Source organism: Misgurnus anguillicaudatus, chromosome 2 (assembly GCF_027580225.2).
Source record: "Misgurnus anguillicaudatus chromosome 2, ASM2758022v2, whole genome shotgun sequence".
Taxonomy (NCBI): Eukaryota; Metazoa; Chordata; class Actinopteri; order Cypriniformes; family Cobitidae; genus Misgurnus; species Misgurnus anguillicaudatus.
Window position 1 is genome coordinate 30,848,883 of NC_073338.2, and position 144,179 is coordinate 30,993,061.

General features: G+C 37.7%; 1 protein-coding gene across 2 annotated transcripts; it reads left to right on the top strand.

The window, feature by feature from the left end:
* The first annotated feature begins 41,551 nt into the window (after positions 1-41,551).
* Positions 41,552-113,891, top strand: pbx1a (pre-B-cell leukemia homeobox 1a). Of its 2 annotated transcripts, XM_055202560.2 has the most exons (9): positions 41,553-42,505; positions 43,960-44,033; positions 98,583-98,827; positions 99,081-99,271; positions 99,403-99,538; positions 101,295-101,454; positions 104,838-104,947; positions 107,608-107,697; positions 111,376-113,891. In XM_055202560.2, the coding sequence occupies exons 1-9, from the start codon at positions 42,321-42,323 to the stop codon at positions 111,466-111,468; spliced, it is 1,284 nt and encodes a 427-aa protein (XP_055058535.1). In that variant the 5' UTR covers positions 41,553-42,320; the 3' UTR covers positions 111,469-113,891. The 2 variants fall into 2 exon arrangements, with proteins under 2 accessions (XP_055058536.1, XP_055058535.1); XM_055202561.2 differs by lacking the exon at positions 104,838-104,947 and having other exon boundaries at positions 41,552-42,505.
* The last annotated feature ends 30,288 nt before the right edge of the window (positions 113,892-144,179 follow it).

Consider the following 144,179-nt stretch of genomic DNA (forward strand, 5'->3'; position numbering starts at 1 on the left):
GTGAAGACCTATGCTAAAAGTAGTAGCGCCAGACTCGGAGATCGTCTGAATGGACACCAAAACAGTAAAAATCTAATGTTTAAGTCTAGGGGAGCTGGAAAATGAACATATTTTCAAAAAAGTGGAGTGTCCCTTAATATTGAAAATTGTAATATGTCATCCAGTCTTTGAAAACCCAGCTAAAGTAATTTTTTGTGATTTACTGTTCATCCTTCATAATGTAAAAAATATAACCTTGATATTAATATTGACTAAGACCATGTCAAATATCAATGACTAAAATCAAACTTTTTTTGTTCATATTCATGGTGTCTCAAAATAGCACAAATAAGGACACTTAGATAATCTTAAGAACATCTTAAAAAGTACTAAAGATGAATGTTTAGTATATTAAGTACAAAATTAGTGTGGGAAAATAAACCACTTTAAGTACACCATGGAAGTGTACAAGGGGCGTCATGCATCATTTTTTTAAGGGGGCACAGCACAGTTCACAGAAATGTACACAGACATCAAACGAAATATTAAAGAGCTTTTAGTCTTTATCATGACACATACATTTCTAACAATCTGAGCGTCCTTGCCTTCATGCAAAAAAATCCAAAATAAAAGTGTTGACCAACTTTATATCAAATACTATTCAACCAGAATAATGAGATTGGCATCATATTTACATCTGAAATTATCCTATGAAATTAATGTAATTTTAAATCCATAAAGTATAAACAACAAAAATGACATAATATGTTTAGATAAAATTATTACAGGAACAGATTTTTGCATTCAATTTGACCTCATATGTGAGCATGTGTTCCGCACCCCCGTGAACTCTGGCGAACTTTGGCGTTGTATCAAGAAGATGAATCTAGAAATCTAATATAACGTCCAGACGGTCACATTTTAAATCATACATTTTCTACATAGAGGAGGTTAACTGCACATTACCGTACTGGGGTTTGGAAATGTTGTGAGCGTTTCTTACACATTTTAATTCCTCAGATAGCCAAATGCAGCAGCAAGCAACGCAAAGCTCGTGAGCGCGATCAGACGCTGATGACGTCTGCGACTGCGCTGACTGCAGCGCCTGCCGCCAGAATAAAGTAATGTAACATGATAAAAAAAACACTATCACAACGGCAAAAATCTCTGAAAATTTGCAAGGATGCAGCACATAATTGATAATATTGTGCATAAACAGCTTAAAAGACAAGTAACAGATAAATGGACGCTTCTTTGATTTTGAGGATGCATGCAAAATCCATCTGGCTAAAAAAACCGAGGGGGCACGTGCCCCCTCAGTTTGAATTGGCAATGAAGCCTCTGAAGTGTACTACTTTTTCACATGGTTGTTGCAAGTTGAATTATTCAATGCATTTTTTAATCTTATGTGGTTTTGTTTATGGGTTTTGAGGATGAGGGCAGTTTCTCTTCCTTTTGAAAGTTCATTTTGCTATCCTAACACACGATTATATGGTTAATTACATTTTGTAATTGGATTTAGCATTATTTTTTCTCTGCTGTCCTATCAAAAGCACTGATCTAGATTCATCAGGGTCATTATGATGACTGCACAATCCCTGTTTCCTGATAATTTCCAGAATTTCATTTAATTTTACAAGTTGGGGACAAAGGTATTATATGAAATGTAATAATGAATGCCTATTCAAGACATTCAACAACTACAAGTTAGTGAATAACAAAAGTCTTTTCAGATGCACACTACACACCACTATCACCTTGATAGTGATTACCAAGACAATGGTGCGTTTGGCTATGCTACAGAGCTAAGGCTTATTGGTTGGCCTTAATGAAAGAGGAAATTTGATTTTTCTTCCTTGATCAAGTCTAAGCTCTTTAATTTACTAGTCAACAAAAGGGAATGGGAACCAGAGGACGGGCCTGCCTTTGTGCTCTCAGATTGCCAAAAATATCAAATCAATCTCCTCATTAACATTACTAATTCTTGCGTAGGCAGTTTCCTGCAACTGCAAATTGGTCTGGCAGTATTGTTAGTTCAGGTGTTCAATGTAATTGATTTTTTCTTTTTGTAATGAAAAGCCTGAATGAAATAGAAAGAAAATGATGGAAGGAAGGTTGTATTTGAACCGAATTTTCCTTCAAAAAGAGGGTTTAATAACAGATGTCCATTTTAAATCTGTAGCAGCTCATTGTCTGTTAGGTTTGTAGACAGCAGGGGAAAAACAAAGGTAAAAGTATAATCTAATGGTTATGATAGCAAAATGTATATATTTAAAATAAACTGAATTTAAAAGTTAAGAGGAAATGCTTATCATCTTTGGGGTGTTTCATTAAACTCAAGATATTTTAATAACTTGATCTGTTATTATGTGGATGAAGTTATTCTCAAGTGGTAAAGCATTGAGTTCGATCCCAGGGACCAAGCATACTGATAAAATGTATAGTTTAAATATTTTTTTTTGCATACATTTATGCATTTGGCAGACACTCCAAAGCAACTTACAGTGCATTACAAGGCATACATTTTTTTTAATCAGTCCCTTGGTTTTGAACGAATGACCTTATGTGCTGCTAAGGCAATGCTATACCACTGAGCTATACAGGAGCACATATTAAATGCCATAAATGTACTTGCATTTGAAACCAAGAAAAACAAACAGGTTTGTGCTAAACAAGCAATAAATGATTGTTTAATTTGACAAATTTCAGTTTTTCTTTTACACAATTTCAACTTAGCAAGATATGTTGTGCTGAATGTACTATACCAGATTGGCACGTGTCTAGTTAAGTACCACCGGCCTATAGGACTGTAAATGAGTTACACAAGGGAGTACTCGAATATCTTAGCCACTAATTGTTAAAAAGACATATTTTAGTCTAAATGTGAGTTACATTGTGCTTTAGGGGCCATTTTCACAACTTTCTTAATCGTAACTCCTCACAATTGGGCCTGAGGGGTGGGAGATACGCACCTGATTGTATCATCGTATAATTTCCCATCTAACACCGCTTATTTGTTTTGTTAAGATAGAAAGGCATGTAGGGGGAGGGAAAAGCACTTTCTTTCTCCGCTTCTCTCTCTTTTCTTATTCTCTTTATTACACACAGCTGTGGTGGTGTGTTAAAAGATGGCTGTGATAATGGTGGAGGAAATCAGGCTGTCAGGGGTGATACAGGCTCCACATACTGACCCCGTCACCCAGCTTCTATCAGTCAGCCTGGCCTTGGTTCGACTCCTCACCTCCTGATCCCTTTCCTCAGCTCCAGAGTACCTAGAAAAAAACAAACCAGAGTTGAACCTAAATACCTTTAGTCTGTTCTGCAAGAGGCCAACGTTTCAAGGCTTTTTCTATATAGGGACCTTATACCAACTTGTAGAGGACAGGGCAAATGATGCAAAGGTTTAATTTCACATTTTATTGCAAAAAGATGTGCCACATACTAGTGAACAATACTTTACTATAGTCATGCACTGGCCCATCTGCAAGTACAAAAGAACAAACATATAGCATTGCATTGTTAGCAGTAGCCAGTAGTAATGACTCTGCTGTACCCATCGTCAATGCAATCACTTCTCCGACTCTTTCTTCTCCGTACCCACCAGATGACACATCAGGACTTCTCTTTTTATTGACTGTAACTGACATCTTCATCCAATTGCCGGCGTCTTTGCTCTCTCCATTGTTGGTGCTCTCATCCGCTGCGTTTCCACACGGTTGCGTGGAGGTGCGCTGGGATTTCACAGCGTTCTGACTCAAGCTGACACCGTGACAGGCGAGCAGGTGGGAGAAAAGCGCACTAGTCATTCTCCGACAGAAAGCGCAATAAAAGGGAGCTTATCGAAAAGTCCCATCACAGCAAAAAGATTCCTTCAAATGAAATGAAGTGAATGCAACTTTGTAGCGAGGGGGGAAAGACAAAGAAAATAAAAGTGGAAAGCGCCAAACGTTCACTCCATTAAACCGAGTGTTTCTGCTTCCTCAGGTGGCTTTCATAACTTAATTAAATCCCATCTTGTTTTCGAGCACATTTGAATATGGTTTCAATAAGGGTGAGGCAAGAGGCACAATAGGCTTAATAAGAAATAGTCTTAAAAAACCCACAATGACTACAATAGTTTTTCAGTCTTACAAGAACACATGTGACCCTTTCTCTGAAACTCAGCTAAAGGTGTTTTATGATTGATTGTTTTCTACATAAAATCATTCTACATGATGTAAAGAACAATAGGAAATATAGCTTTGATATCTTTAGGCTATTAACTGAGTAAAGTCATGTGAAAGATTGAAATCAATGATTGAAATCAAACTTTGATGCTCCAAATCTCTCATTTTCATTATAAGACTGGATTTCACAGGCAGGGTCAGACATATGAAGAAAATAAAATAAAATTAGTCTTTTGGTCAAACTTGTATTGAACTACATTCTTAACTTTTCTGTCTAGTCTACACAAACTTAAATATGGCTATAGCACCCAATATGAACAACTTTTATGAGGCTTTCTGGAGCTTTATAGCTGGTCACTATGAAGTGCTGCTGTTACTGCATTATAATTTTACAAATATTTACTATATGGCCAAAAGTTTTGGGACACCCCTCCAAATCATTAAACTGAGGTGTTCCAATCACTTCCATGTCCTCGGGTGTATAAAATCAATCACCAAAGCATTTAGACAGCTTTTACAAACATTTGTGAAAAAGTGGGTCATTCTCAGGAGCTCAATGAACCTTCTTTGTCTGGCAATCCGATGGACGAGTCTGGGTTTGGCAGTTGCCAGGATAACTGTACTTGGTAGACTGCATTGTGCCAAGTGTACAGTTTGGTGGAGGGTGGATTATGGTGTGGGGTTGTTTTTAGGAGTTGGGCTTGGCCTTAGTTCCAGTGAAAGAAACTTTTTATGCTTCATCATACCAAGACATTTTGGACAATTTTGAGGTTCCAACTTTATGGGAATAGTTTGCGGATGGCCCCAACATGATAAGCAAGGTCTGAACATGGATACAAAGAGTCTGGACAGAGTCCTGACCTCAACCCAATAGAGGATCTTTGGGATGAGTTAGAGCGGAGACTACGAGCGAGGCTTTCTCGTCCAACAGCAGTGTCTGACCTTACAAATGGTCTTTTAGAAGAATGGTTAAAAATTCCCATAAACACACTCCTAAACCTTGTAGAAAGTCTTCCAAGAAGAGTTGAAGCTGTTATAGCTGCAAAGGGTGGGCCAACTCCAAATTAAACCCTATGGCAGGGGTGGGCATTCCTGGTCCTGGAGGGCCACTGTCCTCCAAGCCTAATCAAACACACCTGAATGTCATTTCCAAATCATACTGAAGCCTTTGATTGGGATTTCCAGGTGGATTTGATTAGGGTTGGAGCTAAACTTCGCAGGACAGTGTCCCTCCAGGACTAGGAATGCCATATATATAAATGACAATATTATAATTTTGGTTTAACTGTTTCTTTAAGTCGTCACTCTAGCCTACTGACCACATTGAAATGAGAAAAAAATTAGGTGAAAACATTGCCCGAATGCTTTTGGCACATATTATTTTGGTACATTCATCTAATATTTTTGCTTCAAATCTGCATAATCCTGGCCTCAGGCCATTTATAAATACTGGTTTGCTCGCAGAATCCATTAAATGCCAGGTAGAAGAATTGGATGAACAACGTTAAGGTGCAAGACTTTTTTTACCCAGTTAAATGAGCTTTACCAAATTAATTAGGAAATTGAGCACATTTTAATGCGTTTTACCTTTTTTAAGATAAAGGAAAATATTTTTTTTTAAAGTGGAGATTTTTGTACTTAGAGGGTTTTGCAACGAAAGACAGCTACATTTGTTAAATACCAATGAATTAACATATGTGACATTTGTCAAAATAAGGTATTTCAATTACTAACTAATAACCTTTCCAATGCCATTAAAGTGAAATTACTGAACTTAAACAAGCCCGATAAAAAAATGCTCATTTACAAAAAAACATGTCAGACGCACTTACTGTGTGTTCACACCAGACGCGGAAGAGGCTGCAAAAACGCGCTATTCACACATAGTTGGACGCTTGAACAATTTGAGTTTACTCGCTTCATTCTAGTCATTCGAGACATTCACGCATAAATTCGCGTTATGGTAGGGGCTTATATAGCTCAAATTAAGTAAACTTACCTGATCCTTCGACCTACTCACTCACTTTCTTCCAAACAAGATCCTTTTAATTCCTGTAAAAGTACAAAGATGTCTATAGCGATGATGATTGTGGTAACACTTTATTTCGATAGTCCACTTTAGACATTTTACTAATTATAAGTAACTTTGCAACTACTTATCAACGACCAATCTTTAGAGAATTAGTAAACTGTCTGCTTAATATCTACTAACACTTTATTGTGATGATATCTCAACAGATATTCAACTGTCTATCAGTATTTTTGCAGGTGCATGTCAAATTATTCCACTCACCCAAACCTCTTCCCTAACCCTAACCCTTACAGTCTACTAATTATCTAATGACAGTTAGTTGACGTTTAGTTGCAAATTATTGAAAGTTAGTTGACATGTAGTTGCAAAGTTATTTATAGTTAGTAGAATGTCTAAAGTTTTGTTTTTCTGCCTCCGCTTGCTTTCTGTAATCACGTCACTGCTAGAGAAAAATCCTGATTGATTAACGTGGGGTGAAAATCCGCTAAAGTGCAGATTTAAACTCTAAACTTTCAACGCTCAATTTGCGCTGCGCCTTCCACCCCATTCGTGCTTACCGTGCCAAATGTTGCCTATTCACGTCTATGCATTGACTTAACGTAAATCACTCGTGCTTCCCGCCTCTTCTGTGTCTGGTGTGAATGCACCATTAAAGCACGGTACAAATTTTGTCAAATCAACATATATTTTTCTTTTACTTTAACTTAACAAATTAAGTTAAACAATTTTAACTTGTTATGTCAACTTACCACGAGTCAAAATTTAAAATAGCAGGTTGAATTGACTTGGAGCACTTCATGCTGCATTTTTCATACAGTCAGACAAGCTGCTGTGTAAAATCCAATAGCACTGGATGGACTAACATTATATTTCTTTATCCAGAAATTTGCACAGAACACAATCACAAGCACCGGTTATCCACAGTATTATAGAAACATCAGCTGATGCCAACCGAGTGCTTATCAGACCGTTTGATATCGCAAATGCTATTAAAACTCCGACTCGCACATTTGATAATGTCTGTTTTCTCAGGATCTTGACACGCCATAGTCAGCCACTCATCCTTCAACCTGTTTCCTCAGGGGAGCACAGTTTGAGAGAGAGAGAGAGAGAGAGAGAGAGAGAGAGAGAGAGAGAGAGAGAGAGAGAGAGAGAGAGAGAGAGATAGGGAAAAGCCTTTGTGAAGTATAAGTGTGACTTACGCTCGGTGGTGAAGCTATAGATGAAAGACTGTCATTCCAAGCTGGGAGAAACTCGGTGCGAAAAAAACTCCACGATACTTTTAAATGAATAATACCAACAGAATAGTCCTCCATTTACATTTTCTCTTGACATATTCTGTTTCACGGAGAAGGAGAAGCAAGACGTATGATTTCTGCAGTGTTTTGTTCACACGTCAAAGTGGAATGGAATGTGTTCTGGGTACAACTGATGTTCAGTTTCTCCGTCAGGCTCGGAGACTTCACTTTCGTCTCATAGACAGTAAAGGGCAAACAATAAAATCATCTGCAGTCTGTTTGTGAGGCGGTGCAGGAGAACAACATGGGTCTTTCAAGGTCATTCAGCTTGAGAGGCAAGCAGGCTTATGGAATTGTCTACATGCAGTTGCTGCCACAAATAAAATATGTCCTCTGCTTTCAGTGTTATTCAGAACAAATCATTTAAACTACACATGCACCGGTATTTATTTATTTTTCCCACGATACCGAATTATTTAGACTGATATTTGCCAATACTTATAGTTTGATGGTTATATTAACTTGCATTAACTGAAATCTGAAAATTACATTGTCTGAATGGTATTCATTTATATAATGACCGCTAATGTTGAACATTAAACTAGTGATGTTTCTTTACATTGTACAAACAGATGTATATGTTCCTTGCATTGGAGGAGATCCCATCATAGCAACATGATCGCACGGAAAGTCGTGATAGAGTCACGGAAAATTGTATTTATTCTCCATGGCATGAAATTCAGCTTTTTTTCGTGCCTTGAGCACGAATGTCTTTTTCATGTCACTCAGCACAAATTTCTATAAATAGTTTCTTATGTCCATGGCACGACTTTCTTTTTATGCATTGTTTTCTTTTCTTTTCTTTACTATTTTTAAATCATTGTCGCTTGGGGTTGGGGTTAGATTTGAGGTTTGAGTTAGGATGTACTTTTATGTATTGGTTTCTACATGTTTTTCTTCCACTTTTAAAACTATTCTCGCCTGGAGTTGGGGTTAGAGTTGGGGTTTGGATTAGGATGTCTTAAAATGTAACCGAAAGTGATTCTAACCCAAAGCGACAATGGTAAGAAAATAGAAAAAAATAATAAAAACTATTTATAGAAATTCAAGTTGAGTGACACGAAAAAGACATTTGTGCTGAAGGCATGAAAAAAAAGCAGGTTTTTGTGCCATGGACACAAATAAATTAATCAAATTTTTCGTGACTACAGTATTACAGAACTTTCCGTGAGATCAGTCTGTATCATAGATATTCAAAATGGTCTCCAGAGAAACAAACGTGAAATATAGATCCACTTCTGATGGATTTCTAATGTCATTTGGTTTACCAAAATTTATTTTGATGGGGTTGAAATGCTCGGTCCCGAAACTTGCAAATTATTTGTCACCCTGTGTGTAAAACCCATGCAAAAGCCTTGTTATCAAATTTTGAGATTAGGAGCACCAAAGTTTGAATTCACATTGATTTAATCTTCGACATGGTCTCACTTAATCAATATTAACCCCTTCAAATCTGAAATATGTTCCATGTTTCCAAAAAAAAAAAAAAAAAAAATCACAATTCTTGAGGCTTCCATATAATAATAAGAAATAAAGGTTATATTTACATAATGTTCTTAAAGGAATAGTCTACTCATTTTCAATATTAAACTATGTTATTACCTTAACTAAGAATTGTTGATACATCCCTCTATCATCTGTGTGCGTGCACGTAAGCACTGGAGCGCGCTGCGACGCTTCGATAGCATTTAGCTTAGCCCCATTCATTCAATGGTACCAATCAGAGATAAAGTTAGAAGTGACCAAACACATCAACGTTTTTCCTATTTAAGACGAGTAGTTATACGAGCAAGTTTGGTGGTACAAAATAAAACGTAGCACTTTTCTAAGCGGATTTAAAAGAGGAACTGTATTTTGTGGCGTGGTAGCACTTTTGGGAGTACTTCGACATGCCTGAAAAGTCTGCTCCCCTTCTCACTCTCATAATGGGAGAGGGAGGGTGTTACTGCGCCGAGTCGAGGTACTCCCAAAAGTGCTAAGCTAAATGCTATCGAAGTGTCGCAGCACGTTCCAGTGCTTACGTGCACGCACACAGATGATAGAGGGATGTATCAACTCTTCTTAAAAAAAAAAAACCTCTTCTTAGTTAAGGTAAAAACATAGTTTAATATTGAAAATGAATAGACTATTCCTTTAACATTATGTAGGATAAGTTTAGAAAAGAGTGAATTACAATTGGTCAGATTTAGGCGTCACATTAGTATATTATACCAACTATTTAAACCACTTAATGGCGCAGTGTGTAAATTTTAATGGCATCCAGTAGTAAGGTTGCGAATTGTAATCAACGCTATGCATTCACCGTTCTATGCATTCACCGTTCACCGAAATGCATAGAGAAGCTACATTAGCCGCCACAGGACAAACATGTTATAGTCGCAGACAACTTGGTAAAGAAGTTTGTCCATTAAGGGCTGTCGTAGAAACATGGCGTACCAAAATGGCGACTTCCATGTAAGGGGACCCGCGGTGTATGTAGATAAAAACAACTCATTCTAAGGAAATAAAAACATAACGGTTCATTATAAAAAGGTCTTTATACACCACTGATAATATAGTTTTGTATATTATAATGCATTTCTGTCAAGAGAGTTCCACACTGCACCTTTAAGGCAGCATTTTGGCAGAATGCATTGCAATAAACTACAATTATTTTAATATATATTTATTTCAGTGCTGAAAAGTATTTATATTTTACCCAATATTTGTGTGTTCTGTGTATTTTATACCGATATCGGTATATTACAGCCTATTTAGCAACAAGCAAAACCGATGCAGGCAGCTCACTAGGCTTTGGAACTAAAGTCTCATATCAAATTGGGAGGTTGAAATGAATTGTATTCGAAAGGGTTAGACCATATGTGCATAGTTTAATGGACCAAATGTTTGTACTGTGAGATCTTTGTGGGTTTATTGAAATAGTTCCGTGTCTGTCTGCTGTTCTAAATGACTTTGATGCCAGGCACGCTGTGGTTTGTTTTTCCGCCTGTTCTTATAATGGAGAAGATGTTTTATACAATTGGAGCAACCACACTGTGGCTTTAGTGGGCTGTTGCTGCCCAACAGATTTTGATGGGTATGTTCAAGCTCCCCAGGAGAAATATTGGGCTGGCTCTAAAGTGAGCTACAAAATAAGGGAACCGGAGACAGAACCATTTCAAAAATGTTTTGATCCACTTCTCCCTCTTGGGGTTGTCTGCTGGTAATAAGAGAAACAGAAAATCAATCCAGCGCAAAATACAGAGTGCTCAACAAGATGTATTTTCTTACTTTTCCAACCTTTTTCACAATTACACAGAGCGGCACCTCGCTCACAGAGGTATTTGCTGGGAGAATGACTGTTTTCCTCGTCATATCTGTGAACCTGAAATAATAATTCAGCACGGCGGAGGGAGGAAGACACTTGGCTACGGTGCAAGCCATTGACACGACAAAAATCTCTTCCGAAACAACAGCTTTCAATGCCCCTTCTCCCCTGATAATTATGAAAGCCAAGGAAGGAGAAAGAGAAAGAGAGAGAGAGAACTGAAGCAGTGGTCACCGAGAAAACAAGTGAAAATGAGCAGGAGGAAAGGCAGCAGCTGGTTTGAATAGATTGCGTGTAGGATGAATTAAAAAGTTGAACCTTTCCCGAGCCGTATTCAGATGTCTGGCGCGCGGTGATTAATCATGCCCGTCAGGATCCGAATCCCCTTTTCAATGAAAAACAAATGCGAAAACAGTATACTCCGAACCTACCCTGTCCAAGGGCCCTGTGTCCTGTTTACATGATCACAATGCTGAAGTCATCGTGGGCAGAAGGGGAAGAATGCTATTTGCTTCATAAATACAGCTGATCCCGGCACAAGGCATTTGTTCATACGCATTTTTAATTGAAGCAGTATGAGAAATTATATTGGAGTTTGTAGTTCAGTTTTTACATCTGTGAAGTTTGTCATTGGCTTTGGTTATTGAGTGTTCGTTCAAATTTTTAATCATTTTTACAATTCACATGGAAAACTGCTATAAGAGACATTGTGTGTTTATGAATTTGACAATATTTAGAAATCTATGTTAATTGTATTAAATAATTTTGTACCTTTAAAGGGAAAGTTCACCCATAATTAAAATTACTTCTACATTTACTTCTACATTAAACTTGCATGAGTTTCTTTATTGTGTTGAACACAAATGAAGATAGTTGGCTAAATCATGGTAAGCACACAGTTAACGCTACACATTAACTTCCATAGTAGGGGAGAGAGGGGCACAACCTAACGCTTTTTGGTTTTGTCTCAATCGTTCAAAAATATTTGAGTTTGATTAATTATATTTTTTCACAAGCAACACACACATCTCTGCTACAAATGAACATTTGAAGTTTGTTTCTAGTAGCCTACTTACAATTCTTGAACAATTACACCAAACGTGACAACTTACCCCATAGGTGGGGTTAATTGTAACAGGCAGGAGGTTAGTTGTAACACTTGCTAAAAATTAAGTTTGCAGGCAAATATTTCAATACTATTTTGTCTATATACTTGAAGTGGATATTAATTATATATCTGTCTATAATATTATAATAGTATTCATTCATCCAGCCCTTTTCTAACAATAGTTCAATTATAAATAGATACAAATGTCAAAAGCAGCACAATTATGATAAAACATTTTTTAATATGTGACCCAATAACAATACTACAGTTTCAAAATCAAATTCTGAGATAATGAGCATCAAAGTCTGATTTTAGTCATTAATTTCATTAAGAGTTAAATCTTGGACATGACCTTATTCAATCAATATTAAAGATATGAAGAAAAAGAAATTTGACACACGATTTTTGATAAGACAAGCACATTTATTTTGTTGGCAGCCAACAATAATTCACGTGTAGCCAATTTAAAACAACAACAAGAATTACGTTAACGTTAGCGGTTTTCATATCATAAGTGCTGAGGGGTTAGTTGTAACACAGTGTTACAATTAACCCCGTTGGGTCAAAATATTTTCAAGGCCACCAAAAAAGTTGCTAAGAGCTCCAGACATATTTCAAAATGATGCTATGTTTTAGTCAACAAGACACTGATTAATATGACATAGCATTGGATTTGGTATCTTACACACCCAACTTAGAAACCGAAAAAAAAAACATATTATGAAAAAAATTACTTACATGCCACCAGAGCCATAGAGAAACAGAGTTGTGCCAACGGAAGTCCAGAAGCTCGGTCGTCACGTGATTCACGGAGACTACAGTTAGTTCCTAGAAGCCCATAGTGAGCCATTGAAATACATTGAGTTAGAGGCAAAGAGCTGTGATTTTTCTTAATTTATAGTCAAGAAACGCATTTTTTTACAATATTTCTATATCACATCAAATGTAAATGTAGTATTGTTATGTAGTTATATAAACAATGTTTTTTGACAAATTAAATCCACCAATATAGGAACATTTGTATGGTCATCTGCTGGTATGTGGCTTGTTAACATGTTTTACGCTGCCTTTAGCCACTTTAAAATGCATCACACTGTACTAATGTAAGTTTATAATGTTATGCTTGTTTATAATGTACAAAGTGAATGTGCTGTGAATGTAACTCATAGTGGTTTTTATTTATAAATATACAAAGCACAACATTAAAAAAGACTTTAATATTAATTTATTTTAATTTATTATAAATTATAATAATATTTCTGGCTTAGTGTAGTTTTCTTTTTGTTGTTAATATAAACATCTGATGGGACATAACATCATCATCACTTTAAATGATTACTAATTTCTTAACTATGTAAGTATATATTTGACAAGTTATTAATAAATACATTTATTTTATTTTATTTATTAACCAGCAAAACCACAGTGTTAAAAACATTCCACTCATACGTTGATGCATAAATATGCACTTTATACCACCATCACTTTATTTTGCCTCTCTAATTACACAATATTTACAATAATGGATGAATCTGCATTAAGAAAACGAAATTTACCAATACAAGGCTGTTAGTGGTTTGTTGTGTGTTGCTAAAGTTATCCACAGCTTGTCCTAGCCTGACCCGTTTTCTACTAACACCCCCTAAATGTACTAATTAAATGAGAAATAATGCACTACAAACACACTGATGCATAAAGTCATTCCATTCACATGTATTGCTAACATCCAATCTTATTTGTCAAGCGTATTAAGTCTTAAAACTTGTATTAAGTTCAACACATTCAATCTTTCTAATGCAACTCTATGGAGCTGACTGTGACTTCCGGGAACTTTGGAGAGACTCCGTGGTCCGCCATTGCTGTAAAAAAACCGTTCCATTGGAGTGAACGGACTTGACGTAACTCTATCCTTCTATGGCTCTGCATGCCACCAAAACACTCGGGACAGGAGATCGTCTTTTGGCAGCATGAAAAAAATACCAGAAAAACAAAACGCTCAACCTTGTGCAACAATGTAAACAGTCTGTGTTACAACTAACCCTGCGTTAGTTTGTGCCCCGCGCACCCCTATTTGTTTTTCCTACTATGGAAGTCACTTCCACTTTCATAAAATTAAGTAACTTTATGGTAACTTAATATTGTTTACCCCTTATTTTTGGATGAACTATCTCTTTAAAACACCATCACATTGATTTATAGTTTCTGCTAATTTGACAATGGTTTCTGTGAGATTTCTAAAAAGTTAACGTAACAACACTGTTAGACTTAACTGTAATTTCTACAGGATCTTACCACAAAATGCCCAGTAAAATACCATCATTTTCTTTTCCAGTTCATTACTGTAATATGCATTGCATTATGGGTATTAACATTTAATTTACAGTTATTTACTGTATTTTTTAAATAAATTTGCGGTAGACTGCTGTAAAACAACAGCAGTAGTGCTACTGTAGGTGAATAAAATAGTGTTATAAAAGCAAGCATATAAAATGGAAAAATAAAATGTATCTATGAAATTTATTTGTTATGCTTTTAGCAGTAAAGCAAATTTCAAATGTGAATTGTTTTTCAGCAGTGTAAATAATTTTTTGAGAATTGTAGATAGAAGGGATTATGGATAAATGCTTGACCGTCAGATTTGAATTTGACCTCAAGACTTCAAAACACTGGTGACGCCAATATTTCACTCCTCGGAGTGTCGGGAGAGTGACAGAAGAGGCTACTAAAACTAGGTTACAGTAAGGGTGTTATACTGTAAAATGGAACTGCGGTAAAGGCATCATACTGTAAAAAAGCATGTACAGTTAAACACGTTGCCATTGAGTTACCGCATATATGAAAGTCTAACAGTGAACATCTAACATATGATGAACCCATTCCTATATGGCTCCACATAACCTTTTTGCATTGTTTTTTCCTCTTGAAATTTTCTGTGGACCCCTTAGAACCCCTGGTGTAACGTACATAAATCAGAAAGCTTTAAAGAACATGCTGAGCTTACTTAAATTCATCCATAAAATGCAAATGCAAAAAACTTTTTATAGTTTCAACTAAATTATATTTATAAAAATCTGCAATCTTAAAAATTCTCTTTTATTAAAAGGCAAAGGGTTTGGTTCTTCCAGTTTTGACATCCAAGGATTCACAAAGATTTGTTCATGTATAAAGTGCGTTTTCATAGCGGCTGTCACTGCGTTAATATTTTCGTTTCAGATTTAACATACACAAATGCACATATGTAGACCTTAGATACGACTACCTTTCATCTTTAGTTTCAAGCCTAATCTAGTAACTTCCGATTTAACCGTTTGCAACAATATTTAAACCAAATCAGACTCATCCATTATGCCTGTGCCAGTGTCTCCCGAGGCCATTGGCTTTTCTTAATGAACAGCGTGTCACATTTCTGGAAGCTGTGGCAAAGAGCTGATCTAGTTTGAGAAGCGTTGAGAAAGTCAAGAGCCAGCAACATTGGGAGAGAGGAGAGAAAAGTGTGTCATCAGCATAAAAATAGAAGCCTGCTAACGAATTCCTAATCATATCCCCCGTTTCCTCAAGGGGACGTGCTAAGGAGGTTAGCACACAGACTCTTAAATGAGAATTTCAGGCACATTAGCCTCAGATATTATTTCTTGCCATTTTAGGGGGTTGTAAGCATTATTGATCATTGAACTCACCTCCATATTACGAAACCATTTCGGTCTATTTTGTAGAAGACCCACTCAAGCATCAGGGCTTGGCAATGATCAAATCTCAGGAAAGAGAAAAGATTAGAAATAAAGGAAATGATGTGAAGGAGTGTGACTTTTGCTTGATGACGGTCGATTTGTGGACATCATCCAGCAAACTCTACAAGCCAGCAGCACAAATCAGATTCGTTTCAAGGGGAAAGGAGCGATACAAGGTTCAATCTGTTGGATGGAGATATGATTCCCAGTGGAGCGTCACCTTTACAAATTTGTTTAGTACAATATTCCATGTGAACTAATGGTTGCTTTTAGAAAATGAGGAAATGTTCAGGGTTTTTTGAGAGCAAAGTCATCAGCACACCAGTATGTTTTCACAAGCAAACTGCATTGCCATATTCACTATAGTCGTATTGTCCTCAGTAGTAACAATGTTGCCATATTGTTTCTGTTTTGTACAAATGTCTCAGTCAGTACTTATTGCAGAGTGCTTGCGGCAAACTGTGACAGTCTACTGAGGACAATAATACCAGTTGCACCAGGTTAACACGATGGGTGACATCTGTGCTGGTCACAAACACGGTCACAACCAGCAGCAACAGTTGCATTAATGAGGAAGAACACACAGACACACACCTACACCATTGAGGAGGTTGTGCACTGCACAGCAGCTGCGAGATGCTTTGTGTCTAATGGATCTCTCAAAGCATTATTTACCGGCTTTCAATGTCATTCGAAACGCACAGTTGGAAGCTAAGATATTGGGTGCTGTTACATTTCAAGACGTTTACTGTACCTGTATATGCATGAATGTGAATTTGGGTTTATGTTTAGCAAAAAGAATTCACAGGCCTGTGTATCGCCTAGTTTTGTGAAACACAAGATATTGCGAGGAGGAGCTGTTGTGCCGTGGGCATGTGGTTAAAAAAATGCCTCTCATTTCTCGTCCTCACCTAATGTGATGCTGAGCGCATAAACAGATGGATGCTGATCGCAAAACATCAGATGTAACATTCAACACAGGCATATAGAATTTCACAGTGCTCATATTGCATTGAAACGTCATCGTGGTGCCGCTCTATACGTTTATTAAACGAGCACAGTCCTGAACTTTCACAATAGCATTATCAAAATCATTTGTTTATCTTTAATTTCAACGTCAATTCAACACATTAAAGAACACGGGGTGAATTCGATAAACGGCGAATATGTGTAGAGATAAAAAGCAGTTGATGTGTTTCCTTGGCTGTAATTTCTTAACTGTCTCTGTAGAGTTTGTTGCTCATAACTCTGAAGAACAGACAAATATCTTCACCGGTACAGCCACCGGGATCTTTTTAGTTTTATTGTAACGAGTGCTGCCATACAGCGGCCACACTTTAGTGTGCGCTCAGTAGATTCAGAGTGAAATAAGGTTACTCTCGCAGGCCAGGTTCATGAAATTGTATGAGAGGTCCAAACACATGAATAGAGAAGTGTGCAAGCCCAGCATAAAGGATATCCCAGAAGCCCAGAGGTGAGAAAGACGAGAATAAAAGAATGTGAGAGACAAATAAAATAGATAACAAAAATGCGAATGAACTTTGATTCGTGCTTCTCTGCCTGTGGTGCGATGGAATACACCAATGAGACTGAAACCGTATATTAGCGTGATATTACTGGATCACACCTGTGACAATATCGTAAAAGTTATGTTAGAAAAAGACATAGTGGCAGTATCAGATAATTTAAATAATTTTATAATTTAAACTAAACATTTTTTATTTCAAATTAAAACATAAAAGACTATGATGCGAAGCATTTCTTTAAAGCGGCAATTCGTATTTTTGGTTAAAAATAAACAAAATTCAGTTATTGTTCATAATAAATCATACTTAGGTGCAAAAATTATATATATATATATATATATATATATATATATATATATATATATATATATATATATATATATACACTCTAAAAAAACAAACGGTGCTATATAGCACCAAAACTGTTGATTTGAATCGTAAACATAGAAGAACCATTCTAGTGCCACATAGCACCGGTGAAGCACCAGCGAAGCACCTGTGTAGAACCACACAGGTGCCATGCAGCGCCACTATAGCACCACATTTGGTTCTACATAGCACTATATGGTCCTACACAGGTGCTTTACTGGTGCTTCACCGGTTCTATATGGCACTAAAAACGGTTCTTCTATGATTACGAGCAAAGAACCACTTTTGGTGCTATATAGCACCGTTTGTTTTTAGAGTGTATATATATATATATATATATATATATATATATACACTGAAAAAATAATTGTATGATTTACTTAAATAATATATATATATATTATATATTTTTATATATATATAAAAATAATTACACTGAAAAAATAATTGTATGATTGACTTAAATAATTGGTTACACATGATTGAAGTTGTCTTAAAAAGATATTAAAATAACCACAGAGGTTCTATCTTAATTTAATTTTAAAGAAACACTTTTTTGAAAATATTCTCATTTTCCAGCTTGGAATCCATTCAGCCGATCTCCAGGTCTGGTGGTACCACTTTTAGCATAGCTTAGCATAAATCATTGAATCTGATTAGACCATTATTGTGCTAAAAAAAACCAAAGTTTAAACCCAGAGTTTAAAAATGTTTCCTATTTTTCACTTTAAATTTTCTGTCAATCTTAGTACACGATGTAACTACAGAAGAGTCAAGTTTTAAATAGGAAAAATATTGAAACTTTGGTTATTTTTGAACGCGATGCTAATGGTCTAATCAGATTCAATGGATTGTGCTAAGCTATGCTAAAAGTGGTAGCGCCAGACCCGGAGATCAGCTGAATGGATTCCAAAATGGTAAAAATCTGATGTTTAACTCTAGGGGAGCTGGAAAATGAGTGGAGAATCCCTTTAAGAAAACATATTGAACCGATGTCCATAATTGAATTAAAGGTGCAGTGTGTAGATTTTAGCGGCATCTAGCAGAGATTGTGAATTGCAACCAATGACTCAGTCCACCGTTCACTGAAATGCATAGAGAATCTATGGTAGCCGCCACAGGACAAACATGTTGTTGTCTACGACAAAATACAAATACGCTCTATAGAGCAGTTTGTCTGTTTAGGGCTACTGTAGAAACATGGCGGCATAAAATGGCAACTTCCATGTAAGGAAACCCACGGTGTATGTAGAAAAAACTGGTCATTCTAAGGTAATAAACACGTAACAGTTCATTTTGTAAGGTCTTTATACACCACTGATAATATAGTTATGTATATTATATTGAATTTCTGTCAAAAGATCATTCTAAAAGTTACACACTGCACCTTTAAATAGATCCAACAATTATTTTTTTTCCAATATAATGAACAATAAACTATTTGTAGGCTATTTTAATCCACCAAACAACTAAGCACTAACAATGGCACATTGATATAAAATTTAATAGATGGCTATTTTAATATGCCTTTCAAAGTTACACAATCAAAACAATCTATTTTACAAACTCTTAATTTGCAAGGTTTTAAAATAGTTACACAGACCTTCAGGCTTAAAGTAACATGAACATGGCTTGGTTTTGTTCACCTTTGGTTTTCCATTAAAAAGCAACTTTCTTCAGAATATCATGTGTTGTTTATGCATAACGTAAAATAATGAAATATTTCAACTGCGTGAAACACACTCTTTAGTCTTAGATATTAAAACATTTTGGGCTCATATGATACACCTCCTCCTACCTCACCACTCCCAGTTGGCAGTCTGTGTACTCTTAACGAAGTTTTAAGTTATTTCCGCACGCAATCTGGGGTCTAGTAACATGCAACAATAAAACTATTTTCAGAACCTAATACTGATTCATTTAAAGCCATGTTTATGAGCTCACAACGGCTGCATATACTTGGAGAAAATCTTCATTATAGGTGGCAGGTTCTTTTGCTGTCTTTGAAATCCCTGGAGCGAAATGAACAGGGACAGCTACACTGCTTAATGCAACGTAGCCTAGCAACAGAAATTGCCACGACTTCAGGAACACACTCTCATATTTATGTTTACATGAGAGAATGATTCGTATGTCAAGCTGATGGGTCCTAATGTCTCCAACTCCCGCAGGAGAACTGCTTCATTCACTGGCTCCCTTTCTGCACCCCACCTCTTTTTCTATTCTTCTCCATTTTTTTTCTCCTCTGCTCCTCATCACGTATAAGACATAGTCAAAGTCAGTGATATAAGGTCGCTGTGCAGCATTTACTGGCCAGTCGCTTTTACATAGAAAACTTGACAAAAGTGTAAAATTGCCTGCTTGTGATAATGTTGCATTTAAACGCTCACTGTAATGCCCTAATTCAGGGCCCTAGGTTGGAATTAAGGTTTTTTTAGGCCTTTGATATTGCAGGTCAAAGGATTTACATCTAATTGTCGATGCAGGGAGATATATAGGAATATACAATGTAAAAATAAACAATTCAAAACAATTTTGTTATCGGTACCCCTTAAAGGAGTAGTCTACTTTAAAGATGGGGTCCATTGACTTTTTATAGCAGGAAAAAAATACTATGGTAAGTCAACGGGCCCCATCTTTAAAGTGGACTACTCCTTTAATAGTTAAACCAGAATTTATATGACAATCTAGGAAATCTTTGATCTAAGATTCTGAAGTGTTAGGCTTTTAATGCAGTTTTCTATTCCAGGTTAATATGCAGTTACTTATAAATGAGTCATTTGTATGTTGGCTATGTGGGAATTTCAGAATGTCACTCTGTGTGGGTTTTGTGTGGGATTATTCGTTCAGTCAACCAAGGATGAGATGGTGGGACGTTTTTATTGTCCTATACAGACATTTCACTTTTAAGCATGGTCACACATACTTATTGCATACTTAGGGCTCTATTTTAACGATCTAAGCGCATTGTCTAAAGCGCACAGCGCAACGTCTAAATGGGCATGTCCGAATCCACTTTTGCTAATTTAACGACGGGAAAAATGGTTTGTGCCCCGAGCGCATGGTCGAAAAGGGTTGGTCCTATTTTTTAATGAGTAATGGGAGTAATTTGGGCGTAACGTGCAATGAAGCAATGAGAGTCTCAGCTCTCATCCCCTTTAAAAGCCAGTTGCGCTGGCGCTATGTCTAATCCCTATTTAGATAAAAGACTTTGTAAACTGAAAAACTAAGTGGAGGAAGAAGATCCCCAGTTAAAGATTAATGTTAAATAATTGTGTTGTTTTTTACTTGTATTGAAATTGTTATTTTTTGTTAAAACCTTTAAAACCCGTTTTCTTTTAGTCATGGAAGTAAAAAAGCAGGCTTTTAATTGCTTTAAATGTATGGCTATATCCAATATCATAATTTCTTAAGTATGTAAGAAAAGGTTTGTACTCTAAAAATACTTTATTTGTAACAAACAGGAGATAAAGAATTTACAAACGGCTCTCTGCGCGTTTCAGCACTTGGACAGCGTCATGAGTTTTTTTTTAAGCATTACTTAAAAATGTTTCTCATCTCACCATATCCACAGGTACAGAGTCATCATATACAATACATCCGTGAGGTAGCATTTAAAAAAACATTTAAAAACAGATGCATTTGTTTAAAGCAAAGCATTTATTTACTTACCAGTCTACAGGTGAAGCAGCTCTTTGCGCCTTCTAACGTCTCATAATTAGTCCTCATTTATGTCCAAGAGACTCAATAATAATCTTTTACATTCCAATCCTTTAATCTTTCATATTTTAAAACGTTTTTGTGCTGCTGCGCATTCATGTATGTGATAAGCAAACCCGCATTGTCGTCCCGTTTATAGGCGCATATTACTAATGCTTTCTTTTAGTTGCCTCAAAATAGCAATGCGCCAACAATGCGCCTGAACACACCTTGTTTTCAGACCAGAACGCCCATGGGCGCAAAAGGGGGCGCAAATACATTTGCTATTTAGACAACGTGGCGCTAAACGTGAAAATGCTAATTGCGCAGGGTGGAAACTAGCAAAAGAAACTTGTGTCTGCATTGCGCCAGGTGTAAGATAGAGCCCATAGATTTTCGGAGATCTCACAGTGGGTCCTTCAAGAATAGACTTTCCGGACTATATGCAGCCTGGCATTAGAATTTCATTTCTCTATCCGTTGTTGTTTACAACATTGAATGGCCCGCAGGATAATAACATTAGGAGCTTTGCTTGAATAATAATGTTTTTAGATTGCACATCAGTGATGATACAGCTCTCAATGTCTAGATGAAAGGCAGGCGAAGAGGAGGCTTTCAAACTTCATTGGACGGTTTAGTCATCAACATTCAGCTTGGGTGCAAAAAAGTTATGATGATCCCATAAAATTTGATAAGTGCTTTGTGATCTTAAATTGATCTTGGATTGTGTATCATTTCATTTCTTCCTTTCCGTTTTGTCACACGCTCATTTCAGCTGTGTAAAAAATATCCCTGATTTCTTTCACCACATGTGAGACAATGGTGGGCCCTCTAGCCTTGTTGCCATAGTTACCAAGCAGTTTAGGCAGACAAGAATTGTGGGTGCTGACAACAGTGAATCAACTGATACTCCAGTGACCTCTCCATTCCATCACCGATCGCTTTTAATGGAACGTCTTTATGCAGCAGCTCTGAAAACAGTGTACCGCTGTAAAATAAAACTGTATTAATATGTGCCAAAGAACGGCATATATGTCCATGTGTCAATGTCTTCTATTTATGGCTCTTTGAAGCACAAAATGTTCTCAAAATGTACCCTTTTGGCATCCCAGATGCAAACTAATTATTGTATTTGTACATGAATTATTAATAAATGATTAGTTCCAGTCATTGATTGTGATTGGTCAATAGCTTTGTTTTATTTACAATAAAACACAACTATGACCTCTGCACCCATCGATTTGCATTTTGCCCAACAACACTTTTCGCCATGACTTAGCATAGCCTCTTGTAGCTTATTGTTTATAAACATTTATACCACGGGCTGTTGAATGCTTTATTCTGATTGGTTGAGAAATGTCCATGGTTATGCATTATTTTTCGATAAACGGATACCTGACCTGTCAAATGTCTTAAAGAGCACCAATCGTCCGATTCACGATTTTACATTTCCTTTGGTGTGTAAGTGCGTATTAGTACATGTTAATGATATGAAAAATGTACAAACCCCAAAGTAAAAGATGACACAAGTTATCATCTCCAGCGTAAATCTCTTTTCTTTGACTACAACAAATACATAAGTTGTAAGCAACAACTTCCTGGGATTGGTGATGTAGACAAGACCGACATTATCATAATTCCTCCCGCTTTGACTCACAGCCTGTAAGTTAACTCCTGTTAGCATTGCATTGTGGGCGGATCTTTCAAACATGGTAGGGAGCCTCACATTTCCGGCTGAAGTCAGAGGTATTCAGGCCAATCACAACGTACAGATTAGCTGGCCAATCAGGGACACAGAGCTATTCAAATCTGTGCGTTTCAGGAAGAGAGTGAAATCTGGAGCTACAAAAATGTGCGGTATGTGGAAAATAATGTTTTTTAACCATAAACCACGCAAACACATTGTATTATACCAAATACACAAAATAACCTTGTTTTTAGCAATGAAATAGGTGCTCTTTAAAATAGAGCAATGTCTTAGCAATGTCAGTGGTAACCGTAATATAAGCAGAATAATTGACTCCAGTCCTTTGAATTATTTAAAAATAATGCAGACCTGAGGTGTAACCACCGCATTACCACATTGGGTGTGCATTATTTTCGAATAATTCAATGGCCTGTCCTCAATTTTTCCTTACATTATGAATATGGTAACATGTTGATAAAGTTCTCATTGTTTTTTTTACGTCTCGTGATGAACATACATAAGACGACTACATTGTAAAAAAAATGCTACAGTGCTGCATGCATGCATAGTCACGGAATTTTGTGCTAATTTTTCCGTGGCATTCTCACGGATCTCCGCATTTTTCCGTGGCCCTGCTACGGACTGTCTTTTTCCATGGCATTCTCACGGATTGGTTACTCAACTGTTTTGTCCTATTTTCTTACCATTTTCGCTTCGGTTTAGGGTTAGATTTACATGAAATGACATCCCTACCCAAACCCAACTCTAACCCCAACGCCAGGCGACAATTGTTTAAAGTTTAGAAAATATAAAAGAATAAATCAGAAAAAATAGTATAAACCAATACTTAAAGTGACATACTAACGTAAACACCAAATCTAACCCTAAACCGAAGCGAAAACGGTTTGAAAATAGGAAAAAGCAGTTGAGTAACCAATCCGTGAGAATGCCATGGAAAAAGACAGTCCGTAGCAGGGCCACAGAAAAATGCGGAGATCCGTGAGAATTCCACGGAAAAATTAGCAAAAAATTCCGTGACTATCCCACGGAACTTTGTGAGATCATGTTGTTATTTAAATTGGTTATGCAAGTCCATTGAACCTACTATTTTACTTTTTTGATTAGTGTTGTATATAGCTGACATAACTTATAAACAAGTTGAAATTGTTTAATTAAATTTTTTAAGTTGAAGCGAAACAAGATCTTTGAGATTCTTTGTTTTTGACGTGCTGCCATATTTGAACTACCGTACTGATTTGTATGTTAGTAATGATACACAGCATATTGATCAAAAAATGAATTGCTTTCTATCACAAACTCCAGAAGACATTTTATTAAGCCACTGGAGTAATTTGGATTACTTCAATGATGGATGTTTGTGCTTTTTGGTGATTTGTCATATTGAGTTCCATGTTAGAAGATAACATGGGTGCATGTAAAATGAAATAATAATATGAAATATTCACTTGTGTTTAGCTGAAGAAAGAAGTCATATAAGATGTCATAAAACTTTTTAATCAACTTAAAAAAATCATTAAATTGGTAACACCCAAAACTTTTTTTTAGGTGTTACCAATTGAAGTAACTTTTTAAGTTGAACCAATTTCACTTTTTACAGTGTTAACTATGAGACAATTTTCATATTTCTGTCAACTATCATTTAATAATTTGCTTTTAAAGTCTTTATTTGTTATGCATCAGCATGTTATCTAGGTCAATGGATGAGATATTGGCAATTTTTATGTGATACTATTTTTAGCATCAGAAGCTGGTTGTTAGACAATTGCTACTGTCAAAATCCACCGCCAATCAAAACTGCTATTACATAAATATAGAATAATGAAAAAATACAAATTTTTTTCTCATTCATTTACTACTTTAATACATTTGTCCCCTTGAATATTCTATCAAAAAATGTTAAACAATTAGAAATACACAAACTGGCACACACAAAGCCAAACACCTACTTCTGCCCATACAAAATCCTTTGTCTCCTTTGTTATCACCTATATGCTGCACGTCAGGTGGGATAGACTACGAGTTAGCCCATGAACAGTTTTGACTGTGCGCTAATGGTTTTATATGAGAGCTAATCACTGCTGTGCTGTTAGCCACATGCTCGTCTCTGGCTCGGCGCTATGTTTCAGGGGTTAGCAAAATACTGGCGGTACACATGATGGCTCTTTACGAGGTGGAGGCCAGGAAGAGGGGGTCCACAGACACCGCTAAAGAGACGATAATGACAGCCATTCACCGCAATCCAATTATGCAAAAGGGAGTCTAAACAATTCCATCATCTCCCAAATTAGATTGTCCTAACCAGATAAAGGCACCAATTAATCCTGAATTAATTTCTATAGCTCATTTTCCCAGAAAACACTCTAATATGCTAATGCAAATGAGAGGCAAAAAAGAGAACAGCCCTTCAGCGGGGGTTGACCAGAGTTCAGTTCGTTTAGTTCCGCGGAGTCTTTCAATAAATGCTGAGGTGCAACATGAAATTTTTAACAAACGCAGACAAGATTGCAAACCCCAGAGGTTCAAAGGCTCACTTTGACAAGTCTCTGTGTAGAAGTGTGTTGTTTTGTGCTTGAAAGCCCGATGGGCTACTGGAGCTTAACAGTAAAAAATATGGACAATAGAGAATCACTTTACAACCATAGCTTCTGCATAAAGCCAACAAATGCAGAATTTCAGAACTTGATTTATATTGTCAGGATACAATAGTCATTTTCAAACTGCCACAAAAGGGTCAGCCATAAAAAATGTATTAATACAAAAACACAGCATCTGTGGAAATTTGGTGTTTGATGGAGTTTGTTGGGGAGGTGCTGCGAACTACTCTAACTTACCTCATCATCATTGCTTATGATATATACAAAATTTCTGCTTAACCAATTTTACTCAAAATCGCAAAAACATTGTACAAACCATAACCCTAATTTTATGTATTAGATTTATATTGTTGGAAAACCGTAATTTTCACACTGTCCCAGCAAAAAGAGTTATTTCATTACTAAAAACAATGTTATTTTGTGTATTTGGTATAATACAATGTGTTTGCGTGGTTTATGGTTAAAAAACACATTATTTTCCACATATTGTACATTTTTGTAGCTCCAGATTTCACTCTCTTCCTGAAACGCGTGATATCAACTACTTTCAGCTAGTTGATATCACGCTGATATATGTTCAATTGTTCTTTTTTGTGATACGTTTTATTTTAGCTAGTAATTTGATGCTATAGAAACGGGGCGTGTAATTATGATTGGCGTGGTTAAAATGGGCGTGCGAGCGTTTGGGCGGAAGTTTGATACCGCCACTCCGTCTCTGCGGACGATTCCTTCTGCGCATGCCTTGGCTCCAAACTGACGTTTTACGTAACATGGCGGCGACCACGGTCGGACATTTTTGGCTTAAATTCATTACAATGGGGAGAGGCGACGTCGCGTCGTCCATCTTTTTTGCAGTCTATGGTAATAATACACACTTACAAACCAAAGGAAATGTAAAAATGTGAATGGGACAATAGGTGCTCTTAAACAGGGTTAATCCATAAAAATCCTAACATCTGTTGAAATCTGGTGTTTGTTAACGTTTCTTGGGTGGTGTTGTTTAATCAGCCCAGTCTTACGAAATTTTGTAATATATCACGTACATTTTTTATTCTTTTTTTGTGATATTATCACGAATTTCCGCATTTTTTTGTGATCGTGTGGCGCATTCCTGTTTTCGTGTGGTTGTCACGTATTGGTTGCTCAACGGTTTTGTCCTATTTTCGTACCATTGTCGCTTCGGTTTAGGGTTAGATTTACATAAATGACAACCCTACCCAAACCCAACTCGAACCCTAACGCCAGGCAACATATAAAAAATAAATCAGAAAAAATAGTAAACCAATACATAAAGTGACATTCTAATGCAAGCACCAAATTTAACCCTAAACCGAAGGGACAATGGTTTGAAAATAGGAAAAAGCAGTTGAGTAACCAATACGTGATAATCACACGAAAACAGGAATTTGTTATACGATCACGAAAAAACACGGAAATTTGTGATAATATCACGAAAAAAGAATAAAAAATGTACGTGACTAAATCATGAAACCTTGTGAGACTGGGTAGCATTTACTCTAATGTATAACTCACCTCATCAGCATTGCTTTTGATGTACACAAAATTTTCAAGGAAGCAGTCTCATGCAACTTAACAATGTACATTGTTGTGAAAACTATTATTTCCGCTATCACAACCGAATGAAAGGCCCTTTGGGAAGTGAGCACATGCAGTAAGAAAGCTTTCAATCACTGATCATTGAAGCAAGATTCATCTTACTCCTGTTGTCTAAATCAATCCACAGCAGCAGATTCCCAAAGCTCCAAATGTTCAATAGGAAAAATGCTGTGCACTCTGAATTGACCTCGATACTGGATCAATGCCTTCAAAGAAGATATGGCATAATTTTCATTGTCTGTACTCACTGCAACGCTATCAGCGTTAAGCACTTAATTCAAATCTAGCCTTGTTTAAGGCCTGCAAACGCAGGGTCATAACAGAGATTCCTGCACTTTGTTTAAAAAAATAAAGGCATTATAGATTTGGTTCATCATCATCACCATTATCATCCTCACGGTCCTAATTGTTTGCCTGCCAGCTGTCGGGTGGTGGGATAATTGAGTAATCTGACATTTTTGCAACAGCTTCCTGAAACGATCTCCCCATCAACTCAGAATGCTTGTTTACCTAAATGAGGTGCTTATTTCATATAGAGAAAATAAATTTGGTGAAGTGGTAATACATGGCTTGCCCTTGTCGGCCGTGAATGAGCGTGCTGGGAATGGTACCAAATATACCGTATGAGTGACTGTGTTCTGACATTTCAAAGTATTTTTGGCATGGTTTTTAAATGCATATAAACAGGACAAATGCATACATGTACAGTAGTTCTTTATTTTAAGGGGTTATTTCATCATTGGAAAAATATGTAGTGATGTAAATAGATGTCAGTTAGACTAACTCACGATACATTTTTTTTACTTAAATGCAACCTGGCAATTTGACACATAAAGCAATTTTTATCTGAAATTTACTTTAACATTTTACAGTACAGTTGTAAAAGGGTTGAGTTAGTGTTGATCTTTCATATATCTGCCATGTGCTCTTACTCTTATTAATTTAAACTAGCATGTTGGTGATCTTTTTTCAATATCTTAAATGTAATGAAATAGGACACCAGCCTTTTTATTGTAATACCAACAAAAAATACAATTGGGGAGTTCAGATGCAAAACCCCAAAACCCTGCGTCTGACATGTTTTCTTGTAATTGATCATTCTTGTAATTAGTCAACCATTTATATGCCTTAACAAATGTCACTTTAGTCAATTCATTGGTATTTAACAAATGTGACTGTCTATCCCTGAAAACCCGATAGATGCATGCAAGCTTTTTTTGCAAAAAATCAATTTATAAAAAAAATCACTTTTTTAGACATAGTAAGACGTAGTAAACAGTTGCAAAATCACTTAAGATGCAACTAGAAACATTGCAAAAGATGAAAGTCAGAATGTAAAAATAAAGAAAATGAACCACACATTAAGGGGCACTGTGATTCATGTGTCTGCAACATTCGAGTTGTATTTAGGTCCAAGTATCGTATTTTCCGGACTTTAAGTCACACTTTTTTCATAGTTTGGTAGGTCCTGGAACTTATAGTCAGTTGCGACTTATACGTCAAAATGATTTCATATGAACCAAGAGAAACCATCTACAGCCGCGAGAGTCCGTTCTGTGCTGCTCCCCTGTATTTAAGTAATTCAATGAATTCAGTGATGCAGAATGACTTTGGGACCTTTTCGAACTTGATTTGGCTTTTCAGGTTAATTTAGTCTATTCAGCCTTCCAGGTTTGTTTTGTATGCTATTGTGTATAGTGTAAATAACTGTTTATGTGACTTTAACATGGATGGACATCTATTCAGCCTGCTGTTCTGTGTGCTATTGTTTAGTTGAATAACTTGCCTTTCCAGATTAAATGTCTGTTTTTTGGCTTGGATTTTGTGAAATCATTTTCTAAATAAACGCGACGTATAGTCCAGTGTGAATTATATATGTTTTTTCCTCTTCAAAACGCTTTTTTGAGTGATGTGACTTATACTCCAGAGCGACTAGTCCGGAAAATACAATACTTACAAGGGACACAAGTTTGAATTTGAACCACAGTTGTTTTACATCTTCTGTACACTTAAAGGTCTTTGCTGAAAAATCTGTGTTTAGTGGATTCTTCCAACAAACTGGTATTTCTAAATGGCCCGAGGTGGGGATTAAAGGTAGGGTAACACATTTTGAAAAATGCTAACGGTAGCCGCCTAGCAATGAAATCCCGATCCCACCCTCAAGTCAAACCGCCATCCAAAGTCACGCCTCTTCCCAAACACATGAACACGCACAGATCAGACGGTCACATCTCATGTCTCATTCAGCAGTGAGAAAACTTTGCAGCACAAAGTCGAATAACACTGCCAAAATAACCAAACAACTGGTTTACATCAGAATTAGTTTAAGCACACGTTCGGTTGTGTAGACGTAGTAACTATATCGTTACGCTAATCCGTAAACGAACACAAATTTCATAAGCAACACAATGTTTCATCAAAGTAGAATATCTGAATCCATCTCAATTAAACATATCGCGTACCTACCTTACCAAAATAAACTGTGCAACGACTCTTTCAGACCCTTTGCGTCCTGCAGCTGTTTGCATCTCGTGGTAAAGCAGTAAAGTTACCGATGTTCATTTGGGTTTTTGCTCTTGCTGATCCAGGCAGTTTTTGCTGTTGTTGTTATAAAAAATGCCTTTAGTTTTGTGCCTCCTGTGTAGGTTGTCAATTTAGCAGAAAAGTTTGCTTTTCTCACTGTTTACAGGCAGGAGGTGAGCGCACGTGAACGCGCCGATGACGTATGGTGTCTGCGTGGACTCGCTGCGCGGTGGGCATTCAAATTATGCTTACGTATGAGGGACAAAAATGGAAACGTCCGTTCGGACCGAAATCTATGATTTGTTGAACATTTTTTGGTCCTACGCCTTTCACAGATGACATAAATTTCTACAAATGCATTTGAACGGCTTGACGCGGTGATTGCTATCGGGATGTAGGGAGACTTTTAACCAGCATAACAAAAAATGTTTCAGGATCAAATCTGTTACCCTACCTTTAAGCAGATTTGAAGCAAAGGTATTTGATGAACATGTAGATGTTTTCAGCAGTTATAAACAAATATGTTGTTTCATGGAACAAACGTTACTTCTGGTAAACTTCCACAAAGAATCAATAACAATAAAGTAATTTTAGAGTAGTTTATTTCTGATAACAAGCAAAATAAACAACAAGTAGATTACCTAAATTCACATAATAGCTAAAGCATATCAAAAACTACACTGAGCTAATGTTACTGTGTAAATGTATTAAATAATGTATACAATGTGAACTACAGATTGGCTGCCAAACCTCCCTTCACATTGCCGTGATCCATGATCGCAGTCTCCCCTCATCTTTATAGGAAACCAAAACATTTGTTATTTTGGTATTTGTTCCTGAGTTAAGTTTAGAAACTAGCCAGACTATTAAACAAACATGGTCTATGAAAGTTAAGTTGCATCCAGACCTGTAAACGCGGCAATGTGTCGGCGTCCGATTAAAATGTCTATAATACGTCCAAAGAGCATTTAGTTAATATTACCATCTTATTTTGACGGAGGTAATGTCTAGCGACTTTTGCATGAGCTCCTCAATTTACATTGTCATAGCATGAGAATTATTCATTTGTATTCATTTGTTCTTTTGTTCATTTAATGTGTTTTTTTCATTCTATATCAGCTAAACTATATATAAATGACCTTTATCATGCCAGTGAAAGCATCAGTTCTCAATTGAAAGTCTCATCTAAAGCCTTTAGTGCACAGAACAAAAGCATTCATTTCTGTATGAACTGGGGTGCGATGAACAGATAACCACCAAGTACATGCTACTCTACTGTCAGAGTATGTGTTTATGCTTAATGGCCTATCCTGCACCATTCTCATTCTCTCTTCCCTGGCTTTCATTTGAGTGCCTGCTGACAAGAATAAAACGAAACCCCCCATCACCACCACCATCTCCTCATCCTCACTTAGATGCTCTCTCTCTCTCTCCCATTCTTTCTCTCTTGCTCTCCTGGAGTTATTTTTCATTACAGTGAGCTGTTGCAGTAAATATGGCGCTCCTCAGACTGCGGACCTGGGCTGAACCGCTGACCCCTGCATCTCAAACTCCACTCCCAAGGTCCCTCGCCTCCAAGGCCTCCCTCCGTGCGGCTGTGGCCGAAGTGCGGCCTCTGTAATTCACCCGCTTGCTAGATCGCCTGCCAGCGAGTATTGATTTTTGTTTCCCCAATCTCCAGGAGAGAGGGGAAGAAAAGATTAAAAACACTTTGTCAGTTTGGTGGGGAATAAGAATTCCACGCAAGGGATACCTTGGCGTGTGAAGGGTCAGGGCTGAGGTACATCTTTATGGCCTTAACTCTTTCCTCACTAAAGACATTTTGCTCAGGGTCTTTTAGCGTCTTTCCGGCAATCTTTCTCTGTGGTTCACTCACTTGGATGTGTGGATGTACATTCTTTCCAAGCAGAAACTGGCCTCGTCGTTATAAAGTTATAAAATGCAGTAGCTTATGAGAGATGAGCTGATGAAGGCACGCTGGTGTTTGTGGTTTTGCAGCACCGTAAATCACATCAATAATATAACTGGACCAATACTGACCTCAGGTGTTAATCAAAGACTGATTGAGACATCGCTCTGGAATGAAAGAGAGATGAGAGATGGATTGTGTTGAATCCAATTAAGTTTTTTTTGTTTATTTATCTCATCTGGGTTGCTAAACATTGTCATATATTAAAATTGTCCACTGTATAAAATAATTTAAAAATTTGACTTACTGTATAAATGGTAATTCAGATAGCAGGTTGACTATTTATTTAAGGGACAGTTCACCAAAAAAAGTAAATTCTATCATCATTTAATCACTCTCATGTTGTATACAAACCTGTATAAATTTCTTTGTTCTGATGAACACGAAGGAAGATATTTTGAGGAATGTTTGTAAACAAACCGTTCATGAGCCCCATTCATTTCCATAGTAGGAAAAAATAATATTATGAACAAAGAAACAAAGAAATGTATACAGGTTTTTCATTTTTGGGTAAACTGTCCCTTTAAGGGGTTGTGAGTAGTGTTGTAGTTCTCGAGACCGGTCTCAAGACCACTTTTTAAAGGTCTTGGTCTCGTCTTGGAATCGACCCTATTTTTACTCGATCTCGTCTCGGTCTCAGACAAAGAGGACTCGGAATTTTATTTCAAGACCGGTCAAGACCACAACTGATGGCACATCACAAATTTATTTTTTATCATTAATTTTATGCAGTTTATTCAGGTTTGGCATATGATGTTGGCATTGCTTAAGCATTGTTTAAGTTTCTCCCAATGACAATTATTCTAATTTTATTACTAAAAACACCTGCATTGTGTTAAGTGGATGGCAAGCCATGGAAAGTTGATTTCAGCTCTTTAGTGTTTGTTCACTTATATTTGCTTAAAGACAAAAATAAATTCCCACATATCTGCAATGCTTTTGATTATTTTATCAACTTCTCTGATGGCATACACACACACACACACACACACACACACACACACACACACACACACACAGACAAGAAGTGCCTAATCATATGCATATTGCATATTCCACATTTTATCATAAGTGTTTTAATGCAGTGACTTGCACTGGTCTTGGTCTTGATTTGGTCTCGGCCTGTCTTGGTCTTGGTCTTGACTTGGTCTCGACCCTTTAAAGTCTTGGTCTTGTCTCGGTCTCGGCCTGTCCTGGTCATGACTTGGTCTCGGTTTAGGTGGTCTTGACTAAAACACTAGTTGTGAGTTCAAATTAATTATATACAGTAGTTACTGTTATAGGATCATTGTTTTACTGTTTGTTGTTGTCATCACATTCCTGGGACAGTACTTTCTTCTTGTGTGGTTATGTTCATCTTTTAACTTTTTGATGTGGTGTTTGTTGCTTCTCACAATTGTAGGGTGTGTTTTAGATGACGAGTATTGAAGATCTTTATGGGTCTTATTAAAAAACATCTTGATTTTGAAAGGCATCCTCTCCTTTAAAGCCCATCTAAAGTTTCTAATTTTTGCTAATTGAAAATTTGCTGAACAAGAAATCTTGTTCACAGTTGCTGAGATAAGAATTTATTTGCTGAAGCAGAAACGTGTAATGAACAAATTTCAATTTGGCCACAGTACTTGAAATACAACCAAGAAAACTCATTGCATTTTTCTAAGTTCTGTATTAGCATTTTTCAACATCACCATACAAAGCAGGACATTTTAGTTACACACTGATAGAGAAAATGATCAACATTTGTACCCCAGGTCTTACTGAGGCAGTAACCTTAAAAAAGGTCCTAATATGTACTATTAGGTAGGTACAGTACAGATGTATACATTTGGCAGTGTATACTTTTGAGATAATAATATGAACCTTTTTAGGTGCAAAGCTGTAGTTTTTGAAAGGGCACAGCCCCAGTGACAGCTGAGGTACATACTGTATTTTGACAGTTTTTTTCTGACAGACTTTACTTTTTACTTAAAAGTGAAATATATCTTGCATTGAGTTGAATCTGAGCAAAGACTACAGAATTGGTTCTAATAAAGCCAACCAGCTTGCCACAAAACCTTACGATTATGTTCTACGATTATCTTCATTCTGATAGCACTGCACATTTACTGCCTTTTTGAAATGATGCTTCTTGTTTTCATCTGACATTTCTTCAATATTTGATGGGCCATTCATCTCTAACTTCCCTTCCCCATCCCACGTGCCTGTGTTTAGCTGCCAAGCACCTTTCACCCGAGGCTAAGACGTTTCTTGGTCTACATTGCATCGCTCCACATAGTCCATTAAAGCAAATATTCTGTCTGCTTAAGCCCCTCCCCCAATCCAAACCAAAAATGGTTGTGCTTGATTGCCACAGCTGACAGATATCATCTGAATCAAAACTTGCATCGTTCCATAAACTGCTACAATAGTTCAATAGTGATTTGTGACAGTTTCTTTAGCATATAATTTCATATATTTACTTTGTAACAGCTCAATACCACATGGCACAGTACACAATAAAAATTACATAGACTAACAGTGTATTTTTAGGATAGCCATGGAAAAATAAGAGACCACTCTAGTTTAAGCTTTAATCATTATTATTCTACATGTACTGTGACCATTTCTATCCAGTGTCTGTTAAATTCCAATAAAAGCAAACCTCAGAGTTGACATAAAGTCACCCAACAACAATGTAAAAGACTGAGAGCATGCCAAGACACATGGAAGATTATTCCTTCAAATATTCATTTTTGAACTATTCCATAATGCATGTTAAAGCTCACATAACACACGCTGTTTCTGCATTTCTTATGTTAATCTGCAGTACCTATAGAGTAGTATTACATCCTTTATATCTCTGAAGAGTCTTTAGTTTAATCAGATTTATAAAAGAAAGATTAGCTTTACCGACTCTTCCCGATAACATTACGAGTACGAGTCATACAACACTGTTTAACTTATGATTCACTACATGTTCGTGTCAATTATATAATATGCACGTGCCTATTTCCAACATAAGACAGAAGTCTTACTTACCGCATGCAACTCATGACCCGGTTAGGACTTTTCAATGAAATCCAGCGCATCATACACACACGCAAAACACCGCTGCTACCCTGGATAATAAACCATATCCATTGTTTCATAATGCTGTCTTTCTTCTCCTTACATCCAAAAACACTCTTCTTCTTTCGTGGCATTGTTGAGTTTTGAAATTAAACAAAGCTGTCGCGTGATGTGATGTTTGTAAGTTCTAGCGTCTCCCGCTTATTGACAGGTGGGCGGGGTTTTCCGGGGGAAGTGCCCATATAAAGAAGTGATACGTATAGAAACCCTTGAAACGTCAGCTGGACATGTAATCGAAATAAACTTTCCGAAAAAAGAAATACTCTGTAACACGTCCAATTGCTTTTTTGACACTTTGGTTACGTTTAGCATGAGGAAACAACTCTATAACTGTGTTAATAAGTCAGAATGCATGAAATACCATTGAACCACCCCTTTAAACTTTAATGCGTGTTGTTTAATAATGAATTTCAGTTTTGATTTCTTTGCAGTATTCAAAATTTTAAAACACTGCATTTTTTGTTATTTTGACCCATTTCAATTTTTCTGTAAATAAATGCAAATAAAAACATTATTTTATTAGGAATTTGGCAGAAATGTTATTGGTAGTTGAAAGAATTAAAGAAAAATAATCACTTTACTTAAACCCATACCAACAAATACTAATTTTTTTAAATCTTGAAGTGGTCTCTTAATTTTTTCAGTGCATTGCTATTCTTTCCTTGGGAATTTGTCGTGCTCTACAAGTTGAACTACTACAGCAACGTTAAGCCACATAAATATGCAATATAAAATTTTATGTCTCTGCTGTATTGTAACCATAGCAGATTTTCAGAGGGGTGCAGATGTTGGTAAAATTATAATTTAATGGATTGCGATAACAAATATCTAATCTTTCCTTCCATTGCTTCAACCCTCTAAGGCTGCAGTCTGCGTGGCATTGAATGGTGTCATGACATTTATACTTGGCCAAGGGCTTCTTTTATATGACCGCATTTGCTGTTTGATTCGATAGTATATTGTCTTCATATTCAGCTGTACCTTTGAAAATCCTCTGAGGGTGAACACACAGACTAAGTGCCCTGCTTAAAGGCATATAATTTTATTCTCTCATGCATATTCATTTGCTAAGCCTTTGAGCATAAAGATTTGTCACGTTTAGACACGGGTTCTCTTTCCATCACCAGCTATATACTCTTTGCCCTGTAGGCATGCACTGTCTTTCTTTCTTTCTTTCTTTCTTTTGTCCATCTATCCATCCATTCACCTCTATTCCTTAATTCATTTATTTCCTTTAGCGTTTTCCCTTTTATTCTCTGCTCTTTTCAGCACTAGCCAGGTCTATTACAAGAGCCATTGTTCCTCTGAGTCTTTATTCCTCTTTCCTGAGGCTGGCCAGGTGAGGTGTCCATGTGTGTGTCACAGGGGACCGTGTGTGTGCATCCATGCCTGGACACGTGGCTTTGTCTTGTCCTGGCAGCCCTCTGCACACACCAGATGTTCACATACATTATCCTGCTCCTTTTGGACCCAAATTCCAGGGGATGCTTTCACTTTGTGAAGAGCTCCCTATTGTTCCAGCACCGTTTACACCTATTTAACAATATGACTGCGTGATTTTACTTGTTTTAAAGGGATTTTGTTTTCCTGTCTAAAAGATCATTAGTTCCGGAGATTAAAGCAGCTGCTCTCTGTATAAATCAGTTTGGTTTGTGGAAAATCATTGAGACGGATACTGTATGTACTCCTCTGTTTAAATGTGTTATTATACAGTGCAGTATAACTGGACATCAAACTACTGCAAACGAATCTTTACATGGTATAAATAACTATATATATCTCATTATTTGTGGTTATTTTAATGATAATTATATTTCGCTCTGCATGTTATATTAGCTCAGCATGGTTACAAATGTTTTGCTTTGCATGTGGGCTCAAAGTTAAGAATATTTTGTCATATCTCTGTCTATTTGCATTATTTTCCTACTCATTAGTCAATAGCCTCACGACAATGGCACCACTTTCAGACCTCGACTTCTCACTAGTGGATGCTGTGAAAAACCAGAGGGGTGCTGTCTCTCTCCCTCTTACAAAACACAAACAAACATCGACAGTCTGGTATCTGACGGCCAGGTGGTTAGCTTTCTTCACCGTTCACCCGGTCATTCGCTGCACGCGCTCGACTGGAGTGAACAAATACACAACAACACTCCTTTCAACAATAGGAGAAAAATTTTATTCAAATGTATTAATTCAAAACTGAAGCATGCCTGTCAACAGAGGGACAGTTCTTCTCAATCTGTCATCGTTGAAGTCACGCGCGCCTGACACCGCGATTCATTTGTCTTGTCGTCACTGACAGTCGGATTTTCCCACAGCACTCCTGCGTGGAGTCGTACAGGGATTTTAGAGACAACGCGAAGAAAGGGAGGGTGAATAAAAGACAACACACTGTGACAAGGAACAGCCATTTCATTAATGCAAATAAGTCTCGGAAAATGCTACCAACAGCTTGGAGATCCTGCATTATGTTGCTTTAAAAGGAAAATAAAAGTAGATTCATGGTATAAGAAGTTATGTTTGTTTAAATCAGCCTAAGGTGGATGATTTATGCTCAGTTACTATTTAATTTTTCTTTCCTTCAACGTCTTTCTCTCCCTCGTGCTTTCGCCGACCCAGCCCGCCCAGCCCCTGCTATTTGTAAGTTTGATTTGGAGCGCTGGGTCAGCACATAAACTCGGCCAGCTATCTGCCCACTCCTCTAAGTGGCCTTTTCACATGGGAGGGTGGGAGGTGCTGAGTGGCCTTCCAGTAGCATCTCTTGACATTTACAGTAGACTTCCCTCGCTCTATTCCTCCAGGCATCCACCCCGCAGCCGTAAATGAGAATGCTTTATGACAGGCCCCTCTCCCTCTTTTTCTGTGGTCAGGAGGAGCTGCATGGCATGTGTCCTTACAATGGCCTGGGAAACTGACAGCCGTGCGGAAGGATGCTCAGAAAGGGCGCATTTAGATGAGTTAAAGTTACCAAGTAACCAAGGTTTCAGCAGTTTACAATGCAAAACAGCCTTTTGCATATGAAATAGCAAAGCAACGTTGTTCTTACTTTTGATGAGGTTTAAAGTCAGTGTTTATTCGTTTGCGGAATTTATTGCGTGGCTACCGAAGGTAATGACTGACAAAAATACACATTTGTCCGTCGCAGATGCAGTTCAAAACGAACAGGTATATTTGTTCTCATCCCAAAAGCTTTAGGTATCAGCAAAACGCTGAATCAACTGTAACCCATTTAAAGCTCAATGAAAGTTTAATTCCTCCAGCTCCGTTTTAAGTCAGCGAGATGGAGGGATTCTCAGGTTTGCACTTGATGCAGACTCAAGCTGTGTTCAGGACTCTCTATTTCACGTTGCCTTTTATACATGCTCGGGGGATACTGCGCTCCAAACAACTAAATTTTTCATCACAACCTCCCCCTGAGAGATGAAGTAGTTGAAGCTTGCACCACCACAATGTCTTCTCAACCTGGTCCACACAGTCGCAGTGCAACTGTGATCAATAGACATGTCATGAACTTGCTTTACTCAGCCATTGTTTTTCAGAAAGGTTATACGAATGTAATATCTAACAAAATAAATAATCGTAAAAAAGATTCAACAGGGGCGTCGGACTGGAGGTAAAACCAGTTACCAGGGCCCCAAGAGGAGAGATGGGGCCCTTGAAAAGTATGCAATATATTTTTTTTACCTAAATATTTTAATTTCCTAATTAAATTTCATAATGAATGTCAGATATATAGTTAGTATATAGGCTGAATAACTGACTGACTACATTTTGTGTAAAAACTATCTAGAGTCTCACGGTCCCACCCCTTGCTAATGCGGCAAATGGTTTAGTCCATCTGCGCGCGGATTTTGTTTATGTTAGTTGAGCGTCCGGTGGAGCTCAAAGTTTTGATGAGCGGTAAAAAAAAAATTCTTAAAGAAACCTAAATCAGGCCACCAAAAAAGACAGGAAAGACAGGAGAAGGAAATAAAACAAAACGAGGGGAAACGATTTGTGACTGACTTCTTTTTAAAGAAAGGTGAGCAAAAACTAGAACACGAAATCTGTAGTGCTAAACTGTTTGAATATCCCCCGTGATTATTAATGCTAAAAATGAACTGAGACAACCCATTGAAAAAGCAGAACATACACTTTCAAATTATAATTTGGTTGTAGACTACATGCAATTTAAGGTGAAAGGCTAAATAAGTAAACTGTATACTAACAATAATAGCCTAATTTGAAACATATTTCATTTTAAATGAATAGGCTATAATATCTAAAATTAGCAATAATAGGTTTTGGTTATTAAACAAATCTTGTTTGGTTATCATACAGTTTGTTTATGTAGTGATAAGAAAACTAAAATGGAAAAATGGAGAGGGGGGCATTAGGACTGCCTATGCATAGAGCCCAGGACCTTGTGCTATGCCCCTGCAGATCAACACCGAACCCAGAGCTTTTGGAAACCCTTAGGGGTGGTTTCCTGGACAGGGATTATCTTAAACCAGGACTAGGCCTTAGTTTAATTAGGAAATATAACTAGTTTAAACAAACATGCCTTACTGAAAACATTACTGGTGTGCATTTTGAGGCAAAACAAAGGGCACTGATGTACTTTTAGATATGTCAGTGCAAGTTGTTTTCAGTTTGGACAGCTCTTAAATTTATTTTAGTCTAGGACTAGTCTAATCCCTGTCCGGGAAACCGCCCGTTAGTGTTTTATTTGTCATATTTTGTTACCCATAACATCAGCTCCCTTGTCATTGTAGCTTCTTATCGTGACATCATAACTTTCAGTCTCCATCTTTGATCACTGTGTTTTTCCTATGGCATGGAAGATTGCCAGTGGCGAGACTGACGGGGCAAAACAAAAGTTGCTAATATTTAATTCTCTGAGAGTTTGTGACTATTCAGCTCTGCGTCGCACGGCTATTTAAAACATTTAAATGTTCCAGTAGCTTTGAAAAAGATGAATGTGCCTGATATCAGCCGAAGTATGCAGATCACACGTTATTAGAGGGGACAATTTAGATGAGCTGGCATAAATATGAATGAAACGAGTGAGCTAGAAAGGCGTTCAGCGGTAGCGCAATGTGCTCTTTTCACCATTGGGAATACAGAAGTGCTGATCGGCAGGGAAAACTGAACTACTCTATATTCAAACCACTGGAGTTCATGCATCTACAAGAGAATGTCAAATATCTGTAAGTGTGTTATTTGCTGTGTGAAGCTCATTGTAAATTTAGATTGGGCACCGTCTTTTTTTTTAACGTGTGAGCAATTTTATACTGCTAGTATGACCAGCAAATGTCCAAATATGGCTTGCCTGATGCAGTATTCTTTATTAATAGGAGATAGTGTTTATGCAGCAGTATTTCTGGATAAGTGTGCATTTAATCAAATGCACTGCAATCTTTCTAAACACGTTTGACATTGGCTATGTGGTAATAGCACATGATGTTGTAGAGGCTGTATAGCTGTGAAGAGGTCAGACAATCATTGAGGTCTGGTTGCACAGAGGAAGGTCACATAGCCTATACATCTGTTCCAGCCCAGCAGTCTTCAGATACTATCACAGGTGCAGCGCCAGTTCCTTGTATCATTAACTAGTTTCTCCTCGTCTTCAACTAATGAGAAATCTGATGGATCGATTTAACTTCTACTGTAGTGTAAAAAATGACTTTTACCAAGAGTAGGCTACATATCACATTTTTGCCATCATTCATGGCGAAACATCTTTTCTTTGTTGATCTTTATATTGAATTCTATAACATTTCTATATTATTGTGAATCAAGCTGCTACAATTAGATTCATGCTTGGGAGTTTGTATTTTTTTACTTGTTATCTCAACCTTGTTGGTTAGAGACATAATAAGGCATTCATCATCTTCCAATCAAAGCAGCATTTTTGAAACAAGACTGAATTTATTACACAAGCTCTCAATTTTATCTTCAACCCATAATGCTTTGAATGATTTATACAATATCCTGCTCATAACCGTTTGCTCTTGGAAAATGACGATTTTGTATAAAATAAAAAAAGTTGTGATATCACCTACACAATCAGTACAAATCAGCAATCGCTTGTTAAAGTGGTGTCATTTCTCATAAGCAATATAATGGAAGGTGACACACCTCATCTGTTGAGCACAGTGATGAGACATTGAATAGTCGGAGAGCTGCTCCTGGAATATTTGCTCCACTGATGGGTACTCAAGCATCAGAAACAGCCTCTTTAACACTCTCTTTATTGGTCCTGTCCACAGCACCTGCAGCCAGAGCGTGACATTTCTGCCACATTCTGGGGTCCATGTCAATAGCCAGTGAATTTAATACCGTTAAATAGAGCACACGGCTCAGCAAACTGCCTGTCTGATAAATTTTCCATGATACATTGAGTGGCCATGGCATGCATGGCTTTTTGCAGCGTTATATGTAAAGGTTCATTTTTTGCAAAGAACATGTCTGTATTTAGGTAAAAAAAAAATATTTTTTGGTGAATGATACTTACTTCGTCCTCATTGTGATTAAATGTATGATTTACATTTATGCATTTAGCAGACAATTTTATCCAAAGCAACTTACAGTACACATTATATCAGTATGTGTGATCCTGAGTTCGAACCCATGTCCTTTGCGTTGCTAACACAACAGGATCATGTGTCACTTGTATATAGAGACGCCATGCGTTAATCAATATATATGTACAATGAATCCTTTGTATAAATCTCTTTACAAGCCCAGCCAGACCCATAAATGATTTAAAGCAAATGAAAATGAAGTGATGCTAATCTTTAATGACTTTATTCATTGACAGACTGAGATAAAATGGAGGTCCCGTCCCGGTTCAAAGTGGGGAAAGAATCAAAGCCCGATCCTTTGCGCGGAGCACCATTATTTATTTTCATGTTCAACCCCAATCCATCACAATGTTACCACCCTGTCCAGTCCCAGCGCTAACGCCACATCTTAAAGCTTATTACGGCGACCCACCTTCCTCGGAAATATGATTGACGTATCGCGGAAGAATAAGGGAGGGAACAACAGCGCGTTCTGGTCCAATCACGGGCGACCAGGCGGAGCCCCGTCGTGTGTATCAGTGTCGGTGGGCGTGTCTCACGTTCTGTGTCTGTGTTGGTGGGCGGTGCCTCTCGTTATGTGTCAGTATTGCCAGCAGCAGACCTGTGCGAAACAAAAGCACTTCTCTCCACACGTTTATCGCCTTCAAAGAGCGTCTCAAGCCCGTTCAGTTGCAAAGCTGTCAACGGAAACCAGGAGTTACGCGTCAGGGTCGCAGATTACGCGGGATTAGAGCAGCTCTTGTACAAAGTTGTCTTGGCTTTGGTGGCAAGAGCAGGAGTGGCTTGGTCCTAAAGCAGCTCTCCAGATCAGATTTCACCCAAACCAGCTGTGTGTGAGAGAGAGGGAGCTTTGCCTTTTCTCCCCTCTCCATGTTGTAAGCGAGCTCCAGAGATCCAGAAAGAAAAGGGGGAGTGACGGAGAGAGTTCAAGGGGTTCCTGAAGGAATTTGAATCTGAGATAGGCTATTCCATCTATCAGGCAAGCAAGAAAAAGTCCTCAGAGTCTAGAGAACAGCGGCAAGGATGGATGATCAACCCCGGTTGATGCACTCCTCTCACGGGGTGGGCATGGCCGGACACCCCGGCCTGGCGCAGCATATGCAGGATGGCACAGGAGGAGACGCCGATGGAAGGAAACAGGACATTGGAGACATATTGCAACAGATCATGACCATAACCGACCAAAGTCTGGACGAAGCACAGGCGAGGTGTGTATCTGTGAATTTATGCACGATATTTCTGTTATAACTTGGCAGAAACAGTGTTTTACAAGTCAGCTGGTATGTATTTTTTACGCGCTGCTCGAATAGCGCAAACTTTCCTCACGTCCTCCGTAAAACTTTTATTCAGGTGTAAAAATGCAAAACTGTATTTTTGCATCCACAGCCACTTTGACACAGTCGTGACTGTCTTACGTCCAGATGCACCATGTTGATTTCCAAATGCTCTGAATCTCGCAGGTTACAAATGAGAAAGCGCATTGATTCAGTGCCACATAGACTTAACCCACTACATGTTGCGGGTGGATCCAGTCCTGGTTTATTTATTGGACCGCAAGCACCCAAGGTCTAAACAAGGAAACAAATGCTACCGAGATTGCACGCTAAGAAATTTATAGTCTTAGGTGTTTGTCAGAAAGTCTATAATTGTGGTTTGAAAAAGCCTCCCTAGGCTGTAATATTATCTATGCGCTTTATTGTTTCTTAAAGAAAAACTGTAAACCTTATGCATTTTATATAACCGATGCATGTATAATTTCGGTGAGAAATTACAAAAAGGTTGTTGTTAACAGTTAGTTAATATATTAGCTAACATGAACTGACATGAACAATACTTCTACAGCAATTTTTATTCTTACTTCATGCTCATTTCTGCATTTACTAATACATTTTTTTTTAAATCAAGCATTGTAACATTAATTAATCCACCATGTACTAACATAACTAGTTGCATTGACATTAACAACATTAACAATAATTAATACATGTTGAAAAAGTATTGTTCATTGCTTGTTCACGTTATGCACTTATTTATATTTACTAATACAACCTTATTGTAAAGTGTTATTTCATATAAAACATAATTTGTAAATAAGATATTAAAAGCTAGTTAAAACATCACTTGACCCTGTAACCCAGCAGTTCCACAACACTAACAGAGCTAATAAATTATTTTCTGAAATGCAAATATTTATAGCCTACATTTCAGTTTTGAAACAGACTGGTTAATTGAAATTAAAAATGAATTTGTACTAGAAAGCCTTATGTAATATTTATGTTTATTAAATATATGTCTGTGTTGTTAATATTTATCTTTTTAATTTTTTTTTAACTCAATTTAGGAAGGCAAATAATCAACTTAAATAGAGTATTTCATAGTAATCTTCCTTTGCAGTCCACATTTTATGCTGCCAGTCATAATGCAAATTAAATGTCCCGACATCATTTTTTATGTAACGCATGCATTACTTGTAAAAATTGTTGCACAGTTTATAGCCATTGTCAGCTGTGCTCTATTACATACCATTTATAAAATGCTCAAAAGCATGTCTGCATCAGACCCACCAGATACTCCTTCTGCGCCTAATGTTTGTATTTTGACAGTTCTGACAGGTCATGGATTTTGACAACTTGGTATTTATTTTCTGTCTGTATTTTTTTAGGAAACATGCACTGAATTGTCACAGAATGAAGCCGGCTCTTTTCAATGTCCTGTGTGAAATTAAAGAAAAAACAGGTGGGTGTTTTATGATGTCTCCCATATTGAGAGTTAAAGCACAGAAAGTTTAAAGAAAGTACTTTTCTGCTTTGTTCAAATCCATCACATTAGGCTGAATATTGAATATGGATTTTTTTTACAGAGCTTTTTGGTACAGTGATTTATTGTGTGTCTTATGAGAATGTGCGTTATTAGATATTTAGATAGGACAATTCAAAATTAAAGTCAGGAATGCATTGTGTCAACGTTTAAAATCTAACAATATTAACACAAAAATTCGTGCTGTTCAAATATTCTTTAATTTAGACCGAACATTCAGATTCCTTGAATAGATAGCTAAGGTTATTTTGTATGATAGAGTTATAATTTGTGCAGCTGTGCATAAACGTATTATTTTATACAGCATTGTACATTGCAGCACCCTGCACTGAGCGTTATTGATTTGTCTTTTATCTTAGTTATGATTATAACTTAATATAAAAATGCATGCTTTTGTTATGCCTTGCATTTTTTAACCGTTCAGCTTTTCCTCATGCCAAGATCTTAATGTCTTAAATATGGTTTTGATAAATGCATCTGAGTTTTATAAACTCCACTGATTGCAACATAACTTTTTAGTTTTTTTCTGCTGTGCTGTCTGCCTAGATACAGATGCAAAATTGGTAATGGATAAGTTTAAAAGTTTTTGTTTCCTAAAATTTTTTAAAAGTCCACCAGATCTACTTCGGGTAAAATGAACATGCTGTTTTGATTATGCGATCATCCCGCAGTGAAGGTTTTCGAGAGCGGTACGATGAAAAACCGTTAATGAAATGACAAAGTAAAAGAAAAACACAACCCTATCATTCAAGTAATTAGCCCCAAAATGTAATTTACAAAGATTTCATTACTTGGAAGCTAAAGTTGGCTCTGTGCCTGAAAGGCTCTGCAGTCCCACTCTCCTCAGTAAAACTATGACCGTATGAAGAGGGTTTAGAAGGGCCACCATGTCAGCCATCAAAAGGGCCTCATGGCTCTAGGATCTCTCTCCTTCTTTTCCTCCGGTTGTTTAGCAAGGTTCTCCGAGGAGGAAAAGAGTTATGCCTGGCTCTTTTGAACTGCCTGGCGTCACCCCGGGTTCATTCAGAGTTCGTTTCTAAGATGAAGAACAAAGTAACTTGGACCTCTTCCTGGCTTTTGCTCCTGCTTCTCTTCCCACAGTTCCTGGCATCCAGGAACCTGCAAGGCTTTTGACTGAAAAGAGGAACTCTGTTAGATGCAGAGCATTCCAAATTCACTTTAGGTGATAAGATAGCGAGTACCTGAACCCGACAGCCTTTTTGTTGACAGATTACAGTTGTGGAAGCTTATTGTGTTGTCACTCTCCTTTACGTGAATTAGTTTGTTTGTTGTGGGAATGTCTTTGTTTTGTCTGTATTATCCACTTCATACCTCAGTGCACAATATGAGATGCCTCCTCTACACCTCATGTAGAGCTTTTGTTTGTACTTGAATGCACCTCCGGTGTATTTTTTTTTTGTGCGTGTGTTTGGGGGGGCTTTCATGGCTGTGCTGTGACTCTCTCAGGACTTCATTAGTAGCATCGGATCATTGAAATCAAACCTACTTATATTTGATCAGTGTTTGTATTAAAAATGAGCATGATGTCTAGTTTTTGTTAGTTCATTAGATATCAAAAAGTTTAGAAGTTCTGATGTAATTTTGCTGCTGTGGTAGGAAGTAAAAGGAAGGGAACTTGTCAAGTGAAACAGTGTTGTTTTCCTGTAAATATAGTTTATTTAAAGCTTCAAACATTTAGACCCAACCCTTTGCAAGCTATTGTGGGCTATTTTGGTAGATTTTAGAGTCCTGGCATGGGAATTGAGTTCTGAAGCACCCAACTTTCACAAGTTTTGATGCCTTTAAAGAGGATGCTATAGATAGCATGGTTGTGACTTAATTAAACAAAACATGAAAAAACACAAAAAATAGAAATAAAGATTCTCAAGAAGAAATTTAGTTTTTTATCGGTGGTAGTGTTTTGATAATTGCTGTAGCAGATTTAGTTTAGCAAACACCCTTTGTCCCTTTAAGCTTGATTGAAAAGGTCCTTGTACATTATAATTCTACATGCGCTCTTCTACAGAATTAGCTGTGAGCTCTATCTCGGTTTTCCTCTGTGTCTCCTTAACGTAAGGGTGTAATTTCACACTGCGCAGACAGATACCACTAAAAATCCGCCACTGCCTCAGAGAAAATGGCTCAAAACCTCCGTCGTGACATTTACTGCAAATGTGCTGAGTGCTAGAATGCCCAAACGAGAGCAGCCACCAATTTTATCAGGCCCTTTTAAATGTTTTCCTTTTTTAATAAAAAGTCAGCCCCTTTTACGGTTTTACGTTGTCGCAGCCGTAGAGTCCCAGGTGGATTACAGAAAAGCGAGGTTATTAAATCCGTAGCCGGTCTGTTTTGTCGAAATGGCATAGCGTGCTGTGGAACTGTGGTGCCTTAGCTTTCATAACAGACCGTGGGGGTCATGTGTCTCGGTGAAACGCTGGCTCCTTGTCTTATAAAATTCACCTTTTCAACTCACAGTAGGAAAACGTCGAATTTTTAGATCAACTGGCTAGTCACCTCTTGCCTACTGCTTTAAGCGCAACTCGTAATTCCTATTTGGACGCAACTGGCTTTCTTTGACAGGAATAATACATTCTCAGCGTGCTAACATATTTTATCTGTGAGAGCGTGGAATGACTCGGCTCGTGTAATTCTTTGTAACCTATGGTCGCCTCGCAGAGATTGACGCGGCTGCGAGTTGCCCGGCGCACCACGTGTTGTGTGTTAGTGGCGTAAGCGTGTTGACAGCCGTGCGGGAGGATGAGCCGTCCCTGGCAAGCAGCTGACAAGCGGGGCAGTGCGGTGTGCCAGCAGCGGACAGAGCAGACCTGAACTCCTGACCTCATTGTGTATTTTTACACAGGCCCTGACCGAGCTAACATGGCACAGGCCGGCGTGCGAGTATAAACAAGCATGGTGCTGTTCTGCGGCTCACGGAACGGGACGCAATAACGGGGTGGGGGCTTTGAAACAAGACTGCAAGCGTTTCAGATTATTTAAAGCGTTTGTGTACTTGTGTGTAGTTCTTGGAAATGTGAAGCCTCTGTGTGTGTAAATTCAGTGAACTGGCACTTACAGATGGACGTTTATGGAAAGCTTGACATTAACTTGGATGTTTGTGGGTATCAGGTTGCAGACCTGTGCTCCGCTTTACCCTTGGGGCCTTCATCAGGGCTGTTTCACATGGACATACATTTGCCCTCTGGTAAAGAGAGCTTTTAAAAAAATAAACTAAATTTAACCTTGACATGAACTTGCTGGATCTTAAATCATGGTCAGTTTTAAATGTGATACAGAGTGGAAACATTTCCTGCGTTTGGTAGTTCAGTTACACTGTTAAGCGAATGAATAGGAAGTTAATTTATGGTAGCGTTCAGCAAATTATACATTTTGGTAAGTGGGTTGCAAATATGGAGCTCTTTGACATGCCGCTATCATCTAACCTGACACATGCACACACAAAGAACCATGTATTTGCTTGTATCTCATGCCGGATGAGTGATACAACCTCATATGTATCTCCACCCTTGTTTCAACCTAATGATTAATTACCTCTAACAAGCCTTAGCTGCAGAATTCCTACATAAACAGCCAACAAATATCTGCCTTTCTTTCATGTATTCAATTTAACTCTTGTTTAGTGATTTTCACAATATGGCATTTTGCAAAACTGCTATACATATTAGTAGAGACATAAAGAAAAGCAAAAAAATATGAAAAATATACATAAATAATATGTGCTAATTATGCATGTTTTTCATAAGATGTGCATTAGCAATACTTACTGTGAAAATAATAATTGGTAACACTTTGCAATAAGGTTGTATTTGTTTACATTAGTAAATGCATTAGCTAACACAAACAAACAATAAGCAATAACGTTTTTTAGTATTAATCTTTGGTAATGTTTGTTAATGCCAACACTTCATTTTCGTTTATTGTGCATGTAATAATGAAAAAAAAGATTTTAAGTAAATGCTGAAATTAACATAAACTTATAAATAAATGCTGTTGCAGTAAATGCTGCAGATACATTGCATATTGTTAGTTCATGTTAGCTAAAGCATTAACTAATGTTAACAAATAGTCTTTTTGTAAAGTGTTACTTATCTGTAGGTTTGGGAATTTGCTTTTGCAAGGGAATGGTGATCGTTCCGTAATCTAACCGTTCATAGTATATGTATGCGTATCAACTTTTGATTTGTTTTAGAGATACTAACTGTAAAAATAATGGTCATTTCAATTGCAATCATTTCTAAATAGAAGGATGACTGAATAGATGGTAATAGAAACCAATAAGCATCAGAAAAATAATTTTATATGAAAGCTTCTACCTACCTAAGTGCTTTTTAAAAAGTGCATTAAGATATAACGATATATACTTTTCCGAGACTATGATACATTTAGTCAATTAAAATGACCGCTATTATATTAAACTACATTATATGCTGTTGTAGCTTACATAGCGATTACAATATAAAAGTGTATTTTAAAACATTACACTTGTTGGCTTATTGTTTACTTTGGAGTGCCGTAATCAGGGCGGTAACGATAAATCACGTGTCCCATTAAAAAGACCTGTTTAAAATCGATTCTGAATTGCAAGGCTGCGATTCTGTGTTTCATGTGCAGCTTGTGCGTGTACTATGCCGTTTTGGTCAGTAAGAAGTCCTTATTAATCTAAAATCATTATGAGTCGGAGTCGTTTATAAACTGCATTTAAAAAAGCAACACTCGTTAAACAAAATCATTCAAAAAATTCATTATAATCATGAAAATACCTGAAACAAGAAGACCGGCGATATAAATATTTTCTAGACATTTCCTAGAATAGCGTTTGTAATGCTACTTTTTCTGTGGCACAATTGGACTTTCTGCACAAGAGCGCCCTCTGGCTTTTGCATGTGGCGGCATTTCACCATAATTCATTCAAATTTATTCATTGAGAAAACGCGCATTTGCACGATTAATCGTTACAGCCCTAGCTGTAATATATATATTATTTTACATAGATTTAACTTCAATAGAAGAGCTCAGATGCAAAAACTGTTACACGCCACCTCCGTCCAATAATGATTTTAACCAAATAACCATATACGTTCATCAAATACTTTAGCTTTAAATCCACTTAATCTTGGGCTTAGGTCTTTTTCAAATACTGGTTTGTTGGCAGAATCCATCAAGAGTCTGAATGCTCATTTGCAAGAAAACATGTCAGATGGATTTAGATGGTTTTGCATCTAATCTCTTAAAATTTCTGCGTGGCACATTATTTGTAAGCAGGTGAGATATCTCACAGGGTGAGATGTGAAGAAATATTGTGTTTGCTATGGCTACACGAGGGGAGTCTCTCCTCCTGTTTTATTTGGATCGTGATTGCTAATCATACTTGGGGCCGTTGGAACGGACATGCCTCAGTAGCAGCATAATGTTTCCTGTGTGTTTCTGTTATTACCCGGCTTCAAGTCTAAACTCACTCGCAATTAGAGCTCTTTATAAATTATGCAAATGATGACTGGCGTAATTGAGACATGTTAATCATGTTTTAAGAGCCTAATTACAGAAATGTATAACGGAGGTGGGAGTCTCTAATTAGCTCTGATAACAGGTTGCCCATGTGAAAAGTGTTTTCTGTGTTGAAGGCGACGGTCAATGAAGAAACCAAAACCAGCATGTTGTGAAGTTATTATTGACGTGGCAAAGGTGCGCTTGGAACAGTGTTTAAATGTAGATGAAAGCAGAGACTTTAAACTGCTGACCAACACGGTGTTAATATAGTTGTAAATTGCTTTGGATTTTGCGGTAAGCATATAGTATTCGATTTTTGTCAGCCTCTTCACATGATAAGAGGTAACCCCCTTCCCTTTTTTGGTTAATGTTGTTAGCTAGTTATTTTAATACAACTGTGACCATATTATGCAGATTTGATTAACTTTTGTTTTAAATTTACTAAGTGAAATGCAGCTGATTTTAAATGTACAGGTACACTGTAAAAAAATTAGCTGTAATTATGCAGCTGGTTGCCAGTAACTTACTGTAGAAGATAAAGACTGAAAATGTTTCATGTTCATTTAACTTTAAACAAACTGTTGCCAGTAAATGACATAAATGTAAAATCTAAGTTACTGGCAACCAGCTGCCAGTAATACTGTAATTTATACAGATTTTTTTACAGTGTAGTTTGGTTTTTGGTTTAAATTTTATTTATATATTTATATAAATATTTATATAAATTTATATATTATATATTTATATTATATTTATTTACAGTATATAGTATTTAGAGTGTATTCTAAGCTTTTTATTCTTTTAAAACATCTTTTAGCCTTTATTAGTTCATTTAAAATCCTGCAGTGTGACAAATAATTTTTTGAAAGCGCAAACATTTGAGCTCATAAATGCTGCATGCATGATAATTATAAAAGAATGATCAAGATGCTGCTTTTCGCATGATACGAAGCAGATGTCATATCATATTGTACCAAAATGAATTGTTTGCCATTGTTTGTCTTATGAAAAGGGACAGTGATAGAAATGGTCATTTCCTCTCTAAAGATTTGAATGCATCTAAAGCGCATAAAGGCACCACAGCAGCACTGTCCGGTTCGGATATCTGCAGCATCAGTATCAACCATTCTGCAAACCGAGATTTGTTCATAGTTGTTTGACAGATATCATATTCAGAGCCATTACAGTGAAAACATCTACTCACTTATTGGATTAAAAATTGCTTTAGAGAGGAAATTTGCTTGCAGATGCGATGGAGCTTTTTCTGTCTGATATGAGTCTGTGGTGCAGTTTGTAGCCCGATGTAAAAAACCGAATTACAGTAAAAGGCTCTGCAGATGCTGTTATTGTCTCTGTGGAGTCAGTCTCAGCCCCTCAGCGGTGCAGTCAATGGCTGTGATCTATATAACAGCATTAGAGCTCTATCTGCCATTTCCACACAGTCAAAATCCTCATTGTTACAAACACATTTCAATTCATTCATTTCCTTACGTGCCTTAAGTGTAAAAGGCGGGCCTGTTTCCAGCTATGGTTGCCATACCAACACACCGGGAGTTCATTTAGTTTAATTCAAAGGCCGCGAATTGCCGTTTGCCCGCGTCCCGCTGTTTGATTTCGACGACAGCAGTGGCAGCCGCGGAACACATAAAAGCCCCCCCATATTCCCCCTAGCCATCACCCCCACCCACACACTTTTCCCCCGCCGCTGTGAACAGTCAAACACGGACTGGCGAGCGCCCCTTCCCAACTCGACTTAGTAAAAATGACACAAATTAATATATGCTACTTAAACCAGACCAAGATTAATGGCTGGCTTTCGCTGCAGTTTAGGAACACTGTCACTCGACGCGCGCGCTCATTGGACGAGATCAACACTGATCAATCCGCCGTTGCGTTAAGGGAAATGGCAAGAAAGAGCTGGGAAGCCCGAAATAATGAAATTTTATTGTTTTTATTTCACATATCGGGTATTAGAGTAATAAAATGACACCGATATCTTTTACCTTTGCTTGATTTCACCAAAGAATTTGAGTGTTGCCTCAGCCATGTTTTAGTACTCGAGGCGATATCTCAACAGGGAAGTGCATTTTCATATTCATTCCATATACTTACTCCAAATGATGTGATATACAGAGTCTTCTGGGGAAGAGGCATGTTGCCTGAGTGGTTTAGCATGTAATGAATGTTTCTAATGCAGATTAATGTAATGCTATTGGCATGGTGTGGCTCTGCTAAAGATCCCCTCCACTCTCCTTAATCAGTGGGGGTTAGATGTTAAGAGTGGGTGAGGAGATGGCGTCGGGGGGGATACGGGAGGACGTGTGTCGTTATGTGAAGGTAACACATAGCTACGAGTAGCTCTCTTGCCGTGAAATATTCTAATGTATGCTAATGAAGCTGGCGCTGCCGTGAGAAACAAAAGGGCTGGCTATGAGCCTGCGTAACCCCCTTGGTGAACACATACACGAGTACACACATTTTCTCTCTGTGAGATTGAGGGAGAGAAATGATAAATTAAGCCAGCGCACTCGGCGTGTGGTATCTGCAAAACTTTGTAGTATTAAAACAGTTTTTGGTCTCAGCGTAGATTAAATAATATATTGTGCCTGATTGAAGAACAATGACTAAACGGCAGTTCTTTTACATATTATCTTCATAATATTTACATTTTTATTTGTAAACTCACAGTTAATTTGCTATGCCCTAGTTTACGCACTTTCATACATCATTTTGAGTTAAAGCTAAAGTGTTTTTTCTGCGCTACTTGTATAAATAATTGAACAGAACAAATAATAGTTGGTGCGAACAAAAAGTGCAATTACGCCACTTCGTACGCATTTTTTTTTTGGGAAGTATCCACCAACAAATTATTGTTTGCATATTAATCTGGGCAAGATTTTAATACACTTAGCTTTAAAGCCGCAGCAGATACGAGTTTGAATTCGTCCGAATGCGTGCCGGGCTGCAGAGGAACCGAGCATGCAGGGAGGTACGAGGAGGTGGATTTGGATCGCTTCCCAACATGGTGGCCAGTGAGAGCGTAGGTAGCTTTTAGCACAGCGGGGTGAGAAGCAGGAGCTTTAGCAGGGGTCAGTGCTCACCACGGCCGCCTGGCAACACCACACACACACCGAGGAACCGTGACACACTCTGCCCTCAATGCTGACGGAGGTTTAATCGAGGGGAAACACAGAAACCCATCATGTGGCAAGGAATTCAAGGTCTTGCAATTGCTTGGTGGGCATCCCCTTGCAAAACCATGTTAGAAAATTTCAATAAAGGTAATTTAGTGCGTTTTTGATAGAACTGTATAGGTAGGTGTTAATTATTTCCTTCATGCCGAATGCAAAATAATTAATATTGGTTGACTTTGAGGACGCAGGTCTCACATCTTTTGGCTAATTGCGTGTTTGACATTATAGTTCGTTTCTAAACCGAGAAGCTATTTGTACAGTGCATGCTTGTTTTTCCTGTACATCCCCCTAGACACACACACATACACTTTCTATTCCTTCTGTCTACCAGTTTGCCTTTGGCAGTGTTAGTTATGGACAGTTAACTCCTGGAATCCTATTAATGACTGTCATTTTCTTTTTTTTTGCCTTTTGCATAATCATCATTGTGCTCTGCTACATAAACACTTTTAGCAGTTCTTGTCCAAGTCTTCCGTCGCTAAGAGCACAAGCGGAAACATGGGTGGCAGGTGTGTGTATGTGTGTGTGCGTTTGGGGAGCTGGGGAGGAAGAAGGCCGTTCTAGTGATATATTACATTTCAAGACTCCTGCCAGAAAAAGGAACAGTGAGATGTCAAGGCATGTGCAGGAGAGTTTACCTCGACCCGAAGCTAAACCTCCACCATCGAGCCTTTATCGACTGGATGGCTCTCATCGAAAGGCTTGTGCCGTCACACCACCTGGTGACATTGTGTACTCTACCACACTGACTGTCTTTTCGAAGGCTGGGGTTCTGTGCTGTGCTATGAATAACTAGTGTGCGCATCAAGTTTAAAGGACTTTGACACACAGTGTGAATAATAAGACAGTGAAATTTGGCTATATTATTATTGGCTGCTTAGACACTTATACACACTTTTGAAACCATGACCTAGCTGTTAGTGCAAATTTGACAATATTTTGGTACACTCCTAAAACTAATGTGTTAAAATTACACATCTTGTGTTTAGTTAAGGACAACACATCTAATGTTGTCCTTAACTTAAAGGAATAGTCCATTTTCTTAAAAGAAAAATCCAGATAATTTTTCTCACCACCATGTCATCCAAAATGTTAATGTCTTTCTTTGTTCAGTCAAGAAGCAAATTATGTTTTTTGAGGAAAACATTGCAGGATTTTTCTCATTTTAATGGACTTTAATGGACACCAACACTTAACACTTAACTCAACACGTAACAGTTTTTTTCAACAGTTTCAAAGAACTATAAACGATCACAAACAAGGCATAAGGGTCTTATCTAGCGAAACAATTGTCATTTTTGACAATAAAAATAACAAATATACACTTTTAAACCACAACTTTTCATCTAGGTCCGGTCCAGCGCGACCTTACGTAAATGCGTAGTGACGTAGGGAGGTCACGTGTTACATATATAAAACGCACATTTGCGGACCCTTGTAAACAATAAACTGACACAAAGACATTAATTAGTATCATTCCACATACAACAACGTCGGAACGGTCCTCTTTCAACACACTTGTAAACACTGGGACGGAGTTTCGCGTTCGTCCTCTGTGACCTCTTGACGCATTGACGTATTGCGTAAGTTCACGCTGACGCTTTCAGGACGGGATCTAGACGAGAAGTTGTGCTTTAAGGGTGTATATTTGATATTTTTATTGTCAAAAATGACAATCGTATCGCTAGACAAGACCCTTATGCCTCTTTTGGGATCGTTTAGAGTCCTTTGAAACTCCGTTGAAAAAAACTGTTAAGTGTTGAGTTAAGTGTTAAGTGGTGGTGTCCATTAAAGTCCATTAAAATGAGAAAAATCCTGCAATGTTTTCCTCAAAAAACATTCTTTGTTCAGTCCAGAAGAAATTAAGACATCAACATTTTGGATGACATGGTGATGAGTAAATTATCTGGATTTTTCTTTTAAGAAAAAGGAATATTCCTTTAATGCATCTCTGTGTAATTTTTAGAACAACACACTTTTGTTTTAACACATCTTGTGTTGTCCCTTTCATTTATTTAAACACAGAATCAACACGAAATGACACATAATGTGTTAAATAGGAAGGATAACACAAAACAATGTGTTAAAATTAACACATCCTTTCTTAGAGTGTAGACTAGATCCAATACCATTAAGTATTTGTTGATTTCAACCTGATTTAACAGGATCTGGTTGTAATGTGGCTAGTTTGTATGAATGCATACAAATCATACAAAAAGTACAGTAATTAAAAAAGTAAGAATTAAGCTACACCACTAAACCTAACGTCACTGGACTGAAAGCAGATTGTACATTTTTGTAAAAATTAGATGCAGATTAGCCACCTTGTAAGTTTTGAAATTCCATCAGTTTGTTTTGGATGATTCCCAGTATCAGTGTGACAAAATCCAATTTACAAATTTTCGGCAAAATCAATTATGCTTTTAAACCCTCACATTCTCTTTTTAATGTCTAAAAAGCTGACATTAAAGGGATACTCCTGCCAAATATCAAAATTACCCTATGATTTACTCACCCTCAAGCAATCCGAGATACATATGTCCATCATCTTTCAGACGAGCACATTTGGAGTTATTTTAGTAAATGTCCTTGCTTTCCAATCTTTATAATGGTAGAAAACAGGGACCAGGGAACAACTTCTGACTTTAAACCCCAAAAAAGAGCATTCATCTTTCACAGAGGCTCCAATGGGTTAATAAAGGTCTTCTGTGGGTAATATGTGCCGTTGTGTAAAAAAAAAATTCATATTTGAAACTTGTAATAACTAGCTTACGGTAACGGTGCCATCTTGGACTCACATGGTTCATGCGAGAGTTTAAAGGATTAGTCAATTTTCTTAAAAAATCCAGATAATTTACTCACCACCATGTCATCCAAAATGTTGATGTCTTTCTTTGTTCAGTCCAGAAGAAATTATGTTTTTTGAGGAAAACATTCCAAGATTTTTCTCATTTTAATGGACTTTATTGAACCCCAACACTTAACAGTTTTAACGCAGTTTAAAATTGCGGTTTCAACAGAGTTTCAAAGAACTCTAAACGATCCCAAACGAGGCATAAGGGTCTTATCTAGCGAAACGATTGTCATTTTTGGCAAGAAAAATATGCACTTTTAAACCACAACTTTTCTTCTTCCTACGGCTGTGTCACGAGCCAGCGCGACCTCACGTAATTGCGTAATGACGTCGAAAGATCACGTGTTACATATGAAACGCACATTTGCGGACCATTTTAAACAATAAACTGACACAAAGACATTAATTTGTATTATACGACATACAACAATGTAGGAACGGTCCTCTTTCAACACACTTGTAAACACTGAGGCGTGGTTTCGCATACGTCTTCCGTGACCTTTTGATGTGATGACGTATTACGTGAGGTCGCGCTGGCATGTCACAGGACCGGAGGAAGAAGAGATGTTAGGGTTTAAAAGGGCATATTTTTAATTTTTCTTGCCAAAAATTGCAAAAAAATTTTGCTAGATAAGACTCCTCGTTTGAGATTGTTTAGAGTCCTTTGAAACTGCAATTTTTAAACTGCATTAAAACTGTTAAAGGCGCAAAAGAGGATGTTTCCGCCGACTGAGAATCCAAAGACCGTTACTGAGTTTTTTAAATAAGCGCATGCGCAAGAACAGCCTCCCTCCTTCACAGCTCATATCTAGGAAACGCCTTCCATAACTCGTGCACGAGTATTTGAACACGAGTGTTTGTTTACCACTGGCATATGCTGTGTCGCGTCAGTGGATTCATTATGTGAAAAGATATGATAATAAACACATAAGACGTAAAGTTAGATCAGTCGACGCTACTCCCATTTCAACTAGCGTGTAGCAGCCTGGTCACTTACAACTACAGTACAAGAACAACGTCGATATACCTGAATAACAGTACAACAATAATTATTCCACAAAGAAAGAATAATCACTGTTACCTGTCGAAGAGAATTTTTGCGACCTGCGCGTCTGACACCTCTCTGTTCCTTCATTGCTCTCCAGTGTTGAAATGTTTCTCCAATAACGACTCTGGTTAGATAACATTCTTCTGACAATTTTCTCCTCTTCTCAGCGACTTAAAAACTCTTTCTTTTGCGTCCTCCTTCGGGTTTCTTCTCTTCCATGGTGCAGATTCGAGGAGGAAAGCAGGAGCGAAAATGAAAACAAACCGAAACTTAAGACGGATTTTTATGCGCTATGCGCATGCGTCACTCGTGTAACGTTACTGGAGCGCGCACGTCTCTCCCAAGAAACGTAATGGCAGTGATTGACAAGCCAGAGGGCCAATGACGATTGCGATGATTGCATCAACGATTGGCTGATGTTTATAAGGCCCTACCTTATGCACAGATGACATATATTAATTTTATTACTTTCAGTGCGCCTAATAAATAGTCTTTTATAATTTAGTAAAGACAGTTTCAGGTAACATTGCAAAAATGTATTAAACAAACATCCTCTTTTCCACCTTTAAGTATTGGGGTCCATTAAAGTACATTTTAAATGAGAAAAATCCTGGAATGTTTTCTTTAAAAAACATAATTTCTTCTCGACTGAACAAAGAAAGACATCAACATTTTGGATGACATGGTGGTGAGTAAATTATCTGGATTTTTTTAAGAAAATGGAATATTCCTTTAAGTGTAGTGAGCGTTTGTTGCCATGAGTACATTGCGCAGTGACTCTCGTGAATCACATGAATCTAAGATGGCATCGTTACCAGAAGCTAGTTATTATAGTTTATAAAGTTTAAAATATGGATATTTTCTTGCAATATCGCATCGATTACCCGCAAAGACTTTTATAACCCCTTGGAGCTGTGTGGATTCTGTGAAGGATGGAGGGCTTCAAAGTCAAAAGTTGTTCCCTGTTTTCTCCCATTATAAAATTGGAAAAGCAAGGGCATTTACCAAAATAACTCCAAACGTGTTTGTCTGAAAGATGATGGACATATGTATCCCGGATTGCTTGAGGGTGAGTACATCATTGGGTAATTTTGATATTTCCTTGGGGTATCGCTTTAATGTAAAGACCCAAACAGGTACAACAGCCCGGCAACTCCTGTTGCTGGCGTCCACTGTTCTTCCCCAGACAGCATCGCAAGCAGACACCTTCATATATCTGCATACACCTGCTTTCATTTGATTTTCTATTACCAGACCTCATAGCACATGTATTTCGGAAATCCTCCCCGATAAGGTGCTATTGATGAATTGATATCGGCGGAGGCAGCGGGGAGATAAAGCTGCACAGGTTAAGAGCTTTGTGGATAGTTTAACCTTGATATAACAGTTGTTTCAGTGAGGTTGATTTTCTCTCATCCATCTTCATCCATCAGAGCCGCACTGAAGTATGCAAATGAGCGCAGCGGATAGGCGCGTGCTGGCGTTAAATGGGCCGTTTCAAATGTGCAGTGTTCCGCGCTGACAGGGCGATACTCCTTACTGTCCAAATTTAGTGTGTCTTCACAGATATCCCCCCTCCACCTACCTGATAGTACCCCAAACGCACACACGCTTACGACGCCATTACTCCCCAACAGAATGGTGGAAACATGGCGCCTTATAAAATATTAATACAGACTTTTTTCTCACGCTGCCACATTCTTCTTCATATTCAAATGTGTCGGCATAAAGTATAAGACTAGTTGCCACACACACACACACACACACACACTGTGGATATCAAAGTACTGCTAGATTTTTATGTGTGTTTAAAATGAGCAAGGATGTCTTGACAGCAAATACGAGTACATTTTCAACAATTCTTCTGTTTCAGTGCCACACAAGCCAAGATAATCTATTCACACTAGCAGAATGTAATGAGTGTAAATGTTATTAGCTGTTTGTGAAATATGGCCGTGTAGGTTAATTTGAGAGTTAGGAGGTGTTCCAATTAAAATGCTTAATGTCCCAGAATAGCATGGTCACAGGACCACTAGAATTACACGAATGCAGAAAATAAAGTGTAAAAACATTATGTTTTTATTGCAAACCTGACATTAATCTGACACCTCTGGCTTCTTTGTTTACTTGCGCTTTGTTAAAGGGAGTAATGAAAACCAAATGAAATCAGTTATCTGTGAAACAATCTGCACAAAGTGAGTGGTTTTATTAGAAGTAAATGTTGAAATATTGCAGGCCAGCGTTCAGGTAGTGTTATTTCTCCGCAAGCTTTTATTTTGCAAATGTCCGTTACTGCCCGTATATTTTTATGGGACACTTTTTATTATCATGTTCATTGTGTTTAACGTGTGTCGTATGTCAGCTGATAGAGCATGTTATAGTGCTAGCAATGCCAATGGGTTTGATTCCAAAGGAGCAGATGTATGGATAAAATCCGAATGGACCAAAAGTCACTTTTTTTATAAAATCTCTTGATGATTCTTTAAGGCTTTGCATCTAATGAACCACAGACCACTTTGTATGTAAGTTGTAAAAATATCACTTCTGCATTGTCCTTTCATAATTGTTGTTAGTTTGTAAGGGGGCGTAGACTTCAGCTGTTTGTAAATTTGGCCTCCTTTGAGATGTCAGCAAGATATTATTTTTATATAGGAGGTGCTTATGGTTTATAGCAGCTATTACGATCCATTGTGCGATTTCAGTAACCAGTCATTCAAAACAATGAATCTTGAATACAGTGTTAGCCTCTTCATAAGCTGTCAGCCGTCCACTCACTGTATTGCCCTAGGAGGGTTGAAATAAGCCAACTGGGCGGATCCTAGTCAGGACTGATGGATCTCTATGCCAATCAGGCTTCGGTGTGGAGGGAATCAATGTAACAAGCCTGGGAAATCTGCCATGTAGACCTAACCACAACTGGCCTCCACTAAAAAAGGCCATTAACATTAATGAAGTATGGTTTTAAAACTTCTTCAGCAATCAAGCCCGATAGGATTTCTGAAATGAATGGCCTGCCATTAAGAATCATGATTATCATTAGCAAGGTCCACACGATAGATCGGTGATCATTCAAAGGCTTTGAATACCATTTCCTTTGGTACTATTCTGATAGATATTTTTAATCTTTCTTACTATTGCAACTATTTAGGTGAAAAGTTTAATGCACATTTGTGATTTTCTAACTATTAAGGGATTATTGTGCTATATGCAACTAAGAGAAATACAATTTTTAAGCTGGCACAAATGTTAAAGTTTTAACACCGTTTTTTAGCGATAGTAGTGTTTTAGTATTGACCTTAACTAGCCTGTGTTTTCCCATGCTACCTTGCGCGCAAATGTATTCAGGCTGCAAGTCTAACATGGAAACCATGGACCTATTATTACCCCTGAAATAGGGAACCAATCACAGAACGGAGAGGGGGCAGCAAGACGATGACAACGTCTTTGCGACACACCGAAGCAGTTTTGTTTATCCAACACTGCAGCAGACGCAAAGTTATTTTTCAATGCAGCCTTAGTGTTCGAAGTAGCTTTGAATGCAAGTTTATTTAAAAAAAAAAGAGCAACTTTGGTGTTAAACAATTTCATATCCAAGAAGGATGTTTGGATATGGCAAGACATGATAGCCACGGAGTTTTATAGGACCAACCTGCTAGGCATCGTCGTCGATGAAGTCCATTTAACTTATAAATCGTAATTGGTATTTATTAATATCATATTGTCATTATGCCTGTAGTCTACTTACCGTGGTTGTCACAGTGCCACTAAGTTATGTTGCTTTTCAATAACAATATACAGCTAGTTGCGTAGCTTTCAGCTGTGTGCACACGTACCAATAAAAGTTGTTGCGCTTGAATTTATGCTGCTCTACACGTCATCTGGTATAATTGAAACGATTGGCTATGAGCTACGTACAGATGCATTTGATAGACATTCGTAGCACCCAATAAACTAGACCACGTCTTATTCTCTGAGACTGGTCTGCTGTTAGCCAGACTAGACCTTAACTTCTTAACACAATAAAACTATTAGTGATCTCCTGTTTCGATAACACCTTCATGTTAAATGATCAGAAGCTAACCGTATTGAAACAGTACGGGAAGCACAGGGGCCAATGTCGTACATTATATCTCATGCTGAACAGGACGTTCACAAGCATCGTAATAAGTCAACGGCAGCCCAGACATAGTGTTCAATAAATCTGTCTTGTGGGTGTCACAATCATTTTTCTTAGATTGTATGCTAGCGCTTCCTCTGTGCAGTAGGCCTATGTCTGTTTTAGCAATTAGCCACTTTATCCGTTGGTGTCAAATGACCGTCTGTTGGGCAGAGGTTATGCTAGTGAACTAAAGCACTTATTTAATTTTCTCTCTTTCTATAACCTACCGCCCCGTTTTTTTTTTTTTTTGCGACTGAGCTTTAACCAGGAATCTGTATGTTTGTTGAATTACACACCTACTGTAGTTAGCATTAGTGAAGCTTGTTACAGTAGTAGCTGTCACAACATTTGGATCTGAATGGAAACCCCACCAACTAACTAATCAACCAACCAACCAACCAACCCTTTTCGTTCTCTAACATTTTCTATGTCTTTCTATAATTCTCACTCCTTCGGTCAAAGCTTTCATTTTCTTTTCTACATGTTTCTCTTTTTGCTGTGTTTTTCATTCCCCCAATCCTCAGAAGTCATTACAGCGCTGTGGAGTTGTGTAATGGAGCCCGCGGTTATCAACTTAATGAATTCTGCCCAGTCGCCTCTATTTATTGTGCCCCTTCTCGAATGAAACTTACAATGTGTGGATGCCAGTCAAATTTGGCAGCATTTCTGCGTAATATAAACCGAGACACGCCCTTATCTATGTTTGGTAAAGGGTCGCATAGATTTACCGGTATTTAACAGCCAAGTCTTTTTAATTGCAATATATGACGCAGTGGTGTAGTCTAAATTTTGTAGTAAGTACAATGTTATTTTTCCCTCAACCTTACACTCACTCGTCCCAGAGCGACCCCCCCATAAGCACAACCACACTCACAGATGCAGATAGTATGCATCTTCATGTAATTGAGAGCATTCTGAAAGACTGCTTATGTGTTATCATAAGTATTTAAAGGACAGCTAACATAGGTGTTTTCAGCAATATATAGTCAGCAATAGTCTCTGGTATCCCCAGTGTCTGTAAAGTTTCAGCTCAAAATACACCACAGATCTTTCATTACACAATGTTGAACATTTGTGGCTGCGATAAAAAATGCACTGTTTTTTTGTGTGTTCTTTAAATGCAAAAAAGCTTCTGTTTCCCTCCCTGTATGCAAAATAGGGGTGGAGTGCTTACACATGTGCTTTGGACTACATCAAAACATGTGTCTCTGGCAAAAGGTTAAACTTCATGTCATAATGCAGAGTTTGGGAGCGCTCATGGGTGGGGTGTAATCAATGTGACATCACATTGATAGGGGATCCCCAACAGCCTATTTTGTGTGACTGTTGCGGTTTAAAGGAGATTACACAAAGAAGAATAGATGGATTTGTATAATAACAAGATGTTTCTGCACACATACTGGCGACTCATTTTCTGCTAGAAACACATTTGAAAGCGCATTTTTTTAGGTTAGGGGGCTTTAATAAACTATTTACAATCTGGCTAACACATGCATGAAACTTTAAACATGTTTAAACAAAGAACATTTATCCACTCTTAAAGGAACAGTATGTTAAAAAATATATCAATTAATCATAAAATGGCCCTGATATGTCACTAGACATTAAGAAATCATTTTTATTTCAAATACTTATATCACTGACAACAGTGGTCCGGTCAGGATATTGTTAGTTAAAAAGTGGAGTTGCAGCCCTCAACTGATGTTTATGTTGTCATTTTGTGTATTGGCCACCAGTTGTGTGATTGCAGTACCAGTTTTAGCCACGATTTTTGTGATTGCAATACCAGTTTTGGCCACAATCCTACATACTGTTCCTTTAAAATAGCTATTATCTGACAACTATTGATAGCTAACATTGCCATGCAGTAATTTAGTAGTGTAAATGTTTTTAATCAATACCCATGATGATCACTAATTAACTCTCATTTGCGTAGTCGTTGATATAAAAAGCTTTTTTGTACATATAATACAAGCAGTGTCTAGGAATAAAAAATATTAGACACTAAAACAAGAACTGTGTGCAGGTTCGAATTCATTTGGCGCTACGCAGACTGCTTGGTGATGTCAAAGTACTGCAAGAGTGCTTCAAAGCAGACTTCTCTGTGTGATTTCTCGAATCGGTCTCGCTATATTTTATGTTATTCGCTTGTCGGTTGTTGTGGCGCCACACCAGTCACTTTTGGCACCTTTGCAGTTATTTGAATTTGATACACGGATTGCATCGCGCATTTCGGCATGAAGTCAAACACACCAAATATAGCCTACTGTATATGAGGTTTAACCCGCCAAAGTAGCCAGTGGACCTTGTTAATGGTCAGTGCCTCACGTCTAAATTTATAAATGAAAGTGTGAAATGTGTGTCCCAAAACAATGCTGTTACGCATCCTCACGCTTGTTAAAGTTGGTACACGGAAATCCTTGACCTTTCCAATACGGCTTATACTTGCGTATCACAGAGGCTACACCACTGATATGGCGTAAGTTGAGACCAAACGGTCTGAGTCGTCTGTTTATTTTATTTAATACTGAAAATAAACATATTTTAGTTACAAATAACCTGCTATATTTCCTGATAATAGATCATCAGTTTTGCACGAACTTGTGGAGTCCATGTCAGCAAGTACATTTTTTCATCAAATCAATAGGGGCGCAAACCAAATAACATTGTGAAAACCCAGCTACAGTCATTTTTTTGCGATTTACCATTTTCTACATAAAATCACCTTTGATTCTTGTTATCTCAGAATTATATTTTTGGACTTTAGGCTGGATTTCACAGGCAGCCCTGCTGGAAATACCAGCAAGACCAACATATGTTGTGTTTTGGTGATGGTCTGCTGGTGACCACCAGTATAGAGCAGCATAATTCCCATGCTGGTCCATGCTGGTTTGGTGCAGGTTTAGCTGGTGGTCATCAGCATACCAGCATCAGCATCCCATGCTCGTCATAGCAGCAAGATCAGTATATGTTGTGTTTTGGTGCTGGTATGCTGGTGACCTCCAGCTAAACCAGCATGGGAATTATGCTGGTCTATGCTGTTTTTTTCAGCCGGGAAGGTAACAATTAAGCAAAATGTTTAACCTTTTTTTTCTTAATCCATCTATACACTAAAAATGTTATGAAGGTAATGAGAATATTGAAAGATACATTTTCAGTAGGGGTCTCAGACTTTTGGACGCCAATGTGATGCCATATTTTGCTACTGAAATGGCAGCCATATTGCCGGCATTTTCCTGCTTTAGCTTTTGTCCAGCAGCACACTGTTGCTGTGTTTCTCTATTTCCTCTGCTGTGTAGGCTGGGGTTTTCTTTGGCAGACTTGGACCACAGCTCGTTAGACTGAAAGAATGCACTACTTTAATTAATGATATGTAAATATCTTTCAGTGGGCTTCATTTGCATATTAAGAGAGATTTGCGGAATCTGTGGAGTAATATATTTTAATTAGGGATTAATTAAAAATAATGGGAATTTCATTTTGCCTGGCAGGTTGGTTTGCGCTCCAGCATGCGTCTGGCACATTCGCCTGACTGAATACCGGCCTCCCACCTCCCACCAATAAGCTTTCCTTCTCTCTGTTTCTCCTCTTTTTCCACTTATCTGTTCTGTCCTCTTAAATCTTTTACTTCTCCATTCTCCCAGTCATATCCATCTCATCCACTGGCATCCTTTGTGATCTAACTCACCTATAAGAATGAGTCTGTAGATAATTTTAATGTGATAACAGCATTTCAGGGTTTGCAGTATGACTCACATTTTCTCTATTGTTTCATTCCTCCTTTCTGTATTCTTTTTTTACTCCCTGTCTCTCTCACTTGCTCTGTATTTTCCTCCTGAAGGATAGGGAATGACTCTCAGACACGGAACACTAGTTGTGTTGGCAATTATGTTAATGGGCTGCCATTAGGCTGTGGTGCTGTATGAGCGATCAGGGAGCCGAGCTGGCATGGTGGGAGAAAATGATCACAGCCTCCGGGCCTCCTTGATACAGCTCCAGCAGCCTCATTTGCATAGCATAACTCCTCCCACAGACAGAAGCGCCGCCCCATTTCCATGACACAGGGTGGAATTCGCCCAGGCCAGGTGACGTATCGTCACGCACACGGCCGGCATCATCGTCTCTCTTCCTGTGGCCAGTTGGGAGTGTAACCTGCATCAGAGGCCTACTGAGGGAGTTTTATAGGAGTGCCGGTTCATAACATTTCTGAAACATCATCATAACATTGGCATGGCGGCATAATGAGGACATAATGAGGTCTGTTATTACCAGAGGCCTGCTGAAAATCCCTCCACGCTCATTGTTCCCATTTGTGACTGAACTGTGGGCTGGAGATGATGGTGTGTGAGAATGATGGTAGTGTGGCACATACTGTAGACGCACACAAACACACAGGGTCCAAAATTACCACACCTGACAGTGGTGAATAAATTGAGACAATTTTCCAACCATAAATGCCTTTTCATATGTTTATAAATATTTTAATATTTTTTATTGGCCCTGAAAGGGTTGTGGCAATTTTTCCCTTGAATATTTGCAGTGAATTGTGTCATTTGGCCTATCCAAGCATTACATACAGTATGTTTACTAAATGCACTAAATGCAAAATGAATTTTGGTGGCATCATGCAAGGAAAATACGCTCTTATATAACATTCTGATCCTACCTTGGAAACGATAGCATTATTATTTCTGTGTAAACGACTTTAACGCAAAGTGATGAAAATGGTGTAAATAAAATTGCTTGATGCCATCTTGATTATTTGTATTTAATGCTTTTCAGAAGAATGCATATGTGTGCATGCAGGTGGTGTATGCGTAACATTGCCAACTACTGGCCTAGGATGCATAATACAGCGTTTTAGTTGTTTTCGCAGATTCGTGTGAACGAAAAGTTTTGACAATGTTGTGCGAATATGTGCAAAAATGCAAAGGATAAACTTTTTACTTTTCAGTACAACCGTTGTATTGTAACTGTGCTCTCAGTTTGAATCTCATTGATTTGATTGCATTTTTGTCTGCTAAGCAAGATGTCATGGATCAGACTAAATACATGGTTTAAAACCACAGTCTAAGACTAAAGGGCTTGTTATAGTTGTGCGTAGGTCCTACGGCATAGCCGCGACGGCGTAGGTTCCGCGCCGGTTTTCATTTATACTTTTGCGACGTTGTCTGCGTCGACGTGCAAACACACGCGCAGACCACTGACTGGAAGTATCCACACGTGTAACCACAGTAGCAGAGCGACCATCAAAGAAGAAGAAGCTTGGCAAGTTAAGTTAACGCGGACAACGACGCGGACACAGTTAACTTAGTTAACCCACAAACAAAGAAGAAACAGCAACATCTTGTGTATGAGAAGACCAGCAGTGATGGAAGTAAATAAACAGTGACTTTTGTTGCAGTTTGAGTTAAATCACTCCTCAAGTTTGCTCGTCTTTGTTTTCACCGTCGCAAACGGAAATATCTATGACGCAGTTTTTTTACCTGACGGGAGGGGTTCTGGTGGACCAATCACAGCGCTTGCGGTCCGCGCAGAACTGACGCGCTGTTAAAAATTTTGCGAAGTGCACATCATGCAACGCAGAGCTACGCACAGACTATGGATAACCTATGGCGTAGCTACGGCGTACAGCTTACGCACGACTATAAATCGGGCTTAATACTGTCGCAATTCCTAAAAGTTACTCAACACATAAACAGTATTTCCTGTTTTGAGAAGTCTTAATTTTGGACCCTGTTCAAACCCCCTATATATCTGCGTGTTTCCCTTTTTGTCTTTTTGGTGGACAGCATCAGTGCTGACGGCTCATTTGCTCTTTCGTCTTCTGATCTCACCGCTGCAGATAAGAGCACTCCCACCCCCACACCAGTTCACATCAGCAGCGCATATATGTGTGTGTGTGTGTGTGTGTGTGTCACTGTCGCAAGCTGCCAGCCTCTTTCTCTTTAGCCTCTATACTCGACATTAAGCAGGATTGTTTGTGCCCGCAGTGAGTGAGGAAGTGGAAGTATCAAACAGATTCTCGGTAATTTAAAAAATACTAGCGTTTCTTTCAGCAAACAGCCATCCAGTTTTTATCTACAGTACATGGCTGTGTGCGAACAGATCGTTTTCATCTTTGTCTATGTATAAGGTAGAGTCAGAGTGCTGATATTATTGATCCCGGCCTTCAGAATTCATTATGCTGCCGTGCCACATCTTTATTTATGCTCCCGCTATGCGCTTCTCTCTCTTTTCACATTATTCTTTTATTATTTCTTTACTGCTGCCTTATCTGCTGTATTTGCGTCCGGACGAGACTTGGCGTTTCAGGCACTGCCGACTGATTTGATTGGAGAGATATTACAAGCCCTGCCCTTTACTGCCCACCATTTCGACCCTTCATCACCACCAAGACTTCTCTGTCCGATCCCCCTAATTATTCCAGAGATCAGAGACTGCGGCTGTGGAATGGCCCGGCACGGCCCGGTTGGGTTGTGATACCGGGGACGTGACCGTTATGCTGATGGAGGCAGCGGATCAATAATTTAGGCCTTGGCCTTAATGGTCGCGTTAAAAGCTCATACGTCTACAGGCCTGGAGGCTCGGCTGCTTAAAGGTGCAGTGCAGAACAAATCGACTTTGACTTAAAACCCTTGGTGAGCGACGAATGCAAGATATTTTCCCTTTACATGCCTGTTTGAAAGGACTGAAGAGCCATTTGTCCTTAGAGCTGCACAGTGCCATTGGTTTATTGAAATCCATGCACACATTATCGTATATGTCAGCATTGTGCTCTTTGGCGTGCTGCAGTCTTTAACACGTTTATTCGAGCTTTGTTTTGCCGCTAATCCTGTTTAAGACCCGATCCACCTCTTGGTTCTTATTGATTCTTACAAAGCCTTCTTCATATCCACATATCCCAGAAGAACAAAGAGGCCGGCAATGGTACTTAATCTGTCTGCCTCTCTTGTTTCTCTGTATGTCACTCGGGCTGTCTGTCTTTCTGGCCCGTCTTCCTCTTCGTCTCTGTCTTAGCCTTAAGGCTATACACACCACACACTTAGGATTTGGACATCCATTGATTTGATTCAGGGACATTAACGTCAAGGCCCTGCGTATCTTGCCAAATCCAAGAGCCAAGTCAAGCTTTCTATTCCCCAATGGATGGATTGAAGCACCTCATCTACTCACCCCCCCCACACACACACACCATTCGTTCGCATCCTCGTTCAGTCATTTTCTCTCTCTTTCCCTCTCTCCCGTCTCTCTCTCACTCTCTCTGTGCTTCCCTTCGGGGGTGGATATATTAGATATAACCAATTCAATTTTATGCAGCCAGGACAGACTCCCTGAAGGCATAAATACACACATTTTTTAATACACTCCACACCAGGAAAGGCCCATCCGCTGCAGCCGCGGGCTGCACTGGGTCCCCTCACACTCAATTATTAATGTAACGAGTCTGCGACTTAATTAAATAATAAAGACAGTGTGGCCCTGCAAAGGAATGGAACGAGAAGACCTCATGTATAATGAAGCGCCGGCACCCGCAGATACAGACCTCTGTGAGAATAAAGAGAAGAGGATAAACAAATAAAAGCTTGTGGGATGACCTTAAGTCTGGTGCTGGAGGATTGCGAGCTTATTATGGAGAACTGAATGATTTATTAAATAAAACCATGCATGAGGTAGTAAATGGATATTAGCTACGGTCTAAGCAAACTTGGTCTAGCTGATATGCTTAATGCTGGCGGAGCAATTTTATATTGGCCAAGAGATATGAATATTTTTAAGTGGTGTTATTGTGGTATATTAAAGAGCACCTATTTCATTGCTAAAAACAACTTAATTTTGTGTATTTGGTATAATACAATGTGTTCGCGTGGTTTATGGTTAAAAAAACACATTATTTTTCACATTAAGTACATTTTTTCACTCTCACTGAAACACACGGATTTTAAAAGCTCTGTGTCCCTGATTGGACAGCAAATCTGTATGTTGTAATTGGTCTGAATACCTCTGACGTCAGCCGGAAATGTGACGCTCCTTACCATGTTTAAATTATTTGCGCACAATGCAATGCTAACAGGAGTTAACTTACAGACTTTGAGTCAAAGCGGGATGAATTATGATAATGTTGGTCTTGTCTACATCACCAATCCCAGGAAGTAAACTGTTGCATACAATCTGTGTTTGTTGTAGTCCAAGAAAAGAGTTTTACGTTGGAGACGATAACTTGCGTCATTGTTTACTTTGTGGTATGTACCTTTTGCATATTGTTAACATGTACTAATACAAACTTACACACCAAAGGAAATTTAAAATTGTGAATCGGATGATAGGAGCTGTTTATTTGTGTTTAAGATACATTTTAAAAGCAGTAGACTAATCTCTCTTAAAGGGATAGTTCTCCCAAAAACGAAAATTCTGTCATCATTTACTCACCCTCATGTTGTTACAAACCTGTATTAATTACCTTGTTATGCTGAGCAGAAATGATGAAGATTTTTTGAGCATTGTTTGTAACCAAGAAGTTTTCGACGACCATATAGTATGTTGTTTTTCTAAAATGGAAGTAAATGGTGGTTCTCATTCCTGATTGATTGCAAATATTTTCCCTTCTGTTCAGCAGAACAAAGACATTTTTACAGGTTTGTAGCAACTTGAGGGTAAGTAAATGATGACAGAATAATTTTTTTTTTTTGGGGGGGGGTAGTATAACTTTCTTAGCCTTAAGGATACCTATACTAGTATATTCAGACTCTGATAATAGTCTTGATAAAAAAAAGATGTCTGGCAATAAAATGAACTAAATGCTATGTACGATATGAAATGGGGTTGGAGCCCCTAATATGTCCCGACCCTAACCTTCTTTTTCAGTAGATACTAAGGCTGTAACGATTAATCGTGTGTCCCATTAAAAATGCCTGTCGAAAATCAATTCTGAATTGCAAGGATACGATTCTTTGTTTCATGCACAGCTTGTGCGTGTACTACGGCATTTGGTCAGTAGGAAGTCCTTATCAATCTAAAATCATTTTGAGTCGGAGTTGTTTATAACGTGCATTTAAAAAAGCAACACTCGTCAAACAAAATCATTCAAAGTATTCTTTATAATCATGAAAATACCTGAAACAATTTGAAGAACAGCGATATAAATATTCCTGTAGACATTTCCTGCAATAGCGTTCGCAATACTACTTCTTCTGTGGCACAAAGGAATTTTCTGCACGAGAGCGCCCCCTGGCTTTGGGATGTGCCGGGATTTCACCGTAATTCATTAAAATTCATTCATTGAGAAAACGTGCATTTGCACGGTTAATCGTTACATCCCTAGTAGATACTACACAAACGTATGAAAAAACACTGTGTTTCAAGGCACATCAGTGGGTCTTTAACTCTTTCCCCGCCATTGACGAGTTTTTCCGGCAATCCGTATTCCGCTATTATCCACCAGGTGATGCTCTTACCCAACTTATAAAACTTGGAAGTATTCTCTTTGGGCAAACAGTTCAAACTCTGTGTATGTTTTGATCATTGCTCCGAATCTGATCTCTATTAAAAGTCCTTCACAAAAACGCAATTATGTCAGCTTTTTGTAGAAACCTAACCATATTTGAGAGGTGATAAAAGAGAACAAAAAAGGTAGGATAAAAGCGGAATTACAGATTACCGTAAAAACTCGTCAGGAAGGTGTCATTGGCAGGGAAATGTTTTCTCTTAATTGACAAGATAACTTGTCAATGGCGGGGAAAGAGTTAGGCAGAACAAGATCTGATGGCACAACAGTCAAAAGCAACTGTCTAAATATATAAGGATAAATGTAAAGTTTTTTTAGTTTTAATATAAGCATGGTAAATACTGCTTTACCACAATAAATATTAAATGTAGGACCAAAAAATCGACTAATTTACTAGTCATATGAAAACCAGTTACCGTCATGACCAATACTTATTTAAGAAAATGTTTGAAATGATTATAATTAGGCCTGCAAAATGTTTCCGAGGGATGTGCATCTCTTTCTTTTGATTACATTTGGAGTGTGTGCATGTATGCATGTCTAAATATGACTGTAGGCCAGTTATTGGATTTCTCATTGAGATTATGAATCACATTCTCATTGGAGTGTAGCCTTCATAATTGTGAGTTGACCGGTCTTTGATTTGACAGCTGAAGTGTAGGTTATGACCTCAGGTCAGGAGTCAGCATATAAAGCACTGGAGTGAAGTGGAGAACCAGCACTCCAGGCAAATTAATCTCTTTACGGTGAAATCACACGTTTCTGTCCGCGGCACCTCAACAAAGCGGCAAAGGAAGAGCACCCGAAGTGACGCGATCAAAAGTGGCATTATCTTTTACTTCTGTTTCATTAAATTCAGCATCCTCAAAGATTAGCTCTCAAATGAGAAATCCCTGTGGCCTAAAGACAGAAAAAATAGTTCAAACTCGATGCCTAAACCCCACAGCTCTGTTACTATTACTTGTACTCGGTTTATCACGTAATTAATTATTCAAATTTGTTCTTAAACCGAAGTCACATTTGGAGAAGCTTATTCAAAGGCAGACGTCTTTTTAGCTAATGGCAGGCAAGCCCTACCATTAGCTTGAAAAATAGGGCCATTGTTGCTGTTGACTTGGTGGTGTGCCGGGAAAGAATAATTGTGACAAACTGAAGTGTTTCAAATGGGCGAATTTAAATGAATGGCTCCTAAGAGCATGAGCAGTTGACAATATGTCTATGTTAATACTCCTGTGGAGCAAAACAAATGTTTAGGTTCGAATGTGAAACACAGGATGCTTTTGTACAGCTCAAATGATTGAATCTAACTGAGGTAAATCTTTACCTGGTTGGTAACATTTGTAGTCGAATACAAAAACACCACAAGCATGTTGGCTGGTTTCAATGTGGAAATCTGTGAATTAGTCAAAAGGCTAGCGGTTAAACAATTTTGGTCTGCCAACACAAACAACAAAAAACCTGTTGTTGATGTTTTGAAAAATGTATTAAAATTTCCTCACAAGCTGCTAGGGTGTTTAATTTTTCTGTTTCTGGGGATTACTTTTATCAAAGGCAACCTTTGTGTAGGCAACGTAACAATAGCTAAACCCACACGGTCCGGTTTCACCTGTTCAGTCATTCAGCAAGCGTCTATTGATTTATTCAACCATTCAATCTGTATTTAGTCAGTTGACCTAATACTGTGTTTGTACTTTAAAACACTTCCTGCGACGCTCACTCAAGAACCCACTCGACGTTGGGTGCCAAATCTAGCCGAAACAAACCGAGTGACAAATTAATTACCCCATTTCATTTTGCCAGCATGATGTAATCATTCATACAGGAAATGAAAAAGTCTTTGAGGGCTAAAATTGCCCCTTTCCCCACCTTCCTTTCTTTTCTCCGTTCCTTTTCTGAAATGGACTGTGGCTGGCCGAGGGGGTTATTTATTTTCCTCAGTCTGTGCTCAGCTATCCTGGAGTTGGCAGAGTGATTTTGTAGAATTGAAACATTATAGTCTGTTACTGTCAGAGTGTTAAATGTGATATATAGACCTGGGGGGTGTCTGAAGAGGTGTGTGTGTTCGCGCACGAGTCGGGGAGGGGTGGTTGTTGGGTTGTGTAACGGTCTGGAGCAGGGGGCTCATGGGAGAGGGAGGCCATCCAGCATATGAGCTGGCGCGGCAATGTGGCGAGAGGTAATGGCTTAAAGCAGCCTGCTGGAACAGAATGTTTGAGCGCGCGTGCGGATAAGAGCCGATGTTAACCCCTCAATGCCAACGCTCGCCTTTTTCACGTGTGGCTGAAGATGCACAGACACCAGGAGTGTTTGTGTGCCAGCTAGCCAGAGCAGAAGCACATCAATGAGCGGGCGGGTGTTCCCAACAGCAGCCACTGATCTAATAAGGGCTTTGGACGCTCTGAGGTGTTTGCTCAAACTAAAGCTCAGACCACAAAAATGCTTCATACATTAACATTTACACAAACAAAAGGATGTCTGTGGTCTCGGTTCAACACCTGAGTAAAGAAATTGTTCACCTAGATATAAAAAATCTAATTTATTTACCTTGTGTTACCAAACATGCATATGACAACAAAGTGCTAAATCTATAGCACTTAGATTTGCTTGTTTAAATTTTAATTTTTACCAAATATGCTCAAAACTTTTTTTAAAAAAAAGTCAAATTTACTTCTCAGAGGCGCGGAACTGTTTCTGAAACTGACGTTCTCCCCAAACTGAAATTAAACACAGTGTTTCGAGTTTTCCTCGTCTGTGTCATGTTGTTTGCACATCTGATATCAGGAAGCAAGGTAACGTGCACGTGAAGACGAGAGGTGACGCGCTGCGCAAACGAGTTACCCCTCCCACTCCTGAATGTTTTACTGAGATTTCTTATCCCGTCCAAATTGACCATTAATATTACAGACGTCCTGTGATAAAATTACATTACGCCATCTACCCCTGTAAAACTAATCCCGTCCGAATAGGGCTTTACTTGCAGCTGGTTGCCGGTAACTAAACATAGATTTAAATTTATGTTATTTACTGGCAACATTTAGTTCAAAGTTAAATGAACATTAAACATTTACAAGTATTTGTCTTTACAGAGTAAAACTAAAATAACAGCATCAAGCAAAGCATTCTGGGAAACAAAATCTGAAGCAAAAAACTGAAAAAGTTTGTTGATGATTTCTGATTATTGCTGTTATTGTATGGTTTTATTCTGTTAAGATAAAGACTTGTTAATATTTAAAATTTATTTAACTTGCCAGTAAATAACAAATTTAAATCTACAGTAAGTTACCGGCAACCAGCTGCAAGTAACACTGTAATTTCTACGGATTTATTTACAGTGTAGTGTATCATATTAAAGTCAAAAACTTTAAATTAACACAAGTAGTAGTTAGGAATAGTGTAGTGACTATAAATATTGTGATACTAATGAAAGCTGTCATATCTTACAGTATTCAACCATAGTTATACTGTAGCTCTGCACTCTGGATTTTTTTAAGCAACTTCATCCTGCTGTAGGAACTTGTTGCCAGTATTATTTATTATCTGGATCAAATCATCCATTTAAAAATAGCACAATTTATATTGAACTAATTTCAAACATTAAAGCATAAGCATTCAGATTAAAAGGTTTTGCGATCATGACACATTCAGTCAAGTGTGTATTACATGCCCATGGAGCTTTAAAGGGATAGTTCACCCTCAGGTTGTTACAAACCTGTATACATTTCTTTGTACTGCTAAACACAAAGGAAGATATTTGTAATTAAGCATGAAACAGGAGCACCTTTGACTTCCATGGTAATAAAAATCAATATTATGGAAGTCAATGGTGCTCAAAAGCTGTTTGGTTGCAAACATTGCTTAAAACATCTTTCTTTTGTTGAACAGAACAAAGAAATGTATACAAGTTTGTAACAACTTGAGGGTTAGTAAATTTTTAGGTGACCTATCTCTCTTTAAAGGTCCCGTTCTTTCTGTGTTTTTGGAGCTTTGATTGTGTTTACAGTGCGCAATATAACATGTGTTCATGTTTCACATGTAAAAACGCAGTATTTTTCACACAATTTACTTATCTCTATAGCGCTGTTTTCAAAACAGGCTGATGTCTTCCTTGTTCTATGAAGTCCCTCCTTCAGAAATACGTATCGAGTTCTGATTGTGTAGTTTGTTTAGTGTGTTGTGATTCGATAGTAGCTTAGCTTGCCGTTAGCTTAGCTGGCGACTGACGTATTCCTGTGGGTGGCGTTTAATCAAAAAACTGTTCTACTGATGTCATTAAAGCAGGAAGTAGAGGGCTGTAGTTCAAAACGGCCGTTCGATGTAGGCTTTAAAATGCGAATTCTGTTAAGAAATATCGCCTGGCAGTGAACTTTGAGCTTTATCATTTTACAGGTATTATTTATGCTATTATAGCAACATTACACACTAACTAGGGTTTAAAAAATGGGATCAGGAAGAACGTGACCTTTAAGGCTGGTATTTGCACTGTCATACCTTGTGATATTTCAGAAAAGCCTGGGAACCTGAAGTGAGTTCTTCAGATTGTGCCCTTGTGTAATGTCGGGTTTCATTCTTCCTAAACTCGACATGTAAAAAGTAAATGTAGTTGAGTTTGGTTTTGTGCGTCCTTTAATAAGATGAAGTGAAGACAGATTGACACAGCAAATAAAGTGCCTGTTAGAAAACGTGATGATAATAATAATAAAAAAATGTACCAAATATTCCCCATTGACAACCTGCAAAACCATTTTTTTATGACCGATTGAAACTTATAAAAGTTTATTGCATTCGAGGAAGAGGACTCTGCCATTTTTGCATAGCTTTCCGATCCCTGGGCTTTTATGTGATCCCGGTTATTGCCCCACTGTGACATTTTAAACTTTATTGAACAAGACTTTTAAATCTGTGGGCAGTATATAAAAAATTAGGAATTTATTGCTTTCTCCCGTGGATGAGTTTCCCAGGCAGCGGCGGACGAAGGCGTCAGCGCAAGAGTCCTGCTAAACTTGACGGCCAGGTAATTCATTCATAAATTTGCGTTCTAAACACTGGGATTTCATGGCCGGTCAGATATAATGCTGTTTAGTTTCATTGATTCACTGTGCACTTGATGTCATGTAGCATTTACTACTGTGATAATGTTTCCATGGCTACCAAGGCCATTACTGCTCAATCTGGCTGTCCTCCATAATGGTCGAGAAAGCTATTATAAACTGTAGGCCAAACTCGCTTAACATAATATATACCATTTTAGACTGACATAATATCACCTCGGTTCCTCTTCTGCAGAATTTGTAGAAATACACGTTTCTCTTTTTAATTAGCGCTGTATTATTTAAAAAGGTGTTTTATCTGGCGTGAAGCGTCCCACTGTGCATGTATTTATGTAGTCCTCTTTTATGTATCTGAATTGAATTAACTGCCAACCAGTGAATATTAATCACGTTGCTCCTTAAAATGAGCTAGGAAGTGTCTTAGATAACGTAGGTATTGAATATTGGCGCTGTGCACACAGATTAATGCATTGGGACAAGATTTAATGTTGAACAAAGATCAATTAAGCTGAATAAATGTGATAGAATTTAAACAAAAGGGAAATGAATAATGACCTTCAGATACAACACAAAAACTCATCTTTAAACACGATGTATGTACATGGCAGAGACAAGAAAGAATAGACTTGGATGAACGAGCCGAAATATAGTCCCCAGTTTCTTTTTTTGTCAATTTTTTGGAAGGGAAATGTTCAAACCCGGTTTTCATTGCAATTAAAATGAGGTGTCCATCAGGGCCTATCTGTCTTTGTGTGGCCCCATATGTTTGGGTGCTGATATAGTGCGGATTACTCTGTTGGGGAGACCGATAACAGGCTGTTTATAACCTTGGCACAGAGCAGGGGCTAATCTGGCTGCGACACATTTCCCCTCAACCTCTCTGATAAAGGCTAGCTGGCTTTGACACAAGAGAATAAAATAAAGAAAAGCACACCTGCTGAAATAAACTATATGTGTTTATTTTATATATATAAACTATATACACTACCGTTCAAAAGTTTTACAACACTTGACTTGTGACTGAAATGTTTCTCGTGATCCTAAAAATCTTTTAATGTGCTTAAATATTTTGCAGACAACAATAGAATTCTGTCAGCGTATATTGTCAATATAACGTATTGGAATTAATAATGAAGAAAAAGCAGACTTGATAAAACTCTGCTACTTGATAAAATGTCAAGAGTATCATTTCTGCAAACTCTAGGCAAAGGGTGACTACCCTGAACAAGATATAATACAACAGTTTAGATTCTTTTAACCCCTTAACATTCCCGAAAAAGGCAAAAAAATTCCTAAAAAGGACACAAATTTTACCTGCTGTGTTGATTGTATCTTAAAACGGTTTACATCATTCGAATCACAAGAAGTTCGGCTTTCCAAAGATATGTTACATGCTTTTTGTTTTTGAGTTGTTTCATTTAATGAAGTTTTCTGTCAAATAATGCAGTGCCCCCCCCATGGTACACTGGAATTTTAAGGGTTGTTATTTTTAAATGTGGAAATATAATATAAACAAAAAATCATTTTTGTTTTATAATGAAAACTTAATAACATAGAAATGCATTAAACACTTTGTCAAAAAAAAGTCAGCCATTCTCCTGTTTTGTGCTAGATTTGTTTCTCATATTCTTCCTTCTTTTATTTAACAACATAATTTATATTATTTATTTATTTAGTTTGTATATAACTTGATGGTTAATGTACATCCAGCTGTTCATTAGCATAAAATCTGTGTTTATTAAACTGAGTTATTTTCAACCTATGGTTGGGTCAAAAAGAGACGAACCCAGCCATTGGGTTAAATTATCCTTAATTTTTTTATATTTAACCCAATATGGGATACAACAATTAAATTAAATTACAACCTAACTGGTTGGGTTTATCCCTTTTTGACCCAACGCTGGGTTGGAAATAATATACTGAAGGTGATGATGAGATATCAGTACAGGATGCGAATGACCACAAGATGTGATCGTTTTCCAGTCACAAATACAATATAAGCTTTAAACATGATTTGTATTTGTGGTTTAATGATTTTATGTTTTCAGGATAAAATCAATATTTTAAAAACATATTTATCTTATAAATCATTTAAATGTGCTTTTGTGCTTTAAAAAAACAACATCCTAACAATACTGTTCCTTTACTATTCCTTTAAACGCTTTTAATGTAAAACTGTTACTTTTTAGCGTCAATCCATGTGTACAGTGGGGAAAAAGAGTATTTGACACCTCAGCATTTTTTATCAGTAAGGGGATTTCTAAGTGGGCTATTGACACAAAATTTCCACCAGATTTAGCCATCAAGCAAAATATTGAATTAAAATCTGCTGCCATCTACCAGAAAGCTGAAAATGAAAAGGAAACCATGAAGTGGTTTCAAAGAAAGAAAATCAAGTTGCTTGAATGGCCCAGTCAATCACCTGACCTAAATCCCATAGAAAATATATGGAGAGAACTGAAGATTAAAGTTCATAAAAGAGGCCCAAGGAACCTTCAAGATTTAGAGACATTTGTGTGGAAGAATGGGCCAGAATCACTCCTGAGCAATGCAGACGACTGGTTTCTCCATACAAGAGGCATCTAGAAGCTGTAATCACCAACAAAGGCTTTTAAATAAAGTATTAAATAAATTGTGTTCAATACTTATTCCCTGTGTCATTTTTACTTTATTTATTATGACTCAACTTGTATACTTAAATGTTCTGGTTTATACAAAATTTCTTTGTATGAATTCAATATTTGGAAATTTTGTGTCAATAGCCCACTTAGAAATGCCCTTACTGATAAAAATGCTGATGTGTCAAATACTTATTTTCCCCCGCTGTATTTTGACAACTTTCACTGTGCGTAAGCAGCTCAATGCTTATTCGCTAGGCGGCCAGGGCAGCATCTGGCTTTCGGTACGTCATTAGAGTATCGCAGAATGTTCCAACTGTGGTCTATCACACGTTTCCGGCTCGGTTTGGAGTATCAATACACCCCACCATCTCCAACCTCAAACTCAGTGTGAGTTAATGTGACTTTAACAAGCATGGGCTCAAATTAAGAGGTGCAGGTTCACAGTTTGTGTCTGTATGAGAGAGATGAAACTCATAAAGCCCCAGAGCCACAGCACAGTCATGCTTTGTAACCACCACCCCCACACAAAACATCCCAGAGAGCCCTAGAGTCAACAGTGAGACTCTAAAGCAAACCCTGTCTGGCCATGTCAGCCAGCCTCTTCTTCTCTTGTTGTCTCTCTTCCTCACCAGCAGGGAGAAATTACAGCCAGTCTCAGCCACTGAGGCGAGAGTATCTCAGTCTCTGGAGGCAACTCCCAACTAGGTCAGACTCATAATGTAATCCCACCATCTCTACCCTTAACCAGCTGTGCATGAGGATGGTGAAGATGAACAAAACCTCCCACTCCCCTAGAATATTTCAGCTTCTCGCCTGCGGCGCTCTTACGAATATCCAATTTCTATATTTACAACTGTCGAAATTGAAATTCATTGTCATGCTAATTTCAGCAATGGCCCATATCATATCAGATGCCACTTTGCCAATTGTTTTGTCAAGTTTGTTGTTTGCGTTGTGTTAGAGATCCCTCTTGCATTTTAATGATGGCTTGAACAGAAACTCCTTAATGTGCAGGGTTGTGGTATACATATTTGGGGCAGATTGTAATGTAGGGGTCAAGCTGAAAGATAGGTCTGTTATTTTACACAAACAGTCTGATGAGTAAACAACATGTGTTTCCATTTACTGTACCTGCCTGCATCCAGAGGGGGGAAAGCCCAAAGTTGACTGCACAAACATTCCCCGCAGGTGAAAAAAAAAACTTGCGGCTAAAAATACAGTCAGCAGCTGGTAGTTATTTGGAATGGGTTGTGTGCAGAGGAGAGCGCGGCAGTCCAGCTGGGGAGGCAGGTGTGGATGGGCTGACCGACAGAAAGCTGCCTATTTAGTCACACCGCAATCCCTCAAAGCAGATGCCGCGCAAACACGCCTAGCGTTTGCTCAATTTCCTTTTGTGTTGACTCATGCATAGCTTATTTGCGGTGGGCATTTCGGTGAGGGATGGGTAGAGAAAAAGCTTCAGAGCGAGCTGGGTGAAAAAGGAGAATATCAAATGAGGAAGAGAGACGGAGAGAGATGGAGAAAAGGGATTTTTTATGCGATCTTTGCGCAATCGACCAGCCCCTGAGCTGAGACACCAATTCCTCTTGACAGTTATGCACTTCACTGGGTTTTGCATTGAGAGATAAAGAATTATTTTTTTAGGTTTATCCCTCAATTTTGTTTTATGGTTGCCTAAAATGAAGTGTCCTGTATTGTAGATTTGTCACCGCACATGCATTTAGCTTTTAGGGTCAAGTGTAGCCGTTGCCATTCTAGATTTCTTTCTCATTTTTCATACATATCGCCTCAAGGACAGAAGGAGATGTAAAAATGACCCCCCGCTACTTTCTCTAATGAGTTCATATACAAATGACCTCCCTCTTTCTACTTTTGTCTCTTGATTGACAACAGGGGTTCCCTTTGACCCACATGTGCATCTGTTATGCGACCCACATAAGCCAGTAAGATTGAGTGATTGAAGCGTTGTGAACCTCGGGGCGCACTCGGTTTTATCCGGGCAGGCTTTTCTGTAAAGCTCAGTCCGTGTAGGCCTCATTTGCATGTTCAGGCACATTCGTTTCTTAACTCGTACAGTCTGCAGGAGTCCCCATCTCGCTGGGGAGTCAAGTGAGTAACGCTGTTAGCACTAATTAGCAAGATTAGCTGCGCCGCTAATCTCCAACCCAAAACAATCAGAACAGAAAATCCCATGTTGTGACAATTATCTTTGAATATGTGAAAAATTGGATCACATGTTTTTTCTTCTTCTGTTTATGAGGTTTGGGAAATCAAGTGATGCGGTGTATTTCTCAGACAAGATTGTTTTGATTGATTGTACTACTTGTACCGAAGTAGCTTTTGGGTCTTTTCCTGAAATTACGGAAGTTGATTTCTTTTCTAAGTTATTTTATTATCTTTATAGCTTTGACACAATACTAAAAAGATGACAGGAAATCATATGGGGTGAGAGAAAGAGAAACAGGAGTCTGAACTTGAAGAACTCAGGTTGCATGAAGCACTATACCGCAGTAGCTATGTCAGTTTCGCTATTTGCGCCGACATTTACGGGTTTATTTATTTATTTATTTTTCAAATTTGTGTAATGCTACTTACTTTACTTTTTGACAAACTTTTGGTTCTGACACGTCTTCTCATTTTCGATTTTATAGCAAACGAGAATTATGAGTGGCAGGTTGAAACAAACAGGCCCAGCTCTGAGCACAGACCACTGCTCTCCAGGGTCTGCTGCTCACCACACACAAAACATTGGTCTCCAGTGTGCGGGTGTCTTGTGGATGGAAGTTGTTATGAAATTTGAAGGCTCACGTAGTTTTACTTTTAGTTACTGCGCAAGGCAGAGTCGGCAAAGGCAGCACTCGACAATCTCACAAATGGAAAATTCCTATGGGAGACACTTTACGCAGACAGATACCAGGAACAAAACATATGCGAGAGGACATAAAAATATTCTTTCTCAAGCAGTGAATCTTTTGCAAGGTAATGCTGCTGCTTTCCTCAGCAGGTTGTAGATTGTAACAGTTGCTTTTTTAAGAATATGAGTCTGTGATGCCTGTTTCCATAAGACATTTATACTGTACAGTGAAACTATGCTAACAAAAAATTGCTTATAGGCTATAGTCCAATTAGAGATTGTGTTTGTGTCAGTGTTGGCAGTCCTTCTCATTTTACATGTTTACATAAGACGTGTCAAGTCCGGTACCCGGTGTGAGATCTCCAGCTTGCACTTGCAGTGAGGTCATGTTAACACTGGCTTAATGCTGTAACTGGCTTACCTGCGTAGCCCTGCCCTCTGATAATGTTCTTTACCTTGGGGGCATTGTGTTTCAGCCAAAACTGGGTCCAAGTGTGTGATAATAGACTTTCCAGGGCTCTAATTTAGACCTCAAAGGCAAATGATCTGCAGGCCAGTCCTGCAGAGACATGCAGACCATTTGTTTTGAATAGCTGACTCCATAGCTGGGCTCCAAAAGCACTATGATTTGTTCTTCATAAACCCTGCTCAATATTAAAAAAAGATTTACCAAAAAAAAAGAAATGTGATTTAGAAATAAGGACACTTAATTTTGGTATCATTAAAATGTATACATACAGTATGCTGTATACAGTAGCTGCGAGTTTATGTAAATAATGACAGAATGGTCAATTTTGGTTAAACTACTGGGGATGTAAGAAATTATTGTAATATTTTTTGGCAGTTCTGTATTGATTGTCAAAAATGCAATATTCATATTTTTAAAATTAAAATTATACACGATTCATGGCAGTTGTTTCGTTTGGAGTTTACATCCCGACCACCAGATAGCATTCTTCTTATCTCTGAACTTAAACAATGACAGAATGTACTAGCATACACTGTAAAAAGTGCAAGTTTATTAAACTTATAGATTACTTCAATTGGTAACACCTAAAGAATGTAAGTTTTACTTGAGTAGAAAATTTTCAGTTGAAATAACTTAATTTTTAGGTGTTAACAATTGAAGTTATTTTTTAAGTTGATCCAACTTTTTACTTTTTACAGTGTAGGAGCACGCAACATTTTTTATTTTTTTTTGCTAAGGTTTGCAAATAGTTGCATGTTCTCAATGACAGCTTTCCTAAAATTATCTCCTATTATTTTCCCAAATACCCCGCTATATCATCCCGCTTTACCGCATCGCAATGTAGTGCAACGTACAGTATCGCACCAAAACCCCATGGATCGTAATACAGATCATATTGCTAGATTCATGCCGATACACAGCGCTATAAACTACCACTTTAAAGGATTAGTCCATTTTCTTGAAGGAAGGATCCAGATAGTTTACTCACCACCATGTCATCCAGGTTGTTGATGTCTTTCTTTGTTCAGTCGAGAGGAGGTTATGTTTTTTGAGGAAAACATTGCAGAATTTTTCTAATTTTAATGGACTTTAATAGAACCCAACATTTAATACTTAACTCAACACTTTTTTTTTCAACATAGTTTCAAAGGACTATAAACAATCCCAAACGAGGCATAAGGGTCTTTTCTAGCAAAACGATTGTCATTTTTGACAATAAAAATAACAAATATACACTTTTAAAGCACAACTTCTCGTCGTGTAGATCCGGTCGTGATGCGCCAGCTGACCCCACTACGTCACCGTAATACGTCATGACGTCAAGAGGTCACAGAGGACGAACGCGAAACTCCGCCCCTAGTGTTTACAAGCATCTTGAAAGAGGACCGTTCCTACGTTGTTGTATGTCAACTGATACTAATTAATGTCTTTGTGTCAGTTTATTGTTTAAAATGGTCCGCAAATGTGCGTTTTATATATGTAACACGTGACCTCCCTACGTCACTACGCATTTACGTTAGGTCGCGCTGGACCGGACCTTGACGAAAAGTTGTGGTTTAAAAGTATATATTTTTTATTTTTCTTGTCAAAAATGACAATCGTTTCGCCAGACAAGACCCTTATGCCTCGTTTGGGATTGTCTATAGTCCTTTGAAACACTGTTGAAAAAAACTGTTAAGTGTTGAGTTAAGTATTAAATGTTGGGCTCCATTAAAATTAGAAAAATCCTGCAATGTTTTCCTCAAAAAACATAATTTCTTCTGGACTGAACAAAGAAAGACATCAACATTTTGGATGACATGGTGGTGAGTAAATTATCTGGATTTTTCTTTTAAGAAAATTGAATATTCCTTTAAGGTTTTTTTACTGTACACATTCTAATTTTTTTTTGCTAAATAGCACTTAAAGCTCACAAGCATAGGGGAACCATTTTTAGTGGTATATAGCACCTATAAAGAACCAATCGGGAGGTGATATAGCACCACTATAGCACCAGATATGGTTCTTCATAGCACAATATGGTTCTACACAGGTGCTACTGAGGTGCTATATGGCACTTAAAATGGTTCCTCTATGATTACGAGCCAGTGAACAACTTTTAGTGCTATTTAGCACCGTTTTTAGAGTGTACCAGCCCACCAGAAAACAGAATTTTGTGGTGTTAGAATTGGATGTTGAACATTGATATGATTGAAGCAGTGAATGTTGGTGAAATGTTGACATATGACATGTTCGTGAATATGTTATGCAGATAAGTATATTTATCTGCCGGATGTTGAGGCAGAGTTGGAACTGCTGGATGTGGATGCAATGCAAAGATGTGGATGTTTTTTTGTGGTTTAGTGGGTGGCTGGAAAGGCACATGGGATGCATAGGCTGCCTGCGGGTGTGGCAAATGGCCTAATCCCACTTTAATCTGCTCACACTCTGTGTAAATAACTGATTAGAGAGCGACACACACATACAGATACAGAGCCTTCACATATATTTGCAGCCCAGAGCACTTTTATTTCTCTGTTATATTGTATAGTAGCCTACGCTGAAACATCACATAGATGCTTAAAATCTCATATATAAAGATGTGGTTCTCAAACTGTGAAAAAAATTGTATGATTAAAATAATTATATGAAATAAAAATCAGCTTGACACTTGCCTGATGCCTGATTTTGTTAGCATAAATGTTATGTTTTGTAATGTTATCATTCATTTAATTTTAATAACATACAGTAAGTGACAGCTACACGCCAATGTATGTACTGTAGGCATTCATTCATCTTCTTACCTAGTGAACATTTAAGTGTATTAGTTAAAAGTATCAGTCTAGTTAGACAGAACAAACAGTAGTCTGGCAATTTTATAGATCGGTCTCCAAATAAGATGTGTTTTTATTACTGATGAGGGACTCCACCACCTGAAAAAGTTTGAGAACCTCTGCTATGAAGGAACTAAAATAATACTTAATAGCATTAAGATGGATCTGTCTGATAAGGACGCACTGTCTCTACGACTTTAATGTAATATGTGAGATACAGACACGCATGTTCCAGAGCATCCAGACACCACAGGCAATTGTCTATGTGTCTGCGAGTGGCCATATGTTGCACGTCCTTGTGTCGTAGCTTAAGGGAGATGCTCCCCTGGAGATGAGAGGTTATTGTAGTTTGAAATGAATCTCATCTCATCCCTCCCCCTTCCCATCATGCTTCATCCCCCTCAGCACAACTCATTCAGTCATTCTTATGGGATCGAGAGCAGAAAACACAGGAGTCTTGATCAAACAGGTAGCTGCCACCAAATGCTGTCAGATGGCTTTGGTTTCGCCCCCCGGTCCTCTGAAGAAGAAGAAAAAAAAACGAGACAACAGACCGCTTTGGTTGCCGAGCCTTTTCATCTGCCTCCAGATGTGGTTTAATTTACTGCGACTTGGCTAATTATGGTAATTAAGGATTAATTACTGTTAATTACTTTCGCATAAACTCATCACCAGTCAAGGACCGAAGCCTTATGAAATGTGCCACGCGTGCAAACACACACCACAGGGACCTCCGCCCGTGTATAGAGACCCTCTTTAGGGCCAGAACAGAACGGGGTTACTGCTCTCACACATTTACCTCTGATCCCGGTCCCACCTGCACAGATGAACATCAAAGCCTAGTCGTGTTCGGTACTGCTACATCATTACTGTTTAAAGGCCAAGCCTCTGAAGAGGAATTCCCTCATTAGAAAGCAGTATTGGGGAACTGCAAGTGGCTATTAACTTGAATTTTTGTAGTGTTACCGTAGTTCAGTAGTTTTCAGTACATTCAGTACAAAACACATTGTATGGGTCAAAATATTCACTGTTTTATGCCAAAAATCATTAGGATATTATGGAAAGATCAGATATTTTCTACATATCCTACTGTAAATATAAAAAGTCTATTTTTGTGAGTGGATGTAGTTGCAATGATTTCATTTGAACAACCTTGAAGGCGATTTTCACAATATTTAGATTTTGTTGCACCCTCAGATTCCAGATTTTCAATAGTTGTCTCTCGCCCAAATATTGTCATATCCTAACAAACCACACATCAATGGAAAGCATTTATTCAGCCTTCATCTTGCTACGTTTGCACGGAAACGATCTGAAGAGAAAATGCAAAAGTGGCGTTGCATTATCACTTTTTATTCCGCGTTTATACAAGCATTTTGGGGTGAAATCTGCGTGCATATGGTGACGCAAAAGTGTGTGTTATTTGATGTAGTATGCACTTCAGGCGGCTAGGTGGCAATGTGAAGCACTGACACACAACAACACCAAGTCTGTGCGCCTGCGTACAACCTTCTTCCTTGTTCTCTCAGGTCTCGTCCAAAGCCGTCTGGTTTGCCTTCGACGAATTGGTGAATCAACAATTTGATAGAGGTAATTAATGCACCTTCTCTGATCAGTAATACTAGCTGTAAATATTTCGTACAAATGCTGGAAAGACTCTTGTATATTTATCAGAGCTGTTATGGCAACTTGAATGTCTGACGTATGGAAATAATCCGACATGTTTGTTGTTATTTTCCTGAACTGGCGCATGCCTGTGACGTAAACGCGTACGCGACGAGAGCCACAGCAAGCAGACTTTTTACCATAGACTGTAAAAATAGATGGATGACGCCCGTTCGCTCTCTTCCATTGGTGAAAAGTGAAGCCGCCAGTGTCCCGATACGGCGCTGACGTCTTGGGTCTTGAGTCTGCACAGTAGCGATATCGGGACCAGTCCTGCTCAGTAGTGAGCAGGAAGTAAAGCTGCGAAATCAAGGCCCTGCCCTCGCTCTCGCAGAATGCGCATATCACAGCTGTCAATCATGACGTGACAACACCGTTTATATAGCATTAAAAAAACAAACTTATTTTAAAAACAAACACTTGAATTTACATCAGCGTGTTAAAAACTACAGTAAATGACAGAAACCAGCTTCAGAAAAAAGAAGTGTAATTGAAGTGTAATTAAATTGTTTAGTTGATCTCAAGTCCCATTGAATAATATGGGGGAGGCGGAGTTTATGACCTATACTGGGACCAGTCACTGGGGGGCGATCGGCTTCACTTTTCAGGGCTTGTGCGGCACGCTTGGTTTTTACCCTTTAGATGGGAACGCGACGGTAGAGCGTTTTTAAGATTTCCACTCTGGAAAGGGTGGTTTCACTTATTTACGTTTTTAAGCCCCAAAAACGCCGTTTCTGTGTAAACGAAAGGCACATCCGATAAAATATTTTTACGTTTTTACCCCCGAGCTAGGGTTGCACGATTCATGCTAAAATGTGAATCACAATTTTATCCTCTCTTTTTTGTGAAAATTGCCGCTCCAAATCCACCAAGTAAACGACTGTGTTTAGGTCTGCCGCCTTGTTATACGTCACACGTGACAGCGAAACGCCACAAATGAGAGGAGAGAAACTATCGGGTCTGATTGATGAATGAATAGGGTTTGGTTTTACCCTGATTGTGTTAGCAAGTTTGACTGATATTATAGCATCTTGGATTGTAATGTAAATACGTGAACACGTGAATGCAGCATCTAAATACAGGGAAATACTGTAAATGCAAGTGAATCACCGTCATTTCAAATGAAGATCGCATTTATGTATGAATCGTGCAGCCCTACCTCGAACGTTCTCGTGTAAACAGGGCCTTAATGTCTAAATATTGACCCTTACATACTGTATGAGCTCTAAATGCTTTATTAAGTAACGTATCTTTACATCTTTATATATCAGCTTTCAGTGTGGGTCTTTAAGGGAAAAAATGACTTGATTTCCTCGGCAGTTGGTTTTTTACAAAAAATCCTTTCTAACATGCAATCCTCATAAGAGAGGCAATAAACAGAGAGCAGGCGGATTCCCTACGGAGCAGAGATTAAGTCATATGCACCTCTCCCTTTAGTAAACAGGCACCACACACATGCAAGGGATGACAGAGAGGAAGCCATTCCGCTCCGGCTCGATTAGATTAGCAAAATTCACTAGGAGAGGAGGAGGGGGGAGAGACAAGCGTGCATAATTAATTCTGACTTTGATCACTGTCGCTGTCTTTCAAAGGGATCATTTCCCATCTCCAGCTCTTTAAGAGACAGACATTATAGAGCAACTCTAGAAACTTGATACGTATTTCTTATTAACCAATACAAAGAAGGGAATTTACTGAGAATTGATTTCGCACGCTGATGTTTTAGCATGCGGTTCACAAAAGAAATTATGCAATTGGGTAAGGGCACAAACATGGGCAAAAAAAGTGTCGTGGAGGATAAAATAGGCAGTATGGTTCTGGAGTACAATACTGGTACTGCAGAATTATGCCATGATTGTGACCCAGGCTGAATGTACAGTACTGTACGCTTTTCTTCATCATTTAGTCATCAGTCAATTAATTACTGTATGATCCATAGAAAAGGTGCACAAACAACTGATTTTAATTTTACGTTTTTCCCCCTCTGCATAATACTCAAATGCCATGAACCGGTCTCATATATTCTCCTCCTGATCTGTCCTGGCAACATACCCAAGTAAAAGATAACTAATAAAGCCCAAAGGCTATTAAAACTTGCCTGGCATTACGTGCCAAGCTTTAGTCTGATTAAATCTAGTGAGGTGCATTTCTAAGGTACCTTAGAAGACAGGACTTTGATAGCCAGAGGACACGTGCGTTGCCTGTTTTGAATAACAAATTCGTTTAATGAACGCCTTTAAGTGGAAGTGCAGAGCTCTGAACTGTCTCATGGTGTTTATCAGGTTGAATGGTGGAAGCTTGGTAATGCTAATCACGGTTATTAGCCATAGCTTGGGGGGCCAGTGGTGTTTTAAGAGCACCGGATCTCCATTAAGCAAGAGACTGCAGCCGTCCACCCGCACGCTCACGGTAAGGGAGTAGGGGGCAGGAGATGAAAGAACAGAGTCTGAGAGCCACCAGAACCCAGTAACGTAACGCCTGTCATCTCGGCTCCCACCAGCTGTCATCACGGCAGCGTATTCCAGTTCATTTTTTTAATTGACACCGAGCTCTACCATTCCGTTTTAGTTTCTTTCCTTTCCTCCTTTACATGACCAGCGTTCAATCTGTCATTCTCCGATTCCTTAAGCTCATTTGTTATTTTGTTTAGAAATAGTACCTCCAATAGACATTGCATCCTGTGAGATGTCTGGTACCCACTGGACACAGAACTGCATCTGATTTGCACTGTTTATAAAGAAACACAAAATGTAGTCCTGTTTATTTTGCTGGAATGCTTTGCCATAAAATGACAGATCTATAATGACTGTGTCTGTGAATCTCTAAAATGCACAAAACTATCATGAAAGTGTACTCTATGGAGAAAGATGTGCAACTATTCTTTAAAAATCTCGTGTAAGTGATTTATGCCCCCCGTTAGGGCCGTCACAATTATTTAATAATTGTCTCATTGCGATTGTTTAACCTCATTGCGATGATTTCAGATCACCGCAATGATTGCACATCTCTTTAATAAACACAAGGGGGAGCTGCAGCGCCTATATAAACGAGACCCTATAAGATGGCGCTTCTTAACTGACAGTGTCACGCGATACATGCAAAGCCATTCAATACAGTGGAAAAAACACCATTTAAAGAAATGCTGCAAAACTTTGATAAGCAGTATGAATTGCCAGGTAAAACATACATTTCCAAAACACCAATTCCAAATTTAGGGAAGGGAAGGATGCTACTCTTAAGGATCTGTAAGGAATTGATTTTTTTTGCAGCCACAACAGACGTGTGGTCCAGTACTTATCTGTTATGGTATAGTCAGTTTATTTTTATTTTCATTTATTTATTTATTTTGGACACTTTATTGTGTTTATTTCTTATGAAGAATTTTCAGATTTTAAATATATATTCATTTAATTACTGCCAGGTAAACCTTGCAAAATATTTAATTTAAATAATCACAACAATGTATGAAAATTATTTCATGAACAAACAAAAAAATGTATGAAAATAAAATTTCAAAGCAATAAAACAGGCAATTAATTGTCATAATCGTCAAAGTCCTAAAACAGACAATTAATCGTCATAATTTATTAGGCAATTAACCTGCAGCCAAATTTCATAATCGTGACAGCCTACCCACCGTGACCCTGCAAAGAACAAGCGGGTTTGGAGAATAAATTAATAGTTAATAGTCGTACTTTAACTATTTAACTATAAATGTACTTTAGTTAATAGTTACAGCGCATAAGTGTTTAAAACAATTGTCTTCTAACGCTACACTACACTTGCATATCGGTGTATTGTAACTCGATAAGTTGTGCATGCAAGAGTAGTGAAACATTTTTTATTTGTATATTGGGATGAGACTCTCAGCGTGTTGCAGTAACATGGTAAGCAGTTAGAGCCCCTACAGTACAGTAAGAGGACAGAGCTGTGCACAATGACTTTAGATGGTGGTTGTTATTATTATGGTGTCTCTGCCATAGACTCTCTCTGTCTTGTTCACTGTTTTCAGCCTGTGTAAGCAGACTGTGCACTGAATGATGGCTACCCTACATTAACATGTTGCTTTTGTTCTCACAGATGAGTTAGTGACAGGCCCACCGAGAGAGAGAGAGAGAGAGAGAGAGAGCAGATTAGATGCCCCACAGATGTGTAAAGCTTTGATGCTCTGCTAACATTGGCATGAAACATTTCTGTGGTATGGATATCAATAACATGTTACAATAATGCTACAATAAATTGGTAACTTTCTTTCAACCATTACTATCTGTTAATAACTTGCTAATTAAAATGACAGAAATGTTTTTAAAAGCAAAATTTGGAATTCTCCCATATTTGTAAGTCACATCATGGGATAAAAGTGCCAGCGCTCGCAAAATTTCAAAATCCCTGTTAGCCCTTTGGGCAGGGGGCAGGGGCAGTAGCCCGAAATGAATATACTGTATGAATATAATTTTTTTATGTAGAATATTGATAAATCCTGGATTTCTGTGCAAGCCAACTGTTCCTGCACATCTCCACACTGGATCTAATTACCATTTAATAGTAATTCAATGGATCACAAGACTCAACAGTTTGGCATAATTTTTCTGATCAGAAAAATAGGGGCTACTGTTGCTTTAAAGGTGCAGTGTGTAATTTTTAGAAGGATCTCTTGACAGAAATGCAAAATAATATACAAAACTTTATTATCAGGGGGGTATAAAGACCTTTCATAATAACCCATTATGTGTTTATTACCTTAGAATGAGACGTTTTTATCTACATAGACAGAGGGTCCCCTTACATGGAAGTCGCCATTTTGTGCCGCCATGTTTTTACAGAAGTTCTTAACGGACAAACTTTTTTTACTAAGTTGTCTCTGAAGATGACATGTTTGTCCATTGGCGGCTACCGTAGCTTTTCTATGTGTTTCAAAAGCAAGGGGTGAGCAGTGGACTGAGCCTTTGGTTGCCATATGCAACCTCACCACTAGATGCCACTAAAATGTACACACTGCACCTTTAAGAGTCACATCCTAATGTCACAAATCCGATTTCTTTCTCAATTGATTATTTTCACTTCAAGACATTCATGATTGTTTTTTTTTACAGGAATACATGCAGAGATTGCTTTGTGTGTATGTGTCCAGTAAAGACATGAGATAACCTAATTGCAAAAACACTAAAATATATTTTTCCTCTCTAAGATAGCTTGACGGGTAGGGTGGAGATACATTTTGGTAGCCCAACAGAAATTCACAATAGCCCCGGGATGTCTGACTAGCGATTTTGCGAGCCCTGTGTGCCATATAAATAAATGTACATGTATGTATATTTTCTGGTTTGAACAGTAAGGTTTTCTCAGTGTAGGTATTCAACAGTATATCCATCTTTATTTATTGTGCATTAAATATTTTCCCATTCGTTTTTACCTTAATACACATAAAAGATTTTGAGCCGAGCTTTAGTGTAAACATACCCCTTTTAATGCATGAAATACCTGCCAAGACCTTCTTTAAGTACATTTCCATCATGTTTACTGTATATCTTCTATTTGAAGTTGCATTCAAGCCTGTGGTGTAGTGTGAGGTGCTGTACATGCTTGTTGGCTGAGTGCATGTGTCTGCTTGGAGATCTCAGGTCTCAGGTTACCGTATTGACTGCATCTGGAGGGGCTCCAGGGCCCAACGCTGGCTGCCAGTACCAGTCCAGGAAGGCAAACTTTCATCATCCTTCTCAGGGCCATCACAAGCACCTTGTTTGACCATACATCTTCCTAATTGTGACAGAATACTTCAACATCATTAATTAAACATGCTTTCATTTAAGGCGCTCACAGGGAGTTGAGGCCGGGGGGGCTGGGCAGTATCATCGAACGTAATACAGCGGTGGTGAGCATGTTGGTTTATATTTTACGCTTCTCTTTTTTATTTGTGTCTCTCTGTTTAGTTTTTAATGGGGTTGTTGCCTGTTGTTGTGTTTGTTTAAACTATGTAAGACTAAATGAAGTGATTTCTGGAGGATTTCACAGTGTAGTGTTGCTATAGAAAGGTGCATGAAGAGGGTTTCTCACTGTCATCAACATGTTAGTGTGTGTGTGTATATTTGTTCCAGTGCTATTAACACAATGTCATGTCATTGATAGGGCCCTTTCCATCCACATCTTAATTATAGATGAGTACAAAGAGAGGTGGGATTTGTCTCCTGTCACCGTTCAATTAAAACACGCCAGTGAGAAACGATTACTTTATCTGTGGTTTTACTCTGTATGTACACCCTAGTCACAGCACAGGTTTATAATTCTCTGTTTTTCTATTATAATTGTAATTATAATAAACTTAATAACAACGTCTTAATTTAATACAACAAATGAGGTGCTGAACGGCAGTGATGTATTGTGAATTAAGAGGTGCCTTGATCCAGTCCCTCCATCATGTACCATATAGTTTTGAAAGCATTTTTGAGGTTTTGAATGCAGTCTGCATTAGAGATGTGTGGGTCATCTCATAACCCGCGAGCCGGGTTGGGGCGGGTAAATAAATTGTCACTTTATTGCGAGGTGGGTCATTAAAAACAAAATTAAAAAAAATTCCTTATAGCCTAAATATTTGGGAATATATAATATATATATATATATATATATATATATATATATATATTCATATTTTATTAGGTTCGTTGATAGGGTTAAATTACTTAGGCTTACCTAGCAATGTAACTTGCGCAACTTTTTTTTGTAACTTGCGCAACTTGATATCTCCAAACCAAATATTAATATGACCATGCTGGTTTCTATGGTTCATAAGCGTATGTTGTTGCATGTTGTGTAGCCCCTTATGGAGCGGCTGAAATTCCCCAAGGGGGCGTATTTGTGACATCCAAATATATTCATTATAAATCGTGAATGAAAAGTGGGATTCGAACGAATGTCCGTTAGTGAACTAATTGTATACACAATTTATATTGTAAATCGGTCAGAAACGTCAAGATTGTGAGATGAACAAATCGTTTTGGATTAAAATGCTTGGATATTCCATTTCCTTGGACTTTTGGGGATTTATGAACAATTTCACCGAAGCGGATAAAGGGAAGATTTTGAAGGTAAGTAAATATCCTAAATCGGCCCCGCCCGGTTCAGGTAACTTACAACTAGATTACAGTTTTATGACTGCTATAAATCATATTATGCTTTGTGTGTGCGCTTAATGGAATCCCGAAAGTCTAAGCTTTTCAACGATGTGCCGCATGACCGTATATTTTGAAGATTTAATGCTTCAAAGTTACAATGACGTTTATGCAGCCCCACGTGCAAGGCAGGGGGTGTACCGTGTACGGCACAGTGATCCTTATCAGGTTAATTTTAAATTACAAATGCCTAGTATGTCTATTTTAATGGTCGCGGGGCGGGTTGTAAAAATAAATACAGTGGTGCGGGTTGGCGCGGGCCAAATATTTCATAAAAGCGGAACCTGCGGGTTGGAAAAAACCCTGACCCGCGCATCTCTACATATATAATACAACACAGCCTGTCATATCATAGCTTTATTGTCTTGTAAATTAATAGTCTCATCTTTGTCTTTTTGCAGCATGACTTTAGCAACGCCCGACATCTGAACAAAATTCACACATTCTTCTCCAAGGAGGTTTTTGAGGGGAAATAAAGAGCCGAGAATCTGCTGCGTGCCATATGTCTGTCTTTTAGATACAAAATCAGGCCAAATCCTCCTGTCTCAACTGTAATCCATTCACTCTTAGACTTCCAGCTTAATTCCCCGAAGTTGATACCAGCCTTGGTTTAGACATTGAAAAGAGAAACCCTCCCTGACTAAACCTAGCTTGAAGCCCCTGGTTCTTGCTCAAAGTAAAGCGTGTTTTTATTGCACCAAAGGAGGATTACAAGATCTAGCACACGTTTTTAAAAAGATTACAATTTAACAAACATGAGGAGGATGGGAGCCTTCTCGGGATTATCACGGGGAATACCAGGCTTGCTCGATCTTGTTTAAGAAATGAAGAGAGGAAAATTGGGTCTTGCTATCAGGTGCGTGGGTTCTTGATTGGCAAATCGTCTTTGAAAAGCTTGAGAAAGTGAACGCTGGAAGGGTGGAATTAAGGGGAAGTCACAGCTCAAAGCCTTGAAAAGGAAAACATCTCTTCTAGAGAAACATCTAAAACTACAGTTAAAGGGAAACTTTTTTTGAAAATATGCTTATTTTCCAGCTCCCCTACAGTTAAACATTTAATTTTTACTGTTTTGAAATCCATTCAGCTGATGGCTCTGGCGCTAGCACTTTTAGCATAGCTTAGCACAATCCATTGAATCTGATTAGACCATTAGCAACACGCTAAAAAATAACCAAGGAGTTACTGTATTTTTTCCTATTTAAAACTTGACTATTCTGAAGTTACATTGTGTACTAAGACCAACAGAAAATTAAAAGCTGCGATTTTCTATATATTAAAAATATCGAAACTTTTTGGTTATTTTTAGCGTGATGCTAATGGTCTAATCAGATTCAATGGATTGTGCTAAGCTATGCTAAAAGTGCTACCGCCAGACCCGGAGATCAGCTGAATGGATTCCAAAACGGTAAGAATCAAATGTTTAACTCTTGGGGAGCTGGAAAATGAGCATATTTTCAAAAAAAGTGGAATGTCCCTTTACAGTATGCAAAAAAGGAATGGATGAGAGAAATGGCGGGAAAGAAAGCTGCATACAGAAGACAAAAAGTTTAAATAGAGATTGCATCTAATAGTAATTAAATAAAATTTAGTGCGTAAAGAGACTAGATCTCCTGCTTCTCAGATATTTCTCCTAGAAAAAGACCCTAGTAATCTATTCGGAGTCTGTGTGTCCCTTATGAAAAGAGTTTCAAAAGAGATCTCAGCAGGTCACCACAGTCTGCAAACAAAAGTCAGAGGTTTCTATATGAACTCAAACATTTTCCCATCAAAGTCTTCTAATACAAAATTATATTGCATGCGTTCCACAAATAATTTTATAACCGTGCATTTTTTTATTAACAATTGCTTATGTATAAGCATATCATCTATATAAATATGCCTTTGAAATGCCTATTTATAGAGAAGAGTATCAGCATAGCTGAGAATTCAGTCCCCTGAGCTTTGAAATAGGGACCGGTGAGCATTAATATAAAACAGAGGGGGTACGAGAAGAGAAACAGCGAAAATTCACCCCTAAGAACATTGTTAATGTTTGTCTGCGGGTGGTTGAGTTCAGTTCAGTTCACATCAGCAGCACATTGTGCTTGGACCCACACACACACACATACACACACACACACACACACACACACAAACAGGGCTGGCAGCATTACGGCCTAATCGATTGCCATGCCATTACCGAATCAAAATAAATAAAGTGCATTGCGTCGGTTTGGGGTAATTAAGCACCAGCAAAGTGAATTGTATGATTATCCGTATTCATTGTATTTATTTAATATATTTCATGCATTTAATTGTGCACTGGAGGATATGGTTGGAATGAATAAATCATTATTTGCCTCATTAGATTTCCTCTCCAGATGAACGTAGCCCACTTCTGAGCTTGCCTTTCTTTAGTCGCTGCTGCACGCTAGTCACGTCCCCCTGTCGCTGTCTCTTTCTATTATAAAGGCATAAAAGACTGGCCCTTTCTGTCTCTTGTTGTGGTATTGATATACAGTTGTGTTTTTCGCTGGGAAATTGTTAGGTGGGCAGACAGTTGAGATGAGCCCGAAATTGAACGGTCAGGATTTTTTGATCGGGCTGAAGAGTTCAGCGAGGCCTTCGAGATGATGGCGGAATGAAAATAATTACTTTACGAAACGCACGTACTGTACGAGCGCTCGCACGTCACGACGTGAAGGCTTGCTGAAGGACGTTAATGAAGCCGGATGTTTGCTGTACGGCCAGCGGTCTCTGGAGAAATCTGACCTCTCTAGCGTCAACCTGCGCCCTGAACTCTTGACCCCTGGAGCCCTATGACATTTGCCGTGGGAGTGGGCGGATTGAAGGGGGCTGGACTGATTGAGTTTGAGGTCCTAAAAACAGCTTGAAACGCGCTGGTTGCCTCATGTTTATAATGATGTCGCAGGATGATGTGCTTGGCATCTGCCGCAATATGGGATTGCATGAAATTGCATTGGTTGTTTTTTACCTGTTTACATATGGATGTATCAGTACAAGTGGTTCTCAGCTTTGGAGGTCTGCCATGATGGGGTTGTAGACACCAGGAAAACAATCCTAAAAGCATATAATAAACTGCAACTAATCGTTGACATTTGGTCCGATGTTTATTCAACAGTTCGCTTTGTTGTTTTAAATTTACAAAATTGTAAATTGTCAATTATTTTGTATATAGTCACTGTCGGGCATATGCAGTTCATGCTAATATAAAAATGTTTCTGGTTTGATTGTAAATACATTTTTGGTGCTTTGCTAGATTGCTACTTTACTTTCAATCTGGGCCCTCTTGGAGCAAAAGCAGATGAACCCCATCACATACTGTACAGTTTGCTACCGGTTACTGGTTTGCTACCTTTAACATTGCAATTTTTTAGTTATTGTTGTGTATTTTTATTGTCAAGCTAGTCTTACAGAGAACGGTGTTTTGTGAAATCATGTATAATTCAGGATAGATGTGCTGTTTGAAGTTCTTTGTTGTTGGCAGAATGGCTGATTATCTGCCTTACCTCAACAGAACACAAGCAGAGACATCTAGTGGCCAACAAAGATATAACAGCATGTGTTCAAACGCCAGTACAAGCCACATCTCGGATACATTTGAGCTCTCATGGAAACTTTCTCGAGTAACCCAAAAATGAAATAACATTTAAACTTATATCTGTGGTTTTAGAAAGGTAACTGTGAAAATACACATTGATTTTTTTTAACACACCTTTGCCTCCTGCTATTTTCCTTTAGGAAACAGGGATAGACGAAGAAGAGTTACAAAAAGAGGACGAGTTCAGAAGTTAAATCTATACAAATAAATATATGATAAGTTGCATATTTTTTATTTATATTAAGACTTGTTTTTTCCAAACAAAGCTATTGATAACTTTGATCAGAACAGACCCACAGGTTTACTGCAAAAGATTTGGTACTCCTACTCTAGGAACAATCGGTGCTAAATAGCACTAAAAGTGGTTCACTGGCTCGTAATCATAAGGGAACCATTTTAAGTGCCATATAGCACCTGTGTAGAACCATATTGTGCTATTTAGAACCATACGTGGTGCTGTAGTGGTGTCACAGCTGTATGGTTCTTCATAGGTGGAAAAGTGGTTCCCCTATGATTACGAGCTTTTGGAGCTATTTAGCACCAATTTTTTAAAGGTTGTATATTTTATAGCCATTTCACAAGACTTTTTTGAGTTGTAAAATAAATCTTTGGGGTCCACAGAGTACATATGTGTATAAGTTTTATCTCAAAATATCATATAGATAATTTATTATTAAAATTGCCACTTTTTAGGTGTGAGCAAACATGTGCTGTTTTGGGTGTGTCCTTTAATATGGATAGTGCAGATTTAGCGGTGGTATTTTCCCCTTCTGACATCACAAGGGCAGCCAAATTTCAATTACCTATTTTTTCACATGCTTGCAGAGAATGGTTTACCAAAACTAAGTTACTGGGTTGATGTTTTTCCACATTTTCTAGGTTGATACAAGGAATTATAGCTCTTAAACATGGAAAAAGTCAGATTTCATGATATGTCCCATAGTGTGGTTTAGTAGTAGCTTCATTCAAACACAATCTTACCGGCTGATCAAAGTGTTAAAATTTGTCTAAGGTGTGTATTAGAGCAGGCTAGGTTGAAACTGTTACATTCAGGGATAAGACAGGGAACCTCTGTAATACAGCCAATATAAACAGTGATAAATGTAGAGTCTTAAAACCAAAGAGCAGAGTTGCATGGTATATTAACTTAATCTAAGTGTGGAAAAGGAAATGTTTCTGGAGATTGTGACAGTTTAACAGCTATGGAAATAAGCAGTGGACGGGCAAGTCATTTGTTTTTTTGTCATCGCTCTGGCTTTATTGCATCTACACAATAATTTTCCCTATCTTACATTTTGCTGGTTTCACTCTTTAATGAGTAAAATCACAAGATAAAGACTTTAAAACAGTGCTCCGATGGGAGCGGATATAATTATTTCTTTAAAATTATGGTCCAGATCAATGAAACTATGATTTTATTATCTAAAACCCCGCCAAGATTGATGTATAGTCCCACATTTTTATCACAAAGAGCAATTAAAAGCAAGGCCATATATCAAGCCTCAGGCACTATAAAGTCCCATAAGCAGAGAATGTGATGTTATTATGCTGATTTTATTACAGGCATTTACTTTAACTTTACCGTTATGGGGGTCACTCGAATTATACCAATACGTGACTTTAATGTTTTGAAGTAAAGTGTGTCATTTCTATGCCACTGGCTTCATTAAATAGAATTGAAATGATAATGTCTGTTTTACAACTCGCATCCAGAAATATCTCCATTGATTTTATTGGACAAACTCATCGAGTGATCCATACAGTCAGTTTGTCTTGATTCTACCACTTTGGGAATAGCTTTAATAATCCATACGAATTAAGCTTAGAAAGATTTTAACATTGTATGTGTATTCGAAATTCCAATTGCATTATTTAATACGGTTCATAAAAAATGAGGTGAACCTGCAACCAGCCCACAGTTTTTCTCCTTGTAGTTTCTTAGTTTTTATTCTTTTCTATCTGACAGTATTGAGTATCCGTGGAGCTCAAGAGGAGGAGCCACCAGACGCTCAACTCATGCGATTGGACAACATGCTGCTAGCTGAGGGCGTGTCCGGACCTGAGAAAGGGGGCGGGTCTGCAGCAGCCGCGGCGGCAGCTGCTGCGGCCGGCGGGGCCGGGTCCGATAACTCAGTCGAACACTCAGACTACCGAGCCAAGCTGTCCCAGATCCGTCAGATTTACCACACGGAATTAGAGAAGTACGAGCAGGTGAGAGAAAAAATGCTGAGTTTGGACTTTATCACAGTCACAACACCATAAAAACTAGTTTATGTTTAACAGCTGACCTGTGTAAACTGAAATGTTTCAAAAGAAAATTTGTAGCAGGCTAAACAGACTTTCCAAAATAAATTGGTGCTGTCCTGATGTGACCCGCTTGGTGTGAAGATCCAAGAGCACCTCCTGTAGTTGTGTTTATATACACAGTGATCGAACCATGTGCCGCCCTTCTGTGCATGTTCAGGCGTGTAACGAGTTCACCACCCATGTAATGAACCTGCTGAGAGAGCAGTCTCGCACTCGGCCCATCTCGCCCAAAGAGATCGAGCGCATGGTGAGCATCATCCACCGCAAGTTCAGCTCCATCCAGATGCAGCTCAAGCAGAGCACCTGCGAGGCCGTCATGATCCTGCGCTCACGCTTTCTAGATGCCAGGTCTGTATGCATGTGTCAAAACATGTTCTCCTACAGTTTCATATGTTGCATGGAATGAACTATTACAGTATAAGACTAAATGTCTTTATACAGCATGTTAAAGTGTGAATGATTTTTGTTTTTTTCATTAGACGGAAAAGGAGAAACTTCAATAAGCAGGCCACAGAGATCCTAAATGAGTATTTCTACTCCCACCTCAGTAACCCATATCCCAGTGAGGAGGCCAAGGAGGAGCTGGCAAAGAAATGCTCTATTACAGTGTCACAGGTAAGTCACAAGTGGATCCCTGACTAGTGCTTTTTGCTACTTAAACTGGTCAAGAACTGCCTGCCATCTGACTTACATGTCAGAATGTGTTTATGTTCCCAGTATGTGTTCTCCTGTGGTTTAGGGTAGGTTACACTCTTAAAGATAAAGGTGCTACAGTACATGGTTCCACATGGCGATACCAAAGAAGAACCATTTCTGGACCCCCAAAAGAACCATTTAGTCAACTATTCAGCTTCTTAAAAGACCTTTTCATAACCTAAACAACAACCTTTTTCCACTAAGAACGACCTTTTTTGAAACTTTCTGTTAATGTTAACTCTTTCCCCACCAGCAATTGTTTTTTAAATTTGCCAGCCAGCGCCACATACTGCAAAAAATTTCAAGAAAAAAAATTCTTAGTATTTTTCTTGTTTTCAGTAAAAATATAAAAAAATTCTTAAATTAAGATGCTTTTTCTTGATGAGCAAAACAACCCAAGAAAATAAGTCTAGTTTTTAGACCAAAAATATAATCTGCCAATGGGGTAAGCAAGAAAATATTGCACATTTTTCTTAAACACTAATTTCAAGAAAAATGCAGATTTTTTGCTTGTTTCATGCACAAAATAACTTTATTTGATATTTTTGGTCTAAAAACTAGACTAATTTTCCTAGGTCGTTTTGCTCATCAAGAAAAAGCACCTTAATGTAAGAATTTTTTGACATTTTTACTGAAAATAAGACAAAAAAACTAAGACAATTTTTCTTGAAAATATTTTTTTTCAGTACTTAATATTTTTGTCTTGTTTTCAGAAAAAATATCCTAAATTAAGATTCTTCTTTAAATATATAAACATACAGTATATCAAATAAAAGAACAGACTCCTGCTTAAAAAAAGGTTTCATCCTATTTGCTTTTGTTTTCTTTTTATCACTTCTTAATATGGGTAAGTTTCTTAAAAAATACCAAATTTTTAGCAAAAAGCTGAGATAATTGCATTTTTGTAAAGGACTTTTGGTAGAGATCAGATTCAGAGCGATTATCAAAACATACAAATTTTTAACTGTTTTGGCCTTAGAGGCCTTCCCTGTTTACTAGACCCTTTTACTGTTTGTACCCAATGATGACGTGGCAACATATGCACACGCATATTGGCAACGGAAGTACGCCAAGAATAAGCAGTGAAGCAACACAGAGAAAGTTATTTTAAAAAGTAACCTTTAACCTAAAACAGGTACCAGATCCGTGTACTATAGTGGAGTGGATAGAAGACGTGAGCAGATGACCAAATATAAAGTGGCCAGATACATATATACCTATATATTGAAATTAGTATATTATATTAGTGCAACCAAATGCAACAACCAGACATTTTGATTCTGGGAAACCGTTTTGATAAACTTTCTGAGTTGCTAACGCGTTAGAACCACTGGGGAACAACATCACTTCTGTTGCTAAAATGCGCGTGTAACTATTTGATCACGTGGGCTGTAAAAGGGTCTATAAGTTGAGTAAGAGCGCCGCTTGGTGGATAATAGTGGAAATATGGATTGCCGTAAAAACTTGTCATTGGCAGGGAAGCGTTTTCTCTTAATTGACGAGATAACTCTTCAATGGTGAGGAAAGAGTTAAAGGTTCATTATGTTCTTTAAGTCCACGAAAAACTAAGTCTGTTTAAGTAATCATGCAATAAACTCCAACAATTTTTATAAAAAAGGTTGCACTTCTGAACACTCCTCCTGTTTACTACATACTATATTTGATGTCTTTTCAGGTATCCAACTGGTTTGGAAACAAGAGGATCAGATACAAGAAAAACATTGGCAAATTCCAAGAAGAAGCCAACATGTATGCCGCCCGAACCGCAGCTAACGCATCAAGCGTCTCCACCCACGGCAGCCAAGCCAACTCGCCATCCACACCAAATTCAGCCGGTGAGCGCTGTGTTTAAAACTACACACAAGCAATATGTGCATGTTCACAAACAATTTTAGGATACCTCAGACAGCTTTTTTAGCCCTTCTCCAAAGGAGTAATTGCAGTGTGATTATATTATGCTGAGCACACCAACGACACAAATTGCAGCTACTGCAAATCACTACTGTAGCTGCTTGTGAAGCGGTCGCACAAATCAACCCATGTAATTGTGTGCCTGTTACTGGCTTAATGTCACCAACTGAAAGTGAGCGCAAATAACATCATCGAAGTAACGTTTTGGATATTCCACATTAATGCACTCCTTTTACTGTAGTTTTCCCATAATGCCTCTCAGTAAGAGATCTTCACTCTTCTTCTTACCCTACATCAGCAACTTGGCCTGCAGCGTAGCTCAAATAAAAATACTGTTGTGCTTTTCTTTTAACCATCAACAATTCACCGCTTACTCCCTCTTTAGTTCCAGACTCTTGGGGTTTGCAATATTACAAAACAGTCATTTGGCTGAAGTGAGATTTTGCTTTTTGCTAGTACAAAAAACACACGCAAGGTACCAGCATGGTCGGCCAAAAGTCGTTGTCTAGCTGACCTCATGGATGGATGGTCAATCCTTTTTTTCCTATAGCCTTGAAGTGATTATAGCTCCATGTACATTTGATTAGTGCCCTGCAGCGCTTTAAGCGGAAATTAGGTTAAGGCACGCTCTCTTTTAAACATCTGGGGAATTCTCGTCCATTAAAAGACAAATAGCATTCTTTGATTCCTTATGTGACTCAATTTGCACGTCCTGAATGACTTGGCTAAAGCATCGAGATGCAGTGCTAACCATTACAGATTGTGACTGTTTTATCAATAACAGCCCTTTTTCTTTTTCGCCTGTCATTGTTCTTGAAATACTTTATCAGCTGTTATAGATTGTTTTTGTGCTGTGCCAAGATGTGATATATATGCTTGTGGCATTTACAAACTGTTACAAAACCTAGCGTGCTGTCTATAACTTAAGTGAACTGGAAGTTCATTCACAATTGATTTCAATTACATATGATATTTAAAAAAAATACTTAAAAAATACAAAAAGGACAGAAATATTGAGTGAAATATTTAATACTCTAATATTGTAGGAAATAATATATAAAATAATACTTATAATATACTTGTTGTGTGTATATATAATACATTTTATGTATAGTATATGTTTAAAATTGTTGCCGTGTATTCTGGGATTGGTTATACAATATCTTAGAACTAAACACATCTTAATAAAGTGCTGCAAGAATTACGTATTTTTGTAGGCTAACCCGGAAGTTTGCTCACAAAAAAGCCAATTCATTTTTTTCATAGACTTTTGCATTAGCACAAAAAATAAGCTCTGTATATAACAAAAGTTTATGACATGCACACGTTTTGTCCAACAAGTTAGTCTTCTGTATGAATTTGAAGTGTAAATGCTTTTACTGGAAATATAAAAAGCAACATTTTTTTTTTTATAAATTCATAAAAGTTGTCTTCATCTGTGAAAACGTGTAATTGTCACAGAGCTACTTTTTTCTCAATAGTCCAAAAATCTATGGGAAAAATTAACTTCCGAGTTAGCCTATAAAATATGTCATACCTTTGGCACCCAACACTGAAAAAAAATGATTCATTGAATTTAATAAATTTTTTTAAGGTAAGTGGTTGCAATCAATATATTTAAGCTACATTTAAACAAAAAAGATTAGTAAAGTAAAATAAAAATAAAACTTTTGTTTAAATGTAGCTTAAATAAATTGATTCCAACCACTTACCTTAAAAAAAATGATTAAATTCAATTAATCATTTTTTTCAGTGTATATGGCATCTTTGGTACAATCAATGACTATTTTTACATGTACACCAATAATACAACCTGATCTTATGAATTTCCGTGAGATAGTCACATAATTTTTTGCAAATTTTTCAGTGGCATTCTCACGGATTTTCGCATTTTTCCGTGGCCCTACAATAGACTTTTTTCCGTGGCATTCTCATGGATTGGTTACTCAACTGTTTTGTCCTATTTTCTTACCATTGTCGCTTCGATTTAGGGTTAGATTTACAAAAAATGCATCCTTATCCAAACCCAACTCTAACCTCAACGCCAGGCGACAATTGTTTAAAGTTTAGAAAATATAAAAGAATAAATCAGAAAAAATAGTATAAACCAATACTTAAAGATGCAGTGTGTACATTTTAGCGGCATCTAGTGGTGAGGTTGCGAATTGCAACCAACGGCGTTGTCCACTGCTCACCCCTCGCTTTTGAAACACATAGAGAAGCTAAGGTAGCTGCCACCGGACAAACATGTCATCGTCGGAGACAACTTAGTAAAAAAATTGTCCGTTAAGGGCTTCTGTAGAAAAATGGCGGTATAAAATGGTGACTTCCATGTAAGCGGACCCTCTTTGTATGTAGATAAAAAGGTCTCGTTCTAAGGTAATAAACACATAACGGTTCATTATGAAAGGTCTTTGTACACCCCTGATAATGTAGTTTTTGTATATTATTTTGCATTTCTGTCAAGAGATTCTTCTAAAAATTACACACTGCACCTTTAAAGTGACATACTAATGCAAACACCAAATCTAACCCTAAGAGAATGCCACGGAAAAAGTAGCAAAAAAATTCTGTGACTATCCCACAGAACTTTGTGAGATCATGTTGCATAATGCGATTATTTTTAATAATCACAGAAAGATGTTTACATGACTGGGGCTGACCTATTAACTCCTGTTTACATGCAGTTTTTATTTTCTGTTTATTCACTAATGATTGTGCTTATTATTCACAAATAATGATAAACTCACATACTCTCCACTGTTTTAATTTACTTACGTTAAATGACAAACATGTTCTTATGGACATAATTCTGTACCATGATGAAGACAGAAATATTATGATAGTGCCTGTGGAGGTTTTATACGCTGCTGTCGCGTACATGTTTATGCGGTATAGATGCAATTAAAGTGTTTACATGACAGCATACTGGGATTAAAAATGGTGCTTGCTGCGATTATGACCTTAATCGCATTATTTTTTATCAAAGTACTGTGTTTACATGTGGTAAGGTATAATCGCAATATTGCCCAAATCCCATTATAATCACATTATGATGGTGCATGTAAACGTGGTCAATCATTGGGTGCATGTGTTTGATTCCTGATGCTGTCTTTAGGTTTTAAAACAGAGGTAATGTGCCTTGTGCCTGTATGGTTTTAGCACATACAGTAACTCTCATATACTTATACTGTAGTAAAAGCTCTGCACTACTAACCCTCTTTACTTCAGTCTTACTGTTGCATGACTCTGTGTCTTGTCTTTATCTATCCCTGTATCTCTCTTTCTCCTTCTCTTTTACTCTTAGGTTCTGCTGGTTCTTTTAACATGAACTCCGGGGATTTGTTCATGAGTGTGCAGTCTCTGAATGGGGACTCATACCAGGGGGCTCAAGTCGGGGCCAACGTTCAGTCACAGGTAGGGAAAGCTGTTAGGGTAGGAGGCAGTTGACTGTAACTAATTTCATTCAATTAAATCCAGTCACACATTGCGCTGTCATAATGGCACGTCTGTTACTGATGCTCACAAAATTAAGTCAGGGTGACTGTGGTTTACCCAGCAGGCCTTGCTCCATTATTTCTCAAATTCTTTTTTTGTGTTTATTGAAATTCTAAGAAAGGACCCTGTGAATTGTGGCATTGTGTTTTTGTGGGGTGCTTTTGTTCATTTTCGTTTACTTCTTGAGAAGCAAACACATGCAGATATAGAGTTATTTTATTGTTATATATTGTGTGTGTGCATGTTTGTGTTTGGTGTGCTTGCCTATTTATATAAAATGTCAAATGTGCCTGCTATGTTACAATGGCACACTGTGTCATAACTGATCAAATAGTCATCATTTTGTTGCATATCATACCTTCATCCTTGTCACAACAAAATGCATCTCACATCATCCGCCTGCTCATCTCAGTGGCCGTCCTGTGTAAATATCTGTACACGATGTGCCTTCGACCTTGAGAAGGGACCAAGGTTACAGTTTCCCTCAAGCTCTCATATGCTGGTCTGTGGCTATTGTCAACTTCCAAATGAATAGAGCATTAAAGACAGTCTTGGAAACAATACAGCTCTTATCAGTGGGTTTGCATATCTGTCACGCTGTCACAACCACCACCACTGCCGCCTGACCTTGCCCGGCACGCTGAGTCCAAACACGGGATGCTTCCGTTTCTTCCCGTTTGATGTTTTTCTCCCATTTGAATCCACTATTCCGAAGGCTCGGGGTGTTTCATAAATATTCAGTGCCGGAATCCCTTAGGAAATTTTCGCAAATGAGTTCATGCGGTGCAAGAATTACATGAGAGAGATTTTCTTTTACACAAGGTTATTTAGGGTGGTTTGTTAGTGCCGAGTTGCTGTATATGTTTGGACTTGATTATAGTGTTGGATTCTGCTTGATAATTTAGTTTTATGTTAAATTTAGTTTCCAGGGACTTTACAGGAATAAGGGCAAAAAGTTATTGAAACTTCTAAAAATGAAGCCTGTTTGTTTTCTTGGTAACACTTTAGAGTAAGGTATTAGCTTAATGAAAAGTATAGTTTTTCAAAATGTATTTTTGTTAATGTTAGTTAATGTCAATACAATTATTCAAGTTTATGGTGCATTAATTAATGTTAATAGTTACAACGCCTCATTTGATAAATTTTAGTAAATGCCAAATTTAACATAACAAAGTATTGTGCATTAATAGTTAGCAAATGCATTAACTAATTGTTAACAAATAAAGAGTTTGGTGCCAAAACGCAATAAACACCATTTTTTATTAGTTAACACCAAAATCAGTACTGTATCTGGTCAGTATTAAAAAGTAAATTCTTAATTGTACGCAAAATCCGATATCCGCTGTGTTATTCTGTCATCTGTTTTCTCTTTTCTTTTTCCTCATCTACTTTGTGATCAACAAACAAATACAAAATAATACTTTTGATGGCATTGACAAACCTGTGGTGGTTTCTGTGGCAGGGAAGAAACGTAAGCCATCAAAACCTAATAACTTTCATGAAAGGCACTCGGCAAAGGAAAAATGCCAGCTGTTCTTGTTCTCACGCGACAGCATGAAGCTTCTGTCATGCTAACACATTGTCCCCAGCGGATCTTATGAAAAACGTTCCATTATTTTACTCGAAGTCAATGAAAATCAAGCAGGGCCAAAACATTTTACAGCTGATCGCTGTCAGAAATGTTAGCAACGACGTTCCAAAGATGACAGCAGCAATGACAGTGTTATTAATATGACAAAGTAAGTGTTTTGATTAATGCCATTAATGTTTATTTTTAATCAGTGTAACCACTAGTTAACTAAATGACTATAACATGGCAAAGATGAATGCACGTTTATATATTGATTCAATAGATTTATAGCATTAAAAAAACTTTTCATTGATTTATTGCATTTTGCAGAAAAAATAATTTTTTATGTTATTATAACTTAAAGATGCTATGTGAAAGTTTGTAACAGAAAATAGTGGTTTTCATCTCGTCACTTTTTTGGTATAGAAAACACGTTTTTACTGAAATTAGTCAAAATGGATTTATTGCGTTTTGGAACCAAACTCTTCAAATACAACCTTATTGCAATGTGTTACCATTTCTTTTTCTAACCGAATGGTTGCTTAACCTTAGGGACTGTTGTGTGTCAATTTCAGGAGGCTATAATAATACAGAAGGTATTTTTGGCAGCTTTGTTACCAAAATTTGGAATTTAACTAAATTTTTTTATTGTATCTTTTGCTCTTAAATTTTGCTATGGTCTACCATTAAACAGTAAATAACTTTTACTGTTAAATTGAATAGACAACATATACAAGCACATGGGAACTCAAATTGTACCAGATTCATAAAATCCTATTTATTGTATTTTTTTTTACATTGAATTCAAAAAATCTTTTCCACCAATTTGTTAATACCACTGTAAACATCAGTTCAGGTACAATGTGTGTCTGGTCTGATATCTACAACACAAACATTTCACCCAGCATTTGATGACCTTTTCAGTTGCCTTTTCCGTGACCTTTTCTCAGCACAAACGTCTTTGTTTGCATCAGTATTGTCTGACCCCGTTTTTTGTTTCTGTCTGCAGGTGGATACTCTTCGCCATGTTATCAGTCAGACAGGCGGATACAGTGAAAGCCTAGCTGCCAGTCAGATATACAGTCCACAGGGCATCAATGTGAGTCCAAACCGCCATTCTGTCTCTTTTGTCTCTGCTTTTTGTACTTTAATCCCACAACAGTTATAAGCAGTTATGTTATGTCATGGCAGTATTTATTATGTATTACTTTACCTCAAGTTTTAGTGTGAAACGGTTTTTGCACTGATGCCAGATCATTATTAATTATTTGGTATGAATTATCAGATTTTTCAATTTGCTTTGATTTTTACAAATTTATTAATTTTTTAAAACAGTTTAAAATTTATTGTTTATTTAAAATAGACTTTTCTCTATGTGCTATAATATTTTTTTTAAGGTGAATTTTGAGGTGAATTTCAATTATATAGCACTCCTCTTGCTGGCTGGTGCCATACTGATCATTGGTGCCAGGGGCAAAAGTGCCCTAGCAGCGGTCACCAAGGCGACCATAAATTTCAATACCTAAGATTGTCAGCATTACCATGGCATCTTCAGTCACACAAATACCGGCAACACCAAACAAGCCTGGACACTGGTGCTAGTCTCACCACCAGTTATACTCTTTCTTGCATATATAAGCCTCTGATGCTGGTGTGTTAACCAACGGACCAGATCTCAACCCATCAGTGTTGTACTGGGGGAGGAGTGTTTAATAGAGAGAGAAATGAGAGCACAAGCGGCAGAAGCCAGCATGTAAAATCCACAGCGACAAGCTGTGTCGCCAGTAGAGGAAATTGATCAGACAGTCTCAAGGGAGGGTTGAGTAGAGATTTGGGACAGCAATCCAAGCGCATTGGTCATATCACACATCTGCCACCTTAACAGCACTGACAGGAAGCCAGCAAAGTGTGAGGAGGGAAAAAAAGACAAACACACAAACATGGTCTCTCTATATAGCTCCTCTGAAGCAGAGCTGGACGTATCCCCATTGAAGTGACCTAGCATTTCTGTGCCGTTTCTGTCTGATGTGTGCATGGTTTTGTCAGCACGACTTAAATGATTTGAAACATAATATTTGTTGTCATATTTACACTTGCTGCAAGGAAATTTGAAAGGACATTTTAAATATTTGTGACCCTGCCTGGAAAACCCAGCCAAAGTCATTTTTTGTGTTTTGCTGTTTTTACATAAAATCATCTAACATGATGTAAAGAAAATTCTTGTGAAAATATAACCTTGATATCTTTAATATTGACAGAGTAAGACCACGTCAAAGATTGAAGTCAATGTAAAATCAAATCAAACTTTGATGCTACTAATCTTATATATCCAGACTTTAGCCCAGGGTAACTTTTTTTCCAAATTTGACCCTGAATCACAAAATCAGTTCCAAGTAGCATATATTTGTAGCAAAAGCCAAAAATAGGCATGGGCCGGTTACCGGTTTCAATGTATACAGAGGTTTTAAGGTTTCAAAACCACTTAAATGTTCTGTGATACCGTCTCTAAGGTATGAGCTGTGTTTATACAAAATTCATTAAGTCATTAAGTCATGTGATTGATTCAATGTTTACGTTTAATATACATTACGGAAATATTATTTATTCTTTGAAAGCATATTATAATTTGAAGGCTTTATTTTTACCTGGCATTTGAAAATAACACATTTTAGTGTTGCAATGGCAATACAGCAACACCGTGAAACCATGGTATTTTTGGTAAAGGTTATCATACCGCCAGAATCTTATACCGACCATGCCTAGCCAAAAATATGGTTCAAAACAATTGGTTCAAATTTTTATAATGCCAAATATCAGAATATTCCATTCTTATTCCATGAAGATATTTTATAAATTTCCTACTGTAAATATATATAAAAATATTTATTATTAGTAATATGTGTTGCTAAGGACTAAAGGAGATTTCTAAATACTTTTAGAATATTTTTTACACCATCAGATTCTAGATTTTCAAATACAAACCATGCATATGGAAAGCTTTTTAATTCTGCCTTCAGATGAATCTAATATTTTTGCTGACAATATAATTTTAATGAGAACAAAAACAAAAGTCCCTACTGCATTAAAATAAATAAGTTTAAATTATTGCTTTAACTTTTTAAAGTACAACACATTTCTTATAGTCACTCCAAAAACTAATTTAAAGGTGCCAAAGAATGCATTGCAATAATAAGTTAAATTGTTCTTTGATATTTATATAGAATGTATGTAACTTTATTTAGTGCAAAAATGATCCAGAAACATTTTGACATGTCCGTTTACAACTCTAGGATTTGTCCTCTAAATAAAATGGTCTATTTTTGCCCTATTTGAAGGGTCATGAATAATAATATTGAGCTCTACTCTGATTGCTCTGCTCTGAGGCTCATTTCAGTAGCTCACATTAGTAAACATTTTAACAACTTTGTACTTAATTTAATGTGTAATTTAATGTTGGAGACGTACAGCTGGACTGTGACATCACAGTCGGTGTTATGTTGAGATCGGCCTGTTTTCCAGCAGTATTTTGCGTGCATGAGGTTTACATAAAAATGAGAAAACAAGGCTAATGATATGTCATTACCATGTAGCTCTTATTATTCATCTATACCTAGGTAAATACAGTTTTTATTCTATGGCACCTTTAATGTATAAATATGAAGAGTTTCGTTGCAAAACAAGATAACTTCGTTTTTTTACTTTTTACGAAATCTCGTTTTTTGGTTGTGCATTCCAATTAATATCAATTCAACTGCAGTTGGTTTGTTTTGATTTAAACCTTAATAACTTAAAAAATACTGCTAAGTAGCACCATAAAACAAAATAATAACATGATAACATAATAATAAACATGTTTTGACAAAAATGTTAAAAACGGATTTATCTCGTTTTGCAACGAAACTCTTCATATATAAATTTACCCCCTTCTTGATTACCGAGTCAATGATTAAAGACAAAATAATATGTAGTATGTATACTCCTCAGTTTATACATAAAAAAGCAAAAATAAATGGCAGCACCACAACGTTTTCATAGTAACGCTGTGATAATGTAGCGGGAGAACGCGTCTCAATTTTTCAGCAAATTCACTGTCTTAAATAACATGATGTTTTTCTTTCCTCACCCAGATAAGTTATTCCTCTTTATTCCAGTTGTGGATAATGACAGCCTGAGACATAAAGCATTTATGTGGGGGAGCTTTCCTCGAGCCCATGCGCTGTAATTATGCCTTTGAAATAGACATAGGGTGTCACCAAAGCTGAAGATTTGAAAAGTTTTTTCCCTCCCCGCTCTGCTCTTTCTTTTTGATTACAGACTGCCTCTATCTAAAATAACAGGCTGGGAAAATAAGAGGCTGCCAAAGCCCATTTCTAGTCCTTTTTCTGATGGCATGGAAATTGCTATTAATGCCCCAAATGCTCTTTAGGCAACCTGTCTCCCAGACATGAAATGGCCTCAATTTTAGGTGCCCATTATACTTTCATTCCTTTAGCCAATGTGATAATTTGCAATAATTGATTCCTCCATCATCTGTCTTTGAAAATCATGTCTTGGAAATGACTCGTAATACGTGGCGTAATATCGCTCCTTTTATTGCTTCGTTTTGTGACTCATTCTCTCGAAATTGTGTTGATTGTAAGAGAATTTGTTATTGTCTCTCTCGTTAAGGTTTTACGTGAGGCTTGCTTTGGTAATATTTTGGAAATCACTGCAGATGAAACATTTATCATTTTTATAATTCCCCTGGACTTTTGTTTGTCTTTTTTCTTCATCAAAGGCAAACGGCGGCTGGCAGGACGCCCCAACACCCTCTTCAGTGACCTCGCCCACAGAAGGACCCGGGAGTGTCCATTCTGACACCTCCAACTGATCAGCACCGTCCATCTTCACAGACACACTGGATCTTCAGACTGCTCTCACTAAAGATCTGCTCCTCTCCGCAGGCTGGGCTTCATATCCCACACCGGTCATCTACAACACCAACTTATCATCATGGAACATTTGGGATACTTTACAAGATTTTCGAAAAACAATTATGAATTTAAAAGAAAAGAAAAAATCTGTAAAATGACAAAGATGTGTTTGTACAGTTTTCACAGTGTATTTTAGGTGCCACAGGACGACTAACTAACCTGTGATGTTTCATTTTTTGAGGCTATTGATAATGATTGAACAACCAGTCATTGTGTTTCAATTTAAATGCTTCATTCTACCTCTCAGCAAAAGTAAAACAATGAAAAAAATAAAATGCAAAAGAGCAGTTTTTATTTTCTAAAAAAATGTTATTGATAACAGATGCCACTTGATCATGTATAGTGCTTGAGAGGAAGCTCTTGTTATCGGTACGTTCAGTCAATATTTTGTTCATTCATCACTAGTAAAAGTGACTATTTTTTTGTTCATTTGACTTGTTTTAAAGTTGCTTTTGTTGTTAATTTTTTTTTATTAATCTCTATAGATAATTCCTTTGACAATTCTCACCCTAAGCTAAACAGTTTTTATTCACACCCTTAAATTGGATGCGTTCCCTCACACATATTGTAGTCGAAGGTAAACTTTCTTTCAGCCGAAAGTGCAGTCCAAACACAAATCCGTCATCGTAGATTTCATTCCGACTCATTTCCTCACGCTGTTTGTTTTTGAGTCAATGAAAGTATAACTGATTACGGAAATGGCGGAAGCATCAAGTCATTATGGTCTATAATGACATTTCCTCCCCGCTCTCACTTTAGATTGCTTTCAAACGCTTTCTTCGTCTCTTTGCTCCCCTAAGTAAAGGAATTTGACCCAATAAGCTATATATTTTCTTTTGATTTAAACAGAAAGGTGCCCTGTACTACCCCAAGTTATGAAAAACAAGCACTAATGCTGTATATTATTCTGAGTTAATTGTGTTCCCTTTTAAAGATTGAGATTATTTTCCATACTGTAGATGGCTTTACAGAAGCAATGATCTTGAGTTTTTACCTGACAATGTTGTTGTAGGCTATAATTTCATGTAGCCGAGAGCCAACTGTGAGTGTACAGTTTTAGAAACTAACAGGCTCGCTGTATGTTTAACATTACAGTTGAGCTGTTAACCAAAATCTTTTGTATAAACTATGTAAAAGAAGATACATAGAAAAGAATATCACACTCATAATTGTTAAAATATTATTCATTTTCTGTTTCATTTTTGTAAAAAGTTGGGACTTTGGTATCTGACCTAGCCCTATACAACTGTACTCTTTTTGTTAGGTCTCCTGTCATTTTTTTGCCGACCAATTTGTGCTGCTGATGCCACTGTTTCGATTGGAAAAATCATGACTGATGTAGCTATTCTGTCTAATTGAAAAAAATGATGTCGAAAAATCCAATAGTTAACTAATTTTTGTTGAAAATATATCCCTGTCTGTCAAGGCTCCGGGTAATGAAGTTTGTTTTGCAGTACATTGAATCAGAATCCATTTAAACAGGGAAGTCATTAAGTTAATAAGATTTGGACATTTCGACGGTCACTCTTAGCTGTGTTGATGCAGGTACTGTACACTGTCTATATGGACCCTTTGCCCCTGAACAGAGAAAAATTGTCCTGAATCATCTCTGCTCTGATGTATATGTATTATTAATAAAACATGAGTGTCTAATATCATATTATGCCCCCTTAATTTGTGCTCCCTATCAAGTGTTCTACCAAAAACAGCTGAACAATTTCCAAAAGAGAAAAGAGAGTTGCGCCTGTTTAATGGATTTTGGAGGGAAGCGTTTCAGAATGTTCATTGCTACTCACTACCAAAACCAAAAATGTAAAAACCTGATAGTAGCTTATGTATAAGAAACAGAAATATGAGATATTTCATTGCCTTTGACTTCAATAATCGCTTTTTTTGTTATGTTTCCTGTTTTTATCTGTTGTTCAGCTCTCGTTGTGATATGACAACGGCAGTTATTACTTTTGAATAATCGTGTTAGTCCATATGAAAATACAAGCATACGTCATCTGTTATTTGAATGACACTTACGACACAAAATAACTTTTGCTGATGGTTGCCATTGTGAAAATGTATATATTTTGTGAAATAGACTTGACCGCACCTGCTATGAATGCATAGACTACACAATTATGTACCATATGAAACATTGAAGTCCAGACATTTGTTTGGGTTTTCCCCAAAATTCCCACAAACTTTGTCTCAAAATTGCCATGATTATCATCAATAAATGTTGTATTGCTCACTGAACAGTATTAATACACATCAGTATGTATTTTGTGAGATTTTCTTTTTTATTCATTTTTATAAAGGCTTTACAGGGTTTGATGATTTTCTTGTTCTCCGATTCATGTTTAGGGGCCAATTTTACCAAAATTCAAAGATATAAGGTATCAGATTCATATAAGCACATTTGGGATGAGTTTTGCAGACTGCTGGTCTAATAATCATTTCTTAGCTTTTGACATCTTAAGGTCAGGCCTTACCTTTACGTTGTTGCATGTGTTTTGCTTACAATAAAATACTGCAGTGTTTTCAGTAAATCCTGATGTATTTATTCTACACAGTTTTATTTACAATATGTAATAGAAAACACCATGATACATAATACATTTTAAAGACACTTGAAGAGACACTACACTTTTTTCAAAGTTTACTCATTTTCTCCCCTAGAGTTAAACATTTGATTCTTATCGTTTCGGAATCAATTCAGCCGATCTCCGCGTCCGCCGCTATCACTTCCAGCATAGCTAAAATCCTTTGAATCTGATTAGACCATTAGCATTGTGCTTAAAAATGACTAAAGAGTTTTGATATTTTTCCTATTTAAAAATGGACTTTTCTGTAGTTACATTGTGTACTAAGACCGACGGAAAATTAAAAGTTGTGATTTCAAGGCAAATATGGTTAGGACTATACTCATTCTGGCGTAATAATCAATGACTTTGCTGCCGTAACATGCATGGTTGCAGGAGATGGAATGATATTACGCACTGCCTGAAAATTGTCCCTTGCCATTGAAAGTTACTAAGAGGACTATTTTCGGCTGCTGCGTAATATCATTTAATTTTGTGTTGAAACACGCCAGCCTGGTGGTGAAATTACAATTCAGTCAGTTGGGTTCATCTTTAAAATTACATCACATATGAGGGGGACCTTGCCAACCTACTTATTTTTGTCTTCCTAAGCCCTGCCTTTCTGTCATTTCACCTAGCATATTTTTTATGAAAAGAAAAGAGGCTAAGAATGAAATTCATAATAAAAATTCAAGTAAGAAGTACTGTTTTCCACTAAACATATCATAAAATTTAAAATAAGTGTTCTTTATTCTTTGCAATGTGTTTGTTACCACCCCAACACTTAATTTTAAAAGAAAAAACTAAATGTACTTTTAATACTTTCATTAAAGGAACAGTGTGTAAGAAATTTTTATCAATTAATCATAAATTGGCCCTGATATGTCACTAGACATTAAGAAATCATTTTCATTTCAAATACTTATATTACTCACAACAGTGGTCCGGCCAGGATATTGTCGTTTAAAAAGTGAAGTTGCAGCCCTCAACTGATGTTTATGTTGTCATGTTGTGTATTTGCCACCAGTTGTGCGATTGCAGTACCAGTTTTAGCCACAAGTTTTTTTATTGCAGTACCAGTTTTGGCCACAATCCTACACACTGTTCCTTTAAAATACTGTATAGACGTAAGGTCTACCCTCCTGAGACCCAAGAAAAAAACTAAATTTACTTTTATTACTGTCATTAAAATAGACGTTCTACCCTCCTGAGACCTTACATTTATACAGTATTTTAATGAAAATACACTCTCAATTTTAGGTTTTTAAAAATTGCTGGGTTATTTGCAAACTAGCATTGTGTCAAAAGCAATGAACTCAGCTGTTGGGTTACAATGGGTTAAAACAACCAAGTTGGTCAGGTTCGTTTCTTTTTGATCCAACACTGGGATTAAAAATAACTCAGGATTTTTCAAAGTGTACATTTACATGTAGACTTTACATCTATCAAATAGTAATACAAATATTATTATTAAATTATTATAATATTATTATATTGTTTTATCATAACTCAAAGGGGCGGTTTCCCAGACAGGGTTTAGATTAATCCAGGACAAGGCCTTAGTTATATTAGGATGTTTAAGTTGTTTATACAAACAAATCTTACAAAAAAACATTACCGGTGTGCATCTTGAGACAAAAACAATGGCACTAATACATGTATGTTTTAAAATATTATGTCAGTGCAAGATGTTTTTAAATGAAGGCAGCTCAAACATGCATTTTAGTCTGGGACTAAGCTCTGTCTGGGAAACCACCCTAAAGCTTGGTTGTATAATAATCATAAAATATTACAACAATAAAGTTCCAACAATAAACAAAAAATCTTCCAGTCCTGAATTAAGCAGGAAAAAATACATTTTATATTTCTTTGTACTGTGAGTCTTACTAAACCAGCTCTAAAATATATCAAAGAACATCATTAAAGTCACTCTCACCCAGCATTCAGTAAATGTCATTGTGTCCTGTTTCACGGCTTGAGTTTTGTCATTCCCTCACACTGAGAATAAAAGTGGGCCAAGGTCAGCGGTCTGCAGCGGACCTCGACTTCGCATGTCCGTCAGGGTGTCCGCTTCTGGTCACAGAACAGCTTTGGGGTACTTGGCAATTTGTTTTTTATACATACATATTCTGGCAGCCATTTTTCAATGTCTTTAATGCGGGGGCTGGGAAGGGACGAGGTTTCAACATGTCTCCCACCTCCACAGGCCCAAACTGACCCAGTCTCCCACCTCTAAAGCCCAAACAACCCCACGTGTCATTCACACTGCCTAGACGTCCCGAATCGTTCTCATCCACATCCTTCTCTGAGATGCTCCTTGTCAACACGTAAGAGGGATGTGAACGTTAACAGAAATGCAATGTGAAATCATCCTTTATGATGTCAAGTCTTATTTCAGTTTCACAGGGGTTATATTGTTGTTGAAAAACACCAGATCTGCTGACACAAGACGTTAACATGGATTTAGATTAAAATCCTGATGATGTGGACATTCTGGTTAATTGAACAGTGTACTACAAACGTCCCTTCATTCTCTATGTTTAATAATATATGAATGGCTGATAAAAAAATTGTCCTTAGGCATTAAACAATATTATATAGATTTCTTTTTAAACAGAAATGTCATTACTTAAGCATTACTGCTAAGCAGTTCTTGCATTCTGTTAATATTTTAAAGCAATATAATATAATTTTTTTATTTGTGTTGGGAGTTTTTGCAAATGGACAAATTGACTTTTTGCGCTTTTAATTTAATTATTCTCTAAAGTGAAAAAAATATATATAGTAACTATATATAGTAACTTTAGAGAATAATTAAATTAAAAGCGCAAAAAGTCAATTTGTCCATTTGCAAAAACTCCCAACACAAATAAAAAAATTATATTGCTTTAAAATATTAACAGAATGCAAGAACTGCTTTTATAAAGATGCAAACAGAAAATACAGGAAATATGTACAAAACAATAAAAATTAAAATTTCAGGACTTAAAGGATCAGTATGTAAGAAATTTATATTAATTAATCATAAATAGGCCCTGATATGTCACTAGACATTGAGAAATCATTTTCATTTCAAATACTTATATCACTCACAGCAGTGGTCTGGCCAGGATATTGTCATTTAGAAAGTGGAGTTGCAGCCTTGAACTGATGTTTATGTTGTCATTTTGTGTATTGTCCACCAGTTGTGTGATTGCAGTACCAGTTTTAGCCACAAGTTTTGTTATTGCAATACCAGTTTTGGCCACAATCCTACATATTGTTCCTTTAATGTCTTTTTTAGGCATCGTCTGTGTTTAGTGTGACCTCTCTTGGCACTAAACACATCTTGAGCGTTTTTTAACAGAATGAAATAAAAAGACTAATTTTTTTTAAAATTAGAAATAGGATTTGATTTTATGTAGGTTTAAGAGATCCTTTTATGTTTTTACTTATTAAATTAAAGGCACAAAAAGTTCATTTGTATATATTCCCCAATATAATTTAATGTATTATTGCAATTCTGTGATATTTTTGTGATTCAAATGAACCATATATTTACCCCCATTGCTATTCATATCATGAGCTATTTTGTTTTCCTGCATCCATATACCAAGAGAACACATTCAATGTCAATGACAATAAATCCAGCACTGTGTATTGGGAAATTAAAAAGGGCAGTGTGTTGAGGAACATGTGTGGACGGCTCAGTTTAATTCTCTTTATCTGTTTGGCGCTGTAGGAGTCTCCCCGGTTGCCTCTGTGTCATTTGGCATTCCATCTCACGGCTGATCTTCTCAGGTTTGAAAGGACAGGACAAATCCCAGAGATATGCCGTCCAGTCCAGACACACAGGCTCTGCATATCAGCCACTCGCAGGAGGGGTGAGAAATCCCGTTCCTGACACCCGCAAAGGCTTTCTTTGTGAGACCTGCAGAATTATCGGAGCTCCACACACTAAGCTTTGGTGCCAGTCAAATATCGAGCAGCACACAGCCAACTTTAAATTATATTGAATCCATGTCCTTTCCCGAACAAAACTGGGGGACAGAGATGGCGAGATTTTGGGAGCAGTGTTGCCAGCCGGAACGGCTGCTTATTTTTTAGTTAGAAGGTTTTAACTGTGTGTTAAACTAAACTGGTCCTGCTTTACCAAACTTTGTTTTGGCAATTGTTGAACATTTATATTTTATTGTCAATATACCAACATGATCCCACGGCATATCGTGTTATGGTCACAAAAATGTAATTAATTTATTAGTGTCAATGGCAAGAAATTCAGATTTTTTTGTGCCATGAGCACGAATGTCTTTTTCGTGTCACTCAATTTCTATAAATAGTTTTTCTTGTCCGTGGCACGTATTGTATTGTTTTCTCATATTTTTTTTCCTATTTGTTAATCATTGTCGCTTGAGATTGGAGTTAGATTTGGGGTTTGGGTTAGGATGTCTAAAAATGTAACAGAAAGTGATTCTAACCCCAACCCTAAGCGACATAGGTTGGACAATAGGAAAAAACTATGAGAAAACAATACATAAAATGACACGAAAAAGAAAGTCCTCCCACGGACATGAAAAATGAGTGACGCGAAAAAGACATTCATGCTCAAGGCACAAAAAATCTGAATTTCATGTCATAGACATAAATAAATTAGGCTAATAACTTTGTCGTGACTATAACACGACTTTCCGTGAGATTAGTCTGCAATATACAGTATAGTGTTAAGAAGTGACTACTACAGTACCTTAGTAGTCTTTTAGATCAACAAATAGACTATGGGGTGGTTTCCCGGACAGGGATTAGCTTAAGCCATGGCTAGACCTTAGTTTAATTAGGAAATATAACTAGTTTAAACAAACATGCCTTATTAAAAACATTACTTGAGTGCATTTTAAGGAAAAACAAATGACACTGATGTATTTTAAGATATCTCAGTGCAAGTTATTTTCAGTTTGGACAGCTCTTACATTTATTTTAGTCTAAGACTAGTCTAATCCCTGTCCGGGAAAACGCCCATATGTGTAATACTGTATACTCTTTATGTAATTCTTGTTATATATTCATTTACACATGGACACACTGTTCATTTGTGCAAAATGAATCTATCACGCCTATGTGATGCTATGGACATCATGGGCTCTATCATACACTAGGCGCAATGCAGCGCAATGCCCGACGCAAGTGTCTTTTGCTAGTTTCAACCCTGCGCAATTATCATTTTCACATTTAGCGCCACGTTGTTTAAATAGCAAATGCATTTGCACCCACTTTTACGCCCATGGGCGTTCTGGTCTGAAAACGAGGTGTGTTCAGGCGCATTGTTGGCGCGTTGCTATTTTGAGGCAACTAATATAGACTTCGCCATTGACCAACAAAAACGTGCTCTAAAGTCTAAAGTCAATGGCGCAATATGTTTTTTGTTTTTTAAAGAGCGCAGTAAATTATGTGCCTATAAACGGGACAACAACGCGGGTTTGCTTATCACATACATGAATGCGCAGCAGCAAAAAAAGGCTTTTAAATATAAAAAAATTCAAGGATTGAATGAAAAAATTAGAGTCTCGTGGACATAATGAGATGTTAGAAGGCTAAAGAGCTGCTTCACCTGTAGCCTGGTAAGTAAATAAATGCTTTGCTCTAAACAAATGCATCTATTTCTAAATGTTTTAAATGCTACCTTACGGTTTTATTGTGTATGATGACACTGTGTGATGTATACCTGTGGATATGGTGAGATGACAAACATTTAAAGTAATGCTTTGTAAAAGCCCATGGCGCTGTCCGTGTGCTCAAACGCTTCGACTCTCCGCACGTTAGTAAATTCTTTATCTCTTGTTTGTATTTTTAGAGTACAAACCTTTTCTTGCACATTTGCTAATTATTTTATGAGATTACAATGATTATGTAGGATATCAATACATTTACAGGAATTAAAAATCTGCTATTTGTACTTCTATGACTGAAAGAAAACGTATTTTAAAGGTTTTAATCCAGAAAATTAAAATTTCAATAAAAATGAAAACAACACAATTTTTTTACATTATTCTTAAACTGGTCTTCTTCCTCCGCTTAGTTTTTCAGTTTACAAAGTCCGTCATATTAGTACCTCATACCTTAAATGGTAGGACCTTTTTAAAGGGTACCACCCTAGTGACAGGTTCGGACCATTTTGTGTCAATTTTTTTGACAGTGCATTTAAAAATAATACTTTATTATAAGACTTTATTTAGACCAAATGTCAATTTCCCATGAATGTGCTTTCCACATGCTCATGGTCACACTGCCCAAACAGGAGCTCAGTGTGGGGTGGTGTGCGTCTGGGTGACCGGCACTAAATTAGCCATCTCAGCGCACTGCTGTCGCACGAGCAGGGTCACACAGCGTGGCAGCGACCATGACTCCCGCTGATCTCATTACAGAGGCAGGGCTGAGATCTCGCTGGCCTGGCCCGGTAATGATCGCACCCTGTCAGGCCTGATCAACATCTCACCCTTATTCTCCCATCAGTGGGGTCACAAGCACACATCAATACACACACTAACATCCACACGCTTATACTCACCACATTCACCATTTTAAGCATTTTGCCTGTAATCATAACAAGATGGTACACGAGTAGTAGCGGAATAATGTATATAAACAATTTAACTTTAAATCTTTTAAATCAAAAGATTGGAGGGGAAATTCAAAATGCATTTTTAGTTAAATACAAAATCATCTATGATACTGTTTGCAAATTAATAGATTTAAATACTTTGATAAATGCTTGAATTTAGAAAATGAATTTGGCCATTATGCCATAGATGGAATATAAATTTGTATAAATCACACCCAGAGTCTATGTTGTATATATGAGTTAATTAGAGATCACAAAGACTAATCATCCAAAGAAATTTCAGAAGATCATTTAACAGGACATCATTTTTTGCACATCCACATATTGCCTTTTTGGGCATCAGATAGGTGACAGGATGGGGTGTGGCAGGCAGGAGGAACACAGTCTCATCCAGTCATTTTCTGTAGGAATCATCACAGGGGTACAGGGGTTGACACCTGACCCTCATATCATCTGCTGCCCTTTTATTACAGACACAAAGAGTGACTATGATTTGTCTCTTTCCAGCAGAATCTGACTTAAACACGATCTAACTATTTTGTATTTTGACAAAGATTTATGTTGGCTTCATTAAAACATGGCATACTGTTCAATAAAACCATTTAAAGGGATAGTTCACCCCAAAATGATTTTTTTTAATCATTTACTCACTCTCATGATGTTACAACCCTGTATAAATTTCTTTGTTCTGATGAACATGAAGGAAGAAATTTTGAGGAATGTTTGTAACCAAAACGATAATGAGCCCCATTCACTTCCTTAATACTATGGAAGTGAATGGGGCTCACAAACAGTTTGGTTACAAACATTCCTCAAAATATATTCCTTAGTGTTCATCAAAACAAAGAAATTTATACAGGTTTGCAACAAAATGAGATTGAATAAATGATAGCAGAATTTTCATTTTTGGGTGAACTATCCCTTTAATATGACATTTGTGTCCTGTCTGTTATTTTGCTCTATCTTTTGGAAGCAGAGATGCTCTTATAATGGTAAAGGGTAAATGAGATCTCAATTGCATTAAGACTTGTATATGTTGACAGTTATTTAAATTCATAATCTCAAGGAAGGACCACAGGACCTTAAATATTACTCTGCATCCATCCCGACAGATCTATAGCATCTTTCCAATGATTTTCTTTGACGGCCATGTGTGACCATGGATGTTTTTATATGTAGGTCAGTCAGCAGTGCATATCGTTGGCTGTGGTCATTGTTCTACGGTGCGAGATCCATATGAGACAGGCAACGAAGTGGACAGGCTACATTTTTTTTTTTTTTTGAAGGCCCTTTCCCCCCGCATGTGGATCCTGTTTCCTGCTGCTAATGACTTTGACATTATTGGGCCGGACAGTGCAGTGTCTGGCCACATTACTCTCAGCGCTATTGCATATTCATAATCGACTAAATATAGTCAGCCATAGCGAAGACTAGCGGGCATAAAGGAAAGGGATGGTCACTGCGGTTGGCCACTAAACAATGGCGAAATGGCACCGGACCGCTGACTGGCCGCAGGCTGATGGGTAACGGCCAGCTCTCAACATGCAGGGAAATCAAAAGGATTCAACTTGAGGAGCTCTTTTCTTACAGTCCCTCAGGCTTAAATGACTGCACTGAGAAGACACAAAAAAGCCGCACAGATTTTACATGTTTGTACATGAATAAATGACATGGTGATATTCTTAAAATATATACTTAAAAAATACTTTAACTTTCTGTCCAGTTCCATTGTATACTTGATAAAAAAATGTTTTTAGATATGTCAGTTTATAATCTCATCTGTCACCATATAAAATACAGGCTATTACCTAATTATTTTATATTAGTTGTAGTAAAATAAAGTAGAATTGCACAATGGATTTAAATCACACACAAGAGTGTTTAACACCAATTTCTACATTTTAGTTTAATATTGCCTCATGCTAATTATACAAAGCTTGATAGGACATTGTATGCCTATCAAAGGTCCTGATGTCATACATTAAAAATACAGTATATGTATATATCATACACAAAAATATTCAAAAACAAGGGATAACTTTATTGTAATTTAAGTTTATTTATGAGATGAAAAGTATGTATTCATGTATACTTTACAATATTAGGTCCATAAATATTGGGACAGAGGCACATTTTGTGTTATTTTAGCTGTTCACCAAAATTTATTCCAGCTACAGTCATCTAATGCATATTTGCTTAAAGTGAACACTCTCAGCTTTATTTAGAGGGCATTCACGTTCAAATTGGCTGAAGGATTTAGGGATTACAGCTGTTTAATATGTAGCTCCCCTCCCCCTTTTTAAAGGGGCCAAAAGTAATGGGACAGTTGACTTAAAAGCTGTTTTATTGACATTTATTGTCTATTTTTTTAATGATTTCCTCATAAATGGAGCATGTTAAAGGTCTGGAGTATTTGCATTTGGAAGCTGTGGCTGTGAACCCACATCATGTGGTTCAGGGAGATCTCCATACAAGTGATACAGACCAAATTTAGGTTTCAAAAACAACACAAATCCTTAATAGAGATAGCAGGAACATTAAGAGTGGTCAGATCAACTATTTGGTACATTCTGACTAAAGAAGAACACACTAAAATAACACAAAATGTGCCTCTGTCTCAATATTTATGGACCTAACTGTATATATAATATTATTTATTATATGATTTATTTATAAATATGTATATTGTTTATGTATTATTTATAGTATTAAATAAATAAATAAATAAATAAGGGACAATACAAATATATATATATATATATATATATATATATATATATATATATATATATATATATATATATATATATATATATATATATATATATATATATATATATATATATATATATACTCTTAAAACGAATGTGTTAAAATAACACATCTTGGTCTAACTCACATCTCTGTGTTATTTTTGGAACAATACACTTTGTGTTGTTTTAACATATCTTGTATTGTCCCTTTTATTTCTATGAACTCAAAATCAACACGAAATGACAGATAATGTGTTAAAAACAACACACAAATAGTGTTAAATAGTTGTAAAAATTAACGCATCATATTTTTGTTTAAAATCTGTATGACATTAACCTATGGTATCCTTGAAGATGGTAGAGCCAAGAGTGATGTACAGGTACCATAAATAAAAGTGTGAAAGTCTATTTACTACTTCAACCACAAGAGGGAGACATTGACTTTTAGTGCAAAAATGAGCACATATTTTAAAGTAGTTTATAGCCAAAGTGATGTTTATTCGAACACTTCAAGGTGGTTATGTGAATTTTAGGTGACCTTGTATTACAAATATTGGTGTTCTCTTTCAACCCCTACCTAATAAAAACTCTATTTTATTACACAATGTTGCTGATATGATTTGTTATTGAAGAATTTGTGGGTTAAGTAACTTGTGTGTGATGTGTTGATGGATAGACATCCAGCTTTCAGCTATTCTGTTAAAAAAAAGATTGCAGCACTCACATAGTAGTTCAAGGATTTTCACATTTATAAGCAATTTCCTCTAGAGAAAACACATTTGGTGAATGGACATTTTCTACTCCAGCTTTTAAGAGGATTGTAGTACACTCATGAAAAATAACACTCTTAAACAAACAGTGGGTTATCAGTCAACGATGTACCTCTCCTCATGATTTGTCCTTTTGCCTTTGTGCCAAAAGTGGAATGCAAAATATTGGACAAATATAATCCCTGTCCAATCGATAATCTACCATAAACGTGTGCTGGTTTTTATGTCTATAGCATTGTTAAACATATGCCTATTCCTGTTGGGTGTTCTGGACTTTTTTCAGTAACCCTTGGCAAAGTGCTGTGAATTGATTTTTTCCCACGGAATTGATTTAAACTGTTGCCGGGGGTTGTTTATTTGTGAGCGGGTTGAAGAATGATTTTTTTTAAACAGATGCTTATTTATTTACCAGGACAGTGCATATTAACAACAGTACACCTGTAACATGCCAGAGTTAGCCAATGGCTAATTTTCATCTGTAGTCCTGTTTGCCAGTTGTACATTGGCACCCTAGGAAAAAGAAAAATTTTAAAGCTTACATGTGAATACAGCTATAGCATAGCTGCAGTAGACAAGAATTATGAGAATGTAAGATCTTAAAATAAGTTCTGACAAACAACATAATTATACGCACCGGCAGTATGTAGCATGCACTGTCTGTTAGTGCAACAAGTTAAAAACATTTGTTAGATGAGTATAAAAATGTGTTTTATGATTACTTATAAACCATGATTTTTAGCTAAATAATGTGTGTAATGCATAACACATGTAAAATAAGGATTATTAGACATGGAAGTGGCATATTGGGCTAGGCTACTTGGCCTAGTATTAATTGACCATCGAGCGGGTTTTGTTACACAGACCTGGCAACCCTGCTTTGGCCATTGGGTGTGTAGCCAATAAAGACGCGCAGGTGCAGCGACCAAATGTAAAACATCTACAAAAAGGGCTGATACAGCTACAAAACAGCAAGTTTCTAGCATTGTCAGGTTGATGAAGCTTGTAAAAGCTGAGTGAATCTGAGTTTTGCGTTCACCTGCCACATCTGACTACCCCTTTATTAATAGCCTGGGGCTGGACCTCTGTGTTTACTAAACTAAAAATCCTGCAAATTAATTTCACCTTTAAAATCCACCCAGTAGACTAAAAAAAGAAAAGGTGTCAAATATTAGTAAGTGTCTCATTATGATTAGGCCCTCATATAATGAGCACATGACAAGCTGTGGCTGGTCTATCTCTAAACTAATCCCAGTCCTACAATCATGTTTCTTGAGGACAGCTGAACACGTCCAAAAGAATATGAGAAAAATTCACTGGTGCTCTCTCTCTCTCATCCTCTGCCAACACCTCCACAGGGATAGCCATCAAAGATAATCTTCCAAGGACAAGACTTGTGAGATTTGCCGTGTCCCTCTCTGCCTTCTATCTGTTTTCCCCACTTTTCTGTGCCTCAGTGCCTCCAGTGTGGTTCTTTTTGTTGCTGTCCCCTTTTCATTTGCTCTATGTGACAGAGTTTGAGGTGAGGCGGTCAATTGTGTTAAGATGAAAGGCTGCCTGGGCTGAAAAAGCATAAAGAGAGCAGCGGAAAGTCATGTACGGTGATAAAACAAAGCTGTGGTGCTTCAGTTTAAATTAGGATGTTTCTGTTATATGAGATAATTAATTAGCTACCCAGCAGGATTATGGTTGATGGGAGAAATAGGCTTGATTGATTTCCTTACGTTGCATAAATCAGGACGGTGTTAAAGCAGGGCTGTGCTGTATCACCACAACCCACCAGGTGGCAGTATTGTACTTTAGCACTTTTTGAAATTTTGAAAAACTGGTGTGTTCAATTTGTCTTGGACAACGTATGAAAGATAAGAGTTATAAAGAATAATCCCTCTGCAGTGTCATGATATAAGGGTCTTTAACTTTTATTTTGTAAATCAATGTTTATGCTTAAGTGTTAAAATGTGAGAGAGTGACAGCAAGTTTATGAACTTGCTGTGTCATAAATCGAAAAATAAGTGTTCACAGTAATTTGCATGAGGGCTAAGGTGAGAGTATTAAAAGGTTTGTGAATTTTGTTCGTGTCTTCTAGCTACACATCCTCCTCCTTTGGAGGTGAAAATAAACTGCTTTAAATTTGCTTTCACAGCGCAGAGAGAGAAAAAGAAAGCACAGCATTTTCTCGACATGACAGGGTTTGTGTATTCACAGTAGAAACTACAGAAACGAAGGCGGGTATTGCAAGTTGTGACGTATAGATTTTATGGAAAACGTCCAGCAACTCCGAGTTGACTTTTTTTGAAAGCCAATAACTTGAGTTATGGTTCACTTTCAGCTTTGCCAGACTGTTTACATTCACTTACAACCACATGACAATAATTTCCGTGATAGCATAACACGTGCTCTTTAAGTTAAAGGGGAGAAATCATGAAAATCAGACTTTAATATTGTATAAGTGCTATAATTGGGTCCCCAGTGCTTCTGTCACAGGTCGGAGCGGACCGCAGATGTCGTGAGTCTCGCCCCTCCCTAGTTTCCACCTCGAGGAGGTCCCAAGAACACCCCAATGACCAGACACACAAGGAGCGTAAGTAAATTTAAAACAAACTTTATTTAAATTAGTTAAAAGGTAAGTAGGGGAGGGGAAAGGGAATCTAAAATCAAACTCTCGGGGCCAGAGAGTGTCAGTCCTGAGTCGCTTCCGACTCCATCACGGGGGCTCTCAGGTAGGTCTTCAGAACTCTTCGTGTTTTCCCTCACGTGACCTCAACCAGATTATTCACAGCTTGTCTTGGTTATGTGTTGCAGGAGAACTTCCGGTGGAGCCTTCCCTTCCTCCTGGACGTAAAGAGATGAGGGCTGTGAGTGACACTGACGAATTAAATGAAGTGAGTACCTTGTGCTGATAGCGGCGGGTTCCTGGGCTCAACACTGGAAGTGCCTAGAAGGTACACAGGTAAGTATTTGTGGAGCAACTGGGCCTAGTATGATGAGCGTGCCGGTAAGTATACGGACAGGCGTACTGGATTCTTGGTCTTCGGTGTGTGGGTAAGTATGCAAAGTGAATGCACGAGATCTTGACTTGGGTCGTTCAGGTGAGTATACAAAATGGCACACTGGTCCTTTACTTTGGGCACACTGGTGAGTATACAGGGGTTATACGCTGGCTCTTAGCTTCGGGCATATAGGTGAGTATACAGAAGGGCACACTGGGTCTTTACTTTGGGCATACAAGTGAGTATACAAGGCTAATACGCTGGCTCTTAGCGTTGGGCGTACAGGTGAATATACAGAATGGTTGAGGATGGATACAACTCACAGACCCTAGAAGAGGTGGACGTCAGGCTTTAGCCCTTTGAAGCTCGGGGGACTGAAGAGGATGAATTTGCCACTAAACTTGTAGCCTTCCTCACCGGGACAGACTTCTCAGACAAGACACTCAACACGGTCACTTCCAACCGTTGGAAACACTCCCACGACGACGCAGAGCCGTAGGCTCGAACATGTAGGGCTGGCAGCAGACAGACACACAGAATTCCTTCATAGATTTACTTGGCTTCAGTGAATATATGGGGAAAAATGCACCACCTCTTGGCTTCGAACAAGGGCAGATGGAGGTACGGGTCGAAGCTGCTGTTCGTTGGGCCTAATGTGACCTCAGCTGGTGTCACCACAACGGGTAAGTTCAGGTAGGTTGTCACGCCAAGTATGTACCACAGGAATAGGTCAAACGCTTCCCTCTCCTCTCTTCCAACTGACAGGACAAGAGATCTAGACAGGGGCGGGCCTCTGAAATCACTCCACAGACAGATAATCATACACAGAGACAACACAGCTAGTTTTCCATACAGCAGCCAATACTTCCCTTCGTCGACGTCCCCCACAACATTCACACAGTTCCTTACTTGTTACCGTTGCCTTGCCACCACCCGGTGGGGAAAAGGAATCAGAAGTCACAAGCTGGCGTATATAGAAAAGTGGTCGTCCACCAGTACCAGTGCACGTTCTCTCAAACAGGGTTTCCTTCCCGGCCTAGGGAGTCAATTCTGACAACAGGGACACGGCACGACACTGCAATTTTCAGGTGTACACACGTCAAAGAAAAGACTCACCCACTGCACTTCACACACTCACAGTGAAATAGGGTCAGCACACCACGTTGGACCGGGGATTCGTCCTGGGTAATTTAAGTCACTGATGCAGCGGATGGCCAGATGTAAACGTCACAGCCACAATGCAACGTACTCCCTCTTTAGCTGGTTCCGGCTCGCCCACCAATCCTTTCCGCGGTGGGGCAGCTTAAACACTAATCACAACTCGCAAGAGGCGCACTGGTATTCCACACTTATAAGTAAACACTGACACGATGACAATTCAGCGTACTCACAGTTCCGTTGACACTAGATCTTCTCCCTTTCCTTCCAGATATTGGACGTAAGCACGGCCGGCAGTACAATCTCCTCGTTCCTGCCTCCTTACACTGTAGTTCCGACAGTTCTTCAATGCATACAATCTCCTCCAAGGAAGTAACACATGTCAGTACGACACTTCAATAAAGGCAGTTTTTATACTCAACTCTGTGTGTGTGTTCACCCCCAATCCTCAAGTTCACTTCGCCCAATCCTCAATTTCCACAATACATCCATCTCTCCAATTGCTTCAACCGCTCCATCTCACCCGCAGCATCTGCTGGAATAAACTTCCCCTTCCTGTTTTTCCGATGCCCTATTTATACGCCTCCTCTTCATTGAATTGCCCAATCAACGATCGCCACACTCATTTGCACACCTGCTGCCAATAAAACCCGGAGTGCTTCTCAATTCTTATTTGTGCAACCTCGTTTCCTTTCCTTGCTTCCCTTTCTCGCGTCTTATCTCCACCCTTCTAGGATGCAAGGAAAGACGCGAGGACGGAGGAGACGATGTATTAAGTGAAATTATATCCACTTTCCTTACTCTCTTTATAACGTTTATCATCTGTTATCAAATAATCAAGTGCATTAAAAACCCCAAATATATAAAAAAAAAGTTAAATACATACTTGCATTATAGTTCATATCCTTACTACATTAAAAAAAGACATTCTTAAAAGTGCTGTAAAAATGTCTATACCACTGATCATTTATATCAATCGGTGGTTTATACATAAATATTAAATATACTGTCTGAAATGAGTCTACATTTACAATAATTTAATGATTAATAGCAAGATTTATGTCTGTTTAATAACGTGACGATGTGAAGGGGGAGGAGATTTATACGTGCGTCAGGTTTAGTTGATAAAACAATTTCGCACTTATGTATCCTCGCTCATGACTCCCCAGAAAGCCTCCTAACTCCTCGTTCCTCGCCTCCTTGCAGTGCAATTAAAGAATTGAGATGTCCTACATGATGGAGGAGCTCGATCAGTTTCCGAGTCGTAGGATGTAGGACGTAGGAGTGAGGAGACAAGGAAACATATTGAGAAGCACCCCCAGATTTGGGTTGCCTGGAGTTCCCGGAAGTGATTGGTGTTTCAGGGACGTCTTCCGGGCGGAACTAATTTCCACCACTTTAGGTTCCGCCATTCAAAAGTCACTCGTGACACTTCTATCAACCTAGAAAATGTGAAAAAGATCAACCCAGTAACTTAGTTTTGGTAAACCATCCAAGCATGTGAAAAAATAGGTCATTAGAATTTGGCTCCCTTGTGATGTCAGAAGGGTAGGGCCCTATAAAATCCGTTTTATTTTTTCCCAAATTCCGTTTTATTTTTTCTCAAATTCCGTTTTCTCCGTTTTAATTTTTGCAAATTCCGTTTTATCCGTTTTAATTTTTGGCAATTATATTTTTTACCCTTTACTTTTATTTTAGTCATAAAAAGAGTGTGCCTTTAATGTTAATGATTAAAATGTAAATGATTTGGGGAAAAACTGGATAACAGGATTATTTAATGACTATAAAAGATGCATTTACACACACACGCGCGCGCGCGCACACACAACTCAATTCAATGCATTGTTTAGTGTTGTTGCAGGAGGCTACAACAAGGTGTCAAAGCAGTGGTGCCTTCAGAAGTGCCTTAAACACATCAATCCAGCGGAACGCGATCCATATTTTATACACAATCGCTTGAAATGCATATAACTTTACAAACATGCACAGGATAGTGATCTGACTTAGGACAGCATGAGCACGCAGCTCTTTGCACGTGCGAGCGAAAGAGAGACAAAGAGCGGCGCCATAATGCAGATGATTATATTTTAAATGCGAGGGATAGTTAGTTTGCCTCAGCTCGCTTGAAATGCATAAAACGGAACAAATACATGAGGATTTGTGTTCGCACTTCGGACAGATGCGTGAGCGCGTGCACGTGAGAGAGGTACAGTGAGACAGACGTGGATGAGAGAGTGCATGTATCTTTGCGCTCACCGTGAACAGAGTGTTGACAAAACTTCCAAAAGAACAGTTCTCCGGTCACATAAAAGTCATGTGAAACCTGCTCGGAACTAAGTGCTTAGCATCGAATTTCTTAATTTTTTCGCTAACGAAAGCAGAGTCGTGGAGAGCCGCTTTGCCATGGTTTCAGTGTTTTGGAGGGGGTCTGAAACGATGGGAGGGGGCGTGTCGCCCAGATTTACTTCCCCCCAGGGGCGTCACTAGGCTCATAAAATTCTGTCCAGCCCCCCTAAAAAAATATTTGATTCATTAATTTGTGATCGCTTCAGTCCCTTATAAAAACTCTTTAGAAAAGGCGGCATGCTGCGTCAAGTTTCGGCTCCTCCCCTGATCTGAGTCAGCATGGATTTAGCGCGTTTTTCAATTCGCAGGGGGGCCGAGCAGAGCGAACATCAGTAATGCAAGGTGTGTGCCTGGCCATCTTGACCTGGCGGCTGTTCTAACCTGCCGTGCAGTCAGCTCAGGTTGACATGTGAAATAATATGATATGAATGAATGACGGACCTACGAGTCAGTCAGTCGCGGTGAGAAAATGCCACCACATGACCAAACGGAGGCAACCCACTGCTTTTTGGCTTTATCTAACAAATATGCAGCGCAAAGGAGACGCATAGAGAGACAGACGCAGCGAGATGCTGCAAAATCAATCACAGAAATATTCGCCAAGAAGGGAGCAGGTCAGTCAAGTTACCAGTAAAAGCACACATCTATATTGCTTATTAACGTAACAGGTTTTTAAGTCAGGTGCTGGCGTGATGCATTGCTTTACAGTTGTTGTACTGAACGCATCAAGCAGATCATTTCATGCAGCGAATACCAGGTTATTGTGAAGTGTATCCTTTTATAAAACTAGTTTTTTTTGTGTGGAAAAACTGGATCAAACGTGCAAATCGAGCTTTTAATGGGCAATTCACCTTATATTTGCAGTAAAATATTTTTTTTTTAAATCTAACAATATAAGTAAAGTATAGCTTATTAAATATGTTTGTTTCATTTCATTTAAAATATTAATATTTCAACATTTGAACTCCTTCCTTTTAAAAAGTGTAAGGCACCTGTGTATTTGTCTTTGGCATTGTGTATTCCTAGTAAGTTTTTGAGGGTTCAATGTGGTATTTTTAATATTAGCTTGGCTTGGTTTACCTATCTTAACATTTTAAACAATACTAAAACGTATCAACAAGTAAAAGAAAATAAAACAACAAGTAAAAGAAAAAAGTTTTGATTAAACTATATCAGAAAGTAGTAAGTACCCATCCAGATAGTTTTATCCATTGTGGTAGCCCTTGCTTATAAAAAGTTTGGAGACCCCTGACCTACAGTATAGATATAGGGGCTGTTTCCCAAACAGGGCTTAAGTCTAGTTCAAGACTAAAATGCCTGTTTGAGTTTTAGTTCTTAACTAAAAGTAGCTTGCACTAACATATCTTAAAATACATCAGTCACATTGTTTTGTCTCAAGATGCACACCTGTAATATTTTTGTAAGGTATGCTTGTAAAAACTACATAAACATCCTAATATAACTAAGGCCTTGTCCTGGTTTAATCTTAACCCTGTCCTGAAAACCAAATCATACTGCATCTTGACAACTCAGTATTAAGGTAGATCACTTGTTGGTCATTCCCCTTTTCTATATTTTAGATCTGTATAATTCCCAGATTAACACAGTGGCTATCAACTAATAATATTAAACTATAAGATTATCAAATCCGGTTTATGTTTACATGTATGTTAACACACACATTTATCTTATTTTCTGGTTAAAAGTTTATTTTGTCAAAAAAATCCTTAGCTAAGGTTTCTATGTGAGCATAGAAATGCAAACAGTAAAATGATGTGTTTGTACTGGAAATGTGTACGTGTATTTGCACAGTGAATAATGAATCAGGAAGTCTTCATTGTAAAAAAATCTCCATTCCCAAATGAAAATTTTCTAGTCCCATATATGACACACAGGGAATACAATGGAATAGTGGATTGCAATAAGGTTAGTAGTATACAACCTAATAGTTAAATAATATTTTTTTAATCATACCCTTACTGGGGGCTGGGCCCCCCTAAAATGAAAATCCTAGAATCGCCCCTGCTTCCCCCGGTCTGCATTTCCCCCAGACATTCGTTCGTCTTCCACACAAAAACATAATTTTATTCAAAATATGTAAAATTCCCCAAAATTCCGCATTAATACTAGATTCCGTGTTAATTAGCCAATTCCGCGATTCCGTCCGCGATTCCGTGATCGCGGAAATTATAGGGCCCTAGAAGGGGATAATACAGCCTCTTAATCTGCACTATCCAACCACCAACCATTTAGTGCAGAGATCAACTCATTTGCATTTTAAAGGAAACACCCAAAAAGGCACTTTTTGCTCACACCTACAAAGTGTCAATTTTAACATAAAATATCTTTGTTATTTTGAGCTAAAACTTTACATATGTACTCTGGAGACACCAACGATTTATTTAAAAAGTCTTGTGAAATGTCCCCTTTAAAAATGATGATTCATAGCTGCTTTACTTGAACCTGTTGGCCTTTAGAAAAAAAGTTTTTGTTTAATTGAAGTTCTGTCACCACACAGCATGTTGTTTTTAGAAATCGTTATAGGTCCTCATCATCATTCAAACCGGAGATGGATGGACATGTCAATGGGGCTATAAAAATGGATTATACTGTTTGGACTTTAGTGCTCTTTGATGATGTTCTCTGTAAGCAGTAGTTTGTCCTGAGTGATCTTTCACTGCAGGAACGATTCCATTAAAAACTGTGGCTGGAGGAACATGACATCAGCTAACACTTCACTTGCCCTGAAAGTGCACTTAAATGCAGCAGCATTCAGAAATAGTTGTTAGTAAGACCTGTTTGATATTCCGTGCCTTGCATCTTTCACACAGATAAAATGTTGAGACTAGAATTTTTTTCTTTGGAAGTAAACGAAAGTCCAAATACAGTCAGGTATTGAATGTGTAAGAACTTGCGTATCCTCAAGATGATTCATCGGGGAACTTTTGTGAGATCCATGTTTCTGATTATTTTAAAGTGGATGTTTACAACAATAAAGATCATTACTCAGTTCTAAGCAGAGTCAGTGATATGTCAGAGATAGGAAAGGTGGGAGTGAGCAAAGCAATAGCTCTTTAACAAATGGTGTTGTCCCATCCTGCTTTAAAGAAGCAGTGGTCTCTCCTCTAAAAAAACAGCCCTAGATTTTACTGACTTTATTAGATTTTTCCTATCTCTAAGTTACCATTTCTATTTAAAGTTTTACAGAAGGCTATTTTTTCTCAAATAACCCCTTATTTATTCAAGCATGATATTTGAGATAATTTCCGTCTGGTTTCAGAGCTGGCCATATAGCACAGAGAGACTTGGAGATTGTTATTCTAGTTTTTGGATATTTTAATGCAAAAATCTTTGGTTTTAATGTACTGTAGTTCCATGTTTTGCAGATTATTTTGTGTTGTAAAGCTTATCTCTGTGTAAACTTGCTATCAGTGTTTTTCTAATGATTTAGTGCAGTTGGAACCATGCAGCGCAGAGTTCTGTTTGGACTGCTTTTGGACACTCCCACAAAGATGGTACACATACTGTCAATGCTTAATTTCTTTTTCCTGCAAGGTCCCATTTAATTTAGGTTTCATTTTTGCAGTCATTTATTTTTACATTTCACTAAGCATCAAACAAATGAATTTTTTTCTTTTTATGTGAAAAAGACCAGTACTATGCATCTTTATTGTAGGCTACATTCTTTTGTGGCTTTTATCCCCATCTCAGTAAAACAGCTTCTGGAAAGAGAATTTTTTTTACTTAATTTCATTAATTTCGTCTGGGAATGAACGGATCGTTGAAAGATGAAACCCTGGCCATTAGACATTCAATATAGACCTCTTGCTGAGATACACGTCATGCAGCGAAGAGATGTCATTGCAAGGGAAGTTTAATGGTTTTATTAAAGATTATAAGGGCACTTAAATAATAATGACTTTTACAGAAAAATGTATAGTAAGTAGGGGAGAGCGGGGCATAACCTAACGCTTTTTGCTTAAAAAAAAAAAATTACAATTTTTTTCAGTTTGATTAATTATATTTTTACACAAGCAACACACACATATCTGCTACAAATTAACATTTGAAGTTTGTTTCTAGTACTTACCATTCTTGGACAATTACACCAAACATGACAGAAGTGCAAACGTTACAACTTATCCCATAGGTGGGGTTAATTGTAACAGGCAGAGGGTTAGTTGTAACACTTCCTAAAAATTAAGTTTGCAGGCAAATATTCATTACTATTTTGTCTATATACTTGAAGTAAATATTGTTTATATATCTGTCTATAATAGACGGGTAACTACACTCCTCATCTCTTATCTAACCATAGTTCAATTATAAATAGATACAAATGTCTAAATATGTGAGAAAAAGCAGCACAATTATGACAAAAAAAATATGTTTATGTGTGATCCAGTCTGTAAAAACCATACAAAAGTGTCAAAATCAAATTCTTAGATAATGAGCATCAAAGTCCGATGCCACTTTTGCTAATTTAATGACGGAAAAAAATTTTGTGCGCGGAGCGCACGGTCGAAAGGGTTGTTACTATTCTTTTAATGAGTAATGGGAGTGTTTTGGGCGTAACGTGCAATAAACCAATGAGAGTCTCAGCTCTCATCCCCTTTAAAAGCCAGTTGCATTGGCGCTATGTCTAATCCCTATGTAGATGACGCACTTAAGCGGAGGAAGAAGACCACTTGTTTAAGATCATGTTAAATAATTGTGTTGTTTTTCACTGTTATTTTGAAATTGTTATTTTTGATTATAACCTTTAAAACCCGTTTTCTTTTAGTCATGGAAGTAAAGTCATGGCTTTTAATTGCTGTAAATGTTTGGCTATCTAACATCATCAGAAAATAATTTACAAATATGTAAGAAAAGGTTTGTACTCTAAAAATACTTTATTTGTAACGAACAGGAGATAAAGTTACAAACGTGCAGAGAGCCGAAGCGTTTCAGCACTTGGACAGCGGCAGGTGTTTTTTAAAAGAATTACTTAAAAATGTATGTATTTCTAACGCATTCAGTAGCCCCTTATGGAAAGGCTTCCACAAGGGGGCGTATTTGTTCCTCAGACGTTGCACAATAAACGTGACATCCGAATATATTCATTATAAATTGTGAATGAAAAGTGATATTCAAATGAATGTCCGTTAGTGAACTAATTGTATACACTATTTATATCGTAATTCGGTCAGAAAAGTCAAGATTTTGAGATGAACAAATCGTTTTGGATTAAAAGGCTTGGATATTCCATTTCCTTGGACTTTTGGGGATTTATGAACAATTTGTTTAGGACAATTTCACCGAAGCGGATAAAGGGAAGATTTTGAAGGTATGTAAATATCCTAAATCGGCGCCGCCCGGTTCAGGTAACTAACAACTAGATTACAGTTTTATGACTGCTAAAAATCATATTATGCTTTGTGTGTGCGCTTAATGGAATCCCTAAAGTCTAAGCTTTACAACGATGTGCCGCATGACCGTATATTTTGAAGATTTAATGCTTCTAAGTTACAATGACGTAATGCAGCCTCACGTGCAAGGGAGGGGGTGTACCGTGTACGGCACAGTGTTCCTTATCAGGTTAAATAACAAAAACTCTATTGCGCCATAGACTTTAGACCAGGTTTTAGTTGGTCAATGGCGTAGTCTTTTTTAGTTGCCTCAAAATAGCAACACGCCAACAATGCGCCTGAACACACCTCATTTTTCGATCAGAACGCCCATGGGCTCAGAAATGGGCGCAAATGCATTTGCTATTTAATTAACGTGGCGCTAAACTTGAAAATTATAATTGCGCTGGGTTGAAACTAGCAAAAGACACTTGCGTCGCGCATTGCGCTGCATTGCGCCGGGTGTTTGATAGAGCCCATGAACAAAAATACATTTTGACACGCAACTTTTGATAAGACAGGCACATTTATTTTATTGCCAGCCAGCAATCATTTGTGTGTAGCCAATTTAAAACAACGGCAAGAATTACGCTAACGTTAACGGTTTTCATATCATTAGTGCTGAGGGGTTAGTTGTAACACAGTGTTACAATTAACCCTGCTAGGTGAAAATCTTTTCAAGCCCACCAAAAAAGTTGCTAAGAGCTGCTGACATATTTCAAAATTATGCTATGTTTTAGTCAACAAGACACTGATTAAGATGACATAACATTGGTTTTGGTATCTTACACAAACATAAAAAAAACATATGATGAAAAGATTTCCTTGCATGCCACCAAAACACTCTTTCATTAGTAACTCTATGGAAAAACATTATACCTTTCCTTAAACTTGCGGGCAACCGTTTTTTGGCAGTGTGAAAACAATACGGAAAAAAACACATCGCTCAACCGTGTGCAACAATGTAAACCATGTTAACAAAGGTCCGTGTTACAACTAACCCCGTGTTTTTGCCCCGCGCACCCCTACTGCAATGTTGCGTGAAAATAGGAATTGTCAGTTGTGGTTTCATGGTGACTTTAAAGGTACAATGTGTAACTTTTAGAAGGATCTCTTGACAGAAATGCAATATAATATACATAACTATATTATCAGTGGTGTATAAAGACCTTTGATAATGAACTGTATCGTTTTTATTACTTTTGAATAAGCCATTTCTATCTACATACCCCACGGGTCTCCTTACATGAAAGTCACCGTCATGTTTCTACAGTAGCTCTAAATGTGCTGTAGAAAAGTTTGTCAGTTTCATCCCCAAGTTGTTTTAGATGATAACATGTTTGTCCTGTGGCAGCTAGCATAGCTTCTCATTGCATTTCGAAATTGAGGGTTGCAATTTGCAATCTCACTTCTAGATGCCGCTAAAACGCATTACACCTTTAAATGTTGACTCATATGAGTGAATATTGTTTAAAATAAAACATGTCTTGTGTCGTCTTGGATGTTTCTGCCTACTTGTTTACTTTATCTTGTTTTAAGAATTCCCTCTTTTCAAGTCGATGCCTATTTTGGATTACTGAGAGCCTGCTGTTTTTGCTTCTCAACTTCTGCTTTAATTATCGACTGAGCCTTGGTTTGTTTTACCTCCGGTACTTCAGTAATCAAAGTCTTTTGGCTCTAATCCTACCTCCTGTCGTTCTATGCATCTGGATCCCACCAACACGCAGTCATGACAAAACTTTTGATTGCTTGGACTGTGAAACGACTCCATGGGAATGAGCTCGCAGAAGGGATGGCATTCTTTCTCGTTGAGGGGGTGACGCTGACGTGTGTTGTTTCACCATGCTTGTGATGTCGTCAGAAAAGACTGGCTTGAATTATAAAAGTGCTGGCGAGTTAATAAATGGAGTCAACAAAAGGACAGAGCTCATCTATCAATTGACTATTTAAAGGGAGGACTTAGATTGCACTGTGAAACTCTTCCCAGTGTGACTTGTGTGGCGGGGCAGAAGCGGCGGTTAATTAATCAGCTTGTGAACGAAGCGCCAGTGTAAACACTCCTGATAACAGAAGTGTGAGCGATGAGGTAGGAGGGAGATAAACCGAGTGCGACTGGGCCCTTTGGCAAGAGCACTTCATTAAGCCGTTTTAGGCCACTTTCCCTGCCTGCTCATAATGCTCGAGTTATTAGTAAATTTGCCTCGGCTATGATCTTATTCAATATGCACACGCAACTAATTAAGCAAGAAAGTCCTAAACAAGCTGTGACATTTCCATATTTATGATGGATATGCATATTTGAGGGTGGAGTCAGAATTCATCCTAATGGGCGGCTATGTTTATAAAGAGAAGTTTATGGGAAGATTATGGGTAACTGATTTTTCTGCATGTAATGCTACACTTAAAAAAGAAAACATATGTGACACTGCCTGTGAAAACCCAGCTAAATTCACTCTTTTTTTCGGTTTTCTACATAAAATCAATCTGCATGATGTAAAGAACATTCTGTGAAAATTATATCTTGATATTGATATCTTTAATATTTGACCGTGTCAAAGATTCAAATTAAAGTGAAATTAATTATTAAAATCCAACTTTGTTGCTCCTAATTGAATAATTTGATTGAGATTTTAGCCTGGATTTCACAGGCGCATATGCAATATTTAAAGTCCCACTATGGGGAAAAACAGGTTATTATTGTTGTTTATATGTCTATGGTCTTTTAAATATATAAAAACAAACTTTGCAGTTATGTGTCTGAAACTGCCGAATGTAGCAACCAATCATATATATAGCTACGGTCCGAGGTGGTGAGTAAAAGAGTAGAGGTGGGAAGGAATTTGCATATTTATATCAAAGGTCGAAGTTGTGCAATTGTGTAGAGGTGGGGACTAATTTGCATATTCATAGATTCACATATACTAAATAAGGCAAGCTTAAAAGCATGCAGAAGTTACTTCGACTGGTAAAACTTTCATATATGCTTTTATGATGCTCAAAGTGATAACATTTTTGACTACAGGGAGACTTTAAATACAAAATATCAAATTTACTTAATAATTTACTCAGCAGCATATTTTTAAAAAGAAACAAACCGTATATCTTACAAATCTGTACATCTATTTCATGTGCTTATAAAAGTGGATACAAAATACAATACATTCAAAAAGTTGATTGTTTACATTGAGAAAAAGGTACAGTAGCCTATAAATAACATGTTGGAAATATAGTAGATTTGTCAATATAGAATCCCTAAGAGCGCAAACAAGACATGTTTAAAAGATGTCACCGAGGTTTGGATTGGTGGAGGGTGTTAAAAAAGCTTGCAGTTAATTGTAAAAACGTTGCCAATTAGAATTGCCTTCATGCAGTGTATTGTTTTCTGAGTCAATTCTACAATGTTATCGATTCTGGAAAAAAAGAGATGAGAGATCTTTTAATAACAAAAATATTATTAATACTACTGTAAATTAAACTGAAGGACAAGATTTGAATTTTATAGGTGTATGCTATGCAAGCACATTATTTTGACTATATAACTTGCTATTAGCATGCTGTGTATTTTTTTAGAGTCAGACTGCAATGAATTAATGATTCAAAGACTCATGATACTCCAAAACACTTACTGTTTGCCACCTGTCGCTGTAATGATGAAACCTAGAAAGAGTTGCCGAAAAAATCAAGGAACAAGTTTTTTTGGTAAACGGAGACATAAGATACAAGTCATTAATCACCATTACTTGCTGTTAAGGCTCTTGACGTATGAGGGGATATTGGCTTGGTAATCAAGATATTGCACTCAATCTTGGTCATGTCATTCAAACATTACATGTTCATAGGGCCCTATCATACACCCGGCACAAAGTTTTTGTAGGAGTCATAAAGTTAACTATACATTTAAATATTGTAAATATAGTGTTTAATATCTCAATGTTCATGTTCACTTGTTTTATGGTGTTTTGTGCTCCCCCTGTGGTGAATGGTAAGAGTTGTACCTGCCTTGGCACTTCCTGTAGGTAGCCATATTAGACAGGAAGTGATGTGGCAAGGGTAAGTGGGAAGGGAGACAGTTTTTTGACCTACATACACAATATGGGGTTGGATGTTTGTTTTCACTTGTATTTGAACTCTTTTAAATAAATCATCCTCATTTCAGCTATGGAGTAGCTTTCCCACCAGAAATGGCTAGACTCAAAAGGAAGCCATTACATTAGTCAAAAAAACTCCCAAGAAGGACATGCAAGCATGCATGAGGTAGGCCCAACCAAGGCCTGGATTCGAAATAACTAAGCCATCTGTGAAAGTTCCTGGACAAGGAATTCATCAAGTTTGTGAGTAACCACTGGGATATTTTTCTCTATCAGAATGCGGTCACTGTTGAGAATGCTGGCTTTGATCAAGAAAATGCATATGATATAAGAAGTTGATGCTTATGTGAATGGTGGCCTGCTGTTTCAATGGATATCATGTTTGATTGAATTGTCTGTGTCAAGTATAGATCATGAAGGGTCTCAAGGCGAGGTTCCTATCCAAAATGTTGCATCTCTTAGTGCTATGCGAAGAGGGAGGCTTAGTGTTTGTACTCGAAGGATGAATTAACTGAAAGCATTGTTTGTTCATTGTTACGATGCTGAATTGATGAGAAGCACTGTGGAAGCATTTTATAGTGCACTTGAAGACTTTAAGAATGCTCATAGGCTTGTGCAAGATAACCTGCCCGATGACATTAGAGAGAATGAACGCACTGATTGGTTTGAGCCCAAAATGGCTACGTTCGAGATTTTTACGAAGGAATTGGAGACGTGGAAGTGTGGAGATGTTCAAAAGGATTCACAAGCATCCATAGGGCCCGATGACAGTGCTTCGAATGTGTCCAAAAGGTCAGATAAATCTCATAGATCCCATTGTTCAAATGTGTCATCATCAGTGTCTTCATTGAGGATTAAGGTAGCTGCTGATAAAGCAGCCCTTCTTGCCCGTAAAGCTGTATTGGAGCAGAAGCATGCTCTTGAAATGGAAAAGGCTGCTTTGAATATGAAACTGGAGACAATGAACTTGGAATGCGATCTAGCTGCAAATGATGCTAAACTAAAGGTTCTGGAGAACTTTGACATTTCTGCAAGTCCAAGTCAACAAATCAGATCAGGGCCCGGGTTTTCAAAAGGTTTAATCTGGATAAAATTGATCCGGATTTAGTAATCTTTTTTTTGCGATCCGTGATCACGTAATCCAGCTTACTTTTGAGCCAGTTTTTCAAAGCAACATCGGATTGGATCAATCTGATCCGGATAGGAACTTTTCAGGATCACCAAATCTGGATAACCAGTGCTCAAACAGGATAGGAAATCACAATCTAGAACTATAGATATGTAAAGAGCAACAAGTAGAATAGCCAGTGTGGGGTCAATATAAATTTATTTTTATTTGAAATGAAAACACACATTTAAAAAAAATTATAAAAACAAGAACAACCACACACACCATCCTCTACCAGCAGTCCGCTCATCTGAGACCTACAACACAAACACTGAATATATATATATATGTGTGTATATATCAATTAGTGACAGAATAAAATGTATTGTTTTTGGTCAATTTTGACAGCTGTTTGTGGATTATTTTATGGGGCCAAACTCTTTCTACTTTGCTGTAGGCCTATACTGAAATGCTGAATACGTTAAAGCCTACCTAATCACTGTATCCTGATGGATGAACAAATAAAATTAAAACCTTATGAATAAATAGGATATCTTGTAAGATACTGCATGATCCAAATAGTATTATTTGATACATTTTTTAAGTTTTAATTACATTTTGGCAATGAAATCCACGCTGAATCCACCCTTCTGATGGGATCAGTTTAATCCAGATTTTTTGGATCAAAGTGATCCAAATGCTACAAAAAAGTTCTGAAAAACCCAAACTAAAGGTTTGATCTGGATCAAAACCAAGATTGGATTACGTGATCTAATCCGATTATGTAATCCGTTTTTTCCTTTGAAAAACCCATTTTCAAGATTTGATCCAATCCATTATCCAAAATCCTAGTGGATTACTTTTGAAAAACCGGGCCCTGATGTTAAATCACAATCATCTGAACCAAAGGATGGAATGAATGAGTATTTTGGAAAGCACTGTATCGATCATTCTAAGCATACCTGTCAAGTTTTGTATTTGAAAATAAGGGAAAATTTCCGGCGCCCACGCCAAACAGTCCCACCCCCAACCCAAACAAGCTCCAGTATTCCTTACATTTTTAAGACTGTTGAGGGCCGGATAATATTTTTTTAAACCTTAGTGCTGATAATTGTGTTAAAATTAACTAAACAAACTAATTCATTAGCAAGAAAACTAGTGAAACACACAGCTCTGTGAAAACTACATTTCATAAGTCACACTCATACTTTAAATACTATACACACAATTTGCATCTGTACAAAACCCAATGGCCTTAGTTTGAAAAGCCTTATTTTAACTTCTTTTGCATTATACCTTAATGCCAAAATTATCTATAAACCATTCACTTTTCTTTGTAATGAGAACAGTCATTTAGAAAATGAAAATGCTAGATGGGGCAGTGGCCCAAACCAAAAAGGGCACTATGGGGGTGGTACTATTAGTTTGGTTTTAATAGTATTATAAATAAATGATGTGTTACTATATTACTAGCATCAATTTAGACAAGTGATTACAAGTGATTATAATGGGAAAATATAATAACAAGAATTAAAGTGTGACAATAGATATTCAATATGATTTACCTGTTGGCTTGATGGAGCTTTGAATCAATGTTTGCAATGTTGAACTTTACCAGCCTCCCTTTCCGTTCTCTGTCTTTATTTTGTGAAGGCATTGGTGTTTTTGGTATTTTTTGTCTACAAAGTGTGCCAACAACAGCAAATTTAGTGTTTATGTTAACTTAGATCTGACCGGGAACATTTAATTCATTAGACAAGCATTGTAACGATAATAATGTGGATATTTTGTTGCTGTTTGCTTGCTAACTTGTTAGCACTTTTAGAACACCGACAGCAAATCATTAACCAAAGAAATACATAAACAAACTTAGTAATTCTGCGGTTTAACAACTGATATATTATGTAATAAATTTACCTGTTAATGCAACAAACTTCAGACAGAAACTGCCGTCTTCGCTCTCCAGGCAGAGAGTGCACACAGAGATGCTGCGGAGCGGGTGGGAAAACACGAAGTGGATTAGCGGAATCAGTGGATCTTTAGCGATCTGGGATTGGGAATGTTTTTTATTACTCCGCCCGGGCATTATTATTTTTTGTAATAACGCAGGTTAAAATACGGGAGATTAACGGGAAAATACTAATACGGGAGGACGGCGGGAAATAAGGGTAAAATATGGGACTTTCCCGGCCAAAACGGGATACTTGACAGGTATGATTCTAAGCAGCTACTAACTCAGGATCAAACGTCACCTGGAACATCACCGTCCTCTGAATTTGTCCAACTTGGAGCTATTCCAAAAACTCCATTGCAAAGAATTCTTCAAGCCCCAAAACCTATGGTTTCACAAAGAACTTATGATAACAAGGCAACAACATCTGATGACTCTATAATGAATGTGCCAAATCAATCAGGCTGTAATAATGATGTGGGACTTACCAATATGAATCTTTTAAATGTGATCCAGAGGCAGGATAATATAGCAGAACTTTTGATCCTTCAGCAAAAGCACACTTTACTCCCCTCCAGAGAGATTCCGGTGTTTGATGGAGACCCGCTAAATTTTTATTCCTTCATGCAAGCCTTTGAATATGGCATAGAAGACAAGACGGATAATTGCAGGGATAGACTTTACTATCTGGAACAATTTACTTCTGGCCAATCAAAGGAATTGGTCCAAAGTTGTTTACATATGGATGCCAGAAGGGGTTATGCAGAAGCTAAAAGGCTCTTGAAACTTAATTTTGGTGATGAAGTGAAAATTACCAGTGCTTATATAGAGAAGGCCCTAAGTTGGTGCAATATCAAGGGTGATGATGGAAATGCTCTTAATGCTTATGCAC

Bases quoted from the DNA above. Each gene is read 5' to 3' on its own strand.
- pbx1a (XM_055202560.2), top strand. From the start codon at position 42,321: ATGGATGATCAACCCCGGTTGATGCACTCCTCTCACGGGGTGGGCATG. The intron at 99,272-99,402 runs GTCTGTATGCAT...TTTTTTCATTAG, and splicing joins TCACGCTTTCTAGATGCCAG to ACGGAAAAGGAGAAACTTCA. The intron at 107,698-111,375 runs GTGAGTCCAAAC...TCTTCATCAAAG, and splicing joins ACAGTCCACAGGGCATCAAT to GCAAACGGCGGCTGGCAGGA.